The following is a 144,179-nucleotide window of genomic DNA, read 5'->3' as shown; positions in this document are numbered from 1 at the left end:
TATACTTGGTATGCGCATTACGCACGATAGATCTCAGGGACTACTCTATCTGTCACAGAGGGAGTACATTCATAAAGTCCTTGAACGCTTCCGCATGTAGGATGTTAAGCCTATTGGATGTCCAATACCTTCTCATGTGAAGGTTTCATGGGTTGATTGTCCGCAAACAGATGAGCAGAGGGTCGAGATGGCCAAGATTCCCTATGCATCAGCCATGGGCATTCTTACGTATGCCATGATAGCTAGTTGTCTAGATATAGCTTTTGCAGTCGGGGTTGTGGCACGTTATATGGCTACACCTGGCAAGAAACATTGGGATGCCATGAAGGGTATCATGAGGTACCTGAAGGCACAGCAAAGATGTGTCTTTGTTATGGCAGCCAGGATATAGGAGTCTTGGGGTACACTGACTCTGATTATGTAGGACACGCAGATAATAGGAAGTCCACTTTTGGCTATGTCTTCACTTATGCTGGAGGGGCTATCTCTTGGATGTCCAGGGCACAGAAGTGTACGGCTCTTTCTACTACAGAGGCCAAGTATATTGCAGCCACAGAGGCTTGTAAGGAGGCTATCTGGTTAGGCCTCGTTTGATTGCCGATCTTGGTATGACACATGCTATGCCTACATAGCATTCAGATTCTATGAGTGCCATTCAGTTGGCCAAGAATCCGATCTTCCATGCGAAGACAAAACATATTGAGGTAAGGTATCACTTCATTCACGAGGTCGGACAGGTCTGTTGACTTTGTCAAGATTTCGACTGAGCAGAATCCTGCTGACTTGCTCTGAAAAGCCTCACTACAGAGCGCTTTGACTTCCTCAAGAGATTGATGAGCATTGGATGAGATGACATCTTTTTCCTCATCTTGTTGTACATGTGTACATGTTGTACTATCTTTTCTTTTTCTCTCTCACTGGGGCAGATTCGTCTTTAAGTGGGAGGTTGTTGGGGGTAAAGGCGCCTTTGCCTAGCTGCTTGTGTATTACTACACTGATAGTACCCGCCAATACACACTGCAAGTGGATGGCGCCCATCATAGTCACTGATTCTTTATTCTTTTAGTGACAGTTTGAATAAAGGAAGGTCCGTCCACATATTATGGTTGTTGGAGTTCCCACTTTTGAGTCTCTCACTCTCTTGGCTCTTGCTCTCCATCCGCCATAGCTCTCACCGCCAAGCTTCTTCCTCCTAGGTTCCACTTCCCTTTCAAAACCTAGAAAATATTCATGAGATGTAACTACAATAAATTTTCTCTTGTAATCCAGACTCGGATATCAAATACGATAACTTGTTGTTTTAAAAGACTGCATGCTTATGAGTATTCAGAGTGTCACAATGAACCGTGATGGGTCTTATCCCATAGGTTCGAGAATGAAACCCCTAGTTCTCTTGAGATGAGGACATGTCGATTTCTCTAAGAGGAGGATGTAATATTTTCAAGCAATTAAAAATTAGTTGGTTAGTTTGAAAGTTAGTTAGTTAATTAATAAGTTAGTAAGGTTACTAACTAAAGTAAAAACTAACTAATATTAATGACTAACAATTTTTATTTAAATAAAAATATATTAAAATTTTGAGAGTCATAATCTGACATTTTTCTCCAATTGACAAGTACCGTAACTACCTTTCACGGAAATTACAATGTGAACGAGAGTTATGAACCATATTAATCACTAGTGTTAATGTGTATAGTATGGATGGTCCAAAAATATTAGATTTTTGGAAAAAACTAGCATGTTTTAGATATTTTAGATATTACTTATAGTAAATATCCTAAAAAGATATGAAAATTTCTGAATGTCATGAAAAAAAAAGCAAGTGTTTTTTTTAGCTAGTTTGGAGATTTAATACAAAAAAAGAAGGATTGGCAAAATCGAGTGCACCACGATCGCAGTTTACAAGCAGTAAACAACACTTTGAATAGGGAGAAAAAGGAGTGATCTATAATATTTCTAACCAAGTATACTATTTAATAGATTTCTAGCCCTGTCTTGGAGTTTTACCCCCCTTTCAGAGCCAATGGAACTGTCAAATTTATGATTTGAGCATTAGATCATTGATTTTTTCAAGATCCCCTCCACAAAGAGCTCTTCTTCTCAGCCATAACCCCTCTTCTCTAATTCACTATAAATAAGAGGCATGGGGAGCAGTTAGGGAGGCACAAGGAAACACAAGGAGACCCCAAGAGGCTGAGAGAGAGGTAGAAGGATACCCCTCCAAAAGATTGCGAGAAGGAGCTTGAGAGAGAGAGAGAGAGAGAGAGAGAGAGAGAGAGAGAGAGAGAGAGAGAGAGAGAGAGAGAGAGAGAGAGAGAGAGAGAGAGAGAGGAGTTACCCCGAGAGGTTGAGAAGGAGAGAGTTAGCTCAATTCCCACTATCTCGATCTTCGACTAAGCCATCTTCTCTTACGCTCTCCCATCTCAAATTCATTCCTTATCTCTCAAATCTACTTGCGGATGATGGCCCCCAAGCGAAGAATCTCGCATGCAGATGGCAATCCCACAACCAGCAATGAAGTTTCGGGCAAGGGTATCACTGTCAATACAACTATGGTACTGGATATAAGTAATACATTTCCAAATTGTTAGATGCTTGCTTTGATTCCCGCATGAGATAAATTAGGTTCCGTACTATGCCGCATGAGAATAGGTCATTGAAAGGGATAAATTCTATCTTTATAATTGTAGGATGCATATTCAAGTGCAAGAGTTAAAACTATGAAAAAGAAAATTACACTCATCCATGTATGGTAAACGCTCAACACCTAAGTGGTGGATGAAAATGTTATCGTGTCTATTCTTGCATTGTTTGGTAAAATGCAATTGGTTTTGTTAGTTAATCGAACAACATCCTAAATGCTTTTACATTTAACTGGTTGTTGGTTTGTCGTTTGGATGATTATTCCAAGTGCTTGTGATTGATGGTAAATGCATGGCAGGGGTATGTGATGACAAGTTGCCATGGGAATAAAGGAATGCTTTTTAAAAGATGATATTAGGGCTAATTTTCTTGATTGTGCTTGATTCTTAAATGAATTAAGGAAATGATATTTTGCATGGGTGGATCATCTCCATAATGGCACCATGGATTAACCTGGAGAGGGCACTAGATTCATGGGCCGAAGGTCGAGTGGTGAAAAGGTCAACCACGGTGTTAGCCATTGGCTTGGCACTACATTTACCCTTAGAATGGTGTATTACCTTAGTCATTGTTATTTCCTGTGTGAAACAGCCTTTATATATCTTATGAAGTTCGTTGCCTCATGAAGTGTAGTTTTGGGGCAGTTGCAAAAATGTGACCTGATGAGGCATTTTGTGTATTCTTCTTGTCTATCTAATCACTTATGATGTATACACCTGATGTATGATGGATTTACCTGAATATATTGAGGATCTGGAAATTGGCGCCATCATCTATGGTGTATTTGTCTCGTTTGCAACCTGCTTCATATGTTGTGCTTCTCATTTTCTGATATGTAGTGCTGAATATAGTATGTTTATGCTTGTATATGGTTAGTTTTGATTTTCCATGGTTTCTGGATGCAATATTGAGTATTTACCTCATGAAGCATTCTCTGCCCTATTATGTATTCTGCATAGATAGAGCAACAACACTTTGGCGATCCTACCATGCTTTTCTAAATCTCTAGTGTGGAAGTTTAGTAGCAAAACGACTTCAATTGATGCCAAAAATTTGAAGATCTGTAAAAAATGACCTTTGTTTCATGGAAGAAAACTGAATTTCTTGTATACAATTTAAAGGGCATATAGATCGCGTCATTCTTTTCATGATCATGTGGTGAAAGATCCGATAAAAAAAGACTCTATTTGAGGCGAGCAAATTGAATTTTCTACATGAAGTAGTTTTTTGCATGAAGCATTCTCTGTTAGAAGGTTTTCCAGGTGCAGAATTTGTGTAGAAATTTGAAGAAGTCCTTGCGATTTGTGAAAAACGACTTTGTTTTATGGATAAAAAATGTATTTTCTGTATGGAGTTCAAATAGTATTCTATTGGTATATGTTGCCATTAATTATCTATGCCTTTATGTTCAAACACCATTAAAAATGGCAAAGGTTGAGGCCAAAAATTCGAATTTGCTGTATGGAGTAGAGTGCCTACATGGAGTGCAATTTTCTTCATGAAGTAGAGTTCTTGTATAAAGCAGTAGTTTATGCATGAAGCAAAATTCTTGTGTGGAGCAAAATTTGTGCATGAAGCAAAATTCTTGCATGGAGCAGAATTTTTGTGTGGAGTAGAATTCCTACATGAGATAGATTTTCAATATGAAGCAGAATGTCCTAAAAATCTGAAATTTTTGTCAAGACATGAAGCATGGCAAATTACTTGAAGCAGTGACAACTAACTGAAGCAATGGGTAAATCAAAGGGAGAGAAAAAGTAGTGCAAAGTTTGCTTTGAGTCTGGACATACTTCAAAGCATTATTCTTATGTTCATGGGTCTTGTGAAGAAGGAAAATTCTGCATGTATTTTTGCATGTTTGATTTATGCAATGAGTTTGATGGTATCCGCAAGAGGTTTTCATCAGCAATAAAGAAGGTTTCAAGTTCAAAGATTGATAAAGCATGGGAGAAGTTGGATTCTTTTGAGGATATTCTTCATGATGCTTATGAATGGCATGATGATCATGAAGGCAAGAAAGTCAGGTCTTGTTCAAGCATTAAGCTTATTGGGAGATCACTTACAGCAGTTGAAAAGCTCAATGAAATATATGAAGATGTTTTGGATTCTGATTCTGATTCTGATTCAAATTCAAGTGATGATGATGATGATTGGTGCTCTTTACCCATGGTGTTGCCAAAGCTTGAGGTAAAGGGACTGAGAGAGGACAAGAGCCAAAGAAGCCAAGAATCCTCAAGTGCCCCAAACCCAATAGAGCAACTAGTCAATGGGAGAGTGGATCATCACACACTTTGCATCAATAATCTCAAGGTATTTTCCATATTTTGGTATTTTGCAAACTATCATAATCAATCTCCAGTCATCTTTAATCAAGAAGAAAGGAAGCCAGGAATTATGAACAATGACGATGATCAGATTGGTGATCAAGAATATTAGTTATGTATTCAAGAAGATGATGCTGTTATGGATGATAAGTTTGAAGATTATGGTTGTTGCAATGAAGATGTCATTGTGCATGATTTTCTTGGTTCTCTTATTGATGTTAAGGAAGATAATGCAACTACTAAGTTGGATTTCAATGAAGGAACTTTGCTAGAACTTGAAGAAGTGCCACTACTTGTGCAAAATGCACCATCTTTGGATGTATTTGTTCAGGATACCGATGTTTCCAACTTGTAAGATAATATTTCATGTCATTGCATTGCTGGATTTGAAGAACAAGTCAGTGTTCTACTCCCAAAATTGAGGAATTGCAAGATTAGCACTATAATCCATTTGCATGAAGAGCAAGATTGCAAGATTTGCACTACATTTCCTTTGCAAGAGTTGGTTGAATATGAAGCATTGCAGAATGTTGTCAGTTTGCATGGTTTTTCTGAAGTTCCCCATGAGGTACACTCTATGCTTCAATCTCCAACTGAGATGATTCATTGGTTTTTTGTTAAGCTTGAAAAGGAGAGAAATGCAGCCAATGTTGCAGCAATTGAAGCTTTATCTGTTATTAATCACCTCCGAGAGGAGAAAGCATTACTACAGCAAGAGGTTTCTCAACTGAGGGATGTAATGGATTTCCAAGTTTCTCATTTTTTTGGAGTCATTAATGATCTTGAGGAAGTTGTTCTACAAAAGGATAATGAAATTGCTAATTTGCATACACAGTTGGTATTCTCTCTCCTGATTCAAGTCAATATGTTATTCTTGAGGATCTCCATGTATTGAATGATCAAGTTGTTGATGTTTCAATTCAAACTGCTATTTGTGAAGTCTTTGAGGACTTTGATCAGTCTATCACTAAAGTTGCAGTATTTAGAAGTATGCAAGTACCTACAATGGATATCTATGCAGTTCATATTGTAGTAGGAATGATTGATGCTATTCATGTTGATTGGTTTTTTAGCATGAAAGTATTGATGCTGTGTGAGGTGGATGCTTGTAGCAAGTGTATGTTGCAGTTTTCTATATCAAGAAAGCTTCAGAATGATATGCAAGAACCTAAATTTTAGCAATTCTTACAGCTGAATTCTGAAATCCTACAACAATATCTTAACTTTATGCAGCAGCAACCAAACTTCATACAGCAGCAAACTGAATTTCTACAGTACCTACAATAGCAAGTTGAATTCTTATACTTCCTATAGTAACAAAATGTACTATAACAAGCTAAAATGCAGTTAGAAGTGCTACCACAACCTCAAAAATAGCAAATACGACAACCACATGATGATTATTGGTTCCAAGTACTTGAAAATCAACAGTTGCAAGTTGTTGTGGATTATCTTACATGTTTTTTTCAGGATGAAATGTCTTATTCAAGCTCCAAATTGGGTGGTACATTGCCATACATTTATTATGATGAAAATGCTAGAGCATCATTGATATCTTTTCGAGTCAATGCAATTATTCTTTGCAATTGGGCCTGCAATCTACTTTTTCTATTATAATTTTATATCTTCATTCTCTATTATATACTATGGATATCATTGTATATGATGAGTTCTCAGCCTTGGCGTATTTCATTGAAATGGTTGTAGTATAGAACTATGGTTCATTACCTGTCAGCAATTGTTGCAGATACTTTCATTCTGGCTATAATGCAAGGCAACATTGTTAAACTTGCAATTAATGGATTTAGGCTTCGAATGCTAATTCAAGTTGGTTATGATGAGCCACAGAAGGATTCACGGGTTCAGTCAAGTAGTTGGAATCAATTTTATGCAAGTCACTACTGCAGTGCCTCACGCAGCAGTAGTGCGTAATTCTATGGATATTTTGGTTATTTGTCAATTTTACGAGATAAATAGTTCTCAAACTTTGACAATATCTCATTATACTTATGCTGGTGATATTTTAATGTTGGTAGTATTTGTTTGTCTTGAATGGACAAAAAAAAAGTCATTCATGTTATAGGAAACTACAATCTTGATGAAGGTGATTGTAACCTTGCTGCAAGAAACGTGGTTATTGTAGCAGATAATAAGGTTACTACTTCAAGCAACATGGTTACTACTCCAAGCAGCAGGTTTACCATTGTTAGTAAACACTAACCCCATGTAGTAACACAATTACCTTATAGAGCATGACAGTGATTTCATATAGTAAGACATCAACTTGATGTCAAGATTGTGGGAGAGAAGGAAGGAGTCTCACTTGTAGCTTTCTTGCTTGCACAATGGGGGAATACACACAAGGGTGGAGGCTGAAAACAGTTTTTCCTCTCTTCTTAGTTGTGTAAGCCAAAAGAACTCAAGTACAAAGAAATAGAAGAACCCTATATATGGGTCTCAAACCAAACTCAACTAACTAAGGTGGCATACAAACTGAGCCACGAACTAGAGTAGATAAGGATAGCTGTCATGTAGCTATTATTCATGGGCGGTGTACCAACCACATCTGCAACTGACATGTCGGTGACATAAATGCACAACGGTCATCCTGGCATATCACGAGTGGAGCTCGATATCTCAACACTCCCCCTTGAGCTCAATCCCAATTCTTGCACACCAAGCAGGTCTCTGAACTTGCGCAGCTTCTCTGCGCCCAATGCCTTCGTGAATATGTCAGCTACCTGATCCTCTATGCTGACATAAACTAGATCAATAAGACCTAGTAAAACCCTCTCCCGCACATAGTGATAATGCACCTCAATGTGCTTTGTTCTAGCATGATAGACTGGGTTATTTGCCAAGTGTATACTACTCATGTTGTCACAATAAATGACAACTGGCCCATCTCTAGGCTGATGCATATCATAAAGTAGCTTATGCAACCAAGCTACCTCACATGCAGCCATTGCTGCGCCCTTGTACTCAGCCTCTGTGCTCGACAAGGCAACTGTAGGCTGTTTCTTGCTGCTCCAAGTGACTGCAGCACTCCCAAAAGAGAACACATATCCACTGGTAGATCGTCTATCAGAAATACTACCAGCCCAATCAGCATCAGTGCATCCATGCAACTGTATCTGAACCCCAATCTCATAAAGTAGTCCATACTGCAATGTGGACTTCACATACCTGAGTATGCATCTAGCCGAATCCAAATGTGGTTTCCTTGGAGCCTACATAAACTGACTTACCAGTCCAACATTATAGCTCAAATCTAGCCTAGTAATAGTCATATAAATCAAGCTTCCTACTATGCGTCTGTACATAATAGGGTCTTCCAGAAGCTCACCTGCATCTGCGCTCAGCTTCACATTTTGCTCCAAAGGAACTGAAATAGGCTTACAGCCTATCATCCCATATTTGGACAACATGTCCAATCCATACTGCCTCTGCAAGAGCTGTATCCCACTTGGTGATCTAATCACCTCAATGCCCAAGAAATAACGCAGCTCTCCCAAATCCTTCATCTCAAACTTCTGCTTCAATAGCATTTTCACATGAAGGATATCTTCATCACTGTCACCTGTCATAATCAAATCATCAACATAAATGACAAGCAGCATAATACCTTTCTCTGTTTTTCTCACATAAAGTGAGAAGTCTACCTTGGAAATCTGAAAGCCAATAGTGACAAGATATTGTCCTATCTTGTCAGACCATGCTCTAGGTGCTTGCTTCAAGCCATACAATGATTTCTTCAACCTGCAAACAAACTCAGGATGAACAGCATGCACATAACCTGGTGGCTGCTCCATATATACCTCTTCTTGCAAATCACCATGCAAGAAGGCATTCTTTACATCCATCTGATGTAAAGACCATTCCTTTGATGCAGCCATAGCAATGACTGCTCTTACTGTTGCCATCCTTGCAACCGGACTGAATGTTTCTTCATAATCAATGCCATATGTTTGTGCATACCCCTTGACTACTAATCTTGCCTTGTATCTGTTCACAGAACCATCTGCATTGTGCTTCACCTTATAAACCCACTTACAGCAAATTACATTTTTACCTTTAGGCAAGGATACCAACTCCCATGTAGCATTTGCTTCCAAGGCATCCATTTCTTCATCCATGGATTTCTCCCATTTTTCTTTTCCCATGGCTTGCTCAAAAGAAGTGGGTTCTGGTTCCTGTATCACTTTGACCATATATGCATAGTGAATGGCTGTAAATCCATCATATTTCAGCCTATCCACAGGATACCTAACTCTGGTAGACCTACGCAAAGTAGGTTCACTCCTAGGTGCTCTCAAAACATCCTTGGTCTTCCTTACTCCAGGTGTAACAATAGAAGGAATACCCAACTCATCATCAATGCTCTGTTCTGAGCCACTGGATTCACCATCCACATAAGAGTGACCTGCATTCACATCAAACATGGGCTGATCTACCTTCTCTTTTCCTTTTCGTGATATCTGCATTCCACTATATGCATTGGTTTGAGTAGATTCTCCTGATCTAAATCTGCCTGTCCATGGCAAAGAATGTGAACCACTACTAGAGGACGCTCCAGGTCCACTAATATCTTGTGACTGCTACTGTGAATTCTATGCAGCATTACCATTTTGTGCATCTACATTATCAATCACATTTTGATTTATACTAGCTACTCATCTCATCAAAAACAACATCTCTGCTCACTGTAAACTTACGAGTAGAAGGGTTATAGCATCTATACCCTTTTTTATACAGAGAATAACCAATAAAGATGCACTTCTCAGCTTTTGGATCCAACTTGGATCTCAACTCATCTGACACATGAATATAGACAATGCAACAAAAAATTTTCAAATGAGAAATATCTGGTTTCCTACCAGTATACCTCTCCTCTGGAGTCATGCCATGTATTGCTGCAGTGGGAGTCCTTTTCATTATGTAGACTGTTGTAGCAACTGCTTCAGCCCAGTAAAAATCTGGCAAGTCTTTTTTATTGAGCATGGCACGAGATACCTCTCCAATATGCCTGTTTTTCCTTTCTGCAATTCCATTTTGTTGTGGGGTATGACTACATGAATATTGCTACTTTATGCCATGCTCCTACAGGAACCTTGCAAACTCATTTGAGAGGTACTCTCCCCCTCCATCTGACCTTAGGCATTTTATTTGCAGGCCTGTTTCTTTTTCAACCATAGCTTTAAGAGTTTTAAAATGTCCAAAAACTTCACTTTTCTTTTTCATAAAATACACCAAAACTTTTCTGCTATAGTCATCAATAAAAGTGACAAAATAATGACAGCCTCCAAGAGATGCAGCTTTAGTAGTCCACACATCAGAGTGGATTAATTCCAATAGCTTCTTACTCTCTTGAACATGTCTAGGAAATGGTTTCCTTGCCTGTTTTCCAAAGTGACAGGCTTCACATACCTTATGCATTTCTGCAACCTTGAATTTAGGCAATCCTGCAACAATATTTTGGGGTTGCATTGATTTAAGTCGTTGTACATTAACATGACCAATGCGTTTATGCCAGATATCAATATCTGCAACTACACCGGTCCCATGTGCAAACATTGCTGCACTCAATTCAGACATGTCTGCATCCAACGTAAACATTCTGCCCTTCTTCTTTCCTTTTGCTATCAAGCGACCTTTATTTTTCATATCCTCAACAAAGCATCCATGAGGATTAAATCTGACTTGCAAGACCTGCTCAACCATTTGACCAATAGAAATCAGATTCTTGGTGATATTCGGGACATGAAATACATCGGACAAGTATTTCTTTTTCCCATCCTGCATAGACAAAGGATTTTTTCCAATCTGCACAATAGGATATGCAGTATCATCACCGGTCTCCACAAATCCTGGTTTTTCCATTTTCCTTGCATCCTCCATCCATTCTGCATGACCTGTCATGTGGTTTGATGCACCTGAGTCAACATACCATACATCGTTGCTTTCTTCTGCACTTGTCACAGAATTATTCATGTGCTGCACCATAAACAAATGCTCATTTCTGTCATCACCCTGTCTACTAGAAGATGCATAATTCCCTTATTGCAGTTTTTCATTCATGATGTCATTCTGCTTTTTATAGCAGTCTTTAGCCATATGATCCATTTTACCACAGTAGTAGCATTCAACATTACTGTTTGTATTTTGGCCTCTTTGCCATCCACCACGACCTCCTTGGCTCCCCTTGCCTCTAGAGTTACCACGTCCTCCTCCATAGGACTAGTTTTCTTGAGTTTGCTGCATATTCTCATTTCTACCATGGCCTCCAAATCGGCCTCCTCTACCTCTGCCTCTACCTCTTCCAGCATTTGACTAGAAGACAGTTTCTTTTGAAGTTCCTCCTGAAGAAGATGCACCACCATTTCTCTGCTCCTCAGAAATTAGAAGAGCAATCAACTCCTCAAAATCAGGAAATCTTTCACGAACTGAAATGGATGTCCGAAACTGTGCATAATCCTTTCCTAGACCATTCAAGGTCACAGAAACTAAATCATCATCTTCCACTGGCGACCCAATGGAAGCAAGTGCATCTGCAATCTTCTTCACCTTCATGTGGTAGTCATTGATGCTCATACTTTCTCTTTGCACATTATGCAACTCTTGCTTGAGCTGCATTTTCCTGGCTTGCGTATTTGTGCTATACATTTTTAACAAGGTATCCCATGCCTCCTTTGGCGTACTTGCATCCTGAATATGCACAATCATAGAGTCTGAAATACTGATAGATAGCCAATACATAACTTTCCTGGCTCTCTCGTGCCATGCTTTAAATGCCTTCATTTGTTGTTGATTGCGAACATCAGGAAGAACTGGTTCTTCTTCATTTCTTGCAACAAATTCCCAATATCCTTTTCCCATAAGGAAATTCGTCATTCTAAACTTCCATGCTTGGAAGTTGTTCTTGTCAAGCTTTTCAGTTACAATCTGTGAAAGAGAATCAGACGCCATTACAGAACACTGCAAAAAATTCTGTCACTGCAAAAAACACAGCTTCACCCTCACAAGGGCAAATCTGCAAAACTGGCGAAAGTGGTATTTGACCACACAGTCACTTCCTAGTGACGATTTTGCATAAACAGGAACCAAGGATGATTCTGTAACTCCCAATGTCTCTGCACACAAGCATACGATGCAATTTCTGTGGTAACTTTTCACCTACCTGTAGAACAGTGGTCGCACAGCATAAAACAAGGCCTTTTCTTGAGTGCGTGCAGAAAACTTCCGCCTTCAAAACAGGCCCGAAAACGGCCTCAAATCAAAAAAACAGGGTCGCCAAGGGCTAAAGCCCTTACCCGCAGCATATACTGCCCTCTTGCTTCACCGCAAAGGGCGTCTCAACCTAAGACAATGCACTCCTGCACTTTCCGGCTGTGCTGCCTGCAGAGACTTGCTCCCAAAACAGAAAATGAAAGCAACATTGCTCCTCTTACCAGAACACCGCGAGCTTGGCTTGCTTTCTTGAGCTCCTTACCACGAACAAGGCTCTGATACCATGTCAAGATTGTGGAAGAGAAGGAAGGAGTCTCACTTGTAGCTTTCTTGCTTGCACAATGGGGGAATACACACAAGGGTGGAGGCTGAAAACAGTTTTTCCTCTCTTCTTAGTTGTGTAAGCCAAAAGAACTCAAGTACAAAGAAATAGAAGAACCCTATATATGGGTCTCAAACCAAACTCAACTAACTAAGGTGGCATACAAACTGAGCCACGAACTAGAGTAGATAAGGATAGCTGTCATGTAGCTATTATTCATGGGCGGTGTACCAACTGCATCTGCAACAACTGACACGTCGGTGACATAAATGCACAACGGTCACCCTGGCATATCACCAGTGGAGCTCGATATCTCAACACTTGATTGCAGAAAGCCATGGTAATCCTAAAGGGAGTAAGAGGAATAATATGGAGACACTCAAGAAGCAGCAAAAGCCTTTATAAAAAATAGAGGAGGATTTTGATAGAGTATGGGTAAACAAACACATCAAGAAAAAGATATTTAAGGAGGGAGATCTTGTCATGGTCTATAATTCAAAGCTTGGAAAGCATATGTGAAAGTTGAAGTTACGGTCTACTAGACTATATGAGGTTGTAAAAGATGTGGGTCAAGGTACTTTTGTGTTGGCTACTGTGCAAGGTGAAATAATCAAGCCAACAGTAAATGGGTTTAGATTAAGAAGACTAGTATAACCAGATTATAATGATTTACCTCCTGAAGTTCAAAAGAAATCCACAGTTGTAGCCAATTTGGTTCAACTTTCTACAGTTTTGCCTCATAGAGCAGGTAGTGCAGTTTTGCCTCATAGAGCAAGCAGTGTAGTTTTGCCTAACAGAGCAAGCAGTGCAGTTTTGTCTCATAGAGCAGTTTATGATTTCCTGTCTCTCGATGGACTGCTAAAAACGTGTCTGGACAGGCGATAGGACACATTACATAATAGTTGGTGCCATGTCTTTCTATGTGTTTCTGATCTAGTTTTAGCATATTCTCTTATTTATAATATGATTTGCTATTGTGAGCACTGTACGATGTATTGTCATGCTTCTATGTCATTATTTTTGGGTTTTCCTATGAATTACTTGATGCAGTGTGATACATTTACTGCATTGTCTACAACAATGTGCTATGTTTTTGTATGAGAGGTATTATAGTCCTATTATGCATTGTGCATAGATTAGGGGCCACAACACTTTGGTGATCATGCCATTGTCATTTTGAACCTCTAGTGTGAACCTCTATTAAAAATGACTTTGTTTTATGGAAGAGAATAGAGTTTCTTGTATGTAGTCCAAATGGTTTTTTGTGTATATACCTTACATTGCTTCCCTATATCTCTAGTTTAAAACACTAACAAAAATGACAATGTTTGATGGCAAAAATCCAAATTTCTTGTATGAAGCAGCAATATATTTCTTAAAGTAAGATGATGCAATTCTACCATTGTTGCCTTGCATCTTTGATTTTAAAGCCTTTATAAAAAGTCATTCGTTTGATGCCAAAAAATCTGAAATTTTTGTGAAAACATGAAGTAGTGACATATTACATGAAGTGATGTCGTTCATAGGGTTAATTTCATCTTTTTGCTTGTATGACAGATGATTACTCTATTATTGTTTCTAGAAGCTAGTCTTGAGAATTGAAGAAACCATTAGCAAAGCAATACCAGTTTGCAGAAGAATGTAGGAGGATAAATATGAAGATTTTCAAGCTTGGATGAAAATAGAGATAGATTATTCATAGAGAACTTTCAAAATGCAAGAATACCTCTATGTAAAAAAATTGGCTAAATCTAGTAAGAAAGAGGAAGCAATATCTTTTGCCTACTATAGGAAGCTTAGACATGATCAACAAGAGAGCATTTAGATTTTGTTTTCAATTTTGAAGTTTAAAATTTCAATCTGATTAATTGCAATGGGTAAATCAAAGAATAAGAAAAAGAGATGTAATGTTTGTTTTGAGTTTGGACATTCTTCAAAGAATTGTGCTTATGTTCATGGATCTTGTGAAGAAACAAAAATCCTACAAGTATTTTTGCATGTTTGATTTATGTAATGAGTTTGATAGTATTTGCAAGAAGTTTTCATCAATAGCAAAGCAAAGAAGGAAAGTTTGAAGATGGATAAAGCATGGGAGAATTTGGTTTTTTTTTTCAGAAAGCTCATCATGATGCTTATGATAAAGCATGGGAGATCTTTCTCAAATTTAAAGTGCATTGGTAGACTTCTTAGTGCAGTTGGAGACACTCAAGGAGAAGTGTTATAATGTTTTTGATTCAAATTCAAATTCGAATGGTTCAAGTGATGGTGATGATGATTGGTGCCCTTTACCCATGGTTTTGCCAAAGATTGAGGTAAAGAGAGCAAGAGAGAACAAGAGCCGAAGAAGCCAAGAATCCTAAAGTGCCCTAAACCCAATAGAGTAGCTTGCCAATGGGAGAGTGGATCCTCACACACTTTACATAAATAATCTCAAGGTATTTTTCATATTTTGGTATTTTGCAAAACTACCGTTATCAATCTTTAATCAAGAAAAAAAACAAGAAAGAAGTCAAGCAAGAAGTTATCAACAATGAAGATGGTCAGATTGGTGATCAAGAAGATTAGTTATGTATTCAAGTAAAAGATTCTATTTATTGATAATAAGTTTGAGGATTATGGTTTTTGCAATGAGGATATCTCAGAGTCTATGTTCCTGTCCACTCAAGATTGTGTTTATGAGTCCAAGCTAATCTATCTTGGAACCTAATTCACTTGAGTGAAAGTTTGTGTCTAGTCATCAGTCCTCATGTCTCTTGCTTATGAGTTCAAGCCTCCATACCTAAACTATGTTCAAGATCCATGTTTCTCAACATGGTATCAAAGCCATGGTGAGCTCAATTTAGCTCTTCTCCCTGCTCCTCCAACTTCTCACAGCTCAGGACAAGTGTATGAGCTTATCTCTCACTTCATCTACACTTCCTACCTGTTGGTCTGCCATAGCCAATAGCACCCTACTCTGGTGGAGGAGTTGGATCTCTCAATAGAGACCGTATCCTTGCAACCTTTCTTCTAGAGACATCATCGCCAATTCAGGTGCTTCATCATGGCACAGTAAATCCTGACATTGGCCCTTCCTTGAAGCAACATTGTGCAAATTCATCATCTCTGTCAGATTTGCACCTGATGATAGTCATACAATCCGCACTAATTGTGGATGCTACGATTTATCCTGCGTATATGGGGCATTCAAAGCCTATAATGTAATCTATCTTCCTACCAAATCTTAGCCCAAATCATTGACAAATCGTGTTGCTAGAAAGGAAAGAGAAATCGAGTGCAGAAACCCTAACACAGCCATAGCTCATCTCAACCCAAGTTCATTTTACACTTCAGCTACTTACTCTTCCTATCCTATTGAAGTCTCTATCATTTAGATCTGCTTGTTTTCTAGCAAGTGCAACCCTCAAGAAGAAGATTTGAAAGAATCAAGTCAACAACATCTAGCTCAACAAGGAGACTCAACATCAATAGTATCTCTTGATACTCAATCAGTGTCTCTTATCACTTGTCTATTTAGCTCACTCATGAACAAGCTATTCACTGATTTTACCTCAGCTACTCAAAAGCTCATTCTCAGCACTTGTAATGATTTAAAGCCCTGTTGATTAAATCCATTTGTAAGTCTCAATTTCTTTGTAAAAGGATAGGCATTGCCCGAGTGTTCTCTTCCCTTGCAAGAGTTGATTGAATATCAAGAATTGTAGAATGTACTCAATTTATATGGTTTTTCTAAACTTCCACATGATCTCCAACTAAGATAATTCATTAGCTTTCTATTGAGCTTCAAAAGGAGAGAAATGAGGTAAAAATTGCAGCAATTGAGGCACTTTCTCTATTATGAATTGGCTTTAAGAAGAGAAAGCATTACTACAACAGGAGGTTTTGTAAGTAAAGAATGCAATGAATTTCCAAGTTTCTCATTGTTTTGAAGGCATTAATGCTCTTGAGGAAGTTGTTCTACTGAAGGATAATGAAATTGCTAATTTGTATACTTAATTGGCATTTTCTCATGCTTCAAGTCCATATGTTATTCTTGAGGATATCTATGCATCGAATGGTCAAATTGTTGATGTTTCAATTTAGATTGATATTTTTGAAGTATTTAATGACTCTAATCAATTTGTCAATGAAGTTGAAGAAAATGGAAGTATGCAAGTACCTTCAATGGATCTTTATATTGTTCATGTTAGAGCAAGAATGGTTGATATTATTCATGTTGATTGATATTTGAGCATGAAAGTGATGATTCTATATGAGGTAGATGCTTGTAGCATGAGTATGTTACAATTTTCTATATCAAGAAAGTTTTAGAATGGCCCATAAGAAACAGCTTGGTGGTGAGAGCTATGGCGGATGGAGAGCAAGAGCCAAGAGAGTGAGAGACTCAAAAGTGGGAACTCCAACAACCATAATGTGTGGCCGGGCCTTCCTTTATTGAAACTGTCACTAAAAGAATAAAGAATAAGTGACTGTGACGGGCACCCGCCACTTGCAGTGTGCAGTGGTGGGTACTGTCAGTGTAGTAATACATGGGTAGCTAGGCGGAGGTGTCATTACCCCCAACAACCTCCCACTTAAAGGCGAATCTGCCCTAGTGAGAGAGAAAAAAGAAAAGGTAGTATAGATGTACAATAGGATGAGGAAAAAGACGCCATCTCATCCAATGCCCATCAATCCCCTGAGGAAGGCAAAGCACTCAGTAGTGAGGCTTTTCGTGAGCAAGTCTGCAGGATTTTGCTAAGTCTGAATCTTGATAAGGTCAATAGACCTGTCCTCAACGACCTCACGAATGAAGTGATACCTCACCTCAATATGTTTCGTCTTCGCATGGAAGACCAGATTCTTGGCCAACTGAATGGCACTCATAGAATCTGAATGCAGTGTAGACATAACTATGTCATACCAAGGTCTGCAATCAAACGGCCCAACCAAATAGCCTCTGTGGCTGCAATATACTCAGCCTCTGTAGTAGAAAGAGTCGTACACTTCTGAACCATGGATATCCAAGAGATAGCCCCTCCAGCATAAGTGAACACATAGCCAGAAGTGGACTTCCTACTATCTGCATGTCCTGCATAATCAGAGTGAGTGTACCCCGTGACTCCTGTATCCTGGCTGCCATAGCAAAGACACATCTCTGCTGTGCCCTTGAGGTACCTCATGATACCTTTCACAGCATCCCAATGTTTCTTGCCAGGGGTAGCCATGTAACATGCCACAACCGCAACTACAAAGGCAATATCTAGATGGGTGGCTATCATGGCATACATAAGACTACCCACGACTGATACATAGAAAATCTTGGCCATCTCGGCCCTTTGCTCATCTGTCTGCAGACAATCGTCCTGTGAAACCTTCACATGAGAAGGTAATGGACAGCCAATAGGCTTAACATCCTACATGCAAAAGTGCTCAAGGACTTTATGGATGTACTCCCTTTGTAATAGATAGAGTAGTCCCTCAGATCGATCGCGTGTAATGCACATACCAAGTATATGAGAGGCCTATCCCAGATCTTTCATCTCAAAGCTCTTCTTGAGCTGAGACTTAAGAGCATCTAGCTCCTCATGAGCTGTCCCTGCTAAGAGCATGTCATCCACATAAAGTACCAAAATTAGTAAAGAACCATCACAGGCTTTCTTCGTATACAAGCACGGATCCATAGCACTGTGACTGAAGCCCTGTGAGACTGCTTGAATGGATCAAACTTATGGTATCATTCCCTAGGTACCTACTTTAAGCCATATAGACTCTTCTTAAGCTTGCACACTAGGTGTTCCCTGCCAGGGTCTACAAAGCCCTTAGGCTACTCCATGTAAATCTCATCATGCAAGTCCCCATGTAGAAAAGCCATCTTGACATTCATCTGGTACAAGTCTAGGTCAAGGTGTGCAACCAATGCCAAGACTAAGAATAGGGTGGTCATCTCGACCACAGGAGAGAAGACTTCATCAAAGTCAACACTATGCTCTTGCTTAAAACCCTTAGCAACCAATCGAGCCTTGTATACCGGCTTGGGGTGTCTAGGGGTATTTTTCAGCTTGTACACCCACTTGCATGGCAAAGCCTTCTTACCTGAGGCAAGGAAACCAAATCCCAAGTTTGATTCTTATGCAATGAGTCAAGATCAAACTGCATAGCCCTCTCCCAAGAGTGACAATCACCCATGTGCATAGCCTCATCATAAGTGAGAGGCTCTCCTGCATTTGTAACCAATACATTATCCATAGAGGGCGCAAAATGGTCAGGAGGTCATCTATCTCTGGTAGAATGCCTCAATCCAGGCTCTGCTACCTGATCCACATCCTGTCTAACATTAGCATGTCTAACATCTAGGCCATGAGCATCAGGTGATGCTGCACATTGTCTAGGCGGCCGTGGAGTGGGCGGAACGGGAGCAGGTGGCTCCTCTTGAAAGATAACTCTGTGTACCTCAACCACTTTCTCAAGCTGCATATGCATTTTGTCCTCATGAAAGATGACATCATGGCTACAGATCACTTTCCGCACCTGTGGATCCCATAAACGGTAACACCTCTCTCCTGCATCTCCATAGCCAATGAAAATGAATTTGACACTTTTAGGATCCATCTTATTGCGTTTGTCCTTGGGCACATGGCAGAATGCCTCACATCCAAAGACACGCAAATGATCGTAAGAGGGGGGCTTACCTGCCCATACCTCCTCTGCAACCTAAAAGTCAATGCCACTACTAGGCGACCTGTTAATGAGATGCACTACAGTAGTAACTGCCTCAGCCCAAAAGTGCTACGGTAAGCCAGCCTGGCTAAGCATGTTACGGACCCTTTCCTGAATGATCCTATTCATGCGTTCAGTCATACCATTCTCAGGTGGGGTGTAAGGGGCGGTCAACTAATGCTTAATACCCCGCTCATCACAAAACTGCTCAAAAGCATGTGATACATACTCACCCCCATTATCTCACCTTAGGCATTTGAGCCTTTTCCCAGACTGGTTCTCTACCAATGCAAGCCAATGCTGAAATGTGTCGAAGACATTGGATTTTCCCTTTATGGGATGAGCCCAAACCTTAAGTGAGTAATCATCTATGAAAGTAACAAAGTACTTTGCCCCACCGTGACTGACAAGGCATGGGCCCACATACATCTGAGTGCACAAGAGCCAAGGGCTCACCCATGTGTTTCTTACTAGACTTTTTATGTGTATTTCTAGTCTGCTTGCCATACAAGCAATGATCACAAGAATTAAAATGCGAAGAGTCAAAAGGCAGAAGATACTGCAAAGCATGAAGCATTTTCATTCCTTTAAGAGACATATGCCCCAAATGAGCATGCCAAAGGGATACATCGGGAATAGAACCCACAAATAAAACATGATCCAATGTAGCTCTCGATACAAGTAAGAGATAGAGGCTACCAGACTTGGCATCTCTTGCAAGTACAAGCCTGCCACGAGTAATCTTCCATGCAGAGTCTCCAAAAGACCCAAAATACCCTGCATCATCAAGTTGTCGAGCTAACATAAGGCTGCAAGTCAACGCAGTTACATGGCGTACATCATGCAAAACAAAAGAACTGTCAGAAGAAAACTAGAGCCTAACATCTCCAATGCCCACAATGTCAAGAGACTTGTCATCATGAAGACGCATAGAACCAGATATGGTACGATAGGTATGAAACCAATCTCTACAAGGTGTCACATGAAAGGACACAACCGAATCCAAGAGCCAGCATTGCGCATACATTGAATGTATCTCAAAATTGTGTAAGGCATCGCATGAAGAAGTTGCAAGTATGTAATCATCATCCGAATCAATGGCCTGCATGACATTAACCTCTTTTATCTTCACACTGGACTTTACAGGTACAATACTGCGCTCAGAAGACTTTTCTTGCAGTTTTTCTTTTCCCTTTTCCTTGTGCTTATCATCGTGCATTTTATGGCATTATGGCGTAATATATTTTACTTTTCCACAATAATGACAGGTAAGATCAGGCTTTCGTCCATGGGACTTACTACGACCACGTGATTTGGACTTAGACTTCTGAGAGTCCCTGCCCTTATGATCATTATCATCCATGCCATTTCTGCCACCTCTAACGGTCAATGCATGTGAAGAGCGGGAAGCATTATTGTTTCTCCGGTTGATTTCCTCAGTCAATAAAGCACTCTCAACATCTTTGATTTTCAGCCCATCAAGCTTGTTCATGCATATGGCAATACAGAATACATCCCATTATTCACGAAAGGTACCAAGCAGAAACAATGGGTGCAAGTTGTCTTTGAAATCAATACCCTGTGACAATAGACTCTTCATGATAGCATAAAACTGACTGAAATGAGTTGAAAGGGAGGTCCCCTCCTTCATGCGAAGGTCCATTAACTGCTTCAGCCAATACATCAATGACACATGACTTTGATGCACATAGAGCTCCTGAATCTTCTCCCATAAATCCCATGCACTCTGATTCTTATCTTCAACAACATTATGATGGACCTCTTCTGAGAGTGACAAAATAATGGTAGACTTGCATAGCTCATCAACTTCCATCCAAACATCATCATCCATATCCTCAGGTTTAACACCCTTGAAATGCAATGGTTTAATTTGCAATTTTTGCACCAAAACCTGCCATATTTGGGACTTCCAATACCCATAGTTGGTACCATCCAACTTGGCAATGTTAAAGAGAGCTACGTCTTTCAAATGACCAGCCATACTGTCCCAAATCAATGAAAAAAAGTAAAATTGCAAGTTGCTGTAATTAGCAAAAAATGAACCAAAACCACTGCTAAAACGGGCTGAAAGAGTGGATTTCACCAAGAGAAGCACCTATCCACCAAATATGACCAAGATAACATCAAATAGAAAGCATTACCCTCATAGAAGTGCTCAAAATCTGCATATTTCAACTTGTAATAAATGACAGTCGTATGTAAAACTGTCCCAAAATGAAGCAATCACTAATACATATGTCACTGCAACTGCCAGGTAGCAAGATACATCCAATAGTGAGTTTCCAGGGGCAAGAAGGTACCAAGAACTATCAAACCAATAACTTGTCAGGCAAGAGTTATCTCATAGGTCCAGAAGTCATGCATGTAATGGGTCTCGTGGTAAGAGAAGAGACCAAGCACAAGCACAACTGATAGAGTAAAAGCTCAATACATAACCATCCAAGATGCATACAAAACTGACAAACCTGTGACGGAGATAGGTGCCTATCCTAATAGGCGTATCAAATCAACCCACTACAGACAAACTACAGACATAAAGCTCTCAAGAGAGCAAATGCATGTAATTGTCCCACAAGCTCAAGCTCATCTGTAAATAAGACTTTGTGTACATCCAAATATACCAAGAGGCTCCCACTGGAAGTGAAGTCAGATGCAAAGAGAGCAAGAAATTCTCTAATACATCAAATACATAGCATCAGACATGCCAAATCCCAGTAGGGTACATCCGGAGCATAAATCCCAGGCTATCTCAGACCCGTAAAGCATAAGCCTAAAAGCATTCAAAGAGCATGTAATTGACAACCAAATGTAATGCCGAGTAGATCCAAAATGCTCGAATATATCTAAAAATGAAGCTCCAAGTAACTGTCAAGCATGGACAAACCAAGTGGCATCCATATTTGACCAAAGCATAAATACAAGAGGCCTAAATGTCAAGTAGTGAGAATAGGCATAGACATGTCCAAAGCATGCCAACTGAAGCCAAATGCCAGTGAAGAACAACCAATTCGGAGCTTAATACAAGCTCAAAAGCATTCTCGAACCACGAAGAAGCATTTGACAAACTTTAAATACATCGGTATGATCAAACCTCCAGGAAGCACCCCATATCCATGAACCAATGCATACACCAAGTAAATGAGCTTCAGCCCACTGTATTACAACAAGCAATTTATTGTTATATGAAGCTCAAACGGTGCTCAAGTCTGCTCCAAATCAGTCCCAAAGCATAGACATAGCATCCATAACATCCGGGCATCACCGGGCATCAATAGGCATCAAATGGGTGCAATGCCAAGAAGCATTAAACAGTAAATGTCAAGTGCTGCCTTGTTTTGATAGTCCTAGGACTGTGTATACAGCAAAGGGCTGAAGGGGGAAGCACTCGAATCGATCATTGGGAGTGAAGCACCAGTGCCAGGGAGTCAAGCAATGCTCGGGAAGGTTGCCAAGAGTGCTGGGAAGAGGAGGAGCAGGGAAATGCCGGGGAGCAGATCAGCCCGGCCCCCTAAAAATGCACCAAAAATTGCACTAGTTGCTCCTAGGGGTTGGGGGATCTTTAGCAGCCCTCATGGGCACTTGGCAAGGTCAAGGGGGCTCCAATGTAGCTCGGGAAGAAGCCGATGAAGGTTCGGAAGCTCGGGGAGGAGGTAGGAGATCAAAACATACCTGCAAATGAAGGTGCCATGGCTGCCATTGAAGCTCGGGTTGAAGCTCTCAAATTCGGGCTGAAGAGAATGCCGGGCAAGCTCCAATGCCCTCGCTTTGATACCAGTTGAAAGGGAAGTGGAACCTAGGAGGAAGAAGCTCCAATGCCCTCGCTTTGATACCAGTTGAAAGGGAAGTGGAACCCAGGAGGAAGAAGCTTGGCGGTGAGAGCTATGGCGGATGGAGAGTAAGAGCCAAGAGAGAGAGAGAGACTACTAAGTGGGAACTCCAACAACCACAATGTGTGGCCGGGCCTTCCTTTATTCAAAATGTCACTAAAAGAATAAAGAATAAGTGACTGTGACAGGTGCCCGCCACCTGTAGTGTGCAATGTCAGGTTCTATCAATGTAGTAATACACGAGCGGCTAGGTGGAGGCGCCTTTACCCCCAACAAACTTCAGCAATTCCTATAGCATGACCCTAAATTCTTGCAAATATATCTTGAATTTCTACAACAACAATTTACATTGCTACAAGTCTTACAATAGCAACCAAAATTCATGTAGTAGCAGCTTATGTTCTTGTAGTAGCAAGTTGAATATAGTTCCTATAGTATCAAGTTGAATTCTTCTAGCTCCTACAATAACAAAAAGTACAACAGTAAGCTAAAAAACAACAAAAGGTGCTACAACAACCTCAAAAATAGAAAATGCAAATATAACATGAAGATAACTAGTTCCAAAAACTTAAAAAACATATTTTTTTTAGGATGCAATATCTTATTTGAGATCCAAATTGTGTGATACATTGCCATACATTTATTATGATGAAAATGCTAGAGTATCATCAACATATTTTTGAGTCCATGTAGTTATTCTTTGTAATTAGAGCAGTGATCTACTATTCTATTAAGGTTATATATCTTTATTGTCTATGATATATTATAGATTTCATTGTATATGATAGATTCTCAACCCTAGTTATATATTGCATTGAAATGGTCGAACTATAAATCTATAGCTCATTACCTGTAAGTAGTTCACTGTCAATAGTTCAAGGCACTTTCATTCTAGCTATAATCCAAGGAGATATTGTTAAATTTGCAAATTAATAGAGCAAGGCTCAAAATACTAACTCAACTTGATTATGATGAGCCATAGAAGGATTCACAAGTTCAGCAAAAGTAATGGGAATCAATTTATGCAAGTCATTGCTGCTGTGTCTAAAGTAGCAATGTAAAATTCTATGGATATTATGGTCATTTTCCCATTTTATGGGATAAATAGCTTTCAAACTTTAAGAACATTTCATTGTACTTATGTTAGTGACATTTTAGTGCTAGAAGTAGCATTGATTTGCGTTGAATAAGCAAAATAGATGTCATTACTAATGTAAGAAATAAGTTTACCACTGCATGCAAAAGGTCTCTTGTTGCATGCAATAGGTTCAACATTGTGGGTAGCAAGTTCACTAATATAGGAAAACACTGATTTGATACAAGAAAATGGTAACATGATACAGGAACGTGGTGACTTGATGCACGAAAGTAGCAGTCTGGAGTAAGTAACCATTAATATCATGCAACGAAGTCAAGATATTGATGAATACCATGATGAAGGATGCCTTGGTCACAGTTATATATGGTCAGTGGGTTGCCATTATAGGGAGAATATCTCGAGTGATATTTCAACCATAAGGAGTTTTGTAGCATGATTTTGTTTCAAAAGATTTGGAGGCCTGGATACATGAGAAGGATACTCTTAAAGAGAAGCTTGATGGATCATACAGTGAATATGATAAATTGTTGGTTATGTTCTCTAAGTTGCAAGGTATGAAGCAACAAGATAAAGCTAAAATTCAATCATCAGATCATGATGCTTTGAAGGCTAATACTAATGAAGTGTAAGCAAGTCAAGATAAGGGAGCTCACATCTGACAAGATTCATGACATTGATGTTATACCTTTTGTATCATATAAGCAACATGCATAGGAACTGTAACATGCCCGCTCGAGCTTTCCTTGGCGGTACGTTCTTAGTAGCCCATCAAGAGATATCCTAGGAAGCGTCATCCGAGATTTTTGTGAAAACGCTCGGAGTTTGCTAGCTAGGCTCACTTGAGTCTACCCTGTAGTGGAAGTTCTGGCCATTCCCATGAGGACCGCTGACCTGAGTCTTTCTGCTCAATTCAATTACTAATAGTTGATTAGTATTAATAGCTCAAGATTCCATTCCCTATAGGAATTTCTGACTAAATGAACTTACATTGTGCTAGATTCAACGTGAATGGGAGAAGTATGACACTTTAATCCTTTCTGCCTAGGGTTCTAATGTGATGTGAGTCAACCTTTCTGGTTTCTAATGGATCATCATGAGCGATTTTTATTCCTTCTTAGGAAAGTTCTCGATTTACCGAGACCACCCGGCCATAGGTCTAGATCCATCCTCCCGCTTTCCTCATCAAGAGAGTAGTTTTAGTTACCTAATTACGTACCACTTTAGGTTCAACATATAAAAATAGCTTGTTTGAATTATCTCTTGATACAAATTCGTTACATGCCTTTAATTCATGACACAAAAATAGAGTAAAGCAATTTCTTCTTAATAGTTTCTTTCAAAACAATGACCTTTTACAAATATTTTCTTGTTCGAGGGTATTATTCTCTCCAAGTTCCGTTCCCCAACTAGTATTCGAACTTCCAGGACACAGTTTGGATATCGAAGGGTAGTTGGCAGTTCATAAGAGCTTAAGGAGTTTTATGACCAGAGCCCCCTAATATCCTTACCCCCTCCTACTGACTAGAGTTCCCTACAACAATACCTTTTGTGTCATGATTGGTCTATACTCACTAATGCGAAACAAAAAGTAAAACCCCTTAGAGTAGGTTTTATTCACGCTGGCCTTGGGGAGGTCTAACACATTAAGAACACTACCTCTCGGCGATCTATACTCAATCATCCATCTTTTAGCCTGATGATTTTAGAAAAGATCAGTACTCCTAGCTTGCAATCACAAAGATCTTATTTCGAATGCATTATACATACACTTTTAACAAGTTTATTTCCAAGACAAATCTTTTCTTTCCAAAAAGTAATAACATCGCGAGACAAATTAGCATAAGTGGCAAAATTAGTGTAAGTGGCAATACATTAATAACATCGAGACAAATTAGCATAAGTGGCAAAATTAGCGTAAATGACAATACCTTAATAACATCGAGACAAATTAGAATAAGTGACAACATTAGCATAAGTGGCAATACCTTCCAATAGTCTTCATGGATTCCCCCTTCCCTGGGTACTAGTTTGGACTAAATCTAAATAAGAATTTCATAGTTGAGAATAAATCCCTTGGATTTTCGTGGGTCCTTGCCCACAAATAAAATAAAATCTTTGTTAGTTTAATTACGAATAGTATCCTTTGGCACTTTCATCTCAAGGTCTCTTATATACCGAGGATTAGTGTTTGTGATTACCCGTCAAAGATTTCATTCGATCAACACAAAATCAAAAATATTAAATCTTTTAGGGACATAGTACATTCCTTGTACTCACTTAAGGTCATCTTGTTACCCCTTGGAATTTGCGGTTAAGAATTCTTTAAAGAGATTATATGTAGTAATCGAATAAAATCTTATTTTACGAATTCAGCTTTTGTTGCATGTTCACGGGATGAAGGCCTACTATTTGTTTTTCTTTTAAACAAAATAGTACTACCCGAGGATCCATGACGGGTGCTTGGTTGATGGTATTCACAGCTTTGTTTTTGTAATCCTCGTACTCACCATTTCGTTTGTAGTAATTGTGTCCGCAACATTATTGGCAGCTCCTACTTCCCCGAACTTCGTAACTTTCTTCTTCGGGGCCATGGTCTTTAATCGTGAGATCGCAAAAGAGGATTTTAGAAAATGAGCTTGGGGGTAATTAGATTGATGGAATTTTGATTGACGGGGGGAAGGTGATCACCAAGAATTTAGAAAAATCGAGAAGAGTCTTAATTCCACAGAGAAATAAGATAGAAGAGATTGAGGATTTGAATTCAAGAGTTCGCAGAGCATCCTTCTTGTCTTCGTGACGAGAAATTCATGTGCTCGTGCTTCTCTTGCCCCACTCCCTCTTGCTCTATACTCTTGAGAAGGGCCTCTCCCCTCTTGCTTGGACTACCTTCAACAGCTCTCCATGCCTCATATTTATAGCTAAATTGAAGAAGAAGGGTTGTGGCAAAGAAGAAGAGCTCTTTATGGAAGCGATCTTGGAAAAATTAGCAATCTGTAGCTTTCAAGATGCAATCTGATGCTATGATTTGATCTTTGAGGTCCAGATAGGCTGCCAGAGATGCCATGATTGATTTGCCTGGCTCTCCAATGATCTTGCTTCGATCCAAGCCTCTCATTGAACTGAGAAGAGAGGGAGATTGTTGGAGTTAATTACTAAATTACTAAAGGTGAATTCTGGCTTTTTGGTTCAGAATCAAAGTTGCCAAATTTGGCAAAAATAGTGCATCATTTTTTTCCAAAAAAAGGGGGACTTGTTTGTCATCATCTCCCTCTCAATCTTTTTCTTTTTTTATAAAGCATTAAGCTTTAAAGCTTAAAGCTTTTGTGACTTACCTTACTTGCCAAGTCTTAAACGTGTTTGGTCAACTTCGACTTATGGCTCATAACTCTCATTCACACAGTAACTTCCGTGACGAATGGCTACAGTCTTTGTTAATCCGCGAAAATGTTGGGTTACGATCCTCGGGTCATTTTGCTCGAGATTTTCTCTATTTAATGATTTAGAGTTCTTCAAGTCCATTTTTGCAAGAAGTTGGGAAGATTTTAAATTAAAGTCGGGATATCACAGGAACAATCCATCATTGGTCCTTATGATGCTCATGAGCCTCGCAACTCATGAAGATTTTTTGGTATCACTATCAAACATTATATTTTTCATAATACTTGTAATGTATGTGCCTAGGTTTTGTGACAATATTTTGAGTGGATTGTGCAACTACAATAGAGGGCTATGATTATCCTACTAAAGAGGTTCTACTCATTGTTTCTCTATGTGGCATGCTTCATTATGCAAGGATTTGGGTAAAGTATACTTCATCTCATTAGGCATGTCTACTTTTGATAAGGCATTTGACACCATGATATGTAAGAGTTCAAGTCATGGCTATTCCACAACCATCCCACCACGCTACCAGGTGCTAGCCATGGCTTGATGCATGATCTTTACCCTTATTTGAAAATAGACAAGGGGAGAGAGGGGTGAAGAGATCAAGAGAATACACACAAGAAATGGAGACTTGTGCACATAGAGAGGCAAGAACAATCCATCACTGATTCTCATGATGCTCATAAGCCTTACAGCTCATGAATTTTTTGTGGTATTACTATTAGACATTATATTTTCCATAATACTTATGGTGTATATACCTAGGTTTTGTGACAATCTTCTAAGTGGATTATGCAACTGCAATAGAGGGCTATGCCTATTTGCTAGAGAGGTTCTACTCATTGTTTCTTTGTGTGACTTACTTCATTGTGTGCAAGGCTTTGAGTAAGATATAATTTATCTCCTTAGCTATGTCTACTTTTGATAAGGCATTTGACACTGTGACATGCAAGGGTTCAAGTCATGGCTTGGTGCGCAGATCGGACGCAGGTAGCTCACGTAGTGAATTCCCAAAGGTCCCCAAGAACAAAGCACTTTACTTTTTAGCACAAAAACCAATGTAAAAACAAGCACGACATGAGACAATAGACAAATTGGGTTGAATCTCCCCCATGCCTTGTGTGAGCGCTTCACAAAGCATGTATTTAATGTATATTTCCAATCTTTTTGCTCAAAAATAGCCCAATTACAAAAATATGACAAGCTTTTAGCTTTTGAGTTTGCTTTCTACCAAAAATAGGAAAATAAAGCTAATGGACGGTGCCCAAAGAGTCTGGCACGCCCAATCTCAATGTCCAAATAAAAATAACATATCCAGGCGCATAAGCGCATACAAAATAATAATAAATAATCGATGTCTCTATAGACATAACAAAATATAGGCGTGGCGCCTATCAAAATATAGTCCAAAGATCGAAAACTCGCTAGACTCCAATGCTTTCCTCCGCCACTGCTGCTATCTCTACACATCAACTGAAGCATTCACAATCGTTAGTAAAATAACACAATTAAACCGACAAAAGTGAATACCTAGCAGTCTTCAGCTACATAAATAAATCAACTGGTTAGAAATAAATCCTAACCTTAATTTATTACGAGTGTGCACTCTAAACTCATAAACGTTTATTAATTTAATATGCATTTTGCGGAATCACCCGCTATGGAATCACCCATGTACACACTAAATTAATGAAACGCCCGAAAAGGACAGGCGTCCCCATCAACTTCTCGCACAAAGAATCCTCTTTGCGTATGAGCCCCGGTCATCTAAGTTTACGGAATCCACCGTAAAACCTCACGGAATCCACCGTGGAATATGCCTCCTGGCATCATACCCCCGGGGTGGGATAGCAATTGACCTCAATTGCTATTAGCTCAATGTGGAGCTAACAGAGTGGGGAAAGCATTTAGGTCTCTAGCGTGCATCCATTGTGCTTCTTCTACAGGATGGTTCTTAAATTTCACGAGATATCTAGAGTACCTTCGGCCAGTTCTAGTGGTCATGTAGTCAGTGTCTATAATGGCTTCTGGTTCAAGGATTTCAGTCTCTTCTTCTAATAAAGGTGGGTTTTCATAGACAGGGTGGATAGGTAATTGTCCTCTAAATGGTCTCAATAAACTAATATGAAAGGTATTATGAATTTTCCAATGAGATGGCAATTCTAACTTGAATGCATTGTCATTAATCTTATGAATGATTCTAAATGGTCCGTAGAATCTAGGGGCTAATTTGACAACTGGATGTCTATCTACACTTTGCAGTCTACGCTTTTCTATTCTAAGCCAAACATAATCATCAACTTTGAAATTCATGGCTTGTCTTTTCTTGTTGGCTTGTTTGGTATATGATTGTTGGGCTTTAGCAATCATATCCTTTACTTCATCAAAAATAGTGTTATGCATAACAGCAATATCATCGGCACTTTGTATTCTATTAGACAAAGATGCAATAGGTGTAGATAATCTATGTCCATAAATAACTTCAAAAGGTGCTTTCTTTGTAGATGTGTGCGGTGTATTATTGTAAGCAAACTGTAATAAATGCAAATGAGTATCCCATGTCTGAGGTTTAGAGATAGTATATGCACGTAAAAGATCTAAAATAGTGCTATTTGTGGCTTCAGTTTGTCCATTTGTTTCTGGATGAAATGTAGATGAGAAATCAATCTTTGTGCCTAGATTTGCAAACAGTGTAATCCAGAAATTATTACAAAATCTAGAATCTCTATCTGAAATAATCACTTTCGGTAATCCATGGTTAGTAAAAACAGTTTTCAAAAATAACTGTGCTGCTTGTGATGCTGTTAAAGTTTTCTTACATGCAATGAAATATGCTTGCTTACTAAATCTATCTACAATTGTCCAAATCATGTCATGGTTAGATTTAGTATTTGGTAAGCCAGTAATGAAATCCATAGATATATGTTCCCAAGGTTTAGATGGAATAGATAAAGGCATTAATAACCCATACTGTTTACCATGATGTCTTTTTATTCTTTGACAAATCAAACATTCAGAAACAAAATTAGATACATCTGCATCCATATGCGGCCAATAAAAATCTTCAGTTAACATGCGTAATGTAGAAATGATACCTCTATGACCTTGATATGGGGGACAATGAATTTCATTCAAAACAAAAGATCGGAATGGAATAGTAACACACAATCTCTTTTCAAAGAACATGAATCCATCATTATATGACAATGAATCAACAGGAATGAAATTATTTTGAACTAATTTTTGCCAATCAGAATGAAAAGTAATATCCTGGTGATATGTGTCTTTCATAGCAATCAAAGAATCAAAAGATATGATAGAAATGTTATGAATTGCAGGTCTTCTACTTAATGCATCAGCAACTACATTTTCTTTTCCAGGTTGGTATTGAATGATAGGATGGAAACTTTGAATGAATGAAGCCCATTTGATATGACGGTCAGAAATTTGGGGTTGGCTAAGTAGATGTCTAATGCTTTGCTGGTCAGTCTTTATCATGAATTCTGAACCCATTAAATAATGCTTCCATTGTTTTAATGCTTGGACAACTGCTAAGAGTTCCTTGTCATAAGTGGAATATTTGAGCTCAGAGGGTTTCAGCTTAGAACTAGAATATGCTATTGAATGGTTGTCTTGCATTAGCACGGCTCTTATTCCTGATCCGCTAGCATCAGTCACAACTAAAAAGAATGGTCTATTAAAGTCAGGCAATTGTAGGACAGGGGCATTGGTCAATGCACATTTGAGTAAATCAAAAGATTTCTGTTGGTTTTCAGTCCATTGGTAAACAATACCTTTCTTAAGAAGTTTGGTCAATGGTAAAGCAAGTAATGAGAAATTACGTACAAACTTCCTATAGAAACTAGCAAGACCAAGGAATGAGCGTAATTCATGTACATTTTTAGGAATAGGCCAATGCAATATTGCGTCAATTTTCTTAGGATCAACTTTTATTCCTTCTTCTGATACAATATGACCTAGATATTCTATTTCTGTCTTAAAGAATTCACTCTTGTCAGGATTTGCAAACAATTGATTTTCTTTCAGTAATTGAAAAACTAATGATAAATGCTCATAATGCTCTTTTTCACTTTGACTGAACACTAAAATATCATCAAAGAAAACAATCACGCAATACTGATATTTTAGAAAAATACGGTTCATCATTCTACTGAAAGTGGCAGGTGCATTAGTTAATCCGAATGGCATAACTAAGAATTCGTAATGGCCAAACTGTGTCCTGAATGCAGTCTTAAATATGTCGAATCTATCTAACCTCACCTGATGATATCCAGATTTAAGGTCAATTTTACTAAATATAGAAGATCCTTGCAGTTTGTCCATAAGGTCATCAACTCGAGGTATAGGATACCTATTCTTTACAGTGATCTTGTTTAATGCTCGGTAGTCAATACACATCCGATAAGTATTATTCTTTTTCTTGACTAAGAGCACAGGTGCACCGAATGGGGAACTGCTAGGTCGAATTAAACCTCTATTTAGTAATTCTTCTACTTGAGTCTGGATTTCTTTTTGCTCTATTTGATTGTGCCTATATGGGGCTTTGCAAGGTGGTTGTGTGCCAGGTATTAGGTCAATCTTATGGTCTTCTAGACGTGATGGAGGTAAACCTGGTGGTAGGTCTTCTGCAAAACAATCCTTAAAATATGCAAGAAATTCCTTATGCCTAGGATGCATATGAGTTTCTTGTGCGTGCAATTCATTCACCCAAATGAGATATGATTTAGTATTCTTGCGTAATGCACGTTTTGCTTGAGTATGCGAAAGCAGTGGAAACATATGAGATGCATGCATACCAAATAATGTAATAGATTTTCCTTGAAAATTAATATTCATTGTGTGTGTGGAATAATCTATATTGGGATTATGTTGGTGTCTCCATGGCATTCCTAGAATAATGTCGCTAAACTGTAATGGGACAACTAAGAAATTTCTTCTTTCAATATATGGACCAATTTGAATTTCTAAATTTTGAACTTCTTGTGTGCCATTGTACCTAGTACCTAAAAATGCAGCTTTTATGCGATAGTGCGTAGGTATTGTATGCAATTTCAATTCCTTTACCAATTTTGCTGAAATAAAATCATGAGTACTACCGTCATCATGCAGTATAATTCTTTCTTTTCCATGCACCATACATTTCATAGTCAACAATGAATGTAAAGTAAGCATACCTGGTAAAGTGTCGGAAGTAGTAGTAGGATCATCTTCTTCTTCAGTGAAGTCCGGCATATCCTCATGCTCGTCTTCGTCCATAGCTCCAAGGTAGTTGATATGTGCTGATGGCTTCTTTGAATGACAATTTGCTGCGAGATGGCCTGGCTGGTGGCACTTGTAGCATACGATGGGCTTGGCTTTGGTCACATTATTTGCAATGGCTGGAAGTCTGGGTATATTTGGATTTGCTTGTGGAATAGGCTTAGGATTTGGATTAACAGTGGATGGTAATGCAGGTGGTTTAGGCCAATTCTTGCGGAAAGATGGTGATGAGAAACGACCTGGATTAAACCTTCTGAAATTGGAATTGAATTGTTTAGATCCATAATTACCGTTTGCTTGGAATGGCTGTGGTCGTCGCTCTCTTCCACGTAACTTATCTTCAGTGTCGTGAGCTAAGGAGATGGCATCTTCAAGGGTAGCAGGCTTGAACATATTCACCTCAGCGTAGTAATGTCCAAGAAGTCCAGACATGTACTTCCGCTTATGTGTCGTCTCTGGTACGTCTTCAAGCATGCGTAGCTGTAAAAGTGCATTCCAAAAACGCTATGTATACTGTGGAATAGGCTCACGGTCACGCTGTTGGAGTAAATCCCATTGCTTGATAGCCTTCTCATGAAATTGCGGTGGTAAAAAATTTTGCATGAACTTCTTCTTGAAATCTTCCCATGTAGCAGGACATTCTATGCTCTTGCGGACGACAGTCCACCAAAGTGATGCTCTATCTATCAGATGATTAGTAACACACTTGATTTTATCTTTCTCAGGATAAGTTTCCTCATGGAAATAGTCATCAAACTGGCTAATGAATGATAAAACAGTCTTTCCTTCTCTTATGCCATTGAAAGTGCGAAACTTGAAACTTCGTTTACTTATCTTCGATTCCTTGCGAATGGTTTGTGCTTCAAGAGTGGCGTCGATGGTACGGCGAATCAGATCTTCAGCTTGGGGTTCTTCTTTATCAGTGGACGCTCCTTGTAGCTTTGTCAATTGCACTTGCAAGGCTTGCCTAGCTCTTCGCTCTTCGTCCAATTGTAACATGATAAGATCCAGCTTTTGTTCCATGGTAGGTCGTCTTCAGCCATAAGATCATCCATATGTGGGGTAGTCATCCTGTAAAACTCAACAAACCTTTCTCACTCAAAATCAGTTAGCGGGATGAGCGTAGCTCAATTTTGGGGTTACAAGGCTATGTATTTTTGGGTATTTTCTTCTTCAATTTTCAGAAATTCTGAAATATTTCTGTCTCCGTTTGCTGAAAGTACTTCAACGAACTTGTAGATAGGTAAAACAGCTTGCTGCGAACAACTTTCCAGTTCAGAGTTTTTGCAAACGAACAAGTCTTCTAGGAGTTTCGAGCGTTAGTCAGTTCTGATTTAGTCTGACTTGCAGAGTTGCAGACTTAACAGACTTGCAGGGTTGTTGACTTGCTGGACTTAGCCGATTTGCAGGACTTGCAGGACTTGATTAGTGTCGACTTGCAAAACTTGACTTCTGATGCGCAGGACCCGGAGTTTACAGACTTCTCTGCCTTGTCTGACTTGAGAGTAGCTTGATGACTTAAGCTTAATTAGTTAAGCTTAAGCTTAATAAGCTTAAGTAAGTCCGCCGTTTTTCTGATCGTGGGGGAGGGGGGGGGGCCGTTTTTTCTTCGCGCGATTTTCGGGCTGATCCTCCTCTTGATCGATTCGACGATTATGAAGCTTATAAGCTTCTTAAGCTTAAAACTAAGCTTTTTAATGAAGAAGATTAGAGATTTCTCACTATTTTATCACGATTTGTTCATGGAGTTGAGGGAGTGGTCCTCCGCCGACAGAGAGTGGTCCTTCGCGATCTGACAGTAGAAATAGGGGTTCTTGATCGCCAGAAGTCTGCCTGTATCGACGGTTCGCGACGAGATTGACTGTAGAGGCCGTTTGTTCCTGGAGCTCCGCCTTCGCCCGAGATTGGTAGCGATTGGAAGCCCTTGATCTCTGCTCCGCTCTGATACCACTGGTGCGCAGATCGGACGCAGGTAGCTCACGTAGTGAATTCCCAAAGGTCCCCAAGAACAAAGCACTCTACTTTTTAGCACAAAAACCAATGTAAAAACAAGCACGACATGAGACAAGAGACAAATTGGGCTGAATCTCCCCCATGCCTTGTGTGAGCGCTTCACAAAGCATGTATTTAATGTATATTTCCAATCTTTTTGCTCAAAAATAGCCCAATTACAAAAATATGACAAGCTTTTAGCTTTTGAGTTTGCTTTCTACCAAAAATAGGAAAATAAAGCTAATGGACGGTGCCCAAAGAGTCTGGCACGCCCAATCTCAATGTCCAAATAAAAATAACATATCCAGGCGCATAAGCGCATACAAAATAATAATAAATAATCGATGTCTCTATAGACATAACAAAATATAGGCGTGGCGCCTATCAAAATATAGTCCAAAGATCGAAAACTCGCTAGACTCCAATGCTTTCCTCCGCCACTGCTGCTATCTCTACACATCAACTGAAGCATTCACAATCGTTAGTAAAATAACACAATTAAACCGACAAAAGTGAATACCTAGCAGTCTTCAGCTACATAAATAAATCAACTGGTTAGAAATAAATCCTAACCTTAATTTATTACGAGTGCGCACTCTAAACTCATAAACGTTTATTAATTTAATATGCATTTTGCGGAATCACCCGCTATGGAATCACCCATGTACACACTAAATTAATGAAACGCCCGAAAAGGACAGGCGTCCCCATCAACTTCTCGCACAAAGAATCCTCTTTGCGTATGAGCCCCGATCATCTAAGTTTACGGAATCCACCGTAAAACCTCACGGAATCCACCGTGGAATATGCCTCCTGGCATCATGGCTATTCCACAACCATCCACTAGGTTGTGCCAAGTGTTCGCCATGGCTTAATGCATGATCTTTACCCTTATTTGAAAACCGACAAGAGGGGAGAGAGATAAAGAAACCAAGAGCGCGCGCACACACACAAGCAATGGAGACTTGAGCACACACAGAGATAGGGCTAAAATCTTCTTCTTCTTCCACACAAAAGAACTAGTCTACAACATGAAAAAAAAAGACTAATATGGAAGTACCACAATGTATGTACACACAATCACTAAGTGTGAACCCACTAAGAAAATAAGACATGGCACAATGAATGTGCCATAACCAAGGATGGACTATGTGGGTGTAGTCTAGCTATAGAATCGCTTGTGTATCCTCAGGCCATTCACCTAACATGCTAGTGAGCAATATCCTACCACATCACCAAGGTGCATAGTGGATTCCAGCTCATGTGGAGCTCAAGATTTCAACATTAGCATACTTCATTACCTTAGTCTTAGTATTTTCATATGTGAGTAGTCTTTAAATGCCTCATGAAGTTAGATGTCTCACGAAATGTAGTTATGTAGGTAGATTTCAAGCATGACTTGAAGAGGTATCATTGGTGCCTTTCATGTTTTGGTCATTGTTTATGATCACAATTGGATGTATGACAAATATTTTCGATTATTTATGAGATTTGGCAATCTGTGCCATGTCTTTCTCTTTGCTTTTTATCTATTTTCAACATATTCTTAGATTTGTGTCTCTAATTTGCTATTATGAGCATTATAGGATGCATTGTCATGATTCTGTGTCATTATTTATGGGTTTTCCTATTAGTTACCTAATATGGTATAATGTATTTACCACATGTCTACAATAGTGTGCTATGCTCCTATATGAGGCATTGCAGTTCTATTATACATTTTGCATAGATTAGGGGCTACAATAACTAGGATCAACACATCCAATTTCATGTGCTAATATGCAAATGCTTTACCATATTTTGATGGCATATCTATGATGCATTGTTTCCCTATATGAGTAAGATCCTTGCAACCAATCTTCAAGTCTTTTAGAGACTGTGTTTTAAACTTATGCCTTATCCTCTTTGGATCTCTAATATTTGGCTGACAAGAAGCTAACTCTAACTTTTCTTTACTCTTATTTATTAGAAGGTAATGGCAAAGCAAAGGCTTAACTTAAACCACAATTTTATACTTTTTTTTCAATCCATGTGTATAATCTTTCATCTATATATACCCATGTTTGTTTTTCAAAATCTTCTTTCTTTTTGTACATGTCAAAAGAGTATACTTTCATAATGTCATTTCTTTTGCAATCTAGACTCAATCACAGTAGCCCAGAAATGCATTCATCAAACTTAAGCAATCCATTTTGCCTTAGATGGTTCACACACATACTGTAAGAAACTAAATAGTCCATTTACCATCTCTTACCTTAGCATAAGCAAATCCATTGTTGAGTACCTTTGTTACATTAGCATAAGCAAATCCATTATCGAGTACCTTTGTTTCCATAAACTTTTAGTGATATATGGCTAGCCAAGAATCACTGGGTATATAGATACATCATGTACAAAGAAATGTTGCTCATCCTATACATCTCCAGTAGTGATTCTGACATTTAGACATGTAGCTATTGAAATTGATGGTATGCTATAAGAAGCACACATAAGAATTGTAGGGGGGACACTTTAAAGCAAACACCAAAACAAGAAAAGTTCTACAATCTTAGTTGTGGTGGCCCCTCTCTTTTGAGACACAACCCATTTCATCAAACATTGTGGTGAGAGTTAGTGCACTAAACTTCCAATTATAAAGGAAAAAACAGAACTTTCCCTTGTAATCACCTACCAACCCTTCAAAAATTAGAGGATAGACTGGCCTATTGTGGGATTATTCAATCCTCTAGCTACTTGCAAAGGTTATTCTTAGTTTTGCAATTCTATGGAGTTTCTTTGCAGGTCTACATAGTTTGTACATGCATGAAATTGATGGTACAAGTCATTAAATGACCAAAACAGAGCATTCACAGGTTGTACGAAATTCCAGATAGCTATAGTAAATTGTCTACATAATTTTCTATACCCAATCATTTTCAATACTTGATAGCTCATCTGAAAGGGGACATTCTAAGCTTTATACAAAGCCAAAAAGTTAGTCATTTACATCACTAGAGCTCAAGATATTTGAGTTTTTATTCTGTTTTACACCCAAGACAGGACGTCACCATGGCTAAAAATAAAAGAAGGGAACCCATTATGGATACCATCAGTGAAGGTTTAAGGGACTATCAGTTGGATAAAGAGTGTGAAGCTTCACAAGAGGCTATTTACCATGATAACCATGATAATGAGGAGCTAGAGATAAGCTCAACACATGCTACAATAAACAAACAAGTGAATGGGGTTGGTAGTACTCATGTCTCTATTGATTCTAATAGTTTTCAACAACTCTCCAATAACATAAAGGACATGAAGTCGGCATTGACAAGCTTGTGGCTCTCTTGAGAGTGAGAGGATATTACCTACAGCAATTCCAAATGCTCCAAGTCCTCCCATTGTTCAAGAACAGTCAAAGACCACAGCTCCCACACTATGAAGTTGGAGAGCCATCAAGAGCTCAACCCTCTCATTTTTAGCCCCTAAATCAACCCAAGGCCTACATTAGCCCTCATGGACAGGATTTGAAAGATAAGACTCATGCTAACTCAAGGCTTGACGATGATACACATGGATGCCATCTTTTTTTTAAGTCTTTTTATGGACAACAATCTACTATCCCTAAATCTACACATGAAGAGAAAGCTGAAGAACAAATGTCTTATCATGGTCAAGCAAGTGGAGGTAATAATTTTCGTGGGCACCACCATTACAATGGACATGGTCATGTAAATTAAGCTCCAAATTCTTTTGGACAGCAACATCAAGTCAATAATAATCTTGTAAATAATCAACCTTCTGAACAAGGTCCTCATTCAAATTTGTTTTGGCCTCATAAAATAAGTGGACATCAACCACCAATGAATGCCACAACAAATATACACTCTCCAATGTATGGACATCAAGTCTATGGACAATCTCATGTTGTTGGAAACTCTCTCTTTTCGTCACAAGGACAATTTAATCAGCCAAATGGGTTTGTACATACTCATGGATAGCAACAACCATACGTTCATGGAGCATGGAGTAACGATGTTCAAAAGCAAAATTCTTTTGGTCCAAACTTTAATGGACAACAACACAATAATGGCAAATCTCATCAATATGAGCAGGAATACAAGGAGAAAATAACCATTTCTAATTTCAAGGGTGAAAATCCATCCCCTGTTGAATTAGAAGAATGGGTTGACAAGCTTGAGATGCATTTTTCTTTGTATCCTAGACGGGGGAATGCCAAGATTAAATTCATAGCCCTGCATTTAGAGGGATATGCACACACTTGGTGGCAGTACATGTCAAGGATTAGTAATGAATTCTTGACATGGGATGCATTAAAGAGGGCAATGATCAAAGTTTTCGTGTCTCCTATTGAAAAAGAGAAGTAAGAGAAGAAGTGGTATGCTCTTGAGCAAAGGGGATTAATGGTTAGAGATTATTCTAATCAATTTCTTAACCTCTCCATGTATGTGGATGGAGTATCCGACAATGCCAAGCTGAATAAGTATATATTTGGGCTTGAATCTTCTCTAGCTTCGTAAGTGGAAGCTATGAAACCATCCTCTTTACAAGCTGCCATACAATTGGCTGAAAAGTATGGTAAAAATATAAGAGTTTTCAGCAAAGAACAGGGCAATATTTTTAGCAAAACCAGTCCACTAGAACAACTACAAATTCTAGGCAAACAAATTTCAGCAAGGAGGAAAGCCAACAAATTCCTACATCAAGATTCCTACATTTCCTTCTATTTATGGATCAAAATAGGGTACTAATTCAAGATTTAATGGTAAAAATAGATCAAATGGAAAGAGGACTAAAATAGGTGACAAAAACTCAGCTCCTATGGTGCAAGGAAAGCATGTATCTAATGACAAGCTGAAGGACTTGTATGCACATGCTTCAAAAGTGGGGAGAAATGGTCTCATGACCACAAGACAAAATGCAAAGCCAAGAATGCCAAAGTGAGCATGATCTTTGAAGAGGAATTGGATGTTGAGATAAATGAAAGCAATCTATCTCAGTTTGAGTGCTTACCTACTCTTCAGGAGATGCATGACCATGATGATGATTACCATGAAGAATTTTATGACCCTATGGATGGTTTTCCATTTGACCCAGGTGGTTACTACATGGATGATCCTTGGACAAATTTGGATTCATTGAAGCTTTTTTCTATCTCTTGTGATGCATGAAATGGTTCCAAAAGGAACAATACATTACGCCTTAAAGGCTATATTAATGGAAGAATTGCCCATATTCTTATCGACACTGGGAGAGTACACATAGCTTCGTTAATACACATTCTCTTGATGGATTGAAGTTGTATACTCAAGAAATGTCTTCATCACTAAGAATCCAAGTGGAAAATGGATCTTATGAGAGCAGTAATCAGATTTGTTCTAATGTTCCCACCACTTTATCGTCATCTTATACCACTTCAGTGAGTCTTATTGCCTTGGGGATGGGTCCCATTGATGTTATACTTGGCTGCAATTGGCTAAAAAGTATTGGCAAGTTTGCCATGGATTTGAATAGGCTACAAATGGATTTTGAATGGCATGGACAGCAAGTTATTCTTCAAGGAATTGAGAAGAAGAAGCTAGAGGTGATCAGCCTCAAGAAGATTAAGAGAGAGATCAATGCAAAGGCATGCATGTTTTCTCTCCTCTTATCAAAGATTGACGAGGATTAGCCCTCTTCAAATCAACCCTCTACTCCTTCAAAAGATATGGATCCTTGTCTTTGTAAATTGTTGAAAGAGTATGATGATTTATTTCAACCACCTTCCCCTCTTCCTCCAAAGTGTGAAGTGGATCACCCCATCGACTTGCTTCCAAATACCAAGCCTATCAATAAGCCTCCATATCGCATTTCAAAAGTGAAAAGAGAAGAAGTTGAGCGCCAAGCAAAGGAGCTACTTGAAATGGGTCTTATACAACCAAGTCAATCTCCCTTTGCTTCTCCCATTCTCTTAGTCAAGAAGAATGATGGTTCATTCCGCATGTGCATATATTATCAGGACTTGAATAAGGCCTCTATCAAAAATAGATATCCAATACCAAGGATTGATGATCTCTTGGAAGAATTGAAGGATGCCAAGGTCTTTTCAAATATCAATTTGCGATCAGGATACCACCAAATACGTATGAAGGAGGGGGATGAATACAAGACCGCATTTAGAACCGAGAGGGGATTGTATCATTTCATGGTTATGCCCTTTGGTCTTTCAAATGCTCCAACCACATTCCAAGCTTTAATGAACAAAATACTTCAGCTAATTTTGTTCAAGACAATTTTGGTGTCCTTTGATGACATATTGATATATAGCAAGGACAAAAAAGAGCATTTACAGCATGTTAGAGAAGTTTTTGACATATTGAGGAGTCACAAGTTGTTTGCTAAAGCAACCAAATGTACATTCATGGTCAAAGAAGTAGAATACTTGGGACATATTGTTGGAGAAAATGGCATCAAGGTTGACCCTAAAAAGTTCCAATGTGTGAAAGATTGGCCTACTCCAACAAATACTACTTCATTGAGGGGTTTTCTTGGTTTGTCTTCTTTTTACCAAAGATTTATCAAGAATTATGCTCATGTGGCTTCGCCATTGAGACTGATAGGTTAAAGAAAGAGGCTTTCTGTTGGGATGAAATAGCCGACAAAAGTTTCAATGAGCTAAAGAAACTCCTCATTTTAGCACCTATATTGGTTTGTCCCGACTTTTCTAAGGTCTTTGTGATCTATGCGGATGCTAGTGGGAGAGGATTGGGGGTTGTTTTAGCCCAAGAACATGGTGTCATTGCATACGAGGGCAAAAAAATTGATGAAAAAGAGAGACAAATGCATGTATATGAGCAAGAGATGCTAGCTATACTACATGCAGTCAAAAAATGGCATCATTACCTCTATGGAAGTCACTTTCAGGTGAAAAGTGACCATAGGGTGTTGAAGTATTTCCTTTCTCAGCCTAACTTGTCTCCTAAGCAAAATAGGTGGTTGGAAACTCTTCAATCATATGATTTTGAGATAGCATACACGGCTAGAAAAGACAATGTAGTGGCGGACGTGCTCTCTAAGGTGCGGGCATGTAATGTATGTACCGTCTCCACTATATACAAAGATTGGATAAATGACATACAAGAGGAATATATGATGGAGGAGCATGCTGCCACAATAATGCAGAAATTACAGCAAGGGTAAATGAAGAATATCCAAACTTCAAATGGCATAATGGACTTTTATGGTACAAGGGAAAGGTCTATTGGATCCCTCAAAGCAACTTTAAGTTGAAAGTCCTTCAAGAAATGCATTCTTCTCCTTTGGCTGGTCATCTTGGTCTCTTTAAGACTTTTGACAAAGTGCACAAGAGTTTCTATTGGAAAGGCCTATGGCGGGATGTGAAGGATTTGTTACATTTCTTGTTGTGTGTATCTTAGAATAATTTGATTTCCTATTCATTTCCATTATTAGATTAGTCCTTTACAATGTGACCTATTCCTTGGCCAGAAATCTCTCATGTACCATGTGTTAGGATGAGGTTGAAATACAATTTGAGGAATAAAGATAATCTTCATTATCTCAAATATAGCCTTGTGATATGAGAAATTATTCGACCCTAAGTCTACTTGATACATGATGGGGAAAAATATCTCCCAAACGTGTAGCTTCCTCATCACTAAGTTCCTAATGAGCACAATGTGTATGCTAGTGTTAGTGCAGATATTCAACAATAGTTTTCTTCAAACAAGTGTGGTTATTTAATTAATTCTTTTTATATGTTGACTACTTAACCCTACACTCAAAGCTCTTTATTCTAATGCCTAGAACATTACTTGATTGATCATTAGCAATATGTTGTGCTTTAAATATCTTCTTAACAGAAATCAAAAGATCATTGCAGCCCATATCATAGGTGTCTAAAAAGTAGTTGTAACCAGGGAGGTCAATCAATGAGCCACCATATGCATTCAGCTTAACTTCTTGAATACCAACCATGTCTAGTTTGCTTCTTTGGACTAATGCAAATAGTGAGCTTTGCCTTTCTTTGGAGCAAGGCCCATGAACTCCAAAGATAATGAATGATACTTTGCATGAAATTCAATCCATTTTTGCTTTATTCAATGGAATCAACATCAACATCAACAAGGGGGCATATAAGTTTGTAAATGGTTGACATCCTCTTGCAAGCTTCTTGATGGACACCTTCTTTGTACTTGGCTTCCTAATCAAGAGAGCCAGCAGCCTCATTTTTCTTACCCTTAGCTTTATTAGTCTTGGCAACCTTTTCTCTATTAGAATCTAGTGGTTGAAGTATCCAGGTTTTAGAGATGGAGACCACGTTCTTACCCATTTCACCCAAGGCTGAGGGTCATGCCTTACTATATATGAGGCAAGCTAGTGGACTAGAGAGCCTTATCAATAATAGCTAGGTTCTCTTCTTTCTTTTGTAATTCACTTTAACCCTTAGAAGCATTCTTTTTTCATAACCACAACATTACACTTAACAACTTGAACCTTAGAAGCTTCATCATTAGTATATTTTTGGGGGCATGATTTAAGACAAGTATGACATACATTTGGAAAATGTAAAACTCGAACTTCACATACCAAGTCATGGTCTCTCTTATCATGTATCTCAAGCACTTCAGGAGGCACAACCCTCCTATCCCACAAAATGTATGCACACCTTTCACCCTTAGGATTAGAGAGAAGGGGGGAAACATAGAGCACCTTTCTAAGAGCTAAGGCAATAGCTTGCACTTCAATTCCAAAGAGTATATGCAAATAAGGGAGTGAGAATCAAATTGGACAATCAAATAGTAGCACATCTTCAAGAGTGAAGGTTGCAAACCATGGAAGATAGTGGACCAAAAATTGCCCAGAAAGCCAACTAAGCAAGCTTCTTAAGATCCAGTTTCTTTTAATGCTTGAGCTAAACAAAACTTGGTCAAAATCATTCCAACAAACTTAAAATAAACAAGGCCACAATCTGCTTGGTAGGCATTGACAAACCAATGCGAGAACTCATCATCTTTGGGAACACATCCCATGTACCAAAGAAAGCAAAATCAAAATACCTCCAACAAAGGTTCCTCACTGGGAGCTCATTGGTAGCTCCAACTTGATTTTGATCTTAAAGCTTTACTTTTCCATCTTCTTCTTCTTGTTGTCCTCATGATCCTTGTAGAAGAAAGGTAAAGACGGATAGGGTATAGGGGCAAATAGGGTCCAATAACAATACACTTTTTGGGACCTCTAGCCAAGGCCAATAATGACACATTGTAAGAGAGCATGTGAGAGAGTGATTGTGTGAGAGAGATAGCCATTTGATATCAATACATTTTACATTTGAGAGATTGTGAGAGAAGAAGACTATTGAAGATGTGATTTGCAATTCTATGAGATCATTTCCATTCAAGGTTGGCATGTGAATGTGTTCATTTTCCTTGTGGTTTGTTATAATGAAGAACATCATGTGTTTTGTTGAATATAAATAAGTGGGAGAACTCTTCTATGATGCTACATGAAGTTATTTTCTTTGTTTTTTTTCTTGTGCAATGAGATAAAGAGGATAAGAAGGTGCTTTAATGTTACAAGATAGATTTCCTTGTAGTATTTTCCTCATATTCTTGGTGTTCTCTTGGGAACTTCAAAAGGCTCAAGAGAGAAGTTCTCAAAGTAGTCCTATTGTTTCATAAACTCTAGTTTAGAATCCTCTTGTTTTCCAGGCACTATAACTTTCTTAGAACTACAACTCCTATTAGAGGTGCTTTTAGCTAAAAACGTACGTTTTTAAAGTTAATTTTGGCCAAAGATAGCCCCCATATAGCCTCCTAGTCCAATTTTACAATTTGTGTAAAAATATACTTTTAAAGCACTAATTTGATTAATTTTGATTTGTTTTCATATAATACTTTACAAGATAACAAGCCTTTATTTTTCAAAGAATTCAATCACAAGCTAATTTAACAATGAAAATTTGAATATGTGAGCTTATGTTTGTTTTTTTGATGAAATTGAATGTTGCATAGCTGTTGACGTAATGAAAACTAAAAATATCATTTCTTTCCTCTGAAGATCAAGATTCAAATGCTTGGGTGTTCTATGATTGACACCTTTGCCATGAGAGAGAGAGAGAGAGAGAGAGAGAGAGAGAGAGAGAGAGAGAGAGAGAGAGAGAGAGAGAGAGAGAGAGAGAGAGAGAGAGAGAGAGAGATCCTTGGACTTTAGGAACTAAAATAACCTTGCAAACCAAGATCCTTGTGCCTTGGAAGTTGCAATAGACTCTTATAACTCCAGAGCTTCGACTTTCTAGCATTAATATGAGAGTTGTCCTCTATCCATTGTATTTTCATGGACCCATTGATTGTTGAAGAGATCCTACTCAAATAGACAAAAGCAATATAAGAGCATGGCATAAGAATGGTGCAATCTCCCTCTAAGCATGAGTGGTCCATGTTTCCTTATGCTTGTATTTACATATTAGTTTCTCTTAAAATAGATGGACCACAAATAGAGTTTGGTTTTCCTAGTTTGTGTCATCACTCATCCATAGATAAGGTACTAACCATAGTCTCATGGGATCATGAAAAACCAATTATGGAGGCCCAAAACAAGAATATTCTAGGTATACTTGTTCCATCCCTTGCCCTACCTCTATCCTAACGTTGGGCTCTACCCAACTAATAACAATTTAAATATTCCCTTTCAAAGTTTCTAAGAAGATCTTCCTAATGTAAGGATTAGGTTTAAGGTTTTAAGCCCTCCAAAACACTTATCTCATCATGGAGCTAGTGAGCTCTGAGGATTTCCTATGAGACTTGAGCCTACAAAGATTTCTACCTGCAAAGCAAAGTTTTAAAAAAGTGTGAATTTCTAAACAATGGTATGTCCAAATGGCTTGATTTGCTGGTTTAAGACGAGTCCAATGGCATTTATGTATCTTCCTCTATAATAGCTTTCCCACACAGTGCTCCAAAAGATCAAGGTAAAGGTTTTTGAGGAAAAAAATGCTTATATTAAAAATAAACGAAAAATTTATATTAAACATGTTAATATAAAAAAATATTAAAAACATGTCTACATTAAAAAATGACGAGTGTGCCTTGAGGCACTCCGCAGAATCTAACAGAATTTTGAATGTGAAGCCATGTTTTCTTGGTGGGTACAGTCGATCGTCGTCTGCTTTCTTCTGTGGCCACAGCCAACAGCAGGTTGGGGCAAGGATGGGCACTTTGTGACCTGCATGATAGCACAGGTTTCTTTTATTGGAATACGTAGAAGCCATTTTCTGAGGGCTGAAAAATATTCTCATTCATAATGTGGGATAGCACGCCATTCTTTCTTTCTGTGGCATTATGTGCAGTTTAACATGTATAACAAAATGTATTTGTTATTGATATGTATACAATTTTACATTTTCTGTGGCAGTCTCGTTTCACGGCAGGCACCTTGAAGGCTGTGCACAGTTTGCTTCCACGCTACGCAGGCGGCCGCCTTGCCAACCTTTGCTGGTGGGCCAATGAGGTGGGCCAGTCAGAACACTGGTCCTGGACCCTCCCCCTTCATTATATTGAGACCCCAGATTACCTCTGCAATTATGACTATGCAAGTGAGTTTTGGCAAGTGGTATAAATGCATGTGTATGAGTAATTGAAGTTGATTCAGCTACACCTTAATCCAGTTTTTCTTCATATCTTCAATTAGAAAAAGAAGGCATGTACATAACATAATTAGGTAGTAGCATGCGTACATATATACATCTTTCATTTTCTGCATAGAACGAGTGGCCAACTAGACTTAACAGCCTGGCTGGAGCAAGGAAACAGGGGAGGCTGGAGGTGAGCTTACAGAATGTAATGAAAGAGACCTAGGAGAGAGAGGGAGAAAGGGGAGAGACTGCAGAGAGGAGAGAGAAAGAGGAAGAAGATGAGAGAAAAAGGGAGAGAAAGACTAGGAGTAGAAAGAGAAAGGCAAGAAGAGGAGAGAGAAATGGCTAGCAGCCATGGAAGGACAGGGGAGAAGGTGAAGAAGGTGAAAGGATAGATGTATATTTATCAAATGGTACCTATGCAGTGTCCCTTACACCTTTAATACTTAGGTCAACTTGACTTAAGTATTTTCCCTCCATTACAATCCATCCTTACTCAAAGTGAAGTTTTTGTCCTCAAAAACAAAGATCGGACTTATTGGTATAGCCAAGTAGTGGGCTGCAGAGTATTACTCTGTACAGCATTACAAGTGGCAAAAGATAGTTGGGGGGGGGTTCTTGGCATAGACCCAGTAAAAGATTGCCTAATATTCAAGAGTAGTACTAGTCTATGCAGAGGGTCAAGGTCAGCCTGTAGCCACCCGGATCAAAAGGGAAAGTGGTATCGCTGCCATGCATTGGATCAACTTCCATAAGGTCAAAGTCAAGTATAGCTGGAAGCATGATCAGCATGGTGGTATTCGCTAGCTCTTTCATAAGCCTCTCAGGCATCACTATGCTCTGTATGACTGAAGCATATGAGGCTGAAGTCACCATTACATGGACTGCATCAACTCCTAAGTGCTGCATATTCATGGACCCTGCATTCTTAATGATGTCTACGCATTTAAACTGCAGGTCTGTGGATTGAAGGGGCTTCCGCATGGGGTCATGATCATCCAAATCCACATGCTGCTCATGATCTTCTTTCTTGAACTGAAGTTCTTATTGTGGACCCATACCAAAATGGTCTTCAACAAGATCTTCTCCATCCTTTGCATCATAATACTCTAATACCAAGAGTATTTTGGAAGTCTTTGCCTTGTATGTGGCTTGATGATTACAAGATATCGGCTTAGCACATCGATAGCATAAGCTCGCAGCATGCAATTCCCGTATTATATCACTAGTAAGGTGTCTAATGTGTTTAGCCTTAGATAGCAATTTACACACCTGCGCATCACCATTGGTCAGCTCAGTAATAGTTCTGAGTAATAGTTCTGACATGCTGCTCATAGTCATCTTGCTGCTCATGTACAACAGATGGCTGTCCATGCTCATGACCATAATGCTCATGTTGTCCATATGGATGGTCATACCAATGTGGCTGCTGCTCATAATGATATTCATGGTGTCCATACTGCATATGGTGATAATAGCCCTGCTGTGCATCACACGCATAACCGCCATAAGCATGCTACCTTTGATCATTGATCCCACAGCATTGGTCATGCTGTCCATAATCTCTATGAGAATGCATGTCACAAAAATGTTCATGCTGCTGCCCAAATACATCTATTTGCTGTTGCTTACTACCAAAACTTTGGTCATATTGTTGCCCATAAACATGCTGCCCAAGATTGCATGATGACTGTCCAACATGACTACAATGGTGTCCTTGCATCCTAGGCAGACCATAAGTATGATGATTGGCAAGTCCACGAGCATAGGTATCGGCATGATGTCGGTCATAATCACTTGCTTGCTGCTCCTGCATTGCATAAGAATCTCCATATGCATGCTGTTGACCAAGGCTGTATGAGCTACCATATACATGTCCATGATCATGACTTGCATAAGAACTGTGTTGCTGCATATAGGAGTGCTTGTAAGCGAAATCATGCTGTCCATAATGGCCATAATCATGCTGCCCATGATAGCCATATTGCTGATCAAATCCATTGCAGTACGATCCACCCTCATGACAAGGTACATAGCCTAGGTGTTGCCCAAAGTCGTATTGTACAATACTTTGGTTATCAAAATTGTTGCCATCTGACTTTTGCATACCAGGCCCTTCCATCCGCCTAAAATCATTGCCACGATCTGCGTTAACACTGAGGCCTTGTACTCTTCTAAATACATCATCAAGTTCAGGACCAGGAATCCCAGTCCCTTCCATTCTCCTCAGAGTATCATCTTCGGGTTGTGGCATACCAGGTCGTAGTATTCCGTGACCATCTATCCTCCTAAGAGCATTGACATTTTCAGGGTGAAGCACATCAGGGCCTTCTCTTCTTTGCAAACTGTTGTCATCCTCAGGGTGAAGCATAACAGCACCATCAATCATCCTTAAAGTGAGATCCCTTTCGGGGTGCAGTATACCAGGGCCGTGGGAGCGTAGAATGCCCGCACCTTCAAGGTGCAGTAAACCAGGGCTTTCCATTCTCTGTAAAACATGATTGCCCTTCGGGCATGGCAAAACTGGGCCATCCATCCTTCTAGGCATGTTCTGTCCATCAATATGCAACAATCCAGGTCTATCAATACGCCTCTCAACCCCGATAGGCCTGGGGATGCCCATGGGCCGATCTGCACCTGGCAGCCACTGCTCTCTGTCATACATCCTTAGTTCCATCATTGTCCTTAAGGAGGCTCACAAATCTGCTCTCAAATATGTCTATAAGCTGGTAATCAACTCAATTCACTCACAGGCATCATAGCTATGAGAGGAAGGCACAATGTCTTCCAGTTTCCCATGCATTCCTATAGGCTACATTCTGGGCTCATGCTGTATTAGCATGGATGATTTTTCCAGGATAGAGATGCAATCTACAACCCTGCAATGCCTTCAATTTTAATGTGTTTCGATGAACGAGGAGTGCCATGGGGAGACAATGTCTTCTTGATCTGGATTGCTGCCCAAGCAAGTGTATTCTTGTATGAGACAATTCAGGGGAAAGCATCTCCCACAGCATTGCAGTCCTGATGATGGGAGTGGAGGAGGAAGCAATTCTTGCGCTTGACAGAATCAATGTTGCCTGTATGCACAAGGGAATCCTGGAAGGTTTTCTTTCATCACTTTCTACAGGAGCAATTGTCTGTGATCTTCTATCTGAACCCCACTGTCTGATCTACTATCCAATCCAGCTGGGTGTTCTGACCTTCTCTCATTACCAGTCTCTGATCTCTTATCAGATACAACCTTTGAATTACCCAAGCCTTTGCCAACTGCACTTTCTAACCATCTGTCTGCTGGAACCTTGCTGGCTTCAGAATCTCCCTCTATTGGCCCTTCCATTTAATCTTCATTTGAATTCCAGACTTATTTGAGCTTGACGGATTCACATGTCAAATGCCAATTATCTTTTCAACTTCAAACTCACCAGGCTCAATATCTGAATTATCACTCTCATCATCTGATGAACTGACTACAGAGAGTGAACGCCGCCGCCTATGGGCCTTTTATCTTCAACATCCTCATCCTGGCAATACTTCTCACACAGCTTCTTTCATTCCCTTAGCAAAGTGAGAAAGTCCTTAGCAGCTTCATTGCACACCTCTGTCTCTGGATGGTTGTATTTCAAACTTTTGCATGCATACTCATTCAAATCAAGGGCCCATTTGTGACAAGCTTTACAGACAGCAATGTTGCACCCATACACAACCCTGTTGACATGCCACCACTTTTCTTCCAAGTTCAGAGACCTAATCGGAGATTCGAAATTCTACACCGAGAAGATCTTTCACCACTTCATATGTCACAAAAGCAAGTGCAATTGAAGGGACCACCTTGACAGAATTAGGAAGCAAACCCTTGTATAATGCACCAAACCCTCGTTCTTAACTGTCTGCTTGAATGCATCTATCATGCCAGTGTATTGCACAGGAGCTTTCAACTGACCATCTGCTGTTATGACAGCTGAAGCATCTTTCCATCCTACCATCTGCATCCTTCTGCGTACCACATCTAAAGGATATGCAACAGTCTGACCAACTGTACCAGCTGCAGCTCCACACCCAAGCTTTGTCAGCACGCTTAACTCTGAACTTTCTCCTGACAAGGTTTGATTCTTTTTCACAATGTAGTCCTTGAGAGACTCATAAACAACAAAATTCAGTCCCACATAAGGTATCACTCCAATAACCGATGGCAGCCAACCTTTGTACAAAGCCCTCGGCCCCTCTTCGTTTACAATAGTTGATGCAGCATGGAACATTCCTCTATAGCGTGCAGGTGAATCCTCTGGACTGTCAGCCTGCCCCGCACCATGTCCATTGGATATGTAGCAGACATAGCAATTATACCCGCACATTCACCAGCTCCCAGCCGCAAAATTGGCGTGAGTTCAGCATTGTCCTGTCCGGTTTGTCTTCTGTACAGCCATAGAATTGCACTTGAAGCTTGCTCATAGCTATAGAACTTTACTGCAGAATTGGGTATAATTCGAGCACAATTTGTTCCATTGCCTGTGAAGAATCCAGCAATGCCTTCGTTTTGCCAGATGTATTTCAGCCCTTTATAGAGTAGTCCATGTCAATTTTGAGGGTTTCAATCTGTTGTGGAAATACCGCTTGCACTTTGAATTCAGAAACAGAAAGACCTGTGAGTCACCCCTCACAAATCGAATGCCTCTGCCAGGATAGATCTTTGATCCGCTGAAGCGGCAGAGTTCAGTTTTGAGCACCATGAGGGCTTCAATCTGTTGTGGAAATACCGCTTGCACTTTGAATTCAGAAACAGAAGGACCTGTGAGTCACCCCTCACAAATCGAATGCCTCTGCCAGGATAGATCTTTGATCCGCTGAAGCGGCAGAGTTTTGAGCACCATGGCTTTGTCCCTGTCGCATGTACTCGCAGTCGATGATTCGTAATGCCAAAAGGCCCCAAGCTAGGTGGTGGTGGAGGCAAGGTACCCAGCATTGCTCTTCAAAGCAACAGCTCACCGCTTCTGTTGAGAAGCTTTATGCGATGATTCCTAATAACTTGAAGAAGGAGATTTCTCCTCTGCTTACTGCTTGCATCCAGGCTCCGAAGGCATCACGACTTGTCATGGGGAAAGGTCAGTCTCGGTCTCTTGGTGCACAATCCTGAGACCCGCCTCCTCACGTGCAGGAGTTATCGAGATTCCCAGAATTCACCAGGATTCTACCCCTTTTATGAGCCCATGATTGAGATCGCACGATAAAATGAAGGCCTGCTCTCTGCAACACTCTTCTCAGGTCAGAGACACAGAGGCCATGGGTCAAGGCCTGCAAGCTTGTCCAATCTTGCTGCTTTTGGGTCTTTTGCCTCTTCTTCCATCAGCTTTGGCAGGCGTTCCTCATGTCTGCTCTGTGACTGATTACACTTGCTCGTCAATGCATGATGACTCGCGTGCCAGATTTGACCTTCTTGGCCCCTGTAGAGGCCACTACTTTGGCCTTGTCCACGCCAGTGCTTGCCGCTGTCCTGATCTTCTTGTTGTAATCAGCGAGCTTGCTGTTGCCGGAGTTCTGCTTCTGGTCGGCGCCAATGGAGGCCTTCGAATTGTCGTTCTTGTAGCCCTTGCAAATCGTTGAAGAGGGGAAACGGAGACATGGTGTACTGACAAACAGAGAACAGCTGGGGGGGGGGTAGGAAGTGCAGCAAATCAGTTTCTCGTCTGACCTGACGAGGCCCCATGGTCTCCTCCTGCACACTTGCCTTCCGCAATGTGGCCACAGTTGGGGCTGCCTTGATCGCTTGTTGCGGTTAGTGCCCACCATAACCATCCCATCTTATGAAGAGGCATGCATTGCTATGTCACCTCTTGCACATCGACAGATTCTCCATCACCGAGGACCATGGAAGAGCTTTTATCAGCACTTCAGCGTCTGCAGATGAAATCCTTAAACAACTCTAGGGAGGCAGCAGCTTTCAGCTAGTTGGGAGCTCAGGGGCCCTTGTGGGCAATAGGGCTTGCTGCAAAACAGCAACAGGTTCGCAGTGCACCTGTGACACCCAAGTCTAGATATGCATCCCAGCAGGTGATGGGAGCACAACAGGCTGCTGGAGAACCCTTGTCTGTACCCCTTGAAGCACGAGTGGAGTCTTGGCGTGATCTCCAGATGCAGTCAAACCTTTAGTGAGCTCCCCAAGAAAGGTTGCCATCTCTGGTACTTCTTGACTGTTGGGGCTCTTCAATGCTGTACCTGTGCACAGTAGGGTTCCCTGAGACTGAAAAAGGAACTAAATCTAAAGGAAGGAGAGAGAAAGGAAGGACCTAAAAACTAAGCTCTGATACCAACTCTAATGAAGGAGACCTAGGAGAGAGAAGGAGAGAGGGGAGAGACTGCAGAGAGGAGAGAGAAAGAAGAAAAAGATGAGAGAAGAAGAGAGAGAAAGACTAGGAGTAGAGAGAGAAAGGCAAGAAGAGGAGAGAAATGGCTGGCAGCCATGGAAGGATAGGGGAGAAGGTGAAGAAGGTGAAAGGACAGATGTATATTTATCAAATGGTATCTATGCAGTGTTCCTTACACCTTTTATACTTAGGTCAACTTGACCTAAGTATTTTCCCTCCATTACACATAAGAGCTGGAGCTACATCAATGCAATGGTGGGTTTTTGTTCTTTTGTTGGGGGGTGGGGTGTAAAAATTACACGGCGCAGCGAACAGAATCTGAGAAAGAGATAGAGAGTACACAACAGATAAGAGGAGAATCAATAAATTCTTTAGCTCCAAACAACTGATACAAAGATGGCTCTGTCCACCCGTGCGCTTCCACTGTGTGAAGCTTAGATGGCGATCTAGATAGAAGTTAGGTGAAGAGCTTAAGGCTAGTTGGAACAACAACTCTGACTGGGTGAAAGATGAATAATCGATGGCTGTGAAGGGGTTTAGCTTTTTTAGCCTACGAAGGCCGTTAGGTCGGCCTGACTGACCTACCATATGAGCCTCCACTAGTCGGCCAGGGAATATTTCCTTTGCCATCGAGCTGGGGGCGCTGCCCCCGGACCCCCGCTAGGGGGGCCACTGGCTCCCCTGGACCCCCCCAGCTAGGGGCCGCGGAAGGACCCCAAAATAGGGACCCCTTTTAACTCTCTTACCCTGCAAATCGATGCAATCTGCCTCGAGTTGCTACTAGCTTAACCACTTCGTCTAACCCAAAGATTAGACCCACAACGGTCACCTTTTTGCCATCCGGTCACATAGACCTCATCTGATATACAAGTCAGGACTCAACCAATGTCCGGGCTCACATTTGGCTTCTCTTCATAATGGGGGCCTTACAACTTTGAGCACCATGGATCATTGGTGGCATCTAATGAGGGTAGGGCATTGATCATATCTAACACCCCCCCTCAATGTCCACCCATAGGTAAACTATCTCCTCGGCCCAATGCCGAGTCTCTGAAGATGAACTTGAAGCAGATCCTTCGTAAGTGCTTTGGTGAAGATATCTGCTCCATTCTCCTCCGTTGGACAGTAGACCAGTTCCACTATCCCATCCTCCATCAAATCACGCACATAGTGATACTAGATCTCTATATGTTTGGTGCGTGCATGAAACACGGGATTTTTGGCAATGGCGATGCAACTCTGATTGTCACATCTCAGCACAGTTGGTTCTTCATCCTGCACTCCCATATGCCATATAATCCTTCTCAACCATACTGCTTCAGATGCAGCAAAACAAGCTGCCTTGTACTGTGCTTCGGTAGAAGACAATGCCACTATTGGCTGCTTCTTACTAATCCAAGAGAAAATTCCTGAACCCAAAGAGAAACAATAACTAGAAACTGACTTCTTGGAATCATTGTCTCCTGCCCAATTTGAGTCACAGTTCCCCACAAGAGAAGTTCCAAAACTGTATGTGATACCATAGTCAAGAGTTTCCTTTAAGTATCTGAGCACTCGCATCCCAGCCTTCCAATGACTCTCATGAGTTTTGTTTGAGAACTTGCTCAAAATACCAACAACAAAACTGATATCTGGTCTGGTGTTACACAAGTAGATTAGACTGCCGACCAACCTCCTATACCTCCCAATGTCTGCTAGTGTTGATGTATCCTTGATGGATAACTTTGCATTCACCTCCATAGGTGTAGCTATCTCCTTGCACTCGGTCATGCCAAATGCCTTTAAGATCTCCCATGCATACTTCTTCTGAGAGATGAAGATCTTTCCTGGCTCTTGCTAGACTTCAATCCCCAAACAATAGTGCAGTAAGCCCAAGTCTGTCATTTCAAACTTAAAACTCAAAGCCTTTCGAGTTTGGTTGATCATATCTTCATAGTCCCCTGTAATAAGAAGGTCGTCCATATATAGGACAATCACTACAGACTTTTTACCATCCCTGCAAACATACAAGTTAGTATCTAAGGCACATCTTTTGAAGTTTAGGTTTAAAAAGAACTTATCTATCTGATGGTACCATGCTCTGGGGGCTTGTTTCAGCCCATACAATGCCTTCTTCAGCTTACACACTTTGTTCTCAGAATGGGGGGCCTCAAACCCTGGTGGCTGAGCCACGTACACCTCCTCCTTGAGGTCACTATTTAAGAACGTTGACTTAACATCCATTTGGCACATTGGCCACTTCTTGTGGGCAGCCATTGCAAGTACCGTGCGAATAGTGGTCATTCTAGCAGTTGGGGCAAATGACTCTTGAAAATCAAATCCTTCAACTTGTGAAAATCCTTGGGCAACCAATCTAGCTTTGTACTTTTCTAAGGTACCATCAGTCTTGTACTTTATCTTCCCGATCCACTTGGTGCCCATAAGCTTTCGCTTTGCGGGTCGATCCACTAGCTCCCAAGTGTCATTCTTCATTATGTTGTTATACTCCGCTTGCATAGCAGGCTTCCATGATGGATCTGTGTGCTTCTTCTAAGTCAGTTGGCTCCTTTACTTCTCTCATAATCTCAACCATCAAGGCCATATTGACTATGTGAGCAGAAGCCCTCCTTTGCTCCTCTATTCTCTGAGACCACCTTGGTCCGTCTGCCTTCTCCTCAACAGATGCAAGCATAGGATTATTGTGGTCATAGAGCTGCTTCACCCAGCGCGGCAATGGCTTTTCCGGCGGGGTGATGTTAGGTCGGTGAACTTTTTCCTCATCATTTGAAGATGATGCTTCCTCCTCCTTAAGGATAGGGACAGCTCTTGGGACAGGTTCATAGTGGACTACTTCTTCGCTTGATGATAAAGTGGAAGAACTTGCCTTCTTCTCCTCCACTGTATGCGGCTCCTCCTTGAACACCACATCACGGCTCACGATGATCTTCTTTGTCTCTTGGTCATATAATTTGTAAGCCTTCTACTCATCACTATAACCCAAGAAGATACATTTTCTGCTTTTGGTTTTAACTTGTTTCTCTTCTCATCTGAAACATATGCATAACATTCACATCCAAAAATTGTGAAATGTGAGACAGATGGTTTTTTACCAATGTAAGCCTCATGAGGTGTTTTTCCCTTGAGAGCCTTTGTGTAGCTCCGATTTAGAATGTAGACTGCAGTATTAACAGCTTCAGCCCAAAAATGGTTAGGCAATCCCTTGCTCTTTAGCATGCATCTTGCCATCTCCACAATGGTGCGATTCCCGTGTTCCAGAACACCGTTCTGTTGAGGTGTGTGAGGTGTCATCAATTGACGCTTGATCCCTTTGCTCTTGCAAAAGTCTTCAAACTCCTTTGAGTTGAACTCACCACCACCATCTATTCTAAATTTCTTCACACTTTTCCCTGTTTCATTCTCAACAAGTTTTAGCCATTCTTTAAACTTACCAAAAGCTTGAGTCTTATCACGAAGGAAGTACACCCATATCTTCCTACTGTAGTCGTCGACAATCAACATAAAATAAGAAGATCCCCCCAAGGCGTGTGTAGGCATCTTACCACACAAGTCAACATGTACCAACTCTAGAGGAGCCTGTGCTCTATTCTTGATTTTTTGTGGAAATGCCTTTCTCTGTTGCTTGCCCATCATACAAGCTTCACATGGTTCCTTCAATTCAGTTATTGTAGGAAGGTGAGCAACCATACCTTGCTTTTGCATCTCCTTCAACATTGCAAATCCGATGTGTCCAAACTTTTCATGCCAAAGCTTACTTGTGCCCACTCCAGCGGTGGCTGTAAGAGCACTTAGCTCATACAGGTTGTTCCTTCTTTCTCCTTTGCCAACAATTGTGCCAACACTATCAAGAATTTCTGCACTTGTCTTCTTGAACCTCACTTCATGACCAAGATCAGTTATGGCAGCAACTGATAATAGATTTCTCCTGATTTCGGGAACATACAACACTTTTGAAAGCTTTTTGACTTCACCATTTGCAGCAACAAAAGAAATAGTACCTGTGCCCGTAGCAGGGCATTTAGCATCATTTCCAACCGTCACAGTGATGGATTCTTGTAGAGGTTGCATAGAACTGTATAGACTTTTCTTGTTGGTCATGTGACGGGAGGCCCCACTATCCAACACCCATGAGTCAGTGGTAGATTCTTCTTGCGCCGAGGAGCACACTTCCTCAACGGTTGCCATGAATAATTCCAACTCTGCTTCAGCCGTATTGGCTGTCTCTTTCCCTTTACTTTTAAGGGTACGATTCTTTTCATCTTGTAACCGGCTTGTTCACTGGGAAGGGCGGTAGTGTACAATCAAAATATATAAATGCTTTCACCCAATTTAACAGTCGCCCACTTTACCTGAACTTAAAGACATAGAATCAAGAAGACATACAGGAAGCTAGAATGCTCCTGTTGCAACACATACACCCTGTTGGCCCCTAAATTAGGCGCCCCTTGCGGTATTTCTTTATTTTTAAAAAGAGAAAGTACAATGGGCTGTCTTTCACCTATTTTGGGTGAAATTTGACAGCATAACAGTACAATTACTGACCCAAATCAAGTTGACCAGGAGGGGAAACTCTGCCCAAGTCTGAATCTTCTGATTGGAGTGCAGAATTGGCCATTTCAGCCTGCTGTATTTACTGGTTCAGACCTGTTCTGAAACCTGTTTACAACTCTTACTGTTCCCCGTACTATTCAGCCCACTGTAATTACTGGTTCAGTCCTGTTCTGACACCTGTTTTCAGCTCATATTGTTCCCTGCACTGTCCTGCATCATCTGGGCCAAATGCCCCTTGATTCTGGCATCAATTGGGCTCTGAAATAGCCTCTGAACAGTCTAGAATCAGAACTGATTTAATGCTGTTTCAGACACTTGCTTGGTGAGGTTACCACCCTCACCTGTTCCTGCTTGTGGGTAGCAAACAACTGCTTCTGTTCCTGGAGAAAAGAGGCTCTTGCCTCATGCAAAAACAACATATTCCACACAGTTGTACCTGAATCAGAAGAAAGGCCCTTGATTTTGCAACATAACCATATTGTCAGGGAGAGAGAGAGAGAGAGAGAGAGAGAGAGAGAGAGAGAGTTAGAAGCAAACTCAAGCCTCTGTGCATCATAGACAAGGTAGACCAGCTCTCAAGAGCTCTCCATTTGCAGCAATCTATCTCCCTTTCACAAAATGAGCCCCCCATGCATTGAAACTCGTTTTTGTGCTACCCTCTCTCTCTTTTTTGGGAATTTATGCCCAAATTGTGACACATGGCATATATGTAACAATTTTCCTGTTTAAACCTTTCGGTTTAAAATTCTCCATCCTCGGTTCAAAATTTGACCTCGGCACAGACCAGAGGATTAATCCTTGTACAAAAACGAAGATAATGACGCGAACAAATTCTGGGGTCCAAAAATGGTAACTCCCTAAATTTTAGGAGTTGCTTTCATTGCATCCCCACTAGTCTTCTGACCATCTTTGCAGACTATGGCTACATCCAAATTTGTAATGTAGCTCAACTGAAACTGAATTTCCACTGATGACCCCACATGGACTAATCTCTTGAAGATTTGTCCATCTTCACTTTGAACTAGTCTCTTCTAGGCTAGTTTTTCAACACACTTGTCTATATACACTTTCACAAGTCTCTTCCAGGCTTGTCAATCTATAGTGCCATCAGTCCCTTCCAGACTTATACTGGACCTTAACTGTCCAGTCTTGACTCACTAGACATTCCTGTCCGTTTCACAAATTGGCCATGCAACTCAGGCGTTTAGATTTCAAGAGGGATCCTTCCAAAAAGAAAAACCAAATAAAATATGTAATAATGAAATCAACAAAAAGGTAATAGTTGTCACAGTCTTGTGACATACCTCCCTCTCGAAATCGCAAACGTCTTCGTTTGCATGAATGTCATACATGCTTCCAACTAACCCAGTGAACTTACACTTGGCATCACATGTACAACACATACACGCTATCAGTCAACATTGTGAACTGAACACACTGTTAACACATGTATGTTCTAACTGTGAAACATGGCAGACTATCATCATGTGACTCCACATCACTGTTTCCAGATATAGTGGCCGGTACACCACAATGATATCCCCATAGTGGCAGATTCTCATTTGATGACTCCACATCACCCTGACTAGAGATCTAGTGGCCGGTACATCAAAATGATATTCCCACCGAGTCAATTCACAAAATACATGCCCTATCGAGTAACCATTGTTACAACATGTATTCAATTCAATAGAAGTAAAAACTGTATTCTTGCAAGCAATACTTACTTCTTTAGCATTGAGAAAACCATATGGACACAATAAGTGTTAACCTGTATAAAATCTGTTTCTGTATATAATTTCTTTCTTGAGCAATTGTCACTTTGACAATCTATTTCAGCTTAGAGATACAAGGGGTCAAGGTAGGTTGCAAGCGAAATGCTTCAAGGTAAAGTTCCAACACATTAGGTGACTCTGCAAGTTCACCTTCGTCCATCCACTTAGCATCTATAGCTGGATGAAAATTGACGCTCCTTCCAAATGGTCAAGGATGTCGTCAATTCTTGGAATGGGGAACCTGTTCTTGATGGTACTCTTGTTCAACGCTCGATAATCTATGCACATGCGCCAAGAGCCATCCTTCTTCTGCACTAGGAGCAGTGGTGAGCAGAAGGGAGATGAACTTGGCTGAATCAGCCCTTTTTCCAACAGCTCATTCACCTGGCTCAATATCTCTTTCTGTTGGGCTGCACTAACCCTATACGGAGGTCTATTTGGTGGGCTACTGCCTGGCACCAAATCTATCGCATGATCCTCAGACCTCTCTGGTGGCAACTGTGATGGTAATGAGTCAGAAAAACAATCACTGAACTGAGACAAGAAAGTAGACCTGTCTCTATCTAACATAGAAACATTTGACTCATCATTATCCTTGACATCACGTGCAAAAATCAAGTACGCAGAAAGATGATTCTTTATTACAGATGTAATGGCAGAAGCCGATACAACAGGTACACACTCTCCTTTAAGCTTCACATCAAGCACATGAGTCTTTCCCCTATGTTCCAAAGTCAATGTCTTGTTAAAGGCATCCAACACACCATGCTTTCTGAACATCCATGGCATTCCCAACAAGACATCACAGCCTTCAAGTGGCATGATATAAAATTCTTCTGCATCAATATAAGACTGTATATGAAGATGCAGCTTTCCAAGAATGGGTGTCATAGACTCTGAGTGGCCAGGACATGCCAACCCTGCCTCTGCTGTGTAGCCCATCTCATCTGCTTTGATGCCCAAAGTAGAAGCCAACTCTGGTGAGATAAAGTTTGCGTTAGCTCCAGGATCAAAGAAAATAAGTACATGTTGATCCCTAACTTTACCCCAAGCTCTGCAAAGCTCATTAGCATCTGAGTGTGGCTTGTCTCCGAGCATATTTGGCACTAAACCTGCTGAAGGTTTGGGCTTCTTTCCTTTCCTGTCCTCTTTATCATCATCAACTGATCTCTTATTCTTGTCCGGACAATTAGACGCAATATGACCAGTCTGCTCACAGATAAAGCACTTCCTCTCAGCCATTAAAGCCTTTCTCTCTTCAAGAGACTTGTGCACAAAAGGTTTCTTCTGGTCCTTTGGCTGCTGTCCAAAGAACTTGGCTGGCTTCTTCTTGAACTGCCAAGATTTACCTGTGCTTTGAGAAATCTGAGAAACCTGTTTACCAAATGGCTTCTTTGCTGAAAATTTTTCAGATTTGTCCTGTTTAATGCTGCCCCCAAAACCACTTGACTGTCCCAACAATAATGCATTTCCTGTGGTAGCATTCTCAATTAACTGAGTCAAAGTGGTGACCTTTGTCTTTGTACAATAATTCTGGAGTTCCTTGGGCAGTCCACAGCAATATTTCTCTATCTGCTCGGTCAATGGCACAACCCTGTAAGAAGTGACTGGAAGCAAAGCCTCCCAAAACTTCTTGTTATAGTCTTCCAGATTCTTGCATTTAGATGCATCCAAATTGTGCCAAGCTGACATAACATCAATCTCAAATTCATTGGTCAACCAAGCAGAAGCAAATACTTGCTTAAAGTAAGTCCAAGTGGCAGGATCCTGTCCTTGCATCAACAGTGTACTCCACCACTGACTAGCATTGTCCTTAAGAAAAGTGGCAGCTTTCCGGACCTTAGAAGGCTCTGTAAAGTTCCCTTCTGCAAATGCGGCATCAAATTGCTGTAAGAAAGAGAGAGCCTTAGTCCGATCTTCAAATCCTCGAAAGATGTCAAATTGTACGGCTGCACCACCTTTCTTGTATGGCTTTGGCTTCTCATGAGCCATCAAAGGATCCGTAGGATATGCCTGTAACATAGGAACACTAACAGGTGGCATAGGAGTTGCCTGACCACTGACTACAGGGCTTGTAGACACAATACTTGCTTGTTGGTTTTGATAACCAGCCATACCAAAAGTGCCCTGTGGCATGCCAAAACTGCCCTGAACACCTTGGAATCTAGGCTGCATGCCTATGTTGCCATACATGGGGTTTGGCATAAAACCTTGTGTACCCCCAAACACTGTTCCTGGTACATAAATCTGGTTTCCAGGTGCATAACCAGCTATACTCTGAAATACAGATCCACCTCCAAAGTACCCAGGATGTACAGAGGTCGGTAGGAAAACCTGTGGTAAAGTCTGAAAACTGTTTCCCTGTCCATTTAGGCCAACATTTGGCTGCTGTAAAGTGGCAGGCTGAACTGGCAATGCCTGTGTAATTAGTGTTTCCGCCACCTGTTCCTGGACAATCGGAACCAATCTTGGAGTCTCCATTGACTCCGCAAGCTGCCTTGGTGTTTCCACTGAATCTGCAGCATGCTTACCCTTATCCTGGACCTCTACTGGATCCAAAATCTTTGCAGATGGCTGCAAAAATGCCAAAAACCTTGGATTCTGCATCACTTGAGTAAACATATTCACAGCAGCAACTAACTGAGTCTTGAAAGTGTCTTCCTCCATAGAAGAAGCCGTAAGAACTTGTGGCTCAACCATAGCAGGAGGAGTAACAAACTGTGGAGGTCTAGAAGACTCTCCCACCTCATGAACAATAGGGATCTCCTGTGATGAAGACGCTTCCTCTCTGGTGTCTTCCTTTCTATCAGCCATAATGCACAATTCTGTGTCTTACACCCAAACAAACCCTGGCTCACTCTTTAGGGAAAAAGTGATTCGATCTTGGCAATGGAACCATGTAACCGGCCTGTTCACTGGGAAGGGCGGTAGTGTACAACCAAAATATATAAATGCTTTCACCCAATTTAACAGTCGCCCACTTTACCTGAACTTAAAGACACAGAATCAAGAAGACATACAGGAAGCTAGAATGCTCCTGTTGCAACACATACACCCTGTTGGCCCCTAAGTTAGGCGCCCCTTGCGGTATTTCTTTATTTTTAAAAAGAGAAAGTACAATGGGCTGTCTTTCACCTATTTTGGGTGAAATTTGACAGCATAACAGTACAATTACTGACCCAAATCAAGTTGACCAGGAGGGGAAACTTTGCCCAAGTCTGAATCTTCTGGTTGGAGTGCAGAATTGGCCATTTCAGCCTGCTGTATTTACTGGTTCAGACCTGTTCTGAAACCTGTTTACAACTCTTACTGTTCCCCGTACTATTCAGCCCACTGTAATTACTGGTTCAGTCCTGTTCTGACACCTGTTTTCAGCTCATATTGTTCCCTGCACTGTCCTGCATCATCTAGGCCAAATGCCCCTTGATTCTGGCATCAATTGGGCTCTGAAATAGCCTCTGAACAGTCTAGAATCAGAATTGATTTAATGCTGTTTCAGACACTTGCTTGGTGAGGTTACCACCCTCACCTGTTCCTGCTTGTGGGCAGCAAACAACTGCTCCTGTTCCTGGAGAAAAGAGGCTCTTGCCTCATGCAGAAACAGCATATTCCACACAGCTGTACCTGAATCTGAAGAAAGGCCCTTGATTCTGCAACATAACCATACTGTCAGGGAGAGAGAGAGAGAGAGTTAGAAGCAAACTCAAACCTCTGTGCATCATAGACAAGGTAGACCAGCTCTCAAGAGCTCTCCATTTGCAGCAATCCATCTCCCTTTCACAAAATGAGCCCCCCATGCATTGAAACTCGTTTTTGTGCTACCCTCTCTCTCTCTTTTGGGAATTTATGCCCAAATTGTGACACATGGCATACATGTAACAGTTTTCCTGTTTAAACCTTTCGGTTTAAAATTCTCCATCCTCGGTTCAAAATTTGACCTCGGCACAGATCAGAGAATTAATCCTCGTACAAAAACGAAGATAATGACGCGAACAAATTCTGGGGTCCAAAAATGGTAACTCCCTAAATTTTAGGAGTTGCTTCCATTGCATCCCCACTAGTCTTCTGACCATACTATGGCTACATCCAAATTTGTAATGTAGCTCAACTGAAACTGAATTTCCACTGATGACCCCACATGGACTAATCTCTTGAAGATTTGTCCATCTTTACTTTGAACTAGTCTCTTTCAGGCTAGTTTTTCAACACACTTGTCCATATACACTTTCACAAGTCTCTTCCAGGCTTGTCAATCTATAGTGCCATCAGTCTCTTCCAGACTTATACTGGACCTTAACTGTCCAGTCTTGACTCACTAGACATTCCTGTCCGTTTCACAAACTGGCCATGTAACTCAGGCATTTAGATTTCAAGAGGGATTCTTCCAAAAAGAAAAACCAAATAAAATATGTAATAAAGAAATCAACAAAAAGGTAATAGTTGTCACGGTCTTGTGACACATCTCTCTTCTTGAGACAACAATCTGCAATTGCATGTCATTTCTTCTTGTAGTAGAAGCACTCTCCTTGAAACTTCTTCTTGCCGCCCTTCTTCTTTTTGTCACCATCATTTTTGGTAGATGAACCACCTTTGCCTTTTGCATTGGCAAGGAATGCAGCATCTCCATTGTTGCTTCCTTCTCGGGCTTTCAGCCTCAACTCCTCCTCCATCAATAATGCACAAAACTCCTCAAAAGTCAAAGCTTGAGGTCTCACCTGAGTATTAAGGGCAGTTACTAGACCATCAAACTTTTGTGGACAAATCCAAAGACACCTCCGAGCTAGCTCTTCACTAGTCTTTTGTATCCCAGCGTCAGCTATCTGGTCGCGCAGATTCTTAATCCGAGTGATGAATGCTTCAACCGTCTCTCCTTCAACAAACTTCTCCTCTGCTAGTTGATTCTCCAAGTTTTGAATTCTTGTTTGGTTTCATGTTTCATACTGACTCCTTAGTACATTCCAAGCCTCTGACACTTTGGTTGTATGCTGAATCAAAGTCAGAACACTGTCAGAACAGCTTGTAACTAAGGCACACAATGCATCTGCATTCCTTCGTTTCCAAGCTCGTATTCGGAGGAATCATCACACTAGAATTTGATGGGTCGGGTTTAGGCTGTGGTTCTGCGTCAGTCCCCAGTACAGTCTTTAGAAGCTCATAAGAATCAATGATAGTTGTAATTTTGAACTTCCACAAGGTGTAGTTTGTACCATTTAACTTGCCTTCGCTGAAGGTTGGTGGACGAATCCTCAGTATTTGAATAGCCGGTACAGCAGCACCACCTCCTGCACCGCTTTCTGATGCGCCAGAACCGCTTCGAGAAGTCGACATAGTTTCTCTTTGCTTTTGAAGCCTTTGTCTCTTGCACACTCTCCGATCTCTAGAGCCCCCTGGGCTCTGATACCATGTAAAAATTACACGGTGCAGTGAACAGAATCTGAGAAAGAGATAGAGAGTACTCAACAGATAAGAGGAGAATCAGTAAATTCTTTAGCTCCAAACAATTGATACAAAGATGGCTGTGTCCACCCGTGCGCTTCCACTGTGTGAAGCTTAGATGTCAATCTAGACAGAAGATAGGTGAAGAGCTTAAGGCTAGCTGGAACAACAACTCTGACTGGGTGAAAAATGAATGATCGATGGTTGTGAAGGGGTTTAGTTTTTATAGCCTGCGAAGGTCGTTAGGTCGGCCTGACCGACCTACCATATGAGTCTCCACTAGTCGGCCAGGGAATATTCCCTTTACCATCGGGCCGGGGGCTCTGCCTCCGGACCCCTGCCAGGGGGGACCGCTGGCCCCCCTGGGACCCCTCAGCCAGGGGCCGCTTCCGCGGCCCCCGGACCCCAAAATAGGGGCCCCTTTTAACTCCCTTACCCCGCAACTCAATGCAATGCGCCTCGAGTTGCTACCAGCTTAACCACTCTGTCTAACCCAAAGATTAGATCCACAATGGTCACCTTTTTGCCATCTGATCACATAGACCTCATCTGATATACAAGTCAGGACTCAACCAATGTCCGGGCTCACATTTGGCTTCTCCTCATAATGGGGGCCTTACAACTTTGAGCACCATGGATCATTGGTGGCACCTAATGAGGGTGGGGCATTAATCATATCTAACATGGGGTGTGGTGGGGTCCATGGGGTAAAGAAGCTAAGCTGAAAGGATATTGATCCAAAGAGGATTTCACCCCATAGGGAGGTTTCGGAGGGGATGGGATATAGGGTCTAAGGTGGAGTGGTATAGATCTAAGAAGAGGTGCCATCGTGCAACATTAAGGTGTTATGTCTCCCCTATTAGACCCCCTTGTAGGCTCTTTTGGGGGGATGGGATCAAGAAGGTAAGGTGATGGAGATAGATCCAACAAGGATTGCCATCCCACCATGTGAAGAACATGCTATGTCTCCCCCTAGATGCAAAGGAAGAGATACCTCGGCTAGTACCACTAATGTGAATTGCCTAAAGTTGACCCTAGAATCATTTGAGAGTATGAATATTTGAGCTCTAGAGCCCAACCAAGGTTGTAAGCACTGAGGTACTGAAAATCAGCTGGCAATGGGCCTTCCATATGTGGCATCCTGTTAGGAGACCTTGTTAGGATCTTGATACCTCCCAAATTTTTGACTGAGAGTTTGTTTGCTAGAAAGTGCCTCTAGTCAGATGATGTACTACTAACACAAAGCCCTTGGAATTATGCAATCCAAACTCCACTCCACTTGGTGAGTAATCTTGGAAGCACCTCCCTTCAGTAGTTGCAGCCTACGCCTACTCACATGCCAAACTTAGTGCTTTGGGGTCTTTAAATGCTATTTGGGCCATGTTTGACTCACTCCATCTTGTTGCATTGGTGCTGGCCAATTGCCCAAACCCATCTTGCCATGAGCAATCAATCTCAAGAAAAAGGACACTAATTTTGGGGTTGCATCTGTCTCATATGCCGCTCCAAAATCTAGGGCTTTGGATATTGTGCTCAACCAATTCCTGCTCATGATGGACCTCTTGTGAAGAAATACCCTAACACAGAAACACAAATAACACCATACGAGAAGACATAGACTGATAGAAGAACGTAGTTAGGGTTAGGGTAATGTGATATTAATGTGACATTAAAAGTGATATTTAATGTCACATTAATGTCATAAGTGTGGAATGTGACATTAAAAGGGATATTTAATGTCACATTAAGGTAAATTTAGGGGAACATGCACGAGAATGACCGTCCGGGCTCTTGGGCGCCCGAACGGGGTTAAGGGGAATCTAGAGAGTAAGGGAGTCCAAGAATAGTAGGACTCCAGGAAGTTGACGGCTGGCAAAGAGATTAGCTTGGAGGGCCAGCACTTATCTAGGCGTGGCTGGGAGGTGAAGAACACTCGTGCTTCCATCATTTTCAAGAAATCTGTCTCCGTCATCTATCATTGGTATTAGAGCCTATGTTTTTGATCATTAATCGAACAGAAATCCGTCAGGTTGTCAGTTGCTAGTCAAGCCGTCAGTTTTTGTAACGCCGCGTGAGCATCAGGCGACGGGCCGAGAAGAAAAAAAAAACGCACGGAAGAAGTGCTGCGTCATATCGCGTGAACATCTGGAACCAGGCGCCGTGAAGACGCGACGGGCCGTCAAAGAAAATTAAAAAGAATTCCAGCGCCACGTCACATTAATGTGACCTTCAATGTTACGGCAGAAACGTTACGGGCAGAAACGTTACGTTACGGGCAGAAAAATAATAAAAAAAGCGAGGATCAGGGTCGCGAGGACCAACTAGATCAGACGTGGAGCTGCCAGCATCCGCGAGAACCAGATCAGAAGTGGAGCCGTCAGTTTCAGACGCGGGTCATTAAAAAAAAAACAAAAACGTGATTCTGTTATGATTGCTGTTGACGGGTAAATCCGACTGCTCTTGAGACGGATAGGACTGCAACTGCTGTGAGACAGGCAGAAAAATATCATACACAACTGAAGCCACAGCCTGCCATTAAAAATCAGGGAAGTATTTTATCTTGTATGCAAATTTCTTATTTTTGCTTTCCAATTCCAGTGTATTAATGGCAGAAAAAGGGAAAGAAAGGGTAATGGAAAGTTCTAGTTCCGGGGATCAACCTATGGTAGATCCCCATGAACCAGACATACAAGAAGAACAATGGGGAGAATTTTTTGCCACGCGAGAGCAATTCGATGATCTTTCTGCTCGTGTGCAAACTCAGGGGGTTCAAATGGAATTTTTAACTCAAACACTTACTGAAATAAAATCTCAGTTAACTTTATTGTTGGAAAAAGATAAAAATAAAATAGAAATCTCAGATGTCCCATCTTCATCGAAAGATTTAGATGTGACTATTCGAGATCCTAAAGAACCCCAAACTTATCATAAATTAAGGGATAATCCGGTTTTAAAGGATATGAAACCACCTCAATTTTACGGGGAGGAAAAAGATAGAAATAAAGATACAATCTTTAATTTCCTCCAAAAATGGGAAGATTTACATAAATTAAAAAATACCCCACCACATCTCCAAGCACTGGAGGCCAGTTTAACTTTGGGGCCCAAAGCATATAAGTGGTGGCGAACTTTAAAGGAGACGAATAAAATACCTGAAACTTGGGCTCAATTTGAATCCCTCTTTTTAAAAGAATTTCTTCCTAAAAATGAAATGGAAAGAAATTGGGAAGATTGGGATTATGTCAGACAAAAGGGACGGCCCCTACTGACATATCTGGAGGAATATCGTGAGATAATCCTCAAACTGGAAGGAATTGATGAATTCCAAAAAACAAGAGGATTCATTAGGGGACTGGATAAAGCCTCTAAAAAGGAAGTAAAACGGAGTTTACCTAAGACGCTTGAAGAGGCAATTAAATTTGCATTAATTTATGAAGATAGTACGCGTCCAGGTACACTCACCAGTCTCACTGATATGGAGCCCAAGTCTAAGGAATTAGAAACCTCAAAATTTGTGGGCAAATTTAAAAGGAAAATACCATTTTTCAAGGGTAAAAAACAACCTTTTGAAAAGAAACCATATATGAGGCCAAAGTTAAGTCCTGATGACTTTGATAAGGCCAAAAAAGAAAAGTTGTGTTTCAATTGCCTATCCCCTAACCATGCTGCTTGGAATTGCCCTCAAAAGAAAAAGGGGGAAGACAAAGGAAAGGACAAGGGCAAGGGAAAAGAAAAACAAATCCATGTAGTGCAGACCTTAGAATTAAAGGGCCATGAAAAGTATAAATCTTTAGAGGTCTTGCACATGGATATACAACATAAGTGTTGTATGTCAACTTCTTTGTGGCAGCCTACTTTTGGGCCACATGATTTACTTAGAGTACATGGATTGATAGCTGGAAAACGGGTTAGAGCCATGATAGATGACTCTGCCACACATAATTTTATAAATTATGCACTTGTCAAAAAATTGAAACTTCCCCAACAAAAGAGTGAGCATCAATATGTTGTGCGTATGATGCAAGGCCAAGACAATAAAATATGGGATACAATGGTATCCAATTTGGAAATCGAGATTCAAGGATACAAAGATAAGCTTGATTTCCAAATAATGAATATGGAAAGAGCTGATATTGCCCTAGGGAGGGAGTGGCTATGGGGACTGGAACCATCCTTAAAACGTAGCTATCACCATAATACACTAGAATTTGAAAGGGATGGTAAGACTTTTGTCATTCAAGGTGAACATGAAGTATCTGATAATCCTTTACTGTGTTCTACTGAAGTTCAGAAGCTGATAAAGAAGGAAGTTTGTGAGGTATATATGCTATGGTCTCTTCCTGTACAGAATACTTTTACTTTCTGTAATATAAAGCAACAATTTTCTTATGTTTGCGAATTGAATGTTAATAATGAATTGAACAGTTTGTTAGATGATTTTAAAGATGTGTTTCCTTCTGATTTACCAAGTGGCCTTCCACCTGATAGGGGTGAAATAAATCACCCAATTGATATAAATAAGGATATACACCCAATTTCAAAACCACCGTATAGGTTAAGTGAAACACAGCATCAAGAAGTTGAGAGACAAATTAAGGATTACCTGGATAAAGGATTTATTCAACCTAGTAATTCACCTTGGGCTTCACCAATTTTATTGGTAAAGAAAAAAGATGGTTCTATGCGACTTTGTGTTGACTATAGAGCACTTAATAAAATAACGGTGAAGAATAAATTTCCTATGCCCAGAATGGAAGATCTTTTTGATCAATTGCAAGGGGCAAAATTCTTCACAAAGATAGACTTAAGATCAGGTTATCACCAAATAAGAATTAAGGCACAAGATGTTTCCAAGACGGCATTTCGTACTAGATACGGGCATTATGATTTTTTGGTGATGCCTTTCGGCCTTACTAATGCACCAGCTACCTTTATGAAGCTGATGAATAGTGTTTTACGGCCCTATCTAGGACATTTTGTAGTAGTTTTCTTGGATGATATCTTGATCTTTAGTAAATCAAGAGAAGAACATTTGGAACACTTACAATTAGTATTCCAACTGTTAAGAACACATTTCCTTTATGCGAAGAAAACTAAATGTGAATTCTTTGCACAAGAGGTCAAATATTTAGGGCATATAATCTCGAAAGAGGGAATGAACATGGATCCAGAAAAAGTAAGGGCAATTATTGAATAGCCACCTCCACGGAACTTGGAAGAGCTGCAGATCTTCCTAGGTTTATCTGGATTTTATCGTAGATTCATTCGAGATTATGCCAAAATAGCTGTTCCAATGACAGACCAACTTAAAGAGAAAGGGAAAAGTTTTAATTGGGGAACAGACCAAAATGAAAGTTTTCAAAAACTTAAGGTAGCTATTGCTACAGCCCCAGTATTATTAATAGTGGATCCCAATAAACCATTTGTGGTTGAAGCTGATGCCAGTGATAAGGCAATAGGCGCGGTCTTATTACAAGAAGGTCGACCAGTTGCTTTTGAAAGCAAGAAATTAGATCGTGCAAAACAGAATTATTCTGTTTATGAGAGGGAGCTGTATGCAATAGTACATGCAATGAAGAAATGGAGGCACTATTTGTATGGTGCCAAACTTTTGATTTTATCGGATCATGAAAGCATTAAGTGGCTTAATGATCAACCGGATTTACACGGGCGTAAAGCCAGATGGGCCGAACTCCTCCAAGAGTTCGACTACGAGATAAGATATAGAAAAGGAAAGTATAATATAGTAGCTGATGCACTCAGCAGAATGCCCATCATTAATGAATTGAGTTTTACTCAGTTCACTTCCAACTTGCTTGAATCTTTAAAAGGGAAATGCCAGGTTGATCCGGCATATTCCAACATATGGGAAGCAATAAAAAATGGGGATCCAAATGAAAGTGCTTCTACTGAGGAAGGAATATCTGAGGATGTTTAACTAGGAAATGGAGCATCAGGGGTTGCTCAAACTGGATTCAAGTGGAAGAATTTTACCATTGATAATGGTTATTTACTCTACAAGGGTAGGGTATGTGTCCCGAAAGATATAGAAATAAGGCGCCAGATACTCTTTGAGTGTCATGATACCCCTAGTGCGGGACATCCAGGAGTTAATAAGACTTTTAGTCTTATTAAAAGGCAGTTCTATTGGCCTGGAATGAATAAGGACGTCCTTGACTATGTGGTCAAATGTAATAAATGCCAGGTTAATAAAGCTGAAAAATTAAAAATGGGAGGACTTCTCCATCCATTAGAAATTCCTTCGGGAAAATGGGAGAGTATCTCCATGGACTTTATTGTTGCTCTACCTAGAACACAGAGGGGGCACGACTCTGTGTGGGTAATTGTGGACAGGTTAACCAAAATGGCTAGGTTTATTCCAACTTCAACTGATGTTAAAACACCAGAATTGGCTAGATTGTTCGTAGAGAACATATACCGATTGTATGGCCTTCCGGCAAATATAGTTTCTGATCGGGATAGAAAATTTGATAGCCATTTTTGGCGTGCGGTATTTAGGAAATTGGATACTAAACTTAGCATGAGTACGGCGGATCACCCGCAAACAGATGGGCAAACTGAAAGGGTTAACCAAATTCTTGAAGATATACTTAGGGCATATGTAAGTAAAAGGCAAACTAATTGGGAAGAGTATTTACCGATAGCAGAGTTTGTATATAACAGTGCCAAACACTCTTCCACTGGATATAGTCCATTTATGTTGATGTATGGGTTTCAGCCCAGAGCTCCTTTTGCAGTAGGACTGCATAAGGAAAAGGTTCAGGCAGCTAAAGACTTTTTGGAGGATATGAATAGTATGTTAAAATTTGCTCAAGAAAATATTAAAAAAGCTCAAAATCGAGCTAGAGTATATGCAGATCCTCACCGAAGAGACATCTCCTTTGAAGAAGGAGAATTGGTCTATCTTAAGGTGCCTGAACAAACTAAAACTATGAAAAAGGGACATTGTCCAAAGCTTTCACCAAGGTATTGTGGTCCTTTCATAATACTTAAAAGGGTGGGAGAATTGGCTTACAAGCTCCAACTACCTATTGGTAGTAAAATACATCCAGTTTTTCATGTAAGCAAACTAAGGAAGAAGCTGGGTGATTTGGATAATCTAATTTTAAATGATGATATTGAGGAGTTATTCTATGACCAATCTAATCCACATGAACCAGAAAAAATATTAAATGTTCGTAATAGACGAACGAGGAATACTATTTATCAAGAATGTTTGGTTAAGTGGAAAGATTGTTCAGAAGAAAGCTCAACATGGGAGCGAGTAAGTACTTTAAAGAAAAGGTTTCCCGATTTACAGTTAGACCTTCCAAATATCGTTTTCGAGGACGAAACCGATTCTTAAGGGGAAGGAAATGCGACATTAAAAGTGATATTTAATGTCACATTAATGTCATAAGTGTGGAATGTGACATTAAAAGGGATATTTAATGTCACATTAAGGTAAATTTAGGGGAACATGCACGAGAATGACCGTCCGGGCTCTTGGGCGCCCGAACGGGGTTAAGGGGAGTCTAGAGAGTAAGGGAGTCCAGGAATAGTAGGACTCCAGGAAGTTGATGGCTGGCAAAGAGATTAGCTTGGAGAGCCAACACTTATCTAGGCGTGGCAGAGGTGAAGAACACTCGTGCTTCCATCATTTTCAAGAAATCTGTCTCCGTCATCTATCAGGTAATTAAGAGACAATGAACACTGAGAATGAATGAAATGATGTGACTATTGACTATACAATGCTCGTGTAGCAAACACATTGTGCAGTGAATGAATACTGTATCTCAAGGATTAGGGTAGGGGTAATGAGCTGGAGAGTGTGTCGTACTTTGAACGGATCTTGAATCGCAGCAAGGCATCCTCTAGATGTCGAACACCAACAAATGCAGCCAAGAAGGTTGGATCTGATGCAGACGGCAGTGTAGGAGAGAGAAATACTAAAAACGTAGGTGAGGAGAGAGAGAGACTAAAAATGCAAGAGAGAAGAGAGAAGACTAAAAACATTGGCTGCAGGAGAGAGAAAACAACAAACTTAGGCTGCAAGAGAGAGAAAGAAATAAAACGTTGGAAAAACCAGCAGTAGCAGTAAGCATGCTGAAATCAGGCTGGAAATAGGCGCTAGATTGTTGTAGACAACAATGGCTAGCTTGGACCGCGATATCCTTTGCATCCGGGGTGTGGGCAGCAAGTTGAAATACCTCAAATTTGCAAAAATGAGATTAAGCCTGAATGGAGGGCAGCATACCTATTTATAGAAAGTTTGGGCCCTCCCAAGTGGATTTGTACTTATGGGATACAGACACTCTTGAGGAACGCATTTCTTTTTAAATAAACAAGGTTTCTTCCTTAATTAAGCATGTTTTGGGGCTGTGCTTTTGGCAGACGGTGCATGGGCTGAGTAACCAGACCTTTCCTCTTAGATTGACTACCTCATCCTCATCAAGAAAAATCTGGAAAGTGCTGTCCTTGCTGCTTTCTATCTTGGATCAGTTTGCCATTCTCGTGCATTTTGAAGACGATGGTTGTTGGGGGGCTGTGTCTCAAAGAATGGACTACAAACTCCTTGTCTCATGCGTTTGTGCTCCTACATTTTCTCCTTCGTGATCACTAACTTGCCTACTCCTTCTTCTTTCTTCTTTCTTCTTTCTTCTTTCATCTTTCTTCTCCTTCTCCTTCTCCTTCTCCTTCTCCTCCTCGTCCTTCTCCTTCTCCTCCTCCTACTTCTCCTCCTTTCTTCGTCTTTCTCTTTGTCTTCCTCTTTGTCCTCGCCCTTGTCTTCGTCCTCCTCCTTTAACCTTCCAAGTTCCATCCTTTTCCTTCTTCTACCAATGTTCTCATGCCTCCTTTTAAGTCATGGCGTTGGACCGAATTTGGAGGCATGTGACATGAATTCAATCATGTGTCTTGAAGGTTTGAAGTGTGTGTGAAATTAGGGTAGATGTTGTCGTAGGCATTTACATATTTAGATACCTATTTATTTATTTTAGGCTAAAATCTAAAACTCCTCTTGCCATTTCCAAAGCTAGCTGAAACTTTGAGACTCCGGTTTTTGCCATTTCCATTTTCCTTGTTTCCAAAACATTGTGGTGCTATGTGAATTGCCACATGGCCGAAGTTTGAATCTGAGGATGATGAAGAGTCGGAGAAGTCCTTGCCCTTCTTCTCCTCCTCCTCCTCCTCCTCTTTCCACAATGCCAATAGTTTCTTGCAATCCTTGTGGAGGTGCCCCTTCTTACCACGATGGCAGCACTGACCTTCTTCTGTTGCATGTCACCCCTCTTTGAAGTAGCCAAAGCTTTTGAAGGGTGGCTGCTAGAATGAGATGGTGACCTCCTTAGTAAACACAAAGCAAACTCATGCTCAAGTAGCATTGAGGTCATATGATCGAAAGTAACGGGTTGGTTTGACATTTGAGCTTTTAAGCTGTTTGCAACACCATCAAACTTTGAAGGTAGTTCATAGAGTACAATTCCCACAAGATTGGCTTTGGGAAGAGCAAGCTGTATGTTGTGAAGATGATCCTAGATGTGTGTCAGTGTGAGAATGAATGATTGAATCATATCAATCACTTAAAACCAAATAGTCTATAGTTGACCATAGAGGATAATACCTCTCATGGTTGATGGAGCCTTGTACATAAGTTGGAGCTTTCCTGCACCTCTGAAGGTGTATTGCAGGAGGTAATCTCCAATAAGACCTCCTTGAGATACATCGAAGAAGAGCTAAATATGCTTTGGCATCATCATTGTCCTGATCAAAATTGCTTCCTCATAGTTGTGTTCGCCCCAATCAGATGGAATAGGAGACAAGTTAGATAGTCAATGCTTTAACCTTGTCATTTGTGTTGCAAAAATAGAGCCATTTAGATGATATATGTAGTGAAGGTACGTAGGGGTTTGAGAGAGAATAGGCACTTATGATGAACAACCCAATGCCAAGAGTTCAATATTTCAAGCAAGAAATACTAGTTTAGATTAGAGTCAAGCGAGAATGCCAAATGAGATGAGTGTAGTGAACAAAAGCATGACAACCAACATGTGTGATCCTTCCCTTTAGTATTGAAATTAGATTGAAAACGCAAAAGAGTAGCCAAAAACATAGGCAGGATGAAGTTGACACATGCAGAAAAAAGAAATTTGATTGCTTAGAAGAACAAAATGTTGGTAGAAGCTGAAGCAAAAATGATGGCTAGACACGGAAAATGAAGGCTGTAGTAGAGAAAAACACAAGTATAGCATTGGAAATGCAAAGGAATTGGGTTGCCTAGCAGCTGAAAACTGCTGCCCAATTGTCAAAGTTGATGCCTAGGTTATTAGCCATTAATGTTAGTGGTGACAATTAATTAATTAATTAATGCAAGTTCAGGCTAATAAATGCTCAAGAATACTTGTATGACAAATCGACCTAATGATTTTGAGGAATTTGATGATTTAGATATTGAGTATGATAATATGTTATGAGATTAAAAATTAATTTAATTGGGTTGAAAATTATTGAAAAATGTAACTAGAAGGTTACCACTTGGCAAAACCTTCCAGTGCTTAGGCAATGATGCCAAAGAGATACATGCAAAATTGCATCCACTGCTAGAACATGGTCAACTTACCTAGATACAAGCAAGGGGTAGAGAGTATTGGACTTAGCACCACGTGCAATGACAAGATTTCCATGGGTAATCTTCTATGAGGAATTGCCAAAAGAAACTACATAACCTGCATCATTCAAAGTGCTAGTAGAGATAAGGCTCTTCGTGAGAGCCAGTACTACAGCTGGACATTACTAATATCAACTATCTCCAATGCTAAGTCATTACCCAAACGGACAAATCCAATCATATTGCGATAGGAGTGAAACCACTCTCTATGAGGGGTCACATGAAAGGAAGCCCCTGAATCTATTAGCCAACACTGAGTATACCCTAACAATGCATCAGTCAGTTGTGAAGTATTAAGAGAAGAAGTTGCAAGTATGAAATCATCATCAGAATCAGTGTACGCAACATTAATCTCTTCAATTTTAACACTAGACTTGCTAGAAACAATGTTGCGATTATCATTTTCGTCCTGTACTTTATCCTTGCCCTTTTCTTTGCGCTTATCCTGGCGCATCTTATGGCATTGTGGCAGAATATGCCTTGCTTTCCCACAGTAGTGATAAGTCAATGAGGATTTATGGCCATGGGACTTACTGTGAGACTATCCATGAGATTGAGAGCGAGACTATTGAGAGTCCTACCACAACGGTCATTACTGTCCCTACTGTTATTGCCTCTAACTATCAAAGCATGAGAGGTGCGGGAAGCATCGACATTCTTTTTGTTAACCTCTTCACTCAAAAGTGCACCCTCTACATCTTGCAACTGTAACCCATTAGTAGGTATGTTGGCACACATAGTAGTACGAAATGTATCCCATGATTTAGGCAGTGTAACTAAGAGAAACAAGGGAAGAAGAGCGCCCTTGAATTCAATCCCTTGTGAAGACAAATGACTGATAATGGAATGAAACTCATTTAAGTGGGTTGATATAGAAGTGCCCTCCTTCATGCAAAGGTCCATGAGTTGTTTCAACCAATGCATCTGAGAAGCGGGGCTGTGTTTGTCATAGACATTGCGTATCTTTTCCCATAATTTCCATGCGGATTGCTCGTTAGAGACAACATTATAGAACTCCTTCTTAGAGAGGGATAATATGATGGTGGATTTACGTAGCTCATCTAATTCAGCCCAATCATCTACATCAATAAGTTTGGGCTTGATACCCTTATGTTTCAAAAGCCTAACCTGCATTTTCTGCTCTAAAACTTGCTAGATTTGGGCCTTCCAGTAGTTGTAGTTGGTACCATCCAACTTGTCAATATCAAAGATAGAACTATCAGTCGAGCCGCCAGTCATAATGAGGGCATACAAGTGCATAAACTGTAAAGGAAGGCTACTGTACTTATTGCAAACAGCCCTAAAACCATTGTCAAATTAGGCTGAAAACAATGGGAACTAAGCAAGTAATGAATTATCCGCAAACTCAATGCAAAGAGTTGTTGAATGAAGGTGACTGCTCACATAAACAATGCAGTAAGTTGCAATTACAGCATGCTGAAGATGAAATACATCAGGAAAAAATCAATGCGAAAGAGGGGCAATCAGTGATATAAGACAAACTGCAATTGCCAAGGAATAGCTCTAACTAGCAGTGAGTGAATATGCTACTAGCACCGAGAATTGTCCAAGAATCAGTGTATCAGACTAAGATACATCCCATAGGCATAACCATCATGCATAGAGTGGGTCTCACAAGTATCTGAAGAGACCAACTAGAGGCACAATGGATTGAGCAATGTAATGAAAGCTTAGTATATAACCAACCAAGATGCATATATCACTAACAATATCGTGACAAAGATGGGTGCTGGCCCACAGGTAATGTCAAATTAGCCCACTAAGCATCGATTGCGTACATAAAGCATGACAAGAGCATGTACATGTCACCAAGTCCCATGGTCTCACTGTAAGACCCTCAAGCTCAATTGCGTGACTAGAAGCTCAATGTAATATCCAAATTTCAAGAAGTGGCTCCCACTGGAATGAAAGTTGAATGCCAAACAAGCAAAGAAAGCTCAAAACATCATGTGGAAGGCATCCATACATCCAAGATTCAAGTAGCATACATCTGGGAGCATTTGACCCAAGTAGCTTGCAAAGCTTTTATTGGAGCATCAAATAACCACACATAACAGTGAATGACAATCAATGTCAAGATTCAAAGCTTCAATCTCAGCTCAAAAGCAATCTGGAAGCATAACGAAGCATATAACATGAACCATAAACATCGGTATATCACTTGGAATAAGCGGTAAGTACCCAGAGCAATAAGCATATGCTTTCATTGATAAAATAGGCTTTAGCCTTGGTTAGTACATCAGTAAAAAAAAACCTCTATAAAACTGAGCAAAAGAGTCCTCAAATTAGTCCCATAGCTAAAGAGGAGAATGCGCAATGGAAGTGTGAGTCAGAAGTGCGAGCAATAGTGTTGAGAGTAAGAGAGAGTGAACACAGAGATAGGTGTACTAGATTGCGATAATACACAAAGAATAAAGAATATATTTATATGTTAGGGTATAATAAGGGTGTGTTCAGACCCGTATGACTTTATACACGGAGAGAAAGGGACTTTACACCTGACAATCTCCCACTTAAAGGCCCGAAGTGGTATCTTTGAGCTAACCAACTCCCACTAATCAGATGCAATGCTCATGTTGAGTCTTTGCAAGACTCTTAGTGAGAACATGTGGAGGGTTATCTTGGGTTTTGACCCTAGTTAGTGTGTCAAGACCATTATCCAAGCCTGCCGAATGAAGTGACATTGCACATCTATGCATTTGGTATGTGCATGGAACATGGCATTCTTAGCTAGACATACTACACTCTGGCAAGAATGATCAAAATCCTTGATCAGACGGCCAAGCCAAATAGCTTCCTTAGAAGCTTTAGTGGCTGAAATATATTTAGTCTATGTAGTACTTCTTTGTAGTACTCAATGCGACCTTGAACACCAAGAGATAGCCCCACCAACCAAAGTAAAGACATACCCACTAGTAGATTTCCTGGTGTCACGATCTCCGGTCATGTCCGAATCACAAAATCCTTGCAACTCTAGTGTACCCTTTCCATAGCATATATACTTCTCTTGTGTATCTTTCAAGTATCTGAAGATACATTGCACTGCTTCCCAATGTGGCTGGCCAGGGTTAACATGAATTTACTAACAACTCCCACTACATGAGCAATGTCAGGGCGAGTTGCAACCATAGCATACATCAAAGATCCACAAGTTGAAGCATAAGGTATGTCCTTCATAGCACTAGCAGTTGCATCATCCTTTGGGCAATCAACTTTGCTAAGCTTTGTATGTAGCGGTAAAGGCACACTAAGAGGCTTAGCATCAACCATATTAAATCTATCAAGTACTTTGCTAATGTACTTGTTGTGTGAGAGAAACAACAAATACTACCCTCTCTCTCTTTTAATGCGCAGGCTCAAAATGTGTTTAGCTGCCCCTAAATCTTTCATTGAGAAGGCTGAACTTAGCTACCTTTTAAGAGCATTCAAAGTACTCTTATGCTTTCCTGCAATCAACATGTCATCCACATATAAGACCATCACAATAAGGCTTCCATCATCAACCTTTTTAGTGTATAAGTAGTGATTTGCATGATTGGGTTTAAACCCATGGCTGAGCATGAAGGTATCAAACTTTTTGTACCACTGTCTAGGGGCTTGTTTCCTCAGCATGAAGGTATCAAACTTTTTGTACCACTGTCTAGGGGCTTCTTTCAGCCCATATAAGTTGCATTTTAGCTTACAAACCAAATGCTCTTTCCCTAGAATAGCAAAAGCTTCAGGTTGTTTCATGTACAGCTCTTCATCTAGGTCACCATGAAGAAAAGTAGTCTTCACATCCATTTGATCCAACTCTAAACCCAAGGATGTAGTGAGAGAAAACAAATCAGGGAGCGTAGTCATCTTCACCACTGGTGAAAAGACCTCCTGGAAGTCTATGCCTTCCTTTTGTGTATAGCCCGTAGCAACCAACTGTGCCTTGTACTTGGGCTTCCCATCAATACATTTCACCTTGTAAACCCATTTGTAGGGATAGTATTCCTATCCTTGGGCAAAGGTACAAGCTTCCATGTGTTATTTGCATACAGAGACTTCATCTCTTCCTACATAGCAAGCTCCCACATTCTCTTGTTTTCACATGAGCGTGCCTCTCTAAGTGTCAGAGGCTCACATTCGTCAATCAACAAAATGCAATCCAAAGATGGCTGAAACCTTTGTGGCTGCCTTTTGACACGTGTAGACCTTACCCAATGATTTGTATTGGCAAGGGGCCTACATCCTCAGGTATGTGCACACCATCACGTGGTGGCTGATTTTCAGCATTTCCTTGTTGCTATAACTTGTTTTCAACATGTTCTTCTTGTTGTTCTATTCCATCTTGTGCATCTATTTGCTATCCATTATCTTTTGGCTGTAGCACAATGGGTTGCTACTCATTTTCAGCATCAAAAGGAACAAAATCTTTAGCGAATGGTTGCTGAATGGCTGGCTGTTCATGCTGAAATTTGACCTCCTTGTTGTCAAGGTCACCTTGTGTAGCATGTTTCAGGAACTTTGCCTCATTAAATACTACGTTCTCGACTGTATACTATCTTCTTGCCTTGAGAAAGCCAAACTCTATAACCCATCTCTCCCTCATCTCCATATCCCATGAAGATGCCCTTGATGGATTTCATGTCTAGTTTGGTCCTTTGATCTACAGGTACATGCATAAAGGCATTACAACCAAAGACACGCAAATGGTCGTATGAAGCAAGTTTGCGAGACCAAACCTCTTTAGGAATGCCATTTTCCAATGCATGATTTGGAGAGCGATTGCATACATGAACTGCAATTTTAAGAGCCTCTCCCCAAAACTATTTCGGGAGTATTAGTTGTGGACAACATGCATCTGAGTCTCTCACAAAGTGTGCAATTATATCTTTCAGCCAGGCCATTTGATGCAAGATTATAAGGGGCTGTCAACTCCCTCTTAACGCCATGCATCTCACAAAACTTTTTGAACTCATTAGAAACATACTCTCCCCCATTGTTCGTTCCTATAGCTTTTAACTTAAGCCCTTTCTGTGTGGTAACAAAAGCATGAAACCTTTTAAAAGCATCCAAAACATACTTTTTGCTCTTTAATACATATACCCATGACTTTCTACTGAAATCATCAATAAAAGTGACAAAGTACCGTGCATCCCTATATGAATTAACATGTATAGTGCACATGTTAGAGTGCACTAAATCAAGAGCATTGGACTTCTTAACGACACTAGAGTAATAAGGAGACTTTACATGTTTTCTATATATGTAATCATTATAAAATTCGAGACTAGAGCCTTGTACATCAAATCTCCCTAAAGAGGAGAGAACTTGAAGACATTTCTGGCTCATATGGCCAAGTCTTTTCTGCCAAAGTTTCATTTGTGAATGAACTTCAGCCATAGCCAAGAACTTGCCAGGTAATGCTTTACAATGCAAATAATACGAAGTCCCTCTTTTGTTGCCTTTAACAATCAACATAGAGCCCTTGTGGACCTTTCAAGATTCACCACCAAAGGTTGTAAAATACCCTCTTGCATCAAGCTGCCCAACTAACAATAGATCTTTCTTTATGCTAGGTATATATCCGAGGTATATATCTGACATCTTGTAAACTCAAATCTTGGCCGTTTTCAAGGACTGAGTGAATGGTACCACTGTCCACTCTCCATGATTAGAACAGCTCATTATGGGCTGAAAGTAAGGCATCAATCACTTCCTTTTTGGTGATGTGTATATCACTTGCTGTTGCCATAACATCTACATCATTGCATGAGGCTGCAACAAGTACTTTAGTATCAAGAAGTTCTTCAATGACCACACTAGATGCAACATTTGTCTTTGCAACTTCTTTGGAGGAAGAGCTGTCATCATCTTTCTTGTCATCCTTCTTTTTCTTTCCTTGGTGTTTTTTTCTTTCTTGCTCTTTCTTGTAGTATCGGCAATCAGGCTTTTTATGCCCTTTACCCCTGTATTGATAGCAAGTAACATCTTGCTGTTTGCCCTTGCTTTTACTCTGCTTTTGCTTTTACTCCTACTTTTGTTGCAAAACCTCTTGATTTCAAGGAGGGATTTAGTGTCATTGCTGCTAGAAGCATTAGTTGCCATTTTTCAGCAATGCACCAAAAACCAATTCTGTATTTATGACAGCAAACAACAAGCTGAATATTTAGCTAATTTCAGCCCAAAATTTCAGGAAACAAGAGCAAGATTTAGTGTCACTATATTATTGATAGTGCCCAAATACATGTACAATAGTAGAAAAGATGACTTTTAGTAATATATCTGAAATTTCAGCATACATTCCATGCATACATCACTGCAAGGTGACTCCCACTTCAGCAATATCACCAAAAATACATCTGCAACAATCCCAAATCTACAAGTGATCTCTATGATTGTTGCACCATGAATATTCAGCAATACATCAACTCTAGGAGCTGTGTAACATGTATATTGCATACATATGTGCCCAAATCATCTTTTGATACACAAATAAATAAGAAATTCTCTGCAATTTCTCCACAATCTCACAAGTGGGAGATAAATAACTCAAATTACACTGCTTTCAGCACCAAGATTGCTTCAGCAATGTCCTCAAAGTGCATTTCACATATCAATTTTGCCAAAATCCACAAATTCCAGCGAAAGCCCCAAAATTTCACTAACCAATCTGCCCTGATTGCATTAATACATGTTCTCGAGAGCATAAAACAAGCAATTTTGGCAAAATTCCACAAAATTTTGCAAAAGCCCCGAATTTCTCGGGTCTAAATGTGCACCAATGTCAGTAAATTCAGCTCAGCAGAGCAAAATTTTATTGATATATGAAAAACCCCAAATTTTCCAAAGCCAATGTGCACAATGTTTGCAATTCCTGGTACAAATGTCAATGTTGTGCATGAATACCATCAAATTTGGGAAAAGCCCCAAATTTCTGCCTTGAAATTGTTGAAAAAGCTTACTCGTGCTTCCATGTGTGAATCAAGGCCTGTTTTAGTAAGCGTAGTCACAAAAAATTGTGAAACAAATTGTCATGACCTGTTGTGACCTATAGGAGCTGTCGTGAGCTGTTCCCGTTGGTAAAAATAGACTGCCACCTGGTCACATCAGCTGTTGCTTGTTTGTTGCTTGGTCAGGGTACTGTTGCCGAGTTGTCACTTGTATAGATTTAGGGTTTTGGACTTGTCGCCTATCTGTTAGGTACACACACATGCCTGAATAAAGTGATGACCTGCCGCCTATCTGTCAGGTACGCACACATGCCTGAATAAAGTGATGACCTGATGTTTCTTTGCGTAGAAAAGCTGGAGTTGACCCGCCCGGACTTCAGGAAGTGTGCACACCTTTGTTGTAGCTCTAATACCAGTTTGAAGAGGAGAGTGCGCAATGGAAGTGCGAATCAACAGTGCGAGTAGCAATGTTGAGAGTAAGAGAGAGTGAATGCAGAGATAGGTGTACTAGATTGTGATGGTACACAAAGAATAAATAATGTATTTATATGGTTAGAGTACAATGAGGGTGTGTTCACATCCATATAACTTTATACGCAGAGACGAAGGGACTTTACACCCAACAATAGCATTCCAATAGAGTGGCATAACATCTCCAAATGATCTGGCATCAAATAGACATCTTGGGAAGCATAAGTAATCTCCAAACAATGAGTGAAGTGCTATCGTGAATTGTATGACAACAAATTGTCGTAAACTGTGAATCAATGGTTGATCCCAAGAGCTCTAATTGATGCCCAAACTCATGCCAAAGATGTTAGAGAAGATTCCAAAGATTGCCAAGAGCCGGGAAGAGTGCCACGAGCTGAAGGATGGGGTAGACTAATCAGGGAGTGGGCAGCAGCAAACAGGCACAAATTACGCTGATGTTGTTGCTGTTGTTGCTGCCTTTGCTGCCCACCTTGGGGCTCAAAGCAATGATGAATGGGGCTAGGGGAAGGCTTGAAGCAAGTCTCAACAGGTCTGCTATCACCAGGAAGAGGTAAAAATTCCACAGTTGCCATTGAAACTATGAATTGAAGCTTTTCTCCACAAGCTCAAGCAATGCTAGGTTGAGCTCCCGAGTGCCAATGCAATGGCTACAAGTCGAAGGGAGTGAGCCCTGAAGTGGAAGCACGGAGTAGAAGTAGGAGCTATGGTGAAAGGAGAGAGAGAGAGAGAGAGAGAGAGAGAGAGAGAGAGAGAAAGAGAGAAGATGTGGGAACTCCAATGGTCACAATGTGTGATCAGCCTTCCCTTTATTCAAATATCATTGAAAGAATAAAGAATGAAGTGATAGTGATGGGTGCCCGCTACACCTACAATGTACAGGTGTGCGGGTACTGTCAGTGTAACTAATACATAGGTAGCAAGGCATAGATGCCTTTACCCCCAATAGGTGGTATAGGAGGCCAACCCTTGGGATGTGGCTCCCAAGCTCGGGGGTGAGTTTGTTTGACTCTATGATTGGGAGGTGAGTTTGATGTCCAGTTCCTTTTATGTTGAGTTTGGCTTGTGTCATGCTCTTGTGCAGGTTGGATCCTAGGGAGATGTTTTCTAACCCTTTAGGGGAAATGAAAGATATGGGCTGCTGAGGTTATCAATGTGCCGTATGTTCATTGGCAATTGTGCCAAAAAGAGCAGATGGAGCGGTAGTGGGAGGGGTAGCCCCATTGGATTGTCTAGCAGGAGTAGAGACAATCGAAGTGGTCTGTTGTGGTTTCTTAGGTGGGAGACCTTGGGTCTTGATATGACACTCCTTGTCCACATGGCCTGATCTTTGGCAATGTGTGTAAAATTTGTTCTTTTTAGAGAGTTTTTGCCAAATGGATTTAGTTTCTTTAGTTGCGTTCGAGGAAGAGGTGTCACCCTTGTTTTGAGCTGCCTCGCATCTTGAGTGTTCTTACTACCTCCGGTTTTCTTTTGCAAAGAAGAGGCAAGTGGACCTCTCTCTAAATAAGAATGTGGAGAGGACTTCTTGTGAACTTGATCATGTAGTCTCGCATAACGTAATACTAACATTTAAACTCATAGAAGGTTTTCAATTGGAGCAACAAGATGATATGTTGGATAAATCATGAAGCGGGAGTACTTTTTAGGAAGCTTGTTTAAAAAGAATATAACCTGATTGTCATCTAACTTTGGTGAGCTAGTAGTGGCAAACTCAGTGAGTAATTGAAACCAGCCTTTCTTCTATGGATGGGTGGTAATTCCCTAATTACAACTTAGTTACAGTAGCAACATTTTTTGCAAAATTGAGAAATGCAAATTAACTCTTGGGACAACCATATACTATTGTCACATCTGATTACCTCAATACCAAGAAAGGACCTAAGCTCACCCAAATTCTTCATCTCAAACTTCTTCTTCAAAGAGTCCTTAACTTTAACAATCCCATTGTCACTATCACTTGTAATAATCAAGTTATCCATATAGATGACTGTGATGACCAAACTTGTATCTCCCTTTCTTACATGAAGTGAGTGATCAACATTAGAAATATAAAAGCCAATGTTGACAAGATACTTTCCAATCTTGTTAGACCATGCTCTAGGTGCTTGCTTTAGCCCATAGAGCACCTTCTTTAACTTGCACACATACATGGGATGCTCTAAATCCTGATAACCTGTTGGCTGTTTCATATATACCTCTTCTTGTAATTCACCATTCTTGATGTACAATGGGATTTTCCCAATCCCTTTTGGAATTCCAACTCCCCTTGCTGTCCAAAATGATTAGCAAGCTTTCAATCTGATTTGCCCCTTGATTCGGGCAGTCAGTTGGTCTTCACCCGCTTTGATGGAGATGGAAAATGCCCCAAATTCATTGATTTGCTAGTCCCTCCACTTAAATTTGACTAAAAACAACTTCAGCCCTATTGAATCCAAGTCTTGGAGCTTCCAATTTCTAGCACGCTCCTCGAGGCTGCTGCCAAATTCTAATTTTTGCTGCAGATTAGGGTTTACTGCAGAGAAATCTGAATTTTCTCAGCTTCTGGTGATCTTAGTGCTGTAATCTTTGGAGCAAGGTTGTAGAAAGGTTTGGGAGATGAGAGAGAATACCGAGGAGAGAGAAAATTCAAACTTTCTTCGCAAAGAGTTGAAGAAAATCAGTCATTTACTATTGCTGCCCTATCTCAATACCTTGTAGATGCCATCGTGTGCTGTTGGGAATCCTCTCCGTGCTATCACCTAGAATAAATGCTGTTGCCAATAGCCTAGATGTTGTTGTGTGTAGTTTGGGGGTCCGCAAGAGCTGTCACCTAGAGTCAACTTACTCTTTCCTACTGGAAAATGGAGGAAAAATAGTCCCAATCAGCTCCAACAGCTCCCTATAATTCACAACAACAGATTGGTTACGTTTTGTCTCTTCTTTAGCCTCCCACCAGCCTTCATGGGCAAGTTTGTGGTTTTTCCAACATTATCCATAATTAAATATTATTTTTTAGTCTTTAAATACAAAAAATTAATCTAATAATTATTTTGATATCCAAAAAAATAATCTGATCGGCCAATAATTAAATTGGCTAGGCAACTTTCATTCCCAAGTGTCTCTATACTATCTTTGACCATTAGATTGACGTTAGGTACAATTAAACACCACTTCTCTAGTGTCACCAGCTAATACTTATGGCCAAATAAATGACCTAGGCCAACAACTGGCATCGGATACCACCAAGTACTTGTGTAACATAACTTATAGTAACTTTTGCCTTTGACATCCCATGATTTCCTTGGGTTCCAGGCTCGTAAATTTACTCTAATCCTAGTTACACTTCACATGTGCAAAATCTACTTAACCATGTGATTAAAAATCAATCCACATGTTAAGTGAGGTTTCAAAAATACATGTCCTCATGATAGCCTTCCCCTTTAAAATCCTTGCAATCGTCCTTGATTGCACTGCCAGATGCATCAAAAGCAAAATAGTGGATTGGAATTTCCACAAGGCATTATAGTTAACATAGCATTGCACATTGTTGCTCAACCATTCCATATGCTCAACACATACTAAAAATTACCAGCCAACATAACAAAACATAAGACTCACAAAGAATCTCAAAAACATTACTAGATTATCATGCGATATATCTATTTCTCATGAGCTCAACGCATATGGCAAAACCAAACCATAACATAACATAAGACTCACAAAGAATCTCAAAAACATTGCTAGATTATCATATGACATATCTATTTCTCATGAGCTTAACTCATCTGGTAAAATCAAGCCATAGCATAGCATAAACCATGGCTAAAACATCCGTGGCATCATAACCACAAAACCAGTTGAATACTACTAAATATTAATGATCGTACACTCAAAACTAGCATTTGTTTAATCAAATTTTTATGATCATTAATCAATGCAAATGTACAGTTTCAGAGCTACAATGAAAAGCATACCCATCTGCATACCAAACATAATGACTAGTACACTGAATAGTGATCTCCTAGCAAACATACTGTTAGCTATAGTATCTTGAATGCATGCTAAATACATTCGAGATCCACTACATCTAGAGCTGTCCATCATTGAGGAGCGGAGGTGCTAGCTCTTGTTGAGCTAAAAATGCATTAGCTTCACTTAAACAACCCCAAATTATGCTTAATTAAGAAAGAAACCTTGTTTATTTAAAAAGGAATGCGTTCCTAGAGAGTGTATGTATCCCATAAGCATAAACCCACTTGGGGGAGTCCAAACTTTCTATAAATAGGTATGTTGACCTCCATTTAGTCTTAATTTCGTTTTTACAGGTTTCAGGTGTTTTAAGCTTGCTGGCCACACACCCTTCGTAGAGGACATTGCAGTCCAAGTTGTCCATTACAATCTTCACTCATCTGGTGCCTGTTTCTAGCCCTCCGTTATCAGTTTGCTGCTGTTTTCAGCTAGGCGATTGCTGTGGTCCATCATCCAGCTGTCGTACAGTGTGCCACGTTAGCATATTGCTGGGTTTACAAGCCCCAGTTGTCACCTTGTAGATTTTCTCTCTCCTTCAATTGCCGCCATCATCTCAATTTGTCGCTACTATTTTCTCTTGTAGCCTGCGTTTGCTATTTTCTCTCTCCTGTAGACTGCTTTACTGTTTTCTCTCTCCTCTCCCGCGTTTTTAGTCTTTCTCTCTCCTGCACTACCGTTTACATCAAATCCAGCCTTCCTTGGCTACGTTTGCTAGTGTTCGATATCAAGAGGCTGCCTTGCTGCGATTTGGGATCCGTTTAGAGTACGACACACTCCCTAGCTCATTACCCTTGCCCTAATCCTTGAGATATAGGAGTTCACGGTACAATATTCATTCATTGCATAGTGTGTTTGCTACATGAGCATTGTATATTCAATAATTATATCACTTTATTCATTCTTTATGTTCATTGTCTTTGAGTTACCTTAACCCTAAGTGTGTTCTTCTATCAATTTATGCTTTGTCATACGATGTTATTTGTGTTTCTGTGTTAGGGTATTTTCTTCACAGCTCCCTCATGAGCATGAGGGTATACTCTTGACCCTTGCTTTGTTGAACTTGATTAAGAACTAAAGTTGGCTCTGATTGGAAAGCACCAAGGTAAACTTGTAACAAGTGAGGATTGTCTGCTAAGTCATCCTCCTCCATCCATTCGGCATCCGTTGGTGAATATTTGTGAAACTTCACCAAGTACCTTTTGGAAACCTTACCCTTGATCTTTCGCTCTTTGTGTGTCAAAATCTACTCTGGTACTAGTATTTCATCGAGCTCTTCAACCTCAGACCGAATTTCAGCTGATCCTCTGGCACATCACCATGAAAAGGCCTAAGCAAGCTCACATGAAAGACATTGTGTATTCGCCAATGTGGAGGTAATTTCAGCCTATAGCATGTATCACTAATCCTCTCCAGCACTTGGAATGGTCCATAGTATCTCATAGATAGCTTTGGATACAATCACTCTTTACCCTTCATCTTTTTCAGCTGTGCCTTTTCAAAACGTAGCAATACATAATTGCCCTCTGCAAAGTGCAAAGCATGCCTATGATGATCAGCTGCTCTCTTTTGCTTATCCTGAGATCTTTGAAGCACATACTTAACCTTTTGATAAGCTGCATCCATGCTTTCCACATAGCAATCAACCTCAAAGATCTTATCTTTTGTGCGCAAAATAGGGGGTACTTTCTTACCACCCTCTACCACTTCAAAAGGAGCCTTACTAGTGGAACTATGCACTGGGTTGTTATATGCAAACTCAGCCAATGGCAAATACTATTCCCATTGTGCTTTGTGGTCTGATACATAGCACTTCAAAAGTTCTACCACTGTGGAATTAGCCTCCTCTGATTGACTATCAGTTTTGTGGATGGAAGGATGAAGAGAACTTCAACATTGTGCCCATGTTCTCAAACAATCCTTTCCAAAACAAACTTGTCATTCATGGGTCATGATCACTAATGATCGACTTTGGCACACCATGATACTTAAACACATGTTGCATAAAAAGACGTGCCATATGACTAGCCTTGATCTTTTTTCTCACGGGAATGAAGTGGGCTTGCTTATTGAACCTACATATGTGTCAGAGTGCAGCGATGCGGAAGCGTGGGACCAAGACTGTGAGAGAGAGTGAATGCAGAGAGAAGAGGGAGAGAGAAAGAGACAGTGGAAGATGAAGATCTGCTGTATAAAGTGTGCTGTATACAAAGATATGTAGATATGTACACGGGCGCAATGCGCGGGACTGCGCGTCTCCACCTCGATGATGCAACCTGCTGTTTACCTCGAAGTCCGCTGCAGTCTGCACGATCTCTAGCCTGTAACCTGCGAACAGAACTGTGGAAAACTGTGCAGAATATCGGCTATAAATAGCCAGCCAAAATGCGCCCTGAAAAAAGCAGGTCGGCTGCATTAAATGCAGCCGACTGACCAGTACAGGTCGAACTGCCCCAACTGGTCAGTCCACGACCAGGCTGCTGTACTGTATGGCCAGGAATCTGATCGCTAACACCTCCTCTCAGAGCCTGGACGAGGCAAAAGCCTGAGGGATTTGGTATGTCTCTAAAGTAGAGCCTGGGGATGCGTCTTTGAAACAAATCTGCAAGATTATCCTCCATCTTGCAGTACTCCACAGCGATGGTCTCATCCAGAAGCTTCTCTCTGATGAAGTGGTACTGGATCTCTATGTGCTTCGTCCGGGCATGGAAAACAGGATTCCGTGCCAAGGCAATGCAACTCTCATTGCCGCATTGCAGCAAAGTAGAACGAGTCTGCGGGCAGCCAAGCTCCTCCAACAATCTCCGAAGCCACACAGCCTCACATGTGGTGGAAGACGCGGCCCAATACTCCGCCTCAGTAGATGAAAGGGCTACCGTGGGCTGCTTCTTGCTACTCCATGAGATAACACCTGCACCCAAGGTAAAACAGTAGCCTGAAGTAGACCGCCTGTGGTCCACATCACCAGCCCAATCCGAGTCGCTCCAACCTGCAAGTACAAGATCTGAACCACTTGTGCCTGCTGGATAATGAATCCCTAAGTCAGATGTCCCCCTCAAATACCGAAGTATCCTCTGGGCAGCCTACCAATGCACCGTCTAAGGTTCACTCATGAACCCTGCCAAGAGACCAACAGCAAAACAAAGATCAACACGAGTGTTGAGGAGCCAAATCAATGATCCAATCAACTGACGATAGCGGGAAGCATCCGCCAAGGGAGAATCGGAATGTGAAGTGGCCTTCCAGTTCGGATCCATAGGAGTAGAAATGGTTCGACAATCCTCCATCGCAAAAGAAACCAAGAGCTCCTGTACATATCTCTGCTGAGAGATGAAAATCCCCCTCTGAGACTGATAAATCTCATGGCCCAAGAAGAAGTGGAGTAGACCTAAGTCCGTCATCTCGAATACCTGATGTAAAGCTGCCTTCGTCTCTTTGATCTTGTGTGCATGATCACCTGTGACAATCAAATCATCAACATACAATACAAAAAGCACACAACCAGCCTCGGAAGTGTGTACATAAAGCTGCGGATCGGCCTTGGAACGCCGATATCCCAACTGTGACTGAAGGAACGAGTCAATCTTCTCGTTCCATGCACGCGGAGCCTGCTTGAGGCCATACAAGGCCTTCTTTAACCTGTAGACTTGCCTATCTAAAGATCCAAAGCCAAGAGGCTGCTCTACATAGATCTCCTCCTTCAAATCACCATTGAGGAAGGCCGACTTCACATCCAACTGGTAGATAGGCCATCTATGGCCAGCCAAGGCAAGAACAGCTCGAATAGTCGCCATACGAGCAGTGGGGGCAAAAGTGTCATGACAATCAATCCCTGGGCGCTGTGCAAAACCTTTAGCAACAAGGCGAGCCTTGTGCTTGTCCAAAGAACCATCGCTAAGGTACTTGGTCTTAAAGACCCATTTGACGCCAATCACCTTCTTATTCGAGGGGCGAGGCATGAGATACCAAGTGCTATTCCTCTCAATAGCCTCCAACTCGGCTTCCATAGCTTTCTTCCATGGTGCGGACTGTAAAGCCTCCTTTACGGAGGTGGGCTCTCGATCCTGCATAACACGGGTCATCAAACAATAGTTAGAGCAAACAAGCTCCGTAGAATGTGCCCAGTGCCTCCGTGATTGCCGCGGACCATCCTGCGGTCCCTACTCCTCAAGGATCCCCTCGATCCCTGAATCTCGGAGTGTGTCACGGGCCCAATGAGGAGGAGGCCGGACCTTTCCTCATCACTCTCCATCAGCTGAAGATTGTGGGATATCCACCGGTGGTAACTCCTCGGGGGTGACCGGTGGAACAGTAGACTCTGTATCGGAAACAGAAGCAGAATTAAAAGGCGCGGGCTCCAAAGGAACTGTCTCGGGAGCCCAATTCTCCCGTGGATCTCCAAGAACAGGATGCTCCTCACCCGCTGCTATGGCCGGAACCTCCACGAACCGCACATCTCGACTGGTGTACACATCCCGCTTGACGGGATCATACAAACGATAGCCTTGGGTCTGAGAGCTGTAGCCAACAAACACTTGTCTTCGGGAAGTTGCTTCAAATTTATCACGATGAGTCTTGGGAATGTAAACATAGGAATCACACCCAAAAACCCTGAAATAAGAAACATCGGGCTTAGTCCCAAAGTAAGCCTCAAAAGGTGTCATTCCATCAACGGCCGAAGTGGGGGATCGGTTAAGGATGTGGACTGCAGTAGCCACAGCCTCAGCCCACAGAAACTGAGGTGTCTGTCGGTGCTCCATCATGGTGCGCGCCATCTCGATCACACTTCGGTTCTTTCGTTCAAGAATGCCATTTTCTTGAGGAGTGTTGGCGTTAGCAAACTCCTGGTGAATACCTTTATCTGCACAAAAACGAGCAAACTCATTAGAAACAAATTCACCACCCTTGTCGGATCGCAAGGTCTTCAAGCGCCGGCCCGATCGGTTCTCCTCAAAGAGAAGCCAATCCTTGAAGTGGGAGAAAGCCTCCGACTTCAACGCCAAGAAATAGGCCCAAGTCATCCTGCTGTAGTCATCTACGATCAACATGAAATACGAGCTCCCTTTCAAGGACTCGTTTCTCATAGGGCCACACAGATCCGTAGATACAAGCTCCATCGGTGAAGTAGACCGCCGCGAAGCTTTGTTGGAAAACGCATCCCTATGCTACTTCCCACGAATGCAGGAGACGCATGGCTCTGTTGGCTCACCACTATGTCCGACAACTCTCGAACAAGCTGTCCACGTGACGCCCTCCGAAGATAATCATAGTTGAGGTGACCAAACCGAGCATGCCATAGCTCTGACTGTATCTGAGAGGTAAGAAGAAGAGTAGGGAGAGCGGTAGAAGATGTCAATTTGTAGATGCCGTTCTCCTCATAACCTGATGAGAGAACCTTCCTGGACCCACGATCAAGGACTCACACCGAATCATTGTCAAACTCCACCAAAAGTCCAAGTGAACAAATCTTATGAACCGAAAGTAGATGATACCCTAAACTTGGCACATGCAAGACCTCTGAGGTATGAGTACCATCACGTCCATCTGGAATAAGCTGCATCTCACCTCGTCCTACAATAGACACTGAAGAGCTATCTTCGATGAGAATCTGCCCATGCGAAGGTCGCAATTGGGCAATACCCTGATGAAGGAGTCATGTGCCGGGAGGCACCACTGTCAACGATCCACTCTCGAGCCTGGGGAGCTGTCATCGCAGCATCAGAAGCTTTCGGTGTAGAGTCCTCAATGACTGCTAGATGAAGAAACGCAGCTGATGAGGATGCAGCCACTGCTCCAAAATCCTTCGTGTCCTTCTTGTTGGTGTCCTTCTTGTCTTTGTCGGGGTAATCCTTCTTCCAATGGCCGGTCTTACCACAAATATGGCATGTGGATTCTTTTTCCTTGTCCTTCGTTGACTTGTTGTCCTCCTTCTTCTTCTTTTGGTCCTTCCCCTTCTTCTGAGAGGCTTGACCTGTCAAAGATTCCGAATTGGAAGCATGCTGTCCCTTCAGTTGTTCCTCTTGGTCCAATACCATAGGAACCAGCTCTTCCCACCGAAGAGTAGACTCACGCCCTGAAGCAATAAGGGCGGAGTAAAAAGCACCGAATCGTGGCGGCAACTGGGACAATAGTGTGATCGCCATGTCTTCGGAGGACATCGGCTTCCGCGCATTTTGAACTTGCATCTGAAGCTGTCTAAGCTTGTTGATGTACTCCCGCAAGGAAGAAGACTTGTTCACGGACAAGGTCTGCATCTGCACCTCCAAAGAAACCCGCTTCATAAGGGTCATCCGGTTATACATCTGGTCAAGCTCTAGCCATATCTCCCGAGCCACTGTCAAGTGCTCAATGTGGGCTATCACGGCTGTAGTACAAGACTGAAAAAGAAAAGAACGAATCCGGGCATTCAGTTTGTCCCAGTGAGATTGTGCCTTGGCTAACTCCGCACGAGCATCGGAAGATAGTTTGGACTCATCTCTTACCGAGGTCCGGTCGATCTCCTCCTGTACAAGCTCTGTCAAATCATAAGACTCAAGGATGGCCAACATCATCACGTGCCAGATGCAGTAATTGTCGCCATCGAGCTTTTGATCTGCAGGAAGAGCCAGTAAAACAGGCACCTTCCGATCCATGATCGTCTGGAACTCCAAGTCAATCTCTGTAGACATCTTCTCCTGTAATGCCTTCACAAACGCAAAAGCAGCCCCCTCTGACTGTGAAAACGCAGCCTGCTAGGGCTCTTTCTTCCGCGTCCCGTACCTTCTTTACCCGCCAGAGGCGATGAAAAAGCAGAACCTGCACTTGAAAGTTGAAAACTCAGCCTTCCTCCTCTTCAAACAGCAGTAAACAGCAGCAAATCCACCAATTGGACTCCTTTCCCGCGCGCCCACGCTCGCTTCAGCCTTGTTCCGATGCGTAGCCCTCTCGCTCGCCCTCGAACGCTAGAAACTCAGCCTTGTGTCGCGATGGAATCTCCTCTTCAGGTAGGTTTTTCACTCAGTCAGTCCTTCTTCACTGCTCTGATACCATGTCAAAGTGCAGTGATGCGGAAGCGTGGGACCAAGACTGAGAGAGAGAGTGAACGCGGAGAGAAGAGGGAGAGAGAAAGAGACAGTGGAAGATGAAGATCTGCTGTATAAAGTGTGCTGTATACAAAGATATGCAGATATGTATACAGGCGCAGTGCGCGGGACTGTGTGTCTCCACCTCGACGATGCAACCTGCTGTTCATCTCGAAGTCCGCTGCAGTCTGCACGATCTCCAGCCTGTAACCTGCGAACAGAACTGTGGAAAACTGTGCAGAATATCGGCTATAAATAGCCAGCCAAAATGCGCCCTGAAAAAGCAGGCAGCCGACTGACCAGTACAAGTCGGACTGCCACGTGGCAGTCCGACCAGGCTGCCGTACTGTATGGCTAGGAATCTGATCGCTAACAATATGATAGTCCATATCCCATCATTCCCGATAGGTGTGCGTGGAAGCTCAAAGATAAAATCCATAGCAATGCTTTGCAAAGGCCTATCAAGAATAGGCAAGGGCTGCAATAAACCTGACATGTTTTGCCTATCATACTTAACTTTCTGGCATACTATGCATATATCATGCCTCAAAGTTGGCTAATAAAAGAAGTGATCAATTGTCTTAACTATGGTGTCAATACCTCTATGACCCAAATAAGGAGCATGACTCTTAGTCATAACCTTGGCCCTCAATTGCTTTGTGACACACAATCATCCATGCATCATTAGAAAGTCCTCTCAAAGTGCGAAAATATCATGCCTCTGGCCATTGCAAAGCTGATCAAAGACATTTTCAAAGTTAGAATTAACAGTATACTGATCCTTCATGGCATCCAACTTAGTGTGATAAACCATACTGACAACCGTTAGTTGAGGCTTACGTGACAATGCATCAGCCACTACATTCTTTTTGACATCTATGTGCACAATCTAAAAGTGAAACATGGACAAAAAGTTTGCCCACTACATACTTCATCTGAGTTAGAAAGTAGTGCAAAGTCAGGTGGTTTGTTTGCAATGCGAAATCAGCTCCTAAAAGACAATATTTCCATGTAGAAAGAACATGAATTATAGCCAAGAGTTCTTTCTCATAGACCTATAAATTGCTCTCTGCACTATGGAGAACATGACTCTCATAAGTAACCACACGGCCGTCTTGCATTAAAACAGCCCCAATGCTGTTTCCACATGCATCACATTGCATAATAAATAACTTCTTGAGATTAAGCAACACAAACACAGGATCTGAAGAAGTCTTCTCTTCATATACATTAATTGCTGAAATTTCCACTGCTGTCCATCTGAATGGTATATACTTTTTCTTCAAAGCATGCAATGGAGAAGCAATTTCAGCAAAGTTGCATACATACTTCCTATAGTAGGAACATAGATCCATAAAGCTGCGGATCTCATGAACATTTCGAAGATGTGGCCATGAATGAATTGCCTCAACCTTAGCAAGATCCATACAAATGCCATCAGCCGATACAATGTGGCCCAAAAAGCGAATCTCATGCAAAAAGAATTCACTTTTCTTATCATTAATCAACAATTGATTCTTGTGCTTCTCATTGAATAATATTGCCAAATGTTTGGTGGCTGTGCTTTAATCCTACTCATACATGCTAATGGGAGGATGCCTTGCGGCATATATTACATTCTTAATATCGAATTAGGCCTCCTTTTGCTCACACTTACTATAGCCTATTAGTTTAGAATCTAGCATTATTTCAAAGCTTATTGTTCAAAATTTTTCATAAGAAGGCTCTTGGTGTATTGGAAGGAAAAGGTTTTCTTTCCTGTAGGTAGAGGTTCACTAGTAGCCAAGTTGGGTAAATCAGACATTTTATGCAAGAAAAAGATCAGCTAGTATTGAGATTAAAACGTTTACGGTTGTTTGTTTCTTTACAACAGGAGATTGCCACAGCCGTGAAGGTGATAAAGATATGTGCTCAGCTGGGGCCATTAACAACTATACTGCACAATTGGCCAGTTATAGATCCTCACGGGTGCAATGTAAGATGCCATGTTCTTGAACTTGATAGATATTAGCCTCTAACACGATAACAATAGGAAAAGGAATTGGCATGGCTTTTCATGTTTCCCATATGCCTTGGGTCATGCCTATCCTAGATGTGATGGACTTCCCTTGAGCAGGAATTTTGGTATGGGCAGCTTGTGTTGCTTTAAAAACCACTCAGTTCTTGTGCTACTCTATCAGGTTTTAGAATTAGCAAGGATAAAATATGGTTGTTTCACTTGTGGTTCTCCATGTAATTTGCAGGTAGCCGTTCTTGCATTGCAATAGTATTAATTGGAGACATTTACCTTATACTTTCTTTTGTTTTTGTCTAACATGGAAGAGAATCAATATTTGCTTTGGGGTTCAGATAATTTAACAGAAGCACTTCTTTTCCTAGCTCACATAGTTGGAGACATACACCAGGTCTGCCTCCTTTACATTTGTTGAATATAACTGCTTTAAAAGGGTTATACTTAATGGATCTCTCCCTATTTTCAACTAGACAATAAAATCTAGAAAAAATTTATTGGAGTGTGAAAGTTATCAAGTCTTTTATGAAAATTTTCTGGTCATTTGCATGGCATACCTTGTTTTGCAGAAAAATTTGATATCCTGCACTTAGAAAAAAAAAGAAGAAGAAGAGTATCTCAACTAACATGAGGTCTTGAACTATAGCCATTGCATGTAGGATTTTTGAGAAATTACAGGGCAAATACTATCACGTTGCAGTGGTATAATCAAGAAAAGACTTTACATCAAGTAAGATAATGTTGGTCTATCTTGCATGCTACATTGGCCATGATTTCTATGCATAATATGCACGGAATTGTAATTTGTGAATCCTGTTGAAATCCTTGCAGGTTTGGGATGATTCGATCATTCATGGTTTAAAAGCTCAACACTATTCACGTTCAAATATACTTCAACTGATCGAAGACATCAAAGAAAATATAACTGTAAGTTTGCTAATCTTAGTTTGATAGCATTGTAAAGTTGTTCTATCTTGTTGCATTCCAACTCGTATGATTGGAATATCACACCTTTCCAGACCCATATGATATTCCAGGGTCGAGTTGCATAGTCTATCAGAAGTTCCAAGGTTAGAAATGCACACAAGCATTCTTGGGGGAAAAAAGAGGGGGGGCAAATGCACAGAAGCATACAATCTGATCTGAATAATGATGTGAAGGTTAGGTGGGGTACGTAGCCTCCTTTGCTGTAGGCCAACTAGAGGGCAATTGGCTTGTCTGAACAAGGGACTAGCCCTCTCATAAGAATACGTATTGAAGAATAAATTTGATGTTTGTTTTGTTGTGTAGCCTTGCCAACTGGCCAATGATTATTACAGTTAAAGTTTATACCCCATTACTGTCACAGCTCTTGGTTGCTTGAGTCTTGTAGCTATTTAATAATTTGAGGATCTTTAGCATTGGTGTGATTGTTAATGGGATAGTCCATCCCGTAGACACATCTTCTGGCTTGTTAGCAAACATATTCAGCACGGTCATCTCCTGTCTATGTGCCCTATCAGTGATTTAGAGGGGCATGCCAGGAGTGCTGTCCACTTCTAGAGCCTTTGGGGTTTTGGATTGATTACTTTGGGCCTACCACCCTCTTCTATGCTGCTGTTGTGTCTCGTAATTCTTATCTACATGGATTCATTCATTGCTTTTATGCCTCTGTCTAGTGCCTTCCCATGACACATTCTTCCACAAGCTCACATTAGACATGCTTATAGAGCATGAGAAGTCTTCCAGCAAAAGCACAGTGGTTTTTATTGGCTGTAAGGAGGGAAGTTCCTTTGTTTTAGCTTTTTACCACTGCAAAAATCTGTGTTTTTGCAACAACTTTTCTTTCCTACCAATGTTGCCATTCCTAGCTGCAGGGCAACATTATTGGCTAGCCTTCTGATGCCAGCCCTCCATTTTGATGGCAAGCCTGTTCGTTCTGGGGAACTTGCTAGCTTCCCTCGGATGTACCTCTTTTGCAGCCTTTAGGTGCTCTTGGTGATCCTGCAGCCTTTTTGTGCTGCCCCTATTGGCAGGGGTTGTGATCAACATCTTGGTGTCCTTAGGACTTTTGTGTTGCAGGTTGGGCCCCCTTCCTCAAATATGTGCTCAGAACATTTACATTAAGTTGTTTGTTTAGAGCTTGTTAAGTTTGCTTTATGTTTTTTGTAGGGCTACTGGGCAGAGGAGGTAAAAAGGTGGAGCCTTTGTGAAGACAACCTTATTGCTTGTCCCAATACGTAAGAACATTTTCTTTATTTCATTGTTGAAGTTAAAAGAATGTCATGGTATAATGGAAGAGCACTAGCAAAATTAATAGCATTCAAATAACTAGGTGGGGGTGTAAAGGAGACCTTGGAATGGATACAAAGAGTACAAATGGAATGGTGCTAGCAAATGAGTCACCTAAACCTTCAAGAATGCTGTAAGGTGGGGACAAATAAGGTTGTCCATGTGCCACATGTCCAATGGCATGTGTGCTAGGAGGAGCAAATGAGGCAGTAGTGAGAGACATAGTCCCAGTTGACAGGGGGAGTACCGCCCACGGATGCAGCTGGGGCCTGCTAAGGTTCTTTAGCTAGAAGACCTTGGGCCTTAGTACGACACTCCTTGTTTATATGGCTTGATCTCTAGTAGTGTGTGTAAAACTTGTTCTTTTTAGGGAGTTGCTGCTAGATGGGTTGGTTTCTTTGGTGTCTTTGTGTCAGAGTTGGAGTGGATCGAGCATCAACAAGTCAAAAGGACAAGGAGGATATCCAAAACTATGTGAACCACGTGCAGAGTCTCTTTAAGAGAATCCCAACCACCATAGAGCAACCTAGAGAACGAGCAATCTCCACCGTGTTCATAAGCGGGATTTGAAGTGAAGAGCTTTAAAGGGCCTTGGTGAGAAACTCAACCTTGCAAAGGGATATGCTATCTAGGGTCTTCAAAGAAGCCATACGAGTGGATGACCTACTCAAGGAGAGGAGCTCGAGACCCACAACTTGAGATAACACTATATCTAGAACCTTAGAAAGGGCTATGACCATTTGGTGAAAGATCTAACCAGAGCACACAAGACAAGGGAACTATTTTTATTTACTTCTTATGAATATTATATAAAACTCTTAATTTTCCCTAATTATAGCCTAAAATGCAATTTTTACCCTAATTTTAGTCATTTCTCTACCAATTCAATTATTCTAATGCAAGAAATTTAATTCTTCTCTTCCATTTTATCTTCAAGGATCATAAAATAAATGCATACAACCATAAATCCTACATTCTATCCATTTTTTATTCACTTTTCAATGAAAACGTTCAAACCTGATTAAGAAGATAATTAAGGATGATCCACCATATTTGAGAGTGCTGGCGCTTTCTCCTCTTCTCCCTTTACTTCTATCAATCTTCAAAATCCTTAATCTTTCACTTCTCCCTCTAATACGCACTAATCTCTCCTTAATCTTGTTGAAAATTTCTCTCTACACTCAAGAATCATGATCAAGAATGGTATGAGGCTGAAGGAGATGTAAGAGAGGATCAAATGCAACCAATGCATGTTAGAAATGATGCAACACCTACAGCAAATCAACAAGAAACCCACAAAATGATGGCACCCATTTTTCTTCTCTTTCTCTCTCTATAACTCCCCTCTCTTTACTTGACAGTTCCCCCCCCCTCCCCCCCCAACTTCTTGAATAACCTCTTTTCAAAAATGACCGTTTTCCCACCTGAACTAGTTTCTTTGACATCTCTTCACATCTCTGGACCTAATCCAAATGCCAAAAGCCCTTCTTGTGTTGCCTTCGCCATGCTAGTTTTTTGTGCAACAGCATGCGTTGTAATGTAGCAAATAACTTGGACATGCTTCAACTATAATCCCAATTATAATTATCAAAAGTTGAGAATAGAATTCAATTGAACAAATAGGGAGCTATCATCGCGGCATCAAAAGTCTTCGATGTAGAGTCCTCAATGACTACTAAGTGTAGAAAAGCAGCTGATGAAGGTGCAACCACCGCTCCAGAATCCTTGGTGTCCTTCTTGGTGTCCTTATTGTCTTTGTCGAGGCAATCCTTCTTCCAATGACCGGTCTTACCACAAATATGGCAAATCGATTCCTTTTCCTTGCCCTTCTTGGATTTATTGTCCTCCTTCTTTTGGTCCTTTCCCTTCTTCTGAGAGGCTTGACCAACCAATGCCTCTGATTTGGAAGCATTATGTCCCTTCAATTGTTCTTGGTCCAAGACCATAGGAACCAACTCTTCCCACCGAAGAGTTGCCTCCCGCCCTGAATCAATAAGGGCGGAATAAAAAGTATCGAATCATGACGGCAACTGGGACAGTAAAGTGATCGCCATGTCTTCGGAGGAAATAGGCTTCCCCGCATTTTGAACCTGCATCTAAAGATGCTGAAGCTTGTTGATGTGTTCCCGAAGTGAAGAAGACTTATTCACAAACAAGGTCCGCATTTGCACATCCAAAGAAACCCTCTTCATCAAGGTCATCCGATTGTACATTTGGTCGAGCTCCAGTCATATCTCTCGAGCCACCGTCAAGTGCTCGATGTGAGCTATCACAACTGTAGTACAAGACAGAAAAAGAAAAGAACAAATCCTGGCATTCAGTTTGTCCCAATGAGACTAGGCCTTGGTCAACTCCGCATGAGCACTGGAAGAGAGTTTGGACTTATCTAGCACCGAGGGCTGGTTGATCTCCTCTAGCACAAGCTCCTTCAAATCATAAGACTCCAGAATGGCCAATATCATCACCTGCTAGATGCAGTAATTTTTACCATCAAGCTTTTGACGCCTAATTTTACGGAAGATGATGACGACATTGGTACTGTGGTGCCTCACGGCACATGACTCCTTCCGATGGTGTTGCCCATTTGCAACCTTCGCATGGGCAGATTCTCATTGGAGACAACTCTTCTGTGTCTATTGCTACGCGGGGTAAGATGCGGCTTATTCCAAATGGACGTGGTGGTATCCACACTTCTGAGGTGTTGCATGTGCCAGGCTTGGGGTATCATTTGCTTTCGGTCCATAAGATTTGTGCTCTTGGCCTCTAGGTGGAGTTTGACAGTGATACTGTTCGAGTCCTTAATAGTGGATCGAGGAAGGTTCTCTCTGTAAGGTATGAGGAGGATAGCATCTACAAATTGAAGACTTCTATAGCTCTTACCTCTCTTCTTTTTACCTCTCAGACAGAGTCCGCTATGGTATGCTCAGTTTGGCCACTTGAACTATGAGTACCTTCGGAAGGAGTCGCGAGGATTGTTTGTCCGAGGTTTGCTGGATATAGTGGTGAGCCATCAGCCATGTGTCTCCTGTATTCGTGGGAAATTGCATCGGGATGCAATTCCCAACAAAGCTTTGAGGCGGTATACTTCACCCATGGAGCTTGTATCTACGGATCTTTGTGGCCCGATGAGGACCGAGTGCCTGAAAGGGAGCTTATACTTCACGTTGATTGTAGATGACTATAGCAGGATGACTTGGGCCTATTTCTTGACTTTGAAGTCGGAGGCTCTCTCTCACTTCAAGGATTGGCTTAACTTTGAGAAGAACCGTTCTGGCCGCCAACTGAAGACCTTGTGTTCAGACAAGGGAGGTGAATTTATGTCCAATGAGTTTTCTCGTTTTTGTGTAGATAGGGGCATTCACCAGGAGTTTGCTAACACCAACACTCCCCAAGAGAATGGCATTTTGGAGCGGAAGAACTGAAGTGTGATTGAGATGGTGTGCACCATGATGGAGCACCGATAGACACCTAAGTTTTTGTGGGCTGAGGCAGTGGCTACCGCAGTTCACATCCTCAATCGATCTCCCACTTCGGCCGTTGCCAAGATGACACCTTTTGAGGCTTACTTTGGGACTAAGCTTGATGTCTCTTATTTTAGGATCTTTGGGTCTAACACTTAATGTGCACATCCCGAAGACGTAGCATGATAAGTTCAAGGCGGTTTCTCGACGACAGGTTTTTGTTGGCCACAGATCCCAATCCCAAGGTTATCGTCTGCTTAATCCCGTCAAGCGGGATGTCTACACGAGCCGAGATGTGCGGTTCGTGGAAGTTTCGGCCATAGAGAGGGGTGAGGAGCACCTTGTTCTTGGAGATCTAGGGGAGAGTCAGGGACTCGAGACGGTTCCTTTGGAGCCAGAGTCTTTTGATGGAGATTCTTCTTTTGATTCAGAGTCTTCATTTCCACCGGTCACCCCTGAGGAGCTTTCGTCTGTGGATGTTCCGGAGTCTTCCAGTAGATGGAGAGTGACAGGGAGAGGTCCGGGCCTCCTTGTTGGGCTCGTGACACACTCCGAGATTCAGGGATCAAGGGGAGTGGGAACCGCAGGATGGACCGCAGAGGTCACGGAGGACTCATGCACACTCTTGGACGCTTGTTTGCTCTAACTATTGTTTGATGACTCGTGTTATGCAAGATCGTGGGTTCACTTCAGTGAAGGAGGCTTTACAGTCTGACCATTGGTGGAAGGCTATGGAAGTTGAGTTGGAGGCTATTGAGAGGAATGGCACTTCGTCTCTTGTGCCTCGTCTCTCTCACAAGAAGGTGATTGGCGTCAAGTGGATCTTCAAGACAAAGTATCTTAGTGATGGTTCTTTGGACAAGCACAAAGCTCGTCTTGTTGCTAAAGGTTTTGCTCAGCGCCCAGGCATTGATTTCCATGATACTTTTGCCCCCACTACTCGTATGGCGTCTATTCGAGCTGTTCTTGCCTTGGTTGGCCATAGGAGATGGCCTGTCTATTAGTTGGATGTGAGGTCGGCCTTTCTGAACATTGACTTGCAGGAGGAGATCTATGTTGAGCAGCCTCTTGGCTTTGGATCCTTGGATGGGAAAGTTTATAGGTTGAAGAAGGCCTTGAATGGCCTCAAGTAGGCTCCGCGTGCATGGAACGAGAAGATTGACTCTTTTTTTCAGTCAAAGTTGGAATATCAACGTTCCAAGGCCAATCCGTAGCTTTATGTGCACACTTTGGAGGTTGGTCGCGTGTTGTTTGTGTTGTATGTTGATGATTTGATTTTGACAGGGGATCATGCACAAAAGGTCCGAGAGACCAAGACAGCTTTACATCAGACATTCGAGATGACGGATTTGGGGCTCCTATATTTCTTCTTGGGTCACGAGATTTATCAGTCTCAGAGGGGGATTTTCATCTCTCAGCAGAGATATCTACAGGAGCTTTTGGTAACTTTCGAGATGGAGACTTGTCGGACCATTACTACTCCTATGGATCCAAACTGGAAGGCCACTTCACACTCACATTCTCCCTTGACGGATGCTTCTCGCTACCGTTAGTTGATTGGATCCTTGATTTGACTTCTAAACACTCGTGTTGATCTTTGTTTGCTGTGGGTCTTTTGGCCGGGTTCGTGTCTGAACCCAAACAGGTGCATTGATAGGTTGCCTTGAGGATTCTTTGGTATTTGAGGGGGACCTCTGACTTAGGGATTTCTTATCCAACAGGTACAGATGCTTCAGATCTTGTTCTTGCAGGTTGGAGCGACTCGGATTGGGTTGGTGATGTGGACCACCGGCGATCTACTACAAGCTACTGTTTTACCTTGGGAATAGGTGTTATCTCTTGGAGTAGCAAGAAGTAGCCCACGGTAGCCCTTTCTTCTACTGAGGCGGAGTATCGGGCTACGTCTTCCACCACATGTGAGGTTGTGTGGCTTCGGAGACTGTTGGAGGAGCTTGGCTGCCCCCAGACTCGTCCTACTCTTCTGCGGTGCGACAATGAGAGTTGCATTGCCTTGGTGCGGAATCCTGTATTCAACGCCCGGACAAAGCACATTGAGATCCAATATCACTTCATTCGGGAGAAGCTTTTGGATGGGACCATTGATGTGGAGTATTGCGAGACGGAGGATAATCTTGCAGATTTTTTTACGAAGGCAAGCGCTTCCCCAGGCTCTTCTTCGGCAGCATTCCAGATCCCTCAGTCTTTTGACCCGTCCAGGCTCTGAGAGGGGGTGTTGGAGAGTCAGTTTCTAGACAGCAGTGTGTAGAGTCGTACGGACAGAGCAGGTGCCACATCAGTAGTACGGCAAGATGCCACGTCAGCTGGGTGGACAAGTGCCATGTGGCACTAGTATAGTCGGACAACAGTTCTGCACAATCAGACTATTTTTTTGATTATTTTACTGCAGTCGGCTGCATTAATTGCAGCTGACTTGGTGCTGGTATTTCCTATTTTTTGGCTATATATAGCCAGTTGATGGCACACACTCTTATTCATTGATTCAGGTTCTGATCTTGAGATCTGTTGGCTGAGACAAACTGTGCTTGGGCTGATAGAGATCGAGGTCATCAAGTCAAAGTGAGAGCGGAATTTAGGTGACGGGAAGTGCTTAAAAATAGCTAAAAATTATGAATATCGAGGAAAAAATATTCACCGTCAAAGGCGGCGGCTCGATCTAGGACGATTTTAAGCGCCAAAGTGCTTTAAAGGCGCCCGAGCGACACTTGTTGATTTTTCATAATTTTTCAGACAGTCGTGCGGGTTGACACAAGCTACTGGCCAATGCGAGATGCTAAGCCGGACGCCCAGGATTTTTCAGAGCTCGATTCCGAGTCCGGACGGGGAAATGGCCAAGAAACCGGTCAAGATGCGAAAAGGTGGACCAAAGTTTGGCCAAATGAGTAAGTGACTCTTGGGAGCCCAAGATTAAAATGCTACATGAAAGATTAGAGCAAATCGTGGAGAGAGAGAGAGGAGGAAAATCAACGCCATCACGTCCGAAAAATGCGCCATGAGGATGATGGTGCTTCTCCCTGCCTGCAAACAACCCCCCCCAATCATCATTGCCCCTCATTTCCCTCTGTATCCTGACTCTATCGCCGCCCTTCGCTCGCGCAATGGTGGCCTGGTTTGAAATTTCTGATTCTAGTCTTTCTCTCTCCTCCCTCTCTCTCTTCTAAAGGCAAGATCATGTGGGAAGAAGAAGGAAGAAGAAAGAATGATGGAGGCTTGTCCGGCATGGACCGGATTGCTACACGGGCTGAGAATGGTGATTTGTGATGTTGCTGGACATGAAGTGTTGCTGTTTTCCAAATCTACAGCCATGGACAAAAAACCCGAAACACGCGTTTAAGCGGTAAACTAAAAAATTACAAAGAAAATTTAGTGTTTTATGCTTTTGATTGATGGAATGCCATTCATATGGACTAAGATTTGATTATGCTGCTGATTCTTCTGAGTTCTTACTGTTTATAACCAGAAATCATGAAAAACATGCATTTCATGGCTCGAAATAATGTCAAGAAACCCGAAAACACATGAAAAATGGGGAAAAACAAGGGTTTTGGGCATATAAATGGGAAAAACCGTCGATACACATCAACTAATCTTTCAATTTTGTTGCAAATGAACTAAGGGCCACAGCCCATAAACTGGTTTTCATTTTCAGCAATTTAAAAAATACAAGAAAATGAAGAAAATGGTGGGAAAATGATAAAAAAACCATGAAAAATAGGGAAAAAATACATTTGGGGCTACGAAAAATATAGAAAAATAGGATTTATGTTTGTTGATGTATAGCAAGGCTGGGGCATGAAGTTATGCTTCAGTTCAGCCTTGTTTATATGTTTTAGTGCGTGTTTCCTTCCTTTCTCCACATAAAATGACAAGGAAACCCTAAAAGAAATGAATGCAATGATGCACTATCAACGGGGAAGGGTAGAGTTGTGGAAAAAATGGTTAAATGGCGCTGAGCATGAGGAATAATTTGTTGATTTTATATGCATTGCATCTAGGACGGAATAATAATGATAAAAATTAAAACCTAGTAGCACGAAGATCACTTCGGTGCTAGGTGTTGCAACGAAGCACAAAGCGGTTAGAAAGAAAAGCATGAAAGAGATGTTTTACACTTGCACGCTGCTGGTTTTTAAAATGTTTGAGCACTAGGCATCCACCTCTTTGCATGATCATTTAGAGGAAATTAAAAGTATCAGAGTCAGCTCCTGGATACGCATAGCAATTGTTTTCAGTAGGCCTTTGACCCACCGTTGAGAGCGTGAGGTTCCTATGCTGTAGGCTAGTCGTGGGATCATAAAGGGGAAGTCAAGTAAGGACAATGGTACATTCCTGGATACGTTTATTTGGTACCTTGAGTGACGTTTGTGCGAAATGTCTAAATGTTGAGCGGCGCATCGAGGGGCCAATCCCCAAGGTGTAGGAGAGTCGCAGAGGGTTGACGGCATTCAGCCGTAGGAGGAACCCCATGTGTATGTGATTCGAGCCTATTTGGCTATGTGAAAGGGACTCCCTCTGAGGAGTAATATTGGGTTAGGATCAGTTGGACTACAACGTATTACAAACGCAATGTGTAGGAAGGCAGAGATTTTGATAGACGCTCCTGGCCGCGAGGCCGAGGGGTTGTCTTGTGCATAGTGACGAGGTCCGGCTAGTGCATGAGCCAGTGCCGGCCCGTTTTTAGGTCCATCACAGAGAAACACGCAGATATTTCCTCTGCCCCCGTGTATATTTCTGCACTCTTATACAGCATACTACACTTCTGATTTTCTGCGTTTACACTTTCTCCTTTTCTCTCTCTCTCTCTTTGTCTTTGTCCTACGCTTCCGCATCGCTGCACACTGGTACAGTCAGACAACAGTTCTGCATAGTCGGACTGTTTTCCTGATTATTTTACTGAAGTCGGCAGCATTAAATGCAGCCGACCTGGTGCTGGTATTTTCTATTTTTTGGTTATATATAGCCAGTTGGTGGCACACACTCTTATTCATCGATTCAGGTTCTGATCTTGAGATTTGTTGGCTGTGACAGACTGTGCTTGGTTTGACGGAGATCAAGGTCATCAAGTCGGAGACACACACATATATTTCCTCTGCCCCCATGCATATTTTTGCACTCTTATACAGCATACTACACTGCAGATTTTCTGCGTTTACACTATCTCCTTTTCTCTCTCTCTCTCCTCTCTGTGTTCACTCTCTCTCAGTCTTTGTCCTACGCTTCTGCATTGCTGCACTTTGATAGAGTGGAATACACTTAGGAATTAATCGTGGAGTGTCCACCATGCATGCAAGATGTGTGTATAATGGATCCAAAGGTGGGTCTGGGCTGATTGGGCATGGGCATGGCAGCCACATTTGTAGCCCAAGGAGGAGGGATAGGGACATGGTAGGCAGAGGACGGAAATCCTTGCATGGGAGTGACCCATAGAGTGAGAGACAATAGTAGACCATAGGCGGGGGATGGAAACCCTTGTATTTGAGAGGTTGAGGTTTTCAAGAGTTGTAGGGAGGTAGCTGCAATACCTGATATGCAAGTAATCTTGGAACTCTTCATCTATCATGAAACACGTATCTGGCTAAGGAGAAGAAGGTGAAAGTGAAGTGTCATCTTTCTTGTGGAGTCCATAATACCTCCTCGGGGCCTCCAACGATAGAAAAGCGTGATAAGATAGTAGAATCTCGAGGAGTCTGAGACATTGTGAATAGTTACGTGTCATTTGTGTATCTCACACAAAACCAAGCCTTCACAATAACCACAAGATACTCTATACAAGAGTACCATCTATGACACCATGTGAAGATATTCTAGGGTTTGCATTGAGAGAACACAGAATGTATGAACACGACTAAAACACAATAACGCAAAAAGCAAAAACACAAACACAAACAGAGAAGAAAGAGAAATTTGAAGTGAATGAATCAATGCTACAAATGATGGAAATCGTGTACAAGATGCTCAAAGGCAAAAGAATGAGAGTAGCTGGAGTATGACATCCACCGAGATGGATCTCAAGTGCTATAATCACCAATCAGAGCTAAGATAATACTGAGAGTGGAGGAGCAGCAGGCTGGTAACCAAGACACAATAATTTGGAGGCTAGATCTGGCTGAACATAGTAGTGTACCACCCAAAAAGTGCTGGAAACTGATCACCCAAGGCTGATAGCAACAGCTGAAAGAGGGAGGGGTGCTGATGCAAGCCAGCCTGCAGAGGCAGTAAATGCAGGCAGCAGATGGAGAAAACAGGCAACAACTACTGATGTGGCAAATCTACAGCAAAATACAGCCTGTCCTGGGGTCATTAGGTTGCTGGCAGCAGTAGAAATTAGGTCACCAAGTGAAGCTGCAATCAAGAAAGGCTGGATAGCTGATGTAGACAGGCCGAAGGCTCAAGATTTTGGCCAATAGAGCTGAAAAGATACATGCATGTTTGATTGGACATAGGTTTCAAATAGTCCAACTGAGACATGAGGGTAATATGCCTCTGATCATTATGGTTTATGTTGATGACATGCTGCTCAAATTCCTAATGAGATAGGACATATATTGATGATTTTAAGTCTAAGTTTAATTCAGCTTTGACATGTCAAGTTTGGGGCTGTTGCATCATTATTTGGGCGGCATTTAGTTCAAGCAATGTGATGGAGATGTTGCTTTGTGACAAACAAAGTATGTTGAGATATCATTGTAGAGATCTTGAAGACTATAAGCCTATTGCTACTTCTGTGGAGATAGGTTTAAAGTTGGGCCGTCATGATACCAAAGACTACTTTGATGTCTTTCTCTATCAAAAGGTTGTTAGATGCTTGATTTATGTATGCATTATGATGCCTAACATTTAGTTTGTCGTCTCACAGATGAGCAAGTTTATGCATAGCCCAGATACTAAGCATTGGTAGGTAATAAAGCGGATCTTTTGCTATGTGGCACCTCGGGCTGTTTTATCTAAGGGGGGGGATCATTACTGCTAGATTTATGTGCTTTTTTGGATTCTAACTAGGTTAATTATTATGATACTCATGTTTCCACAAGTGATTTTTGCTTCATGCTTGGTAGTTCATGCATATTGTGGTTGAGCGAGAAGTAGCCCACCATGGCCGCACATGTTGTGGACAATCATAGCCAAATAACTCTCAACCAAGAAAAGGATCTCTAGATTTATGAGAGTATCTTCGTATTGCCTTATGTGTTATTGCCACAATAAATCAATCCCTTACCTTTTTTGGCATTGCAAAGAAGCTAGAGCTCTATGAAGCACGATAAAAGATTGGTGCAATGGTCTCAAACTCGATGTTGTCGCAAGATTTAAAAAACCTTTGGAGATCTAGAGCTCTTGATGAGTAAAGTTATAAACTATGGAATATTGCTAGAATTATGATCCACAAATATTTGTGGTTGAATAGACATAAGATTCTATACAATCAATAAGGAAAAATCTATTTGTAACATTTAGTTTCAAACTACAAGAGAAATATTTTAGCTTTATTCAAAGTTTTGAGTAAGGTTGCCTTTTCAAACTTGTCTCTAGGGGTTGTGTGGTCTTGTCTATTTCATCCTATGGTTATGTAAATATTTTGATTGATGTACTTTGTATTAGTTTTTTTAAAGAAAAGTAAAAGGAGCGAAGTGTATCAAGGAATTACCATCAATGTAACATTTAAAGCTTCCACATGAAAGGATTTGCGTGCATTCCACAACTTAGCTTAGTAGCCATAATATGGCAAGACCCTTAGGAGAGTGCATACAAAGAATTGAAAAAAGTGTTATTGGATCTAAGGCTCTCAAACAAGTAAGGGTATTACTCATCACGTGAGTGTAAGACTCAACTGTTATTCTATGTGTATGAGGGGAGGTATCCCAAACATGCTGCATTCTTGTGGCATCAAATGTGCTTGAGCACCATGGCTCTAGTGATTGCCCAAACTTTCTATGATGCTTTGTTCATGTCCCCCTATCACCAAAGGGCATGCTAACCTACGAGTGGAAACCCGCTTGCTCTATATTCCTTTCCATCTTATTCGAAAGGAGTCTCACATTTGGGCACTCCTTGAATAAGTGCAAAAGTGGATCAAATCCCTAAGAGGAGCCTTCTTAATGAACTTCCCATGATAAGTCTAAACGAGGATCAAACATCCCAAATGACCCTTCCTATTTAGATTTGATCATGAATCTAAATAAAACAAATGGCTCATTGTACATTTAAACCTTTTGCGAATTAGTTATGTCTCTTAGTTGTTAACTTGTGCCATGTGTGGGTTTGAACATTTTTGAACTTTTAGTTCTCTATATTTGTGTAAGCTATAGCTTGTAGTTGACATCTAAGTATCTAGAAGTGATCATAGAAGTCGCTTCCAAGAACATTGGCATATTCTAATGGTGTTTGTTATGACATATTGGTTTAAACCTTTTGATTATCGCCAAACATCTAGTTTATTGTATGTGAGAATCATCCAAGTATCTAAAATAATCATGGAAGTTGCTTGCAAGGTCTTGTTGCTTATTGCCTATTAGATACATAGGAAGAACATTAGATTTTCCTAAAGTTTGTATGAAATGTATGGGTTGTGTTTTTTTTTGTCTAATTATTATGGTTCTCAATTTTGTTTTCTAAGCTCTTTGTTCTCTATTTTTGCAAAAGCATTGCTTATAACTCTAAGAACTAAGGAAATTGAGAAAGTTGCTAAACTTGCCTATTTTCATAGTATATGAATTGAAAGCTTTCAAGATTATCATTAATGGTTTAGCCTTATACGAGGGCAAACACAGACACTTATTTTTGTATTTGTCTTACCACTAAAACAAATATGGTTCTATGGCAAACATGCACATGTAATTTTGGGCTCGTCTAACTTATAATAATTATTTTTCTATCAAAATTTCTTGTGTTTGCAATGTTCTTCACTCATCCATGTGATATTATTGGATCAAAGCTTTTGGCCATCATGCAAGGTTTAGTGCTATTGCCCCTAAGGGCAATCCCAATGTGGTTGGTCATTTGAAAAGGCCAACTAACCATCACATGCTTGGTTGGCTTTAAACTACAATACAAGGACAAAATGTCTCTCAAGTAAATAGGAGTCAATACTTTAGTATGTCTTCTATATCAACCTAAAATCAATTTCTAACAAAGTTATGTTTTATCATTAGCAAGGTCAAAGGCCCACTAATTACTAGTTTAATTATTCATTCATATATAATTGAAGAGCTATAGATCTGAAGAGCTTATTGTTTAGAAAAGGCCATATGACTAAAAAAGTAAATGTCAATATGCTAGTGAGCCATAGAACACAAGAATGATAAGGTGTTCTTGAAGCACTGTCTATAGCAAACAAAAATGATAAGGTGCTCAAAAAGTTAATTATATTCGCTTTTACCATGCTTGCATTTATTATGTGACTTAATTAACAATTGAATTGATTTGCATAAAATGTATTTCAACATCTAATCCTCACAACAAGGTATTTAAACTTACAAACTTAAGTAAGTAATCATTTTAAACATTCTCTACAAAGTTGGATAATAAGATCACTCAAGCTTCATGAGATATTTTAAGACATTATGATGTAGAAACTATTTTAGAAGGATTTTTAGGGGATTCTACTTAACTTAAATAGAAAACCTAATTTATGAAACACAAGAAAGAATTGCAACTATGGAGACACATGTGTGAAAAATATTAATCAATAAACTTAATTTTATGTTGCTTTACATGTGCTTTGTTTGTAAAGCTAGCACATCTAATACATGAGTAGTGGAAAATTGGAATGGCATTTGGCTCATATGTTTCCATTTATAAATTGGTTTATAAATCATAATTATTAATTATTAATTGATATTTTTTCAAAACAACTAGTTGTAATTTTAAAAATATACTTTAAATCACAAGTCATTGATAAGAGCATTGTAGATGAAGCAACAAGAGCCAAAGATTGGCTATGCTTGCTATATATAGAGATAAAAAGTAAAAGACTATATAGTGTTAATAAGATTTGTATTGCTTTCAAAATGTAGATTTAACAAGTCATAAGTAAAAATAAAATAGTAAAAGAATTAGTAAAAATCATTGAATGAAAAAGAGTGTACATGAAGATAAATTGAAGTCTTTATATGTAAGAGTCTATTTTATTTAATACTTAAAATAGCCATAAAGGTTTAGCAAAAATCATATGAGTAAAAGCTGCATAGCACAACGAACAGAATTTGAGTGAGAAATAAAGAATATGTAGTAAATATGATAAGAATAGAATTTTTTTTTAAATTATCAAATGAGTTAATATAAAGATACCTTTATCTACTCATGTGCTTTCATCGTGAAGCTTAGATAGCAATTTAAATAAATGATAGGTAAAGAGCATAAGGCTAGTTGGAAAAACTTTGACTAGGTGAAAGATAGATTGATAATGGCTTTGGATGAATATTTCTTTTATAGCCTAAGAAGGTAGTGTAGCTGGTGTGTTTGACAATATTATGAACTTTTTCTAGTCGATGAAAGAATATTTTAGAATTTATTTCTTTATCGTTAAACCCCAAAATAGGGGTCCTTACTAACTTCCACACCCTGCAGCTCAATATTTTGTGCCTTGAGTCACTATCAATATAACTACTCTATTTAATCCAAAGGCTAGATCCACAAAGGTTTACATTTTTGCCATTTGGTCACACATACCTCATTTAACATACAAGTCAGGGTCCAACCAATGTTCAAGCTCACACATGGCTTTTTCTCATAATGGGGGTCTTACAACTTAGAGCACTATGGATCATTGGTAGCATCTTACAAGGGTGGGGTATTAAGCATATCTAACATCCCTTCCCTCTCCCTCCCCCCACTTGGCCGGAAACGTCCATGGACTATATTCTTGGCCCAATAATGAGTTTTTAAAGATGATGAACTTGAAGCAGGTCCTTCATAAGAGTTTTGGTGAAGATATTTGTTACATTCTTCTCCATTAAGCTCTATTATCTTATCCATGATCCAATCACACACATAGTGATACTAGATCTCAATGTGTTTGGTGCATGCGTGAAAAACTAGATTTTTGGCAATTGCAATGTGACTTTGATTGTCACATCTTAGCATTGTCAGATCTTCATATTGTACTCCCATATGCTATAGGATCTTCTTAAGCATACTGCTTCATATGCAGCATAACAAGTTGCCTTGTACTGTGCTTTTGTAGAGGAGAGTGCTACAGTTAGTTTCTTCTTATTGATCTAAGAGAAGATTCTTGAATCCAAAGAGAAACAATATCCATAAATTGATATCTTGGAATCACTGTCATCTATCCATTCCGAGTCATAATTTTTCACAAGAGCACTTCCAAAACCATATGTGATACCGCATGCAAGAGTTTCCTTTAGGTATTTAAGTATTTTCATCCTAGCTTTTCAATGACTTTCTTGTAGTTTATTTGAGAATCTACTCAAAATACCACCAACAAAACTAATATATGGTCTAGTATTACATAAGTAGATGAGACTACCGACCAATCTCATGTATCTTCCAATATTTGCTAGTACTTATGAATCCTCAACGAATGACTTCACATTGATCTCCATAGGTGTAGCTATCTCCTTACAATCGGTCATGCCAAATGCTTTCAAAAACTCCCATATATACTTCTTTTAAAAGATGAAGATTTTGCAAGACTTCTATCTCCAAATAACAATGTAACAAGCCCAAGTTTGTCATTTCAAACTCAGAGCTCAAAGCCTTTCGAATTTGATGGATTGTATCTTCATAGTCACCTATAATAGAAGGTTATTCATATATAGGACAATCGCTACAAAATTTTCACCATCCTTGTAAACATTCAAGTTAGCATATCTGAGGCATATCTTTTGAAATTTAAGCCTAAATTTTTTTTATCTATCCACTAGTACTATGGTCTAGGGGCTTGTTTCAACCCATACAATGCCTTCTTTAGCTTACAAACTTTGTTCTCAGAATGGGGACCTCAAACTCTAGTGGTTAAGCCATGTACACCTCCTTCTTGAGGTCACCATTTAAGAATGTTGATTTAATATCCATTTAGTAAATTGGCCATTTCTTACGAGTGGCCACTACAAGTATTGTGCAAATAGTGGTTATTCTAGTAGTTTAAGCGAATGATTTTTTAAAATCAAATCCTTCAACTTATAAAAATCCATGTGCAACTAATCTGGATTTGTACTTTTCTAAGCTTCAATCAACCTTGTACTTTACCTTCCAAACCCACTTGGTGTCAATAATCTCCTTCTTTTCTAGTCGATCCACTAGCTCCCAAGTATCATTCTTCATTATACTGTCATACTCAGCTTGCATAGCGGCTTTCCATACTGGATCATTAAGTACTTCTTCCAAGTCTATTGTCTTCTTTACTTTTCTCATAATCTCGACTATCAAGGCTATATTGACTATGCGAGCAAAAACATTTCTTTGCTTCTCTATTCTCTAAGACCTCCTTGGTTTATTTGCCTTTTTTGCAATAGTGCTAGGCATAGGATTATTGTGATCATAGAGATGCTTCATCCATCATGGCAATGGCTTTTTTGGTGGCATGATTGCAGGTTGGTGAAATTTCTCCTTATCATTTGAAGATGATGGTTTCTTCTCCTTGAGGATAGGGATAGATCTTGGAACAAGTTCACAGTGGACTACTTCGTTGGATGATAAAGTGGAAGAACTTGTATTCTCCTCCTCCACAATATGTGGCTACTCTCTTCGAACACGCATCACGGCTCGCTATAATATTCTCTGTCTCTTAGTCATGCAATTTGTAAGTCTTCTGCTAATCACTATAACCCAGAAAGATACATTTTGTACTTTTTGGTTTTAACTTGTTTCTCTTATCCTTTGGAACATATGTATAACATTCACATCCAAAAGATCTAGAGTGTAAGACAAATGTTTTCTTATCAGAATAGGCCTCATAAGGAGATATGCTCTTAAGAGCCTTTGTATAGCTTCAATTGAGAATGTAAACTGTAATATTGACAACTTCTACCCAAAACTGGTTAGGCAATCCCTTTTCACAATGGTGCAACTTCGACATTTAACAATGCTATTTTGTTGAGGTTTTTAAGACATTGCCAATTGACACTTAACCCCTTTGCTCTCGCAAAAGTCTTCAAACTCCTTTGAGTGTTGAACTCACTACCACCATTTATTTTAAACTTCTTTACACTTGCTATGTTTCAATCTCAACAAGTTCTAGCCATTCTTTAAACTTGCCAAAAGCTTGAGCCTTATCACGAAGAAATTACACCCACATCTTTCTAGTGTACTTGTGGACAATCAATATAAAATAAGATCCCTCCAAGGCTTGTGTATACATTTTACCACACAAGTCAACATGCACCAATTCTAGAGGAGCCATTGCTCTATCCTTACTTTCTTGTGGAAATGTCTTTCTCTATTGCTTGCCCATCATACAAGCTTTGCACGGTTCCTTTATTTCAATTACTACATATAGGTGAGTAATCATACCTTGCTTATGCATCTCCTTTAACACTGCAAAACCAATGTAACTAAATCTTTCATGCCAAAGTTTGCTTGTGCCCATAGGAGTGGTGGTTATAAGAGCACTTAGCTGATATAAGTTGTTCATTCTTTTTCCTTTACTGAAGACTTTGTTGCGAACACTATCAATAATTTATGCACATGTCTTGATGATCCTCACCTCATGGGGCCAATATAAGATATAGAAGTAATCGATAATAGATTTCTCTTGATCTTTGGAATATACAACACATTTGAAAGATTTTTAAGTTCAATATTTGTAACAACAAAGAAAATAGTATATCTATTCTCATTAGGGTATTTTGCATCATCTCGGACCGTCAAAGGGATAGATTCTTATAGAAGTTACATAGAAATATATATACATTTCTTTTTTGTTAGAAGACACCACTATCTAACAACCATGAGTCAGTGGTAGATACTTCTTGTGGCGAGAAACATGCTTCCCTAATGGTTGCCATGAAGAACTCCAACTCTACTTCAACTATGTTGACTATCTCCTTTTTTTATCTTCAGGGTGCTATTATTTTCATTTGCCTTCTTAACACAATAATTTGCAATTGCATATCCTTTCTTCTTACAGTAGAAGCACTCTCTTGAAATTTTTTCTTACCACCTTTCTTTTTCTTACCATTGGTAGAGGAGCCACCTTTGCCTTTCACATTGGTGGAGAATGCAACATCTCCACTGCTCCTACCTTCTCGGGCTGTAAGCCTTAACTTCTCCTTCATTAGTAGTGCATAAAATTTCTCAAATGTCAAAGCTTGGGATCTCCCTTGAATGTTTAGGGCACTTACCAATCCATCAAACTTTTGTGGACAAATTCGAAGATATCTCTGAACTAGCTCCTCACTAGTCTTTCGTATCCTACCACCAACCATTTTGTTGCGCACATTCTTGATCCAAGTTATAAATGCTTCAGTTGTCTCTCCTTTAGTAAACTTCTCTACTACTAGTTGATTCTCCAAGTTTTGAATCCTTGTTTGCTTTTATATTTCATACTAACTACTCGATATGTTACAAGCCTTTGATGCCTTGGTTGTGTATTGAATCAATGTCAAAACAACTTGTAAGGCATACAACGCATTTGCGTTTCCTCATTTCCAAGCTTGTAGAAGATCTACATTTGTAGGAATCATAACACTCAAAATTGATGGGTTGGGGGTGGATTGTGGTTCTGAGTCAGTCCCCAATACAAATTTCAAAAGCTCATGAGAACCAATGAAAGTTATGATTTTAAACTTTCACAAAGTGTCGTTTGTACCATCTAACTTACCTTTGCTAAAGGTTGGTGGATGAAATCTCAATATTTGAATGGTTAGTATAGCAACACCACTACTTGATGCACAAGCACCACTACCTAATACAACATACGCCATTTATCATCTTCATTGTTAAAGCCCTTACCTCTCGCGTGCTCTTCACTCCTTAGAGCCGATAGACTTTCATGCTATGTAAAAATTACATAGCACAACGAACAAAATGTGAGCAAGGAGTAAAGAATACATAGTAAATATGAGAAGGATAGAAATTGCTTTAATTCTAAACAAGTTGATACAAAGATACCTCTGTCCACTTGTGCGCTTCCACTATGAAGCTTTAATGGGGATCTGGATAGATGATAGATGAAGAGCTTAAGACTAGCTAGAGTAACTCTAACTTGGTGAAAGATAGATTGACAATGGCTTTAGAGAGATGTTCCTTTTGTAGCTTGGGACAGTAGTATAGTCGGCACGTCCAACCATATTATGAATCTTTCCTAGTCAACTAGGGAATATTGCCATTACTGTTGGACCCCAAAATAGGGGTCCATGATAACTCCCACACCCCACAACTTGATGCCTTGTGCTTGGAGTTGCGATCACCTTTTGGCCATTTCGTCACATAGACCTCATTTGACATACAAGTCAATGAGCTCACACATAACTTCTCCTCATAATGGGGCCCTTACAAGTTAGAGCACCATGGATCATTGATGGCACCTTACGAGGGTGGAGCATTGAGCATATCTAACATGAGGATCCAAAAATATTAATAAGCACCTCAAAATCAACCAAATATGACTAAGTGATTAAAGACTAATCTCTATAATGCTTAATATCTTTGGCTTAATAAGGAGGATATTGTGTTTGTATTTTGCCCTTTTTGGTAAGCTCTTTAACTTTTAAACCAAAATATCAAGTGAAATATAGACTTTATAAGCAAAAGTTATTACAAACTACTCATTTTGGGAAAGAAGACAAGTCTCCCTTTTAACCCCTTAAACATGTATCAAACAAAAGAGCCTAATAAATGCAGTTGATAAAATTGAAAGGTGCATCATATTGTGGTATACAAAGTAGAAAGAACTTGCAACATATAATGAGATATGTAGCATTACAATTTCTTTGGAAGTAGGCATACTTACCTAGTAAAGCTACTAAATGGAGGGATCTAATGGATTACTTCTATATGTAATGAGTTATGTTGATTATCAAATGTAGCTCTCCAATAATCATAAAGCAATAACATAAGATTCAAAACTTTGAGAAGCCTTCAAATTTATAATGTAAGGATTCTTACTATTTTGAACTTACAATGTCTAGGTTTTATATTTTCATATTCTAAGTAACAAAAGAGAGGTTTGTTGCAATGTTTATGTGAGTTCTAAAAATGTATTACTATTATAAATTCGATTGTGTCAAAAGGTTTGCATTGAGTGTAAGAACCACTCGAAGTTGAACTCTTGATCTTTCACAACAAATATACTATATGTTATCAAGGTTGCATATCATTTAGAAATCAACAATTCATAGAAGTCTCTCTTTAGATCTTTTGGTAAAATTTTACCTTATTTTGTGAGGTTACTCTTTTGATGATCAAACATTGAGTATGCAACTCTTTTTTAGATATTTTTTGATGTATTCGTTCTCTTTAAATTAGGCTATTAAAATATTGAGCCACTACACTTTTGTATAATAATGATCTAAACCTTTCCATGCTAGCTTTCATGATGTTTTCTAGTTTTTAAACTAGGTATGCCAAGGAGAGTGTGAAATTAGCTTGTTGGTGGGCATACATGAGTGCCTCCAAAGGATCCAATTTAGATGGTAATGACAAATACTACAAACATTTAATCGTGTTACTTGAAGCTATGTACTTTTTATGGATGCTTGTTTTTGTAGATCATTACTATTGGTCAAGACTTGCAGTTGTTCAAAAGAGACTTGCTCAAGGTGGGGTAAGATTAGCTTCCATCCTAAATGCGATATTTTTACAAGGTTGAAAGCTAAACCGAATGTATTTTGGCGTAAAGACATTTAAAAGGTAAAGGGATCTTGTATAAGAGTGTCCACCATAGTTCTAGATTTGAGATTATGACATTAAATTTGATAGTCATGTGCTAACCGAATTGAGATATTTCAAATGTTAAGATGGCAAATGTGTTAGCATGTTCCGTCATATTATGAGTTTTAACACTAGGATTTTAACATTAACATTAGAGTATTTGATATGTATTTGAATAAGAGAGTTCACACCTTAAGCAAAGGTGATGAAATTAGAGTATTTGATGTATCTGAACTTAAGCAAAGGTGATGAAATTGAGAAAACTATTAGAAAATATGTTGGCTTTTTTTTTCTTATTAAGAAAGGCTTTATGTAGATGTAAAAGTGATTATTTTTACATGAAAGTTTTGTAAAATGCTAACATTGACTCCAAATATGTTTTCAAATACTCAAAAGAAAACTTTTTTTACACTTAAAAAGAAAACTAGTATGGAAAATAATAAAATTTTGCTTAAAAACCCAAAAGCAAATAGAAGCATTAACTAAATGGGAATTTTGATACATCATAGTTCAAATGTCTTGATTTTTTGAAACATCAAACTAAAGATGCATTTAATTTAAGATTTTAATTTTGATTAATAGATTAATAATATTACAACCCACTACACCACAGTTAGCATAATACTTGTAAGGCAAGTGTTATTCAGGAACCATTAAGTACTTCAAGCTTTTTAAGGATTTTGTTGGATATGTGACCATATAGAACATGGTGGAAAGCATAGTATGTGGGCAAGCATAGGTGGGCTTTTTATTAGCAAGAACTTAGAATTGTCTATATCGGTTACATGTTTTTGCTTGACCAAAAAATGAGGTGTAGTTAATTTCTCATATGAGGTGTATACACATGACCATGATCTTGTGCTAAGAGATTTTAATTGAAGATACATATTAAGTACTCAATGCTTTTTAAAGATTTTGTTGGATATGTGACCATATAGGCTATGAAAAGCATAGTATACAAGCATAGGTGGGCTTTTTATTAGCAAGGACTTAGAACTATTTATATTGGTTACATGTTAAGTGGGGTGGTATAGTTAATTTCTCTTATGAGGTGTATACACATGACCATGATCTTGTGCTAAGAGATTTTAATTGAAGATACATATGTGATTAAATGGTTTATCTCAAAAAACCTTAAAAGATATTATTGTTATTGAACATAAGTCTTAGTTTTGGTTCCATAATTGCCAGAACCAACACTTTGTGCACCACTCGAGGTAGTTGAGGTAAATCTTTTATAGATTTACACATTTATAGTCGTCAACAATCATCCATGTATTATCAGTAATCATTATTTGCACTTATCTTGATCCATGTAAAGCACCCCATTCAAGTCAAATATTATGATTTGAAGTAAATTTCTTAAAATCTAAGTTAGGGGTAGTTGTGGGCAAATTAAAAAGTAACACAATTAAACATTTATTATCATAAACAAAACAAGTTTTCCTTGTGCTCTTTATGTGTGAGGAATGCTAGGTTGCTTCACGAAACCTTTGCACTATCTTATGAAGCTGTCGTCACAAAATAGCATTATGAAATAAGCAAACTTTTCTCATGTGCTTACACTCTCTTTCTTTTTAATTTTTTGTTTCCTTGATGGCCCCACCATGGGGAACCACCCTAGACATAGCCATAGAGAGATGCATAGCTTGTTACCCAAGCCTAATTGGCCCATGCCCTCACAAAAGGCATCATTTGCATCACCTCGCCACGTCAACCTCTCTATGCTAGATAGACCCATGGGAGATATCTTGGGATGAGAGTGCCTCTTGAGCAGCACCACATTGTATCTACCTTAGACATCATTTTATACTCATGTGTGATGTATTGTTCACTGTTTATTTTCCATCTAGATAGTCATAGCATTAGATGATAGCTATTTTGGGATGTGGAAAATTTTCCAATTTTTCATATGTCACAATTTGGTATCATATGTCATAACTTGAAATATTCATCTTTGTATACAATATGGATAGGTGAAGTAGTAGCAAAAGATACAATTTACTCTTGTATTGGCATGGTGGATGATGTGTTAGTATTTTCTCCATTTCTTGCACTTATAATCAAAGAATTTCATAATGTAATAATAAAGAACATTAGACTACTTAAAGTTAATAAAGCTCATTAGATTGCATTCTCGTTAGAAAGTAACAATGATAATGGTATATGGCTTGGCATTCCTAGATAGGTGCTAAGTGACCTTGCTTTTGATACTCAAAACTTAAATAAAAATCCCAACTTGAAGTAGGCCTTTGCCAAAATCGAGAAAATACTTAAGAATTAGAAATATTTCGTATTTTAAAAACCATTTTTCAATCACATCATAAAGAATGATTTAGAAATGAGTCAAGCATTGATCATAATGGGATATCAACACATTCATCTCTCCAAAAAAGACGTACTTTATTTTAATAAACGTGTGTATACATTCCCAAAAAAACATTACTTTATGGTTGCACATTTTTAAAAACTAGCTCTAATTATGAAGATAATTATTATTATTAATGAGGTATTATATGCCAATTCATGGAAGAAAGACTTGGGAAAGCCTTCCAAGACTAGCTTATTAAGACTATGTTTGTAGTATAGAACAACAAAAAAAACTAGCCTAGTTGATAGCTACTTGGTAGTTAAGTGCACGCACATCCAACGGTGCCAACGAAGCCCTCGTAGCCCATTGCTAAGTATGCCAAGGCCAAGATGCCAAGGTCTATGCCTTAGTCGCCACCTTAGTAGTATGCCTGGAGAGATGCTGCCCGACGTCACAACACGCGATGCGTCTTCGTCCATAAATTCATCAATATGTATCTTCACGCTACAAAAGAAACTGAGCCCCCCTCCTTGATGTCATTATTGACATCGTCAAAAACGCTAAAAGTAAGTGTTCTCTCTTTATCATCAATGACATCATCAAAAAATGCTAAAAAGTAAGCGTCGTCTCTTTGTCCCCCCCGGTTACTATACAAAACAGGGATAGAGCGTCACGATAGACACACACGAATACACCTACACACAACGACCCGTGGAGAATTCTCTCTGCTGTTGACGCGATGAAGCTCTGCTGCTGCAAGTAGCCAAGTCTCTCTCTCTCTCTCTCTCTCTCTCTCTCTCTCTCCACACCTACGTGGAAGCATTGCTCGAATCCATTAGCTTTTTCCATGGCTCCCAAGAGACGTCGAGATGTTAAGCGAGGTCATGCTCAGAGAGCTTTCAACCGCAAGGAAGTAGTTGCTGCTGTTGAAGTGCAAGCGGAAGTGAACCCTGAATCCATTCAACCCGAAGGACTAGTTATTCCATAACAAACCGAGGTTGCGGCCATAAACTGTGATCATAATGGATGGCCAAACGGAGATAATCAGGTTAGTACATAAGAAAAGGATCACGATTAGTAAAACTTACTCAGACTTGTAAAAGCATGTTAGTATTATCAAATGCTTTTAGGAAGAAATACATAAATTGATGAAGGGGATAGATTCTATGCATCGCATTGACAATTGTGTTAAAAATGTTTTATGGTTATGAGTGCTTTTGGATTTGTGAATGATGAGTTATGGTTTTTATGATTCTGAGCTTGCACAGCCGAACGAGTTGTGGATTGTGGTGGTTCGGGACATTGGGATCCCCAACCCAACGCTCCCTAACACTCTGCAAAGTGTGGAAAAACTCACATGCGGATGGGGGTCCTATGCTCTTGAGGGAGATAGGTGTTTTTGATATTTGATCACTCGAGCACTTGAGAGGGCAAAGGGTCGAGTGGTAAGTGCCCCTATTATGTAGGAGCCAGCTTAGGGAAGCTTAGAGGGGCTTTGAGCTAGTAAATTTCGTGTTAACCACGGATGGAGTGCGATCACATACAGCCCAATTTCGAGGGATTGGAAGGTCCTATCCTAGGCTGGACGATGTCTTTCTATGGAAAGATGGTTTTGTACCACTCTGTGGAGTGATGCTGAAATAAAGTATCTGATTTTCGAATTGTTTTTTGTGTGCTAAAGATTGAGTTTAACGAACTAAGTTTAACGAAGTAATAAAAGGAAGCTCATTTTATATGTCCAAACAGTATGCTTTACTAATTAGAAAACCAAGCAAACCCATCGAGGAAAGTGGGAGGCTTTGATCGTGACAACCAAATGCCTATGGCTGGGTGGACCAAATAAGTCGGGTAACTTTTCACTCGACATTAGATAGAGCTTATTAAATTGTGACACTCCCAATATCGGTAGGATTAGTTACTAGGTTTAATACCATTTTAGGAGGTTGGAGCTGAGATTTTACCTTATGGGTAAGGGAATCGAGTTACACTCTCCTCCGTCTCTCACTCTTTTTGAACCAAGTGCAGTGTTAACCTCACTCCTACCTTTGATTGATTACAAAGTGGTCTTTCTTAGATGGGCATTAGATTGCTGTTAGGGGTGACTTGTCGTCCACACTTCCCTTGTGAAGTAGAACTGAGATTCCCATGTTCAACTAAGTCCAAGGTTTCCCATGGGGAGACGGGATGGTGATGTGCATGGATACAAATTTTAGTCGACTGCTAAGAGGACTCCTCCGAGTTTGTTGGAGGAGGCACCTCACTCGTGGTATCAGAGCCTAGGTAATTCTAGGAGAGTCACTTGATTGATATTCTGAGTGTGCACCCAACATCTCTAGTGTGCAATGATCTTTTGATTTCTGTTAAGAAGATATTTAAAGCACAACATATTGCTAATGATCAATCAAGTAATGTTCTAGGCATTAGAATTACCATTCTAGGAGAGTCACTTGATTGATATTCTGAGTGTGCACCCAATGAGTAAGAGCCCACACATGGCAATGGATCAAGTCATGTATGTGTGGTGATAGTGCAATACTATTTGAGGATTGGAATATGACCTTATGTAGTGATGATTGCTCTCATGGATTGGGAAATATGATCAAAGAAGAAAGGGATCCTTGGAAGGATGCATCAACCTCACTTGGTTTGATTGATGTAGCTACCCTAATGTCTAATAATGATGGTCAATGTGTCACCTAGCACAACACACATACAAATGCATCATGAAGAGGAGCTCAACTTTTAAAAAAATTTATTTCAATAATGTTGAGATGTGGACTTCTGTTGATGTCAAGCATCAAGTCTCACTTTCAAGGATGGCTTTGAATGGTTCTTTTCTAGAATTCAATCTAAATTTTCTCTTTAGAATTTTTTTCTAGAATTCGGTCTAAATTTTCTCTTTAGAATTCAATCCAAAGTTGCTACTAGGCTTCCCTTCATATCTAGTTTTGTAGGTAGATTTACTCTCTTGCATATTGTTCTCTCTCTCCTATTGTGGTGTTTATTGAAACCTTGTTCCCCCCTTTGACTCTGAATTTGGTTGAGGTTAAAGCACTCTCTTGGATGGTTCTTTGGTCATTTGGAGATGTCAAAGGTTAGCATGCAATTGCAATGGGAACATTTGACTCCCCCCACAGATGTAGGTGGTGCTAGTCTTGAGCCCCTCAAGGGCAAGGCTAAGACGTAGATCCCTAGAGGATAGCCATGGGTTATCATCATGATGAAGGGGTTTGGCTAGAGCAAAAATATATGGCAAAGTTTGACCTAATATAAAGTGGCATGATGTGTTGCTTGTAGACACTATGAGAATCTCAATCAAGTAGTCCATAGTTCCTCAGCAACTAACTAATGCTTGGAAGAAATTTATCCCCATCCTTTCTTGGGATGGTGCCCCAAGTGGTAAAGAAGATGCATCTTTGCTTTTTGTTGGTGGCTTTATTCATGTGCATTAAAGGATGATTTTGACCCAACTAATCAGAAACCTAAGCTTAGCTATGGGATTCAAAGGAAAGATATTGTGTGTTGGTCTAATATATGGGATAATACTAGTTCATTCCTTATAAGTATAAAAAGGAATGTTGGACAATTTGGATTGAACGGTGAATAGGCCTCATGGTTACAAGGGGTCGTATCCAAAATGAAGGATGGTTGGCCTACTTCAACATGTAGGAATGATGCTAAGCTTCTAAAATACTAGCTCAATCCTCAAGGAAAGCTTGTGACTACTTCTAAGAAAAGGATTGACTTTCAAGAACCCAATTCTCACTAGTTTCAAAAGACTATGGTGTCTTGAAAGAAGTTTGAGCATTGAAGTGCATTCATGATCTAGAAGAAGAGGCCAAAGTGTCAAGAATTGCGTGGTGGGGGAACTTGCTCGAGTTGTTGTGCCAAACACACACCATACACACAAGAAAAAGCTCACTCAAGAACACAAGAAGAGAGATGGAGGCCAAAACTCTTTCTTGCTGGTTTTTTCTTCTTCGTCCACACACAATACTATGTACACAAAGTATAGATAAGATACAACATAAAGGAAAGTGGCCTACTAAGTCAAACAGTGCATAACTGACTATACTAATTGACTAGCATTATAACTATGCCAGTTATAGGTAGGTGCAACAAATTAAATATAATAAGTGATAAGTCAATGGCCATGAGGATCATAATGACCATTGATGTGCTAAGTGTAGACATGCAAACCCATCTAGCCAGGTGGTCCATCATCAATGTTCCCACGTGTTGAGCTTGCCATCTCAACATAAAGGAAGCTTAGTGGGCCACTCCATCATTGAAGATCAACATGCTTCTCTAGAGGATTATAGCTAACAAGACGCATAGGACATGATTGGTAAATTCATGCAAGCATGTTGATTTCTAGGATTGCAAGGTGAGAAAGGCTATGGAGAAGGTAAATTTGCACCATAGTGTTAATTGGAAACAAATTTTTCTTGGGGATGTGGCAACCTCAACAAAGCGTAAAAAAAAAGGGGATGTTATCCATGGTACTACTATGCAGCACATCTGAAAGGAACAATTTGGTCTTTGGTCATCCTTGTAGTCCTTTTGAGGTTCTTGCTAATCTTAGCAGAAATGACCTTATGGTAGCTCAGTACTTGCTAAAGAAGCTTGCCAAGAAGGAGCCGATCTATAAGCATGTAGCTAAACTCTCAAAGTCCCTTGTTTAGTGTCTTGGTCAAGATTTTATCCATAATGGTGATGTAAATATTTATTTAATGCAATATCACATGGGCATTATTTAAAAAATATTTATATGATGGAAGTTCGACTATAGAATATATATTAAGTACCCTTTATAATTTTTCAAGTTAGGGTACATTACTATTTGTTTAGTTTGACCAAGAACATGGAGAATGATTTTTTAAAAAGTTAGAATACATTATTATTTATTTAGTTTGACCAAAAAAATGGATATCTACTCCATGAAGTTAAATATTCATGGATATGTGAGTAGTGCATGTGTGTGCTAAAGTAATAATTATATATGTATGGGTGAATATACTATATAGTACCAATTTTCTTTTTGTTTACTATTGCTAGTAGCAACTTGAGGCACAATGCATTCAGTTGCAGGGTGTAGGCTATAGAAGGAAGTTCCCTTAAAAGCCATCATCAATATATATTTCACCCAATCAGAGTTCTTCCAACTACCCTTAAGCTCTTCACCTATCATCTATCTGGATCACCATCTAAGCTTCAAAATGGAAGTGTACAAGTGGATGGAGCCATCTTCATATTGGTTTGTTTGAAATTAAAGTAATTTCTATTCTTCTCATATTTGTTGTGTGTACTCTACTCCTTACTTAGATTTTGCTTGTTGTGCTATATAATTTCTACAGGTTGTGAGTTATGAAATGACCACAAATGGTGCTAGGAGTAAGAGGTTGCTTGAATCTAAAAGAGGCCAACCATATTTAAAGTGGAAAAAGTTGAAATGAAATCATTCTTGTGGTTACAAACTAGAACATGACTTATTCTTTTGCTTCTTTTGTCTTTTTGTGCTTCAAACTATGAGCTCTCTATTGAGAGAAATGACCACCATTGCCTCTTGGATTGATTGAGGGGAGAGAGAAGCCATTTTTTTTTTTCATTTGAAGCCTCACTCATCTTCTTACTTGCTTTTGTTGCTTCTTGTGAGAGTAGTCACAAAGTGAGAGAAAGGAAGAGGAATAGGTACACACACACACACACACACACACACACACAAAGCTCTTTGATTTATTGGAATGAGCAAAGGATATCAATTTCTTGCATGTGAGTGATGTGGGATCAAGAAGCATGGGTTCATGTGAAGAGGAGCAACAATCAAAATTGATGGAGCTTTGGAGCTCATTGACATCTTCTAGACTACAACACCATGAATTTCAATTTTTCATCTATCCTTTTTTATGTTTTTTTGATAGCCAAGCTTGAAAGGAGAGTAGCTTCTTTGATGACATGAGGTTAAAGAGATGCTATAACAAGGATACTTGCGACATGAGAGATCTTGAGTAATCAAAGGATCAAAAATGCACAAATGAATATGCATTCATCCATCTAGGTCTGGCACCCTTGTAATCATAAGCTACAAATAATGATGGACTGACAAACCTCTAGTGGCTTGTAGCAATGATGTTGTCCAGGGTGAGGGCTCACTATAGGCAAACTATAGGCAACATAAAGCTAAAGGTATGGCACGGGTTACATGTGCAATAGGGCTATAAGTGTAATAGCATGGCAATAAAGTTTTCTTGAGACTATATGTGTCTCTCTTGATCTCAAGATTAACACATGGTGTGGTCCATAGGCACTCCATTTATGTGTATAGGGGCAAGTTCTTGATGTCAGTCATGCTCTTCAATCTTGATATTAGGACCATTTGACATGCTCTTATTATTTCGAGAGGTCGACATATGCCATAACTAGCTCTCGCTTGGCCTACTCACACAAAAAATCCGTATAAGATGGGATAACATTTTTACCTATACTTACCTCTTTTGTTGTAGTTTTGTATTGGTTTATTTGGTTCTTGATCCAACCACATGCTCCTTTGTCTTTGATGTTGCTTCATTATCACTCCAATGGAGAGGATATACCCATGATGAGCTCAAGGAGAAGAAGACTAATTTCTTGTTGTGCGTCCCTTATCCTCTCACACTCTCAATTCATATACTCTTGCTCACAAAGGCATCACCATGTTGGGATGGAGGAAAAGGATAGAATGCAAAGAGCTTTACACTCCATGTCCCTCACTCTCTTTCACTTTCATTCTCAAGGAAAAGCTTGTAAGAACATAAAAACCAAAGTTTACACACACACGAATAGCCTTTTCCATTAGTTCTTATCCTTTTTATACAATAAATTTAGGATAAGGGTTTCCCCATGTACCTTGGGCATCCTGTCCCTTTTGTGGCCTTTTTGACTAGTCATGCTTCTATTTATGTTCTTAGACCTCAATCTTTAACCAAAAATTGGCTAATACAATCGATAGCTTCAAAGTATCAATTGGTTGTTATGAATTGCACATGTAGAAGCCCCAATTGTCAACAAAATAATAATATAAGTTTTTTTTCAAAAATTTGTAGTTCCCTTTTCTCTTGCATTTTTAATGGTATCTCCTTCTTAAATGAGTGCTAGTCCCATGCCACATGCCAAAGCTATGGTGCTACTACTAGGCTTTAGGATGTTTGATGAGGGACTTGATAGGGAAGGATGGCATATTATTGCAAAAGAACTGGGGAATAGGCTTAGAGTAGTGGTATTAAAAAAATCGATCTTAGATTAGTTGTCTTGAAGAGGGGAGGAATAGTGATAGCCAATGCTTGAGGGATCATGACGGTTACGTGCCACCATTGGTGATGGGTCTTGAAGAGCTCCACTATAACTATTAAGTCACTCATGCTCTACTTATAGGGTGTGTCTACCTTACTTGGGCAATTGGTTTATATGCATACAAGTGCAGCTAGTAGATGAGTCGAATTTAGGGCAAGCTTGGAATGTTTTCCCACACTTGAGGGCCCAATTGGTGAGAGTTGTAGTGCTATGACATTCTCAAGGTGATAGGTCATTTATGCAAGACAAAGATGCCATGCTCTTGATGTACCTTGAGGTTGTGATATGGGGAATTCGGCAAGGTGTTGCCCTAGGTGCATTGAGGATGTAGTGTGGTTTTTTATTTTCTTTTTGTCTAATTTGTTATTTTTCTTTCTTTTTAATTATTTTGTCTTTTTAAATAATATAATGAACAAACAAAGGACAAGTGACTGAATGAGAAGAAAATAATCACTCATGGAGTGGCCTAAGTGTTTGTTGAAAACATCTTTTGTTGAGAATATATTCTTTGAAAAATTCACATAGTTACAGAGATGACTCCAGGTAGAAGGGATACGTGCACATGGCAAACTTGTTGTCCACCATGTTCTCTAGCAAGAATTGAGTACAAAATGCAAGTATAAGTAAGGCTTAGAGGTGAAGGCAAACCATCACCACTTGATCGATTCTTACGTTAACATGGAAAAATAATAATGATAGCCCGTCTTGATAAGGTGTTACTAGTTGTTGTAGAAGCCTAATGAGGAGTTTGAGGTAATTATGGGTGGTGATAAAAGAAGGATTAGTGCAATTACTGATTTGTTTTTAAACAAAATGGCCAAAAAAGGGACTAGGTCAATGGGCTAGAGTAAGTAGGTTTTTTAGCGTGGGTCACTCTGGATATACAGATCTTTGAAAAGTTATAGCTACTATGTTCCTTCTTTTGATACTCTTGGCCATGCCTCCATGGTAGGGGTAGGTGAGTGGATCTACTCATGTTTCTTTTTTATGGACTCAATTGCACATTCTAACAAAAGGGCATTTAAATCCTAATTGAGAATATTTTTTATTATGATATCTTCCAAACAATAACCATTTGGGGACTCAGGTTGGGATGATAGTGGCTTTATTATAGGTGAAGAGCTTATGACCACTTGTGTTGTGACTCAAGATTCCTTATTTGTAATGGCTTTTAACAACATCCATTCACTATTTTACGATGATGTTGTCCCACCTTTGTGCAACTTGTGTGTTAACCCTCAGACAAACAAGGTGGAAAATCCGGAAAATCTAAAGCAGAAGACAAGGCCAATGCAAAAGTGAAACGGAAGACAAAAGCAGGCCAAGCAAAATTTGGAAACACAAGAAGTGCAAAAAAGTCCTAAATCAAGGAGAGAGGTGCACAAGAAAAAGCACAAGTCAATACTTTTGTAAAAGAGTGCTAGGCGCACCAATATGTATTTTGTAAAAGAGCATCGGGCTCTCACCCCGTGCAAATTGTAAATGGTTAGAGGTACAGGTTGAGGCCATGCCAATAGGGAAGAGGAGGAGAAGGGTTGGAGGTAGACCAAAAAGGGGATGACCACCCAAAGGGAATTAGGGTTAGGGTTTTGTATAAAAGGCAAAAAGTGAACAAAGAAGCTCATTCTTGTGTGTGGCCAAAAGTAGCTCTCTTCTTCTTCTTCTTCTTCTTCTTCTTCTTCTTCTTCTTGCTTGCTTGCTTGCTTGAGCTTGTGCTTGAGAGAGGGAGTGTGAGAGTGTGAGGGAGTGAGTTTGTGTGTGGTGGAGAAGCTCTCTATATTCTCCTCTCTTCTTCTCTTCTCTTCTCTTCTCTTGCTCGTGGCAATGGAGCTTGGAGCATGAAGCTTGAGGATTGAGCTCGCTTGAAGCTTGCACTTGGATAGTGGAGCTACCAAAGTGCTTAGGAGAGGAGGCAACTCCATCGGGCATGGATGTAAGCTCACTACACCCATAGGTTGAGAGTGTGTACGAATAGCCATTGCATCTGGCTTGAAACTCTTGAAAGAATAAGTGGTCTGTGGGTCTTGGCAGTTGAGCTTGAGCTCGCTACTACACTATGATGTTTTCTGTGTCCTATTCTATTTGCATGCTAGATTTAATGCCAAGATTTTATTCGATCAATTGTGGACTGAGATTAAAGTTTATTGTCCTCTTATATACTTATCATCTTGTTTTATAACATAGGAGAACCCTTTGGATTTATTTTTTGGATGATAGTTTCTAATGAGAGTTGACCGTGCTATAAAATGAACATTGGTATCACATTGGAGGGGTCCAAAATCCTTGTAGCTGCTACGTGGGCTAGAAGAATGTGGCATTTTTGGAGTTGAGGTTGGGGTAGTTCACAAAACAAATATCCTTGGATGTGAACGCTCTTACAAAATAGATGCTCATGCTCTTCCCATGTGGCGTGCCATTGAATTGTGAGTGTGGACATGTTGACATTAGCTAGACCTAGATCTATCATAATAAAAAGGTTTATGAAAGTACCAAAATAGAGTCTAGTTGTAAGAAACATTCGATTGGGCTACACTTGGTTTGTTGGGCCAATTCTTCTACCATTTCATAGATGGAGTGGCATGGCATGCTCTTCTTTAGATGGACAGGGGGAAGTGGCTTGTGGTTAGTGACTCTAAAGGGATGTGCATAAATTTTGTGCACGAGGGTGGTGGAGACTGTTGTAGCTCAACCAAAGCTTCTATGAGAGGTAGTCAATTATTAGCTAGAATCATGGTTACTTGTACCATGGATTTTTTTGAAACATTGAGGGATATTAGTGCTATGGTTTGCAAGTGTGATTTTGTGTGAGGGTGTACTTATGGCAAGGCAATGACTTTTGATTATGCAATCACATTGGTGTGTTTTTTTAGGAACCCAAAGGTACGTGTAGCCTTGATAATATCCTTGAGTACGTAGAAGAGCCTTGGGAACCCAATGGGGTGTTGTTCAAGGTCTGTGATGTTAAGATAATGCTTACTATGTTTTTGTTTAGAAAAAGAAGGGGCACGCGAAGATCAAAATCTTATGTGAGAAGTGGATTAGGATTCTTAGTGAGTTGAGGTAGTTGAGCATTGGTGCTCAAATGATGTTAGTTTTGGGCCTACATGATTAACAACTCTAACAAGAGGGTCTTTTTAATTGTGGGGGCCTTTTGTAGAGGATGCATTATAGGAATCTTACTTGGGGTGGGCCACAAAGTTAGTCCCCTAGGGGCAAAGGTTGAGATGACCCTTGTGTTAGGAAATTTCAAGTGTATGTCCTTATCAATGTAGTTGACGTGGCAATTGGTGATGAATTTAAATAAGCATCCTAGTAGGATTTTGGTTGTACTTTACACGCCCAACAATGAATAAGATTAGCCTCTGTAGGGTTATAGATTTGCATCAATGGACTATACCATTGATTGGCCAAATTCTAGCCAATAGTACTATGGAAGGGTATTATGATCAACACCTTCAATAATAAGCACATAATTTGTGATCTCTTTGGCAATGGTAAACTAGATTCAATGGTAGGCAAGTGGAACTATAATGTCCTCCTCGGTTCCTAGGTTACTAATAATGGTTGCTCAGATGTTGAAGTTTCTAGGAAGAAGACTAGTTGTGGATTGGTGTGTGACTTATGTCTATTGCCTCGTTTGTTCATATCATGTTTGCTCGATTATCATGATGGTTTGTAGGAGAATATTGGGCTCCTTTATGGTGGCTCATCCAAATAATTTCCTAGAGGGTAGTAGCATTTAATATGACTTCTATTAAAGTGACCCATCCAAGGTTTCTAACTCTACATTGCATGTCTTGTTGATGACATGGGTATGGTAGGGTTTAAGGCCCCAAAACTTAAGTTTCTACTTGTGGCATTTAATTGACTCTAGTAGTACAAGATTGCCTTTCTCAAAGGATCTTTGCTTGGCATGTTTATCAAACCAGGCCTTTGCTCAACGAGCTTTCCCAACCAAGGAGCATGTGAGTTGCAAGTAGTGGTCTTTCAATTGATAAGCATTTGAGCTCTATAAGGCATTCAATCCAAACATTTACACCTTCCCAATCTACGTGCATAGTGATACAAAGACTTGGGTAAGGAACTCAATTGGTATAATCGCACTGTTTGATAATTTAGCCTAAAGGACATTTGTCTTGTGGCCATTTTATAGGTTGTATGATAAGCCCAAAGTGCAAGCATGAGCTTTTATTATCCTAGTTTGATCTAGAAGCTAGGATAATTTTTGTTAGAACATAAGATAAGATTTTATTAGTTGCTTCCCCTTGGCTATTTGCTTGTGGATAGTACAAACCAGAATTTTAGTGTTGTGGGACCAAGAGCACATATAGAAGAAATTCAATAACTTTGTTCAAGAAATGAGTTCCTTTCTCACAAACAATATTGATGGGATAGCCAAAGTGTGAGATGACTCGCTCTTATAAGATTAGACATGGTTATGGCATCTATCTTTCTAGTGGCCCTTGCCTCTACTTGCTTTATCATCTAATTAGTTGCTACAATAATGTAGCATGCTTGCAAGTACTTAGCAATAGGGTTAATGGGTCCCATAAAATGCATCCTCTAATTTTTGAAGGGTTGGTAGGTGATTACAAGGGAAAGTTCTATTTTTTCCTTTATAATTGGAAGTTTAGTGCACTGACTCTCACCACAATGTTTGATGAAATGGGTTGTGTCTCAAAAAAGAGGGGCCACCACAACTAAGATTGTAGAACTTTTATTGTTTTGGTGTTTGCTTTAAAGTGTCCCCCCTACAATTCCTATGTGTGCTTCTTATAGCATACCATCAATTTCAATAGCTGCATGTCTAAATGTCAGAATCACTACTGGAGATGTATAGGATGAGCAACATTTCTTTGTACATGATGTATCTATATATCCAGTGATTCTTGGCTAGCCATATATCACTAAAATTTTATGGAAACAAAGGTACTCAATAATGGATTTGCTTACGCTAATGTAACAAAGGTACTCAACAATGGATTTGATTATGCTAAGGTAAGAGATGGTAAATGGGCTATTTAGTTTCTTACAGTATGTGTGTGAACCATGAGAGAGACTATGATACTCTTAGGGAGCATCCTTTGCCTCTAAATTCTAAAGAATTCAAAGAGTCCCACCAAAAGATGGGGTTTCAGCAGTGCCATTATAAAGTGGGACTACAATGGTGCTGAAAGGAAAAGGCTCTTGCCTCTTTTTGTAGATACAAATGCTTTTTTGTAGGGTTTGTAGCATTTTTAGCATGTGGTCTAGCTTTCTTTCATAAGCTTGAAAATATGCATAAATATGTAAGGCAATATGTTCATGAGGCTCAATATAATCAGAGGCAAAATGGATTGCTTAAGTTTGATGAATGCATTTTTGGGCTACTGTGATTGAGTCTAGATTGCAAAAGAAATGACATTATGAAAGTATACTCTTTTGACATGTACCAAAAAATAGAATATTTTGAAAAACAAACATGGGTACATATAGATGAAAGATCATACACATGGATTGAAAAACAAAATATAAAATTGTGGTTAAACTTAAAGCCTTTGCTTTGCCATTACCTTCTAATAAATTACAGTAAAGAAAATATAGAGTTAGCTTCTTGTCAGCCAAATATTAGAGATCCAAAGAGGATAAGGCATAAGTTTAAAAGACTTGAAGATTGGTTGCAAGGATCTTACTCATATAGGGAAACAATGCATCATAGATATGCCGTCAAAATATGGTAAAGCATTTGCATATTAGCACATGAAATTGGATGTGTTGATCCTAGTTATTGTAGCCCCTAATCTATGCAAAATGTATAATAGGACTACAATGCCTCATATAGGAGCATAGCACACTATTGTAGACATTTGGTGAATACATTATACCATATTAGGTAACTAATAGGAAAACCCATAAATAATGACACAGAAGCATGATAATGCATCCTATAATGCTCATAAGAGCAAATTAGAGACATAAAATCTAAGAATATGTTGAAAATAGATAAAAAGCACAAAGAAAGACATGGCACCAATTGCCAAATCTCATAAATAATAGGAAATATTTGTCATACATCCAATAGTGATCATAAACAATGACCAAAATGTGAAAGGCACCAATGATACCTCTTCAAGTCATGCTTGAAATCTACTTACATAACTACATTTTGTGAGACATCTAACTTCATGAGGCATTTAAAGACTACTCACATATGAAAATACTAAACTAAGGTAATGAAGTATGCTAATGTTGAAATCTTGAGCTCTACATGAGCTAGAATCCACTACGCACCTTGGTGATGTGGTAGGATATTGCTCACTGGCATGTTAGGTGACTGGCATGAGGATACACAAGCGATTCTATAGCTAGACTACACCCACGTAGTCCATCCTCGGTTATGGCACATTCATTGTGCCATGTCTTCTTTTCTTAGTGGGTTCACACTTAGTGATTGTGTGTACATACATTGTGGTACCTCCAAAGTACGATGTCTACTCTCCAAGTCAATATTGAAAACTATAATTACAGCACTGCTAAAATAAATATAGTAGTATATGTTAATCCAACTATGGGAAAATAGCCAAGAAAGAAAGCTCCAACTACCAAGGATATCCAAGTAGCAATTGGGATACAAAGAATGTAACTAACAGTAAGTAAGCATATCCCATAAGCATATACATTGCTAACAAATTGTTGACACAGGTAAGTGCTAGTGTCCAAAGCATACGGAATCAAATCAACCCAATACTAGGGTAACTGCATCCAATGAGCATCAAAAGAGCGTGTACATAAGTCCAAAGTCCCAACTATCTCAAGAAATCAAGCTTAATTATATAAAGAATCCAAAGCTTTAATGCCAATAGCAAGTAGCTCCCACTAAAGTAAACATGAATGCCAAACGAGTCAAGCGAATATTGATAACCATATGCTTAGCATTCATTCTGGGCCAGGATCAAGCCCAGAAACTTCAACAACCACAATGTGTGTCCAAGCCTTCCTTTATTCAAACTGTCACTAAAAGAATAAAGAATAAGTGACTGCGACGGGTGCCTGCCAGCTGGAATGTGCAGTGGCGGGTACTGTCAGTGTAGTAATACATAGGCGACTAGGCGGAGGCGCCTTTACCCCCAACAGGTTTTTCCCAGGTATCTGATAATTTCTTGGTAGGTTCTGGATCATTGAAGCTTGTACAACTTCATTTCTTGTAAGTTCAAGTTCTCTTTGGGTCCTATTGGGACGATTGATGTGGATATGTCTAATGTTGTGGCACTAGGAGCATCGGTGTTTAGGGTACTTTGGACATTCCCTTTTGAAATGACTTAGATCCTTGCAATAGAAACAACACAGAACTTTTTCACTTGGAGTCACAAGATTCTTGGTTGTCATTGGCAATATTTTCTTCTTTAGACCAAATTGCCCTAGGATTCTTTTAGTGGACCGAAGTGGTCCTTTATATCAGAGACTCTGTTTCCAAATTGTCCTCTTCTTAGATCTGGACTGAGACCCATGGAAAATTGGCTTTGCTTGCAATACTAAAGAATACTCCCAAGCTTCGATATTCTAGTAAGACCCAATCTATATTGGTTGAGAAGAAACAACTTAGGAGAAATTCATTGTAAGTTATAACTATCATTTCTTGCTAAAGTATCTCAGATTACTTGTAAGTTCTAGGCTCAAAATTTACACAACTTGTTTTACTTGGGTTAACTGTAGTTACAAGAGTAAGGTTTAGCCCAATACAAGTTGCATTATATGTCGACAAGATTTCTAGGATTTCTAGTCATCCCTGAAGAGGTGTGGTGGGTTCTAGGTCTTCTTCTTCATCTGATTCCTCTATATATCCAAAGACTGCACTTGTGTATCTTCGTTTTCTTGGAGACTCAATATCTTCTGGGCTTAAGTCAAGGCAGTCTACTTGGATGTGCCCTAGCTCATTGCAGTGGAAGCATCGACGGTTTGGGACATCTCTTACGGATGTGCCCTATCTCTCCACACGTGTGGCATCTCTTGTCCTAATCTCGGGAATCATGTTTGTCACAATTGCCCAATTTAAGTTCTTGGATGATTGGATTTGCTCAAAGTAATGCATCTTGCAATTCTGTCGAATGCATTGCTTCAAGATGGTGGTTCAGAGGAGTGTTCAGGCCATGGCAAAACTTGGATACTTGCTATGCAATATCCATAGGTAGTGCGTATTTTAGTAGGAATACAAACTTTGAGTAGTAAGCTTCCAAGGTTAATTCTAGTTGCTTTAACTTGAAGAATTAATTCATCTTCAAAGTCTGGTAGGTTGGCGGAAGGTATCGTCCTCGTACAACATCTTTCAGCTGAACCCAAGTGACAACGGCTTCAGAAAAAAACCTTGATCCTTGCACCATTGCTTCCACCATATCCGAGCATGGCCAACTAACTTAAGTTTGACTCTCATTGCTTGATTGGCAAAAGTAATTCATGTAGCAAATAAATAATCGTTCATCGACTCAATCCATATCTCCGCCTCTGCTGCGATGTCTATTCCTTTTCCACCAAAATCGGGTGCCTTAATTTGCTTGAGAAGGAAATTCTTCTCTTGCATGTCAGTATTCGTGGGTGCAGAAGGTGTTTGACAATCAAGCTATACCACTTACGTTATTCTGTTTAGGATATGTCTACAAACCATACATTAATCAATCACATATCATTATGTAGTTTCGCTCTGATACCAACTGTAACATATCCGCCTATCGATTGTCCGAACACGTTTTTAGCGATCCATTGAGAGTTGAATCTAAGCGACGTTGCCCGGCACTCCCATGGAATGTTATGGGGTTTGTCGCCTAGGGTTTCTCCAGCCTGCCTCACAACGGAACGTTCATGGCCGAACCCACTAGGATCAACCTGAAATTTGGGTTCCTAGTGGTCAAGGTCTCCTGACAGCATTCTAGTGTCGAGCCTTGGACATCCTGGATTACGCAGAGATACCTAAGGCGAAGCAGATCCATGCTGTACTTGGTTCAAAGAGAATGGGAAACGAGAGGGATGCAATGCTCAACCTCTCTACCCGTAGGGCATCGTCCCATTCTGGTCCCCTAAAACGGCATGAATTGAGGTTCTAACCTAACAGTTCCTAGGGGTCGGTAAAACCTTGTGAGAAGCCTCCTAAGTTTTTGGGACCACTCTGCTATAGGATGGACCCGTCGGGGGTCCCGCCCACCCGCTTCCCTTAATAGGCATTCTTTAGTTATCTAATTAGGTCCTATCACATTTATGTGTGACATTTAAAATTAGCTTTCTTAATTAAGCCTTTTAGGAAACAGGGTTCGTTCTCGTAATTTACAGCACAGACACAAATATAAAGCAAGTAGTCCTTTTGACAAACAAGTTCCTAAATGATCTTCAAGTTAATCTTTGTCTCCCGCCGATACAAGAGAAATTATATATCCCTTTTGCCCTTTGCAGAAGTAACTGGTCCAAATCACATGGCACCACAAATTCCATCCTTTATCTAGAATAGGATCTTCCAATGCCATAAATGTTGGGGCCCACAACAGTCTTCAACTCTATTGGGAAGTTGGCAAGGGGTATCCAGAGCTCCACATGATCCACAAGATGCCTAGGAGTGAAACATCATACCCATGGTTGGCCTTTTCACCACTCGATCTTCGGTCCATGAATCGAGCAGTGCCCTCTTTGGGTTAATCTACGGTGTGATCATGGAGATGATCCACCCGTGCAAAATATCATTTCCTTAATTAATTCATTTAAGAATCAAGCACAGTAAAGGAAATAAGTCCTAATGTCATCTTTCAAAAAACATTCCTTTATTTCCATGGCAACTTGTTATCACAGACCCCTACCATGCATTTACCATCATCACAAGCACTTGGAATAATTATCCAAACGACAAATCGACAACCGGTTAAATGTAAAAGCATTTAGGATGTTGTTCGATCAACCAACAAAACCGATTGCATTTTTCCAAACAATGCAAGGATAGACGCGATAACATTTTTGTCCGCCACTTAGGTGCAGAGCGTTTACCATACATGGATGAGTGTAATTTTATTTTTCATAGTTTTAACTCTTGCACTTGAATATGCATCCTACAATTATAAAGATAGAATTTATCCCTTTCAATGACCTATTCTCATGCGGCATACTATAAGACCTAATGTACCTCATGCGGGAATCAAAGCAAGCATCTAACAATTTGGAAATGCATTACTTATATCCGGTACCATAGTTTTATTGATAGTGATACCTCGCCCGAAACTTCATTGCTAGTTGTGGGATTGCCATCCACATGCGAGATTCTTCGCTTGGGGGCCATCGTCCGTAAGTAGATTCAAGAGATAAGGAACGAATTTGAGATGGGAGAGCGTAAGAGAAGATGGCTTAGTCGAAGACTGAGATAGGGGGCATTGAGCTAACTCTTTCCCTCATAGCCTCTCGGGGTAACTCCTCTCTCTCTCTCTCTCTCTCTCTCTCTCTCTCTCTCTCTCTCTCTCTCTCTCTCTCTCTCTCAATCTCTTGGAGGGGTATCCTTCTACCTCCTTCTCGGAGCCTCTTGGGGTCTCCTTGTGCTTCCTTGCACCTCCCTAACTACTCCCCATGCCTCTTATTCATAGTGAATTAGAGAAGAGGAGTTGTGGGTGAGAAGAAGAGCTCCTTGTGGAGGGGATCTTGGAAAAATCAGTGATCTGATGCTCAAATTATAAATCTGATGGTTCCATTGGCTATGTAAGGGGGGTAAAATCTCAAGGCACTTGATTAGAAATCTTTCAAATCACTCTTTCTTTTTCTCCCTCTTCGAAGTGCTATTTATTGCCTGTAAATTACAATCGTGGTGCGTGCGATTTCGCCATTCCTTTCTTTTTTTGTATTAAATCTCCAAACTAGCTTTAAAATTCACATGTTTTTTTTTTCAGGACATCCAATTCCAGAAATTTCCATATATTTTTATGATTTTTACAATAAGTAATATCTAAAATATGCTAGTTTTGCCCAAAAATCTAATATTTTTGGACCATCCATACTATACACATTAACACCATTGATTAATATGGCTCATAACTCTCGTTCATGTTGCAACTTTGTTGAATGGTGGCTACAGTCCTTGTCAATCCGAGAAAAATGTCAGATTATGACTCTTAATTTTTTAATATATTTTTAATTAAATAAAAATTATTAGTTATTAATGTTAGTCAGTTTTTACTTTAGTTAGTGTTTAGTTAGTAATCTTACTAACTTATTAGTTCACTAACTAACTTTTGAACTAATCGACTAATTTTTAATTGCGTGGAAAGATTACATGTTTGATCTCATAGATAATTAGAAATCTCTATCATACATCTAGTCGTGATCATGAACAGTGACTAAAATGTGAAAAACACTAATGATACCTCTTTAGGCATGCCTAAAAATTGTCTATATAAGTACACTTCATGAGGTATCTAATTTCATGAGGCATCTAAAGGCTAACCATGCTAAGGGTAAAGATCATGTATCAAGCCATGGCTAATACTAGTATTGTTGCTTCGATGGTCATTTTCATTGTATCTCATGTACCTTGGTATTTATATCATATTCCAATACCAAAAGCTCACTTACCAAAGATGCTTGAGTTACTAAATGTGGAGGTAAAAATGGGTATATTTGATCCATCTTTTGCTCCATATTTAAGGAGGTGGTTCAATGTACCAAAGAAGATTGGGACTTTAAGGTTCATGTAGGATATAGCACCCCAGAAACTATCAAAAATGTTGGGGCTGGTCTAATTGGTAGATGAGGTTGTAGAAGCTTTTCTTAGGTGACCTTTACTCTGGATTTGATTAGTTTTAGTTGGCTATTGTGAAAGTAGAGATTTAACAACATTGGAAACACCATTGGGATTAATAAGGATGTATACCTTGCCATAGGGAGCAATGAATTTAGTTGTGCATATGATGAATGCCATGAATAAGATTTTGCAAGATTATATATCATAGATAACTATGCCTTTTCTTGATGACATATCGATAAAAGGCTGTAAAGGAAGAGGCTAAAGATGAATCAATGGATGAAAAGGGATGTAGAAAGGTTATTGGAGATCACATAGCCAATTGTGAAAAGATTCATAACTAGATTGAAAGAGGTGAATCTCACTCTTTCAAGACAAAAGTCAATTTTTAGGGCTAGAGAAGTTTTGATTGTTGGCCACATCTGTGGACCATATGAAATATGGCCACATCCAGCTAAAGTGGATGAAATTGAAAGAATGCATAAAGTTTGTACATCAATCTCAAAAGTATGATATTCTTGGCTACGTGTGTATTCTATCTCAAATGAATTCCACACTTTTCACATATTGCGAATGCAGTCTATCCCTTATTGAGAAAGGGACAAAGGTTTTAGTGGAATGAGATGCATACAAAAGCAATGAGAATGCTAAACTACTTGTTGCAAATAGCAACAGTATTGCAAAAGGATGATTATAAAAGTGAAATGCATATTATTGTTGCTGATACAAGCTCTATAGGAAGAGGGTGGGCTATTGGATAGGCGATGAGGAAGGAGGCAAGTATGCTATGAGATTTTTAGAGACAAAGTGTTAGATAAATGTCAAAGAAAGTATCTTAAAATTAAAAGGGAAATATGGGAAGTAATTATTGCATTGAAGTGCAATAAAAATGATTTTTTGTAGCTTCAATTCTTGTTGAGAAAGATTGCTTACTAGTTCTTGGCATGATTACTAGCTGCTCGACTCTAGATATTGCTATGTTTTGATGGATTGCTTATATAAAGTCCTTAAATCCAAAGTTTTGGCATATTGTAATCAAAGATAATTTGGTTGGTAATATGTTATCAAGGGCTAGGTATGAGGATAAGGAAGACATGGTTTCAAATGGTGAGAAAGTTAAAAGTGTGAGAGCATCACTTAACCATGTATGCTATGTTTCTTCACTTGAGTCTTTTTCAAAAGAGATGTATGAGTTTGAATGGTTGCAAATTGGTTTTACTTGAGCACTTTGACAAGGTGAGAAGGGTGGACAAAGTAAGAGTTTAAGAGGATCTAAACAAAAGCATATGGATATTTCTTAATGAATGGGTTTTTATGAGAACATCCAAAGTAGAGAAATGGGACTCCAATGAGAGTAGTCTATACAAATACATTCAAGAACATAACATGAAAGAGTTTCATAAGAGTTAGTAGGCTATTCATCGAGGTATTTGGGTGACATTCACAAAGACAAAGAGAGATACTAGTGGAAAGCATGTACAAAGATGTCTTGCGATTTGTTGAGGGTGGTGCTACTTGACAATTGTACTCTTTTGTATGGCATCATGATTGTCCGTATCAAGCATATCCATTGGCTATGCACTATAAGTGGGTGGTTGATTTAGTGACCATTCCTATTAGTCTATGGCAAATGAGATACACTGAAATTACAAGAGAAGATTTCATTAGTCTATGGCAAATGAGATACATTGTAATTACAAGAGAAGATTTCACAAACTAGGTGGAAGATCAAACTTCAAGAATGAAGACTATCTGTATTGCATGCATATTTCTTTTTAGAAGATGTGATATGTTGCTATGGATTGGAAAAGTGACAACAATAGATAGAGGAGAACTAGATATAGATGAAGCTAGGGAATTGTTCTCAAGGATAGGGATAAAGCTTGCTCTCACCATAGCTTGTAATTTAGAATGAAATAGGAAAAGTGAAAGAGATAACCCACCACATGCCAAAGCTTTGGCTAAAGCATGTTGTGGAAAGACTCAAGAGTGGCCTAGACTACTTCCTTATGGTTTATGGGCTGATCGTACCACACATAGTGTTGGATATATCCTTGCTAAATTGATGTATGGTGAGAAGCCTACTATCATACTTATTGAAGATTGTGGGAGCTTTTGCTCAACCGCCAAGACCCTCGGACCGCTTATTGTTTCAAGCATTCCAAGTCGAGCACTAATGGCTACCTCTCACATAGCCGACGCGCCATCCATATCTACGGGTGTAGTGAGCTTACCTCCATGCCGATCGAGTTACCTCCTCTCCCACACGCTCTAGTAGCTTCACGATCCAAGTGCAAGCTTCAAGCAAGCTCCATCCTCAAGCTCCACGCTCCAAGCTCCATTGCCGCGAGCAAGAGAAGAGAAGAGAAGAGAAGAGAAGAAGAGAGGAGAAGATGGAGAGCTTCTCCTCCCTGGGTCCCTCACCCTCACACACTCACTCCCTCACACTCTCACACTCCCTCTCTCAAGCACAAGCTTTAAGCAAGCAAGAAGAAGAAGAAGAAGAAGAAGAGAGCCACTTTTGGCCACACACAAGAATGAGCTTCTCATTCACTTTTCAACTTTATATACAAAACCCTAAATCCCTTTTTGGGCGGTCATCCCCTTATCCCCTTTTTTACATGGCCGGCCGTGGCCTAGGCCATTTTCCCCATTGTCCTTCTATCTTCCTAGATTCCTTTCCACCGCCCGTCTACATTTACAAATTGCACGGGTGAGAGCCCGATGCTCCTTGAATTAAACCATGATGCGCTTGCGCTTTTTTATGAAAGTATTGACTTGCGCTTTTCCTTGCGCGCCTTTCTCCCTTATTTAGGACTTTTCTCCTTGTGCGTCTTTGTCTTCCGTTTCACTTTGCCTTGGCCTTTGTCTTCTGCTTTAGCTTTTCTGGATTTTCCACCTTCGTTCGTTTGAGGGTTAACATTACTCCCCTCCTAGATGAGTGCCAGTCCCATGGCACTCACTGTCATAGGTAGCAGGCTTGAGCATGCACCAAAGACGTGGGTGGCAAGGATGTCTATGGTTGCCATGGAGGAGTGTTGGTAGCGATGGGGATTATTGGGGGCATGGTGGAATAGTTGTGGTAGTGCCACAATGGACTAGGACAGGTGGTAGGCCCGTGGCCTCCCCCTCGTCGACATCATCATCCTCATCGCCTTCGCCACATCATCCTCTTCCCATCGTGTTCATCGCTAATGATGTCTTTTTCCTTCCATCCCTTCCCCCCCCCTCGTCACATGTCATCGGCGAAAATCGAGGGGGGGGGGTTTAATTAATTTCTAAGGGGGGGTTTGGTTCCTATATGCGGGCAATCGAGGGGAGAGGAAATATAACACTCTTATGCTTGTAAGTGAAGAGTTTAGTTGATGTAGATACCTCTCACAAAAGATGACTTGTCTTTAGCTTCAAAAGATCCAAAGAAGTCCCAATTTAAGCATGCTTCAATATAGCATAAGCTCCCAACTTCATACTCTTCTCCTATGAATTCCATTGTTGCTCCCATGCTTCAAGTATGGTTGATGAAGGTATAATCTTCTTCTATTTGATGTAGAACTTGAAGGATGATAATGAACAACTCCAATGTAGATTGTAGACTCTAAAATTTGAGAAGAGAACCAAAAAAAATTTGTGATATTAAGATACATGCTGTCCATAGCTTCCATAGATCAATGTTTGCCAATAACTCTTCACTGTTGCTTCAATGTTGATAAATAACAGATTGAAGCCACGGGTATAAGCAAGCTCCAGGAGTGATTTTCCACCAATACTCCCTTCATTTGCTTCAACAAATTTGAGATTCTTTGTTGCTATCCAAAACTGTATAGGGTTTCATGGGAGAAAGAAGAGTCTAAGAATGGAAGAAATCTTGCCCAAGATTGAAGAAGGACACTTTCCAATGAGGTTTGAAGCTTCAATCATGGAATACTTGAGCAAAGATATGGCAAATTCTTGACCAGGCGTAGTTCACACTGCTTTACTCCATGTGATAGGGAAGAAGGAAACATGCTAGGTAAGCCAAATCACTACTCTACAAGGTGCTCAAGAGGTCAAGAACCAAGTTTTGGAGTCCATTGTGGTTGGAAGATTTTAGCAAGAGATTGACTATGGAGTATGAAGTGAGCTTGAGACAACAGAGAGAAAGACCAAGTCTAGAAAGCAAACCCTTCCTTCTTAAAAGTAACCCCTACTAAACTCAACCTCAACCCAAGTAACCTACATTTTGTCCATCTCTCTTCATTTTTGAACCAAAATTGAGCCACGACCTGCTAAAATTGACTAGAGTCCGCCATTATCCATTGGTTCATGCCAAGAACCTCCATCTTAGTCACAATTTGTAACAGATCTCCATGTCAAACCACGGTTATGGAATAACTAACTACTGTGACTAATTTTTAACTGCAGTTTTCACTCTCTAGTCATTGCAACTAGATCTAACGCATGAAAATGACTTCTGACATGATCTAAACTAATGCTCTGATACC

The 144,179-nt window shown here is 40.2% G+C and overlaps 2 protein-coding genes and 1 pseudogene across 6 annotated transcripts; 1 reads left to right on the top strand and 2 right to left on the bottom strand.

The window, feature by feature from the left end:
- The first annotated feature begins 45,907 nt into the window (after nucleotides 1-45,907).
- LOC148029084 (endonuclease 4-like) lies at nucleotides 45,908-118,406 on the top strand. 5 transcript variants are annotated; one of them, XM_087687842.1, is made up of 9 exons: nucleotides 45,908-46,051; nucleotides 46,225-46,405; nucleotides 95,607-95,708; nucleotides 96,083-96,138; nucleotides 96,391-96,474; nucleotides 96,576-96,671; nucleotides 97,896-97,963; nucleotides 118,010-118,083; nucleotides 118,159-118,406. In XM_087687842.1, exons 1-9 carry the CDS (start codon nucleotides 45,944-45,946, stop codon nucleotides 118,257-118,259), a joined length of 870 nt encoding a protein of 289 aa, XP_087543968.1. In that variant the 5' UTR covers nucleotides 45,908-45,943; the 3' UTR covers nucleotides 118,260-118,406. The 5 variants fall into 5 exon arrangements, with proteins under 5 accessions (XP_087543968.1, XP_087543972.1, XP_087543971.1 ...); XM_087687846.1 differs by lacking the exon at nucleotides 97,896-97,963; XM_087687845.1 differs by lacking the exons at nucleotides 118,010-118,083; nucleotides 118,159-118,406 and adding an exon at nucleotides 114,043-114,386.
- On the bottom strand, nucleotides 49,957-51,407 carry LOC148029086 (mitochondrial adenine nucleotide transporter ADNT1 pseudogene; annotated as a pseudogene).
- Nucleotides 52,473-62,258, bottom strand: LOC148029085 (uncharacterized). The gene is made up of 2 exons (XM_087688751.1): nucleotides 59,477-62,258; nucleotides 52,473-52,657 (listed from the first exon to the last, which is right to left on the bottom strand). Exons 1-2 carry the CDS (start codon nucleotides 61,941-61,943, stop codon nucleotides 52,473-52,475), a joined length of 2,652 nt encoding a protein of 883 aa, XP_087544877.1. The 5' UTR covers nucleotides 61,944-62,258.
- Nucleotides 118,407-144,179: the final 25,773 nt, after the last annotated feature.

Source organism: Lygodium microphyllum, chromosome 11 (assembly GCF_053477565.2).
Source record: "Lygodium microphyllum isolate KBCC chromosome 11, Lygodium_microphyllum_v1.1.10, whole genome shotgun sequence".
Taxonomy (NCBI): Eukaryota; Viridiplantae; Streptophyta; class Polypodiopsida; order Schizaeales; family Lygodiaceae; genus Lygodium; species Lygodium microphyllum.
The sequence above is the reverse complement of the archived record's forward strand: the minus strand, read 5'-3'. Positions and strand labels throughout refer to the sequence as shown.

Bases quoted from the DNA above. Each gene is read 5' to 3' on its own strand.
- LOC148029084 (XM_087687842.1), top strand. From the start codon at position 45,944: ATGTTTTCTTGGTGGGTACAGTCGATCGTCGTCTGCTTTCTTCTGTGG. The intron at 46,406-95,606 runs GTGAGTTTTGGC...TCTTTACAACAG, and splicing joins CTGCAATTATGACTATGCAA to GAGATTGCCACAGCCGTGAA. The intron at 118,084-118,158 runs GTAATGACAAAT...TTGTTTTTGTAG, and splicing joins CAAAGGATCCAATTTAGATG to ATCATTACTATTGGTCAAGA.
- LOC148029085 (XM_087688751.1), bottom strand. From the start codon at position 61,943: ATGGCTGATAGAAAGGAAGACACCAGAGAGGAAGCGTCTTCATCACAG. The intron at 52,658-59,476 runs GTTCATCTCCCT...TACTGTGCACAG, and splicing joins AAAAGGGCTGATTCAGCCAA to GTACAGCATTGAAGAGCCCC.